Raw genomic sequence first — 139984 nt, 5'->3', positions numbered from 1 at the left:
CAACCTCTTTCTCTTCTTTCATAAAAACTGATTAGAATCTATATTATTTTATGTTACTTGTCTATTCTCTTGCCTTTTGAATTTCCAACCCCAGCTGGAGCTTAAGCTCAGTGAGGGCAGGTACCATTTCTGTCCTGTTCATCGTTGACCCCGTGAGACTGGATGAGGTCACCTTGGGAGCCAAGGTAGGAGAAAGAAGGGATCTAAAGCAAGTTGGAAAGGGATGGAGAGAAACTCTGTGGAGAGTGTGAAATGGAGCCTGTGCACATCCCCCCACCCATTAGAGGAGGCTGGTGTCATGGTTAGAAGGAGTTTTGCTGAGTGGCCACCCCCACAGGTGCACCTGTTACCAACAAGACACCAGAAGAGGAGAAGAGATAGCAAAAAGGTGCAGCTGGGCAGGTGAGGCAAAGACAACCCCAGACCCACCCAGGGCCCAGCAGAGCAAATTGGCTTGGAAAAGATCCATAAGGCTTGAAGGATCCTTCCAGGAAAGCCAAGAACCTGGTATCCAAGGTCATGTGTGTGTGTGTGTGTGTGTCTACACAGAGGGAGGTGAGAGGTGTGTGGCTGGGCAGCAGAGACTACCTGCATCCCAAGCTAGACTGAGCGATGCCCTCTGCAGCAGACAGGGCTGAATAAGCAGTGTAGACTTGGCCCGGGCAGAGAAACACAGGAGGCCAACAGGAAATCCCGTCCTCCAATCTACAGTCAGTCACCAAAGGGGACTCCCTGGGGGAAGCCAGCAGGATGAGGGCCACAGCTGGGTACCACAGGGGGACAGAGAAAAGAATCTTGAATCCACCTGGGACCACTACACTTACTATTTGTGAAAGGGCCAAGATTAAGCTCCCCCACCCCAGTCACAGGAATGAGGGTTTGGAATGAAAAATTCATCGCAGTTATAAACTAACTGCGGGTTCTGTCGTGTGCTCTTGAGGCTTGTGGCCTGTTACCGCTCCCCGATTTATACAGGTTACGTGTTACCTGTATGACACTGGGAGAGTGTTTCCCAAACTGCAGTTGTGTGTGTGTGATCTTGGGTATCACTGTTTCAATTTTTGCCGAATTTGGGTACCAGTTATTCTATTATTTAACATTTTTCTTTAAATCAACTTGTTTTACTTGGCTCCATTCCAAGCAATAAAAGGTTATAGGTTTGTTGCACTCATTAAATTTTTATTACAGATTTTATTACATACATTAAAATAAATACCTACTTATACCTACTATTAAAATAAAAGGTCTGATCTTTACCCTACTTCAAATCATCTCACCTGCCACTGCCAAGTGTCACACATTTGGGGAAACATGGTACGACAAAATGTGTTAAGCTCTTTCATTACTTCCAATCCCTGGGAATGATGTCCAGTGTTCTCTGGGAAATGTCAGAAAGGCTAAGGAAGATTTTGTAAGCTGCTGGCATTTTCCTGATGGAGAGGAAGATATTCTGCCCTATTTTAAGCTTTTCTCTTCAAATAAATGCCCATCACTGGAGACATTTGGAAAAACCAAGAGCTTAAAACGGAGCTGCTAGATGCTTCCATCTCCCTTTAGGATGTCAACATCCCAAGTGATGTCAGCTTGTACAGAATGACACCCATAATCTTCGTGCTATCTAACAGATAAAGGGGAGAGAATATTAAGGCAATTACATTATGTAAAAACTTAGAGCACGGGGCATATTGCTGTGTTTAGTGTAGCAGAAATGATACTGAAACAGAAAACCGGGAGCACCAGGGTCCCTATCTCACCACTTACAGGCCGAGCTGGGGGCCTGCCTGTTGACTGCTGCCCGTCTCTGGGACTCACTTTTTTTCTTCTATGATGAGAGGATTGGATGGAGATGAGAACGTCTTAGGCTAACATTCTTAGGCAGACATCACGACCTGGTAACACCCTAATAAAAATGCAAAATATGCAGTAGCACCCATCAATTTTTCTAAATTTTGTTATTCTCCTGGGAAAAAAACAATAGCAACCACTGGTCAAGGTGGCCTCTAAGGCAGATTCAGAAGCTGACGTTCCATGCGTGGTTTTGAGTCAATTCTTAGAAAGAACACTTCAGGGGGGCATCTCCTCATTGGGGACCTTCTGGGCAAGAGATGGGGGGCCAGGAGCAGTTGGAGAAAGCCTTGTGCTCCCCCAGGACGGAACTGATGGGGACGTTCCTCCTGCCCTGGGAGGAGAATCTGCCCTTGAATATATGAGTGACAATAGCTCACCTCAAATGTTTTTCCATGTCATTGCTCCCTTCCTCGTCCTTCCGGTGGACCCCAGGCTGGCTTCCTCTGGGGGCACTCAGACTGGGCCCAGTGGCACTGCAGAGGCAAATTCATCCTAGGCTAATTCACGCTGGGCCAGCTTGATCCAGCCCAGTGAGCTGTGGTGTGATTGGTGCCCCTTCGGGTTCCAGGGCACCGATTCCCTGTGAGGTAATCTTACTTTTACGTTTTCTGCTCTGCAAAACTTGTTCAAGACTGACAGCAATGCAAGTCTCTATACCGACTGAGGCAATGCCTTCAATGTGCACAAATGGCTCAAAGGTTTACAGTCGCCTGAATTTTCACTTCTTACTCCATTGTCCATGGCCCTGGTCATTTAAGCTTGACAAGCCTACCTCCCTGTACACACATTTGTATCCTATAATCCTTTGTTGCTCTTGTGTGAACTGCCTGAGGATGGAAGCTTCCAGACACTGGGATGAGGAATTAGGGGTCCCGTTTATACGCCCCCACCTGCCATCAGCAGGGGGCAGGGGCCACATGCTCCACTGAGTCAACCATATGTCCTCTTGTTGCGTGACAGGCTGGTGCAGGCACAGCCACATTGGGTCCACACCAAAGCTGTCCTCCAGGCTTGCCTTAGTAACCACAGAAAAGGGACCCAGTTCCCCCGCAGCACCTAGAAAGGGGCTAACTTTCACTCCTAATGCGCTCGAGCTTAGAAATGAAGACCCTCAGGCAGGCCAAGCCCAGGTGCTCAGCCAGCAGAGCTCCTGCCTCTGACTCCCAGCCTGGCACTCAAGCCTGTCCACGGGTCAACCCCAGCACCCTCCCCATCCCCGGGCCCTCCACCCGGATCAGCCCCGCCACCCTGTCTCCACCCAGCGACCCCGGCGCCCTCCACATGCCCTGCTGCTCCGGCAAGAGGCAAAGCTCAGCAGGCACCATGCCAAGGACTTTATACTCATTAACTTACTTAACATGCATAATAACCCTGGGAGAAAATAGCCTGGCTGCCACCGCTTTACCAATGGGAAACACTGAGACAGGGAGAAAATAAGCAACTCGCCTGAAATCACGCGGATTCCAAGTGCTGGTGGCTGTATGCAAACGCAGGCAGGCCCCAGGCCCCTCACTAGCAGGGAAAGGGGTCCACGCGTGGAGCTCTTGACCCTGCTTCAGCCAATTGTAGCTCAAAACCACAAGCAAGATCCAACTGCAAAGTGCCCCAACTCAGTGCTGGTTTAACGCCTCCTCCCGCTGGCGAATGGCAGGCCAGGAAGTCACGACAGGAGGGGGTACATGTAAGACCATGAGAGATGAGAAAGATAGGCGAGGCCTGCCGGGCCAGCCTGGGAGCATGATCCCCAGGGCACATCCCCATGAGGGCTGTGGCGGCTGCCCCCTGGAGGTGGGGCCCGGTGGAGCTGGGTACCTCCACTGGGGCACCGCCAAGTGCGAAGCTCTTATGTGACAATGACTATTTCCCTGTATAGGTTTAATTACTAATTCTGAATCATTTTTCTCTGATAGCCTTTGCTCATAAACTCTAAAATGTCTTGTTTTCCATAGGAATCTAACTGGAGGACATTGTTCTCTCTCTCTGCATGCTTATACACACACACACACACACACACACACACACACACATATAACCAGTTAAGCTGGGCGACTCCTAGTGCCTGCCTGAACGTTCCTAAATGTGCTTCCTCCATATAAAATGCCCTTAAACTGGCATTAAAAGTCTAGCTCAAATGCCATCTACTCCAGAAAGCCTTCCTTGATCTCTCCAGGCAAAAGTAATTCTATCCTTTCCCCTGTCTAACCTCTAAGAGCTTTTTACGTTAGCTCCTTTCTGATAACTTCAGCTTACATGTTCACATCTCATCTCCCCTAATCCCCCTGAGGATGGGGTACCTGGCTGGGCCTTCCATCCCCATAATGGGCATATCAACACCAATCAATAGATACTTGTTGAATTGGTTTATTTTGATAATTTTGGTCCCCAGCGATGGCTGATGTTAGAAATTAGATTGTGATTATCAGTCATGATCTCTGGTGATGATGATGAAGATTAAAAACAAGGAAAGACAACAGGAAGTGTAAGTGAAGGTGAATATTTGCTTCAAAACAAGAAGATAAAGAAAAATTATGATCCCACTTCTTGTACAAGGAAATGTTATAAATTTGCATTAAGTAAGGATTCTACTAGATAGAGCCAAGAGCCTGAGGTTATCTCCATCTTACTGCTGGAAACTCTAGAATCCACAACCTTAATTCTTCTGGTATAATATAAACACATTCGTTGATCAAATTTTGTAAATATCTCAACAGGAAAAATTATTATTTTAACATTCTTTCCTCAATCCTGCCACCCTCAAGAGATATTGGTGTATACCATAAAATGTCTAAAAATGATTAGATTATCCTCTGGGAATTTTAACTGTTGTTTTCACGTACCTTAATAATTGCTTGGTGTAATTTTTCCCAAGAGAACATATCAAAAGGAAGTGTGCATAGATTTACATACATAATTGCTAATAAACCTCCCAAGAAGAAAAGAGCCTTCCATCCAGGTGGAAATCATATCGCTTTAAATCAAAGCTTAATGACTATCAAAGTATTTTTACCAAGTCATAGAAGAATGCTAAGCTATAAGTCAAAGGCAATTAGGGAATATAAATGGCAATTATGACAAGTGGCTACTCATCTGATGGTTGTATGAGCATTTTCCAAACTTCGCCATGCTTTCTCTACCATTTTGTCTGCCCGGGATGTGTACACCCTTCTTATTAGGAAGCAATTCCAACGTAGTTGAGAAGAGGACCACATCTCCCATCATGGATGCCAAAGAGACACATATTCCCTCCCCCAGCTTCCTGGGTGTGGGCATGTGAAGGTGAAGTTGAGGAAGTAATAAAAAAGACTGACTAATGTATAGAGTCCTAGAAATAGTTAGTTTATAGAAGAGATGGCATCTCGAATTAGGGTAACAGTGTTGTGGGTAAGTTTTTTTTTAAAAAAAGTCATCCAATAGTGAAAAATATAAAATATTTACAAGCGACTTATGGCGTCTTGGATTGCTTCAAAACACTCCAGCAATATTTGTTTTTTAATTTTAAGTGGAAGATGGATTCACTAAGATAGGCAGAATTGTAACAATCGGGGAATCTGGGAATGGATGCATGGAGCTTCATTATACTCTGTTGTTGTGTATGCTTGAAAATTTTCATTAAAAGTTTAAAAAAAAAAAAAACCTTTTTCAAAATCCAAGCGTATTTCAAGGAAGGTCCCAGAGCAGTGGTGGTGTTGGAGGAGGGTTGCCTGCCTGTGGCCGTGCCCAGCTTGTCTTAACTGCTGCCCATTTTCTGAGCTAGATTCTCCAGTCTTCCTGGAGATTCAGTGGTTGAGCCAATATCCTTGAATACGTTTTTGTTTTCTGCTTAAGTTCCTGTAGCAACCAAGGACCCGAATGGTAAAAACGAGTGAAATAAAAACCCCAGAAGACTTTCAGGTCGCCTCGTGTAGCGAGTGCAACTAGTTAACAGGAAAGTGGACCGAGGATGGTGAAAACATTCTAGAAATGCTGTTCTCCCCTCCCAAACCCATGACTGGCTTTGACAATTAATCTCATACTAATTAACTACCTTCCAGTTACACTTGCTTATGGCCTCAGAATCCTGCTCAACACAGCTCTCCAGGCAGCCCCTGCCTAACATAGCTGACTGGGGAATTAAAAGATATTTGCCATCCTCAATCTAAACAAAGTAGGATAAACAGGAAAATCTGTCACTCCCCTCTAAAAAGGTCATGTGTCTTTTTAATGATACATGATCATTAAGCTGATTATAAATGAGTTGAAGATTATTGCGTCTGCCGCCTTCTCTCTTCTCCATCTTCCCTTTCCCAGTTACAAGAATATAAATGACGTATATGCATTACATGTGGTGTGAATTAATATCAGAAACTCCCCAAAAGACACCCTCATTGTAAGGGAACATCCTTGGACCTGAAGCCTTTAGAATCCCTTTAGCTCAGTCTTCTCTCTGCACCTGTTGGTTCGTAACCCTGGGAGTTCCTCAGGTGAAACTTGAAACAGGTCCCCGTACGGGGAGAGCATAGGACAGACCAAAGAAAAGGGCTTTGACATAAGCTCCCAGCCCTTAATCCTCGGCAGTGTGTGCCCTCCTAGCTTTGCAAAATGCACGCTAAGCTCTCCACCTCCTTATCCTCTTCTCCCATCTTGTCTGCCAGCCCGAAGCTAGCAGAGTAGCCGACAACCACACTCCTTTCTTAACCTCAGCTCTTCATCCAATTTCCTAATTTGAGAGTCAGCCTCTAGTTGGGCATCAATGGTCAGCATCCATCCCCCGGCAGAGGCCAGCCCACTGCAGCAGCCATGCGTGTCCCTTCTCCCAGCAGGACACTGTGTGCAGCTCCTCAAACAAGAGCATTAGACTAGCCAGCATTTTCGGGGCTGGCCCGGACTCATGCGGCGGTCCACAAGCATCTGACATGCGGGCCACCCCTCCCCACGCAGAGGTCAAGGGTCAACTGGGGATTTCTCCCGAGATGCCTCTTTCCCAAAACCCACTTCTCCGGTCTCCTGGCTGGCTCGCCAGTTGGTGGTTCCCAACCTCAGGAGCTTCCTGGGTGAACTCTGAAGCTGGACCCCATACCTGGAGGGCAAGGAGAGACCGACAAGAGGGGCAGGCCACTCCAAATTGGTAGGTGGCAGCTCTAATAAGCAAAGAGACTTACATATGAGGCTTGTCCTGGACAGCCGCAAGCTGAGTAGCTCTCTGCACCTGCCCGCCAGAATCTTCAAGTTTATATAGAAGCCGTCCCTGGGTTCAGTCCCGGCACACAGTCCAGATGGTCTCAGCAACGCCTTACTCTCTCCAGGCTGTGTCCTTGGGGCAGCTTCCAGCTCAGGGAAGGTGAGCGAAATGCACATGCCAAGGACGGGGTTGGAGGCAAAGAGCCTCTGATTGGCCCGTCCAACTCAAGGTCAACTGGCGGTCACGGCCTCTCGATGACCTCCTCCAACAGTATCATCCAAGTCATTTGCCACAACGAAGAACCACTCCCCCACACACACCTCACACATGTTTCATAGTGGGGTTTTAAGCCCTCCCAAGAATGAGAGCAGGGCACGTGAATTGGCATTTCCCAGCACTGGGGGAGGTGCTAAATTACATACCACAAATTCTGGCTTCTGGAACTTTCTTACCATAGGTGCAGAAACAAGCAGGATCAAGGCTGACCCACACAGACAGTGAAATCCAAAGAAGCCACCACAAGCAGAAAATTTCTTGTGACTTTTTCAAATCAATCTAAATTTCACATCCTATTTCATAAAATATTTGCTTAAAACAATCCTTTTTTCCTCAAAAGTTGATATTTCAGGGCCTGCCCGGTGGCACAGCGGTTAAGTTTGCACACCCCACCTAGGCGGTCTGGGGTTCACGGGTTCGGATCCCAGGTGCAGACCTACATACACACTGCTCATCAAGCCATGCTGTGGCAGGCGTCCCACATATAAAGTGGAGGAGGATGGGCACGGATGTTAGCTCAGGACCAGTCTTCCTCAGCAACAAAGAGGAGGATTGGTGGCAGATGTTAGCTCAGGGCTAATCATCCTCAAAAAAGAAAAAGTTGGTATTTCAAGAAGGAACACCAGCTTCCCCTCCCATTCACTCCCCCTGGGGACCTCCACACCTGTGTGAGGGGCACAGGGAGGAGAAGCTGGGCTCAGGCTTCAAGTCTGCCTCTTAGAGCGTGACTCTGACAGTAACCTCAACCTGGACCTGCAGGTTCTGCTCTCCGTGCCTCACCTGGGTGTAGCAGGATGGAATGAGGGGCTTGGTGGGAGGTTCCTTTTTTCCTGGAACTAGCAACCAAAGACATGGCTGAGACCAAAAGGGATCAAGTACCCTGTGTAGCAGGTTCAAAACTCGCCAGCAGTGACAATTTCAGGGTTTGCCGAGAAGGGTCATTTCAACTACCACTGCCCTTCCACAATCCCCAACACCCCCTCTCCTACCCCCAGGAGTGGAAGAATGCTTGTGAGGAGACCCCTCTTTCCTTGACCCACCTGTAGGGGAGGGAGGAGCTGCTGACCCCATTCTCTGAAGCCAAGGGAGGGAGGCCCCAAGAGAATCCCCCATCAGGCTAGCAGATGAGGGGGGATGCAGAAGGAAAGACTTATATGCCGTGTCTTGGTGTCTGCCTAACCACTGGGACCACTCATAAGATAGCCAGGGGGCAGGAATGGTGCCTACACGTCTCAGCCCCGAGAGGTGCAGAGAATAGACTTGACCATGCCCACGGACCAAACAAGGTTAGAGACTTGTTGGAGAAACCGGAGGCCACAGGCCAGAGTTGAAGGTGCAGCAAAGTCCAGGGAACTGCTGGACACCTGTGGGGCCTGTTGGATGCTGCCTGTCTTCTCTGAGCCTGTGGACAACAAGCAAGATCAATGGGGGTGACCAGCAGAAGTGGGAGCCAGCACCAGATGGGCAAGCTTTGGAAAGGGGAGAGTGAAGGAGTGTAGAGAGCCAAGGTGTCCCCCAGTCTCCCCATCTCGGGCCTGGCTGCACAGTAGAATCACGTGGAGGTTTCGAAACCCCAGCCCCACCCCATCCCAGCTGCCCCGGATCTCTGGCACTAAGGCCCAAGCGTCAGGGTCTGTAAAGCTCTGCAGGTGTTGCCAATGTGCAGCCAGCGGAAGAAGAAGAAACTTGACTTGACTATGCAGTTGAAGCTCTAAAATGCATGGGAGTGAGTCATAAGACTGGAATGAGATTGTTTAATCAAAGAAGTGGCTGAAAGCTTATAAAATTGGGAAGAAATCTGGGGATGCCCCTATCCACAGAGAAAAGTTAGCAGTGTCTAGAGGACAAAATGATTTTGTGTTTGTATTCCCCAAAGAGCTGAGAATCCACCATCACGTGAGTTATACACGAAATGGGGGTAAAAATAACATCTAACTCATGCGGTGGTGGTGAGGTTTGAAGGAGGTATATGGAAGGTTCCAGAGCACAGATGTACTGTTTCATTTAATAGCTAAAATCCTTGCCTAGCACACAATAAACTCAAATATTTTCATTGAATAGGCATGGACAAGTGCTCATCAAATGCATGCTTACAATAATGATCAGCCTACATTGCCCTCCAAATTAATCAGCTCTTCTTGGTTTGAGTTCCTCAAAAGGAGGGACTGAGACAAGGATGTGGGCTCAGGGGGGTAATTTGGAAGGTGATCCCAGGACGCCAGAGAGAGAAAGAGACAGGACAGGAAGGAGACCCAACAAAGGGTGCTTGATTGAGCTGGTTACTGCTGCGAGTGATGAAGCTCGATCCTGCTAGGGAGCCACACAAAAACGAAACTTAGGGTCATTGATCCAAGGCTGGGGGTTGGGGCATTCATCCACCGACTCCTGCCCCAGTGGTTGTTGGTTACTGCAGGGCCACTAATTCCCTCACACTTCCAGGCCTGGCCATATAGGCTGAAGAAGCTCCTTGCACTTTGGAGAAATACCTAAAGGTAGAGAGCTGAGCCCCATGAATGCTTGAAGTGGGAGGTGGTCTTCATGAGAGCTCCCACCACAGTGCAGCTGAAAGCAGAGGTGGACTGAGGGCATGTGGCATGGGTCCCAATGGCGTCTGCTCCATGCCTCCTAAGCCATCAAGAGTTAACGGGTGTTAACTATTTATGATGTTCCATGAGTGCCTCAGGAGACAGCCAGGATATCTAATCACAGAACAATTTTATAATTTAAAAGGGATTTGATTCTCTTCTCTGTCTAGACAGAAAATAAGCTGGGAGAATGACTCAGACCCTGGATATTTAAACAGAACACTTCGTGTGCACCTTAAGTTAAGATATGTTAGTCTCTAGCGTGGAAAGTCAGATTATTACACATTATTTTGCAGGGAAACTAATTAAATTTTTCTATCTTCCTCCTTGGCCTCTATCAATTAACTGTAATTTAAACTTTACCTGGGTCTTTCCATAGAGGAAATGAAGCACACAACCAAAGTCCTGAAAAGCAAATACAGTGTTCCTGGGGGAAATTTGTAAAATATGAGATAAAAACTGAGAACCTGAGTAGTTTGGAGTTCAACTAATTTCAAACTCTCTTATTCAAGGAGGATAAAACCCAGACGGTACAAAGAACTTAACAGATATGCTGGCCTGCATTAGCCATTTCAAGGAGATATTAATGAAATGCACATTTCCCAAAATAAAGAAAATCAAACAGAGAAACAGATCAAATCACAGGAGAGAGAAAACTATCCTAAATAATACTGCTCCTTAGGCTTTTTCTCATATGAGTTCTGCGTGTTTCTGCAGGCTAACCAAAGGGCTAGTTGAAGGGATGCTCAGAATGAGAGAAGACACAACACTATTCTTGAAAGGTAACGGAGTTTGGCCCAGCCCTTCACAGCCTGTGGGAACTAATGGGGTGACAGTAGTAGAACTGACTTATTTTTCACTGGGTCATGCCCCTACAGGGCACTTTAAGTGCTTCCCGGAATCCCCAGGTATGTCTAAGCTGTCTTCATGGCGTGTCAACTCCATCTCAATTCCAATGTTGTCCCTCTGCCTCCTGCCAGATGTCCCCTTTCCCACAGCACCAGAACTCCTAGAAGCCCCAAAATGTCAATGCTGCATAGTGCTCCCTCTCTCTTTGTCTTACGCTCTGTTGCAGGAATGTCAGAGCTGCGTAGGTCATGTCCAGGAGTCTCAGAGAAACAGCCCTGTCGGATTTTATGCACAGCACACCTGTTCTCAAGGGACTCTGACATCTTCTGTGAAGTCCAAGGAGTAAGGACTTAGACACAACCTGAAGTGACAAACACTTTTAAGTCCTCCCAACCACATCCCCTTGGCTCTGGATGGTTTAAGACTTCTCCGTGGTTCATTCTTCCTTTAGGCGGCTTTCTTTCTGAGGAGGCACCATAGTCCCTCCAGATATGACCAGCTGCTCCTGAACCCCAATCTAGGACCCTCCTGATAAAAAACAAAAATGGTTCTTTTTATTTTATTTACTCAATTTTCAATGCTTGTTCTCCTTAATGAGCATTTTCTCCATCCAAGTGCTCAACTAGCTTGCACTACACATACTCAGGGGATCATGCTAAAATGCAGATTCTGATTCAGCAGATCTGGGATGGAGCCCAGAATGCTGCATTCTTAACAAGCCCCCAGGTGATGCTGATGCTTCTGGTCTTGGACCAATCCTTGAGAAGCAAGGCTTAAGGGATTTACAGATAAACATGACACACCCTGGTCCTCAAGGAGGTTCCAGTTTGGCTAGAAAAATAAATTTACGCCTATACAGTCGGCAGTACAAGGGAGCATACGTCTGAGAATGAGTACATATTCTTGAAAATGCCCAGAATGTGGTCCATGACCAAACTCATAAACATCCTCTACAGCAGATGCTCTCAAACTAGAGTGTGCATCAGAAACACCTGGAAGGCTTGTTGAACACAGACTGCAGGTCCCCAACCCCAGAGCTTATGTTTTAGTAGGGCTGTGTTGGAGCCCAAGAATCTGCATCTCCAACAAGTTCCCAGGTGGTGCTGATGCTGCGGGCTCAGGGCCCACACCTCGAGAGCTTCTGCTCCAGCAACACCAGAACCAGGAGGCCTCCTGCTGCAAGGAAAGAGCTCCCAGTCACCTGTGTGAGGATAAATTACCCTCTGGACCCCTGCCCGCCCCGACCCCTGACAAAACTTCTAAAGAGCCAGACCTCCTAACATATGCCCCCTGGCATGTTCAAGAGAGCCTTTCATATTAATCTTCATCCTTTTATCTCTAAGCAGAGTCTTTGTATATAGTGTAGATTACTTGCAGACAACGTAGAGTTGGGTCTTTTTTTTTTTTAACACACTCTCCACTCTAACACTCTCTGTCTTTTGGTGGGTGTATTGAGACCATCTAAATTTAAAGTGATTATTGGTATATTTGGATTAATATCTACCATGCTTGTAACTGTTATCCCTCGATTGCATTTGTTCTTCATTTCTTTTTTGCCCCTCTTTTCCTTCCTTCTCTGGTTTTAACTGGATTTCATATGATTCAATTTCATCTTCTCTTAGTGTGTCAAATATACTTCTTTTTTTAAAAACTTTTAGTGGTTGCCTTAAAGTATGCAATATACGTATTTCACTAATCTAAATCTACTCCCAAATAACACCATACTGTGTAGTGCGGGCATCTAAACAGTGTTCTCAATTCCTCTGTCTGTCCCTTGTGACATTGCTGTCATTCATTTCAATTATCCAGATGCTAATAATCACCCAATACATTGTTACTATTATTGTCTCAGTTATCTTTTTGATTAAGAAAATAAATTATTTTATTTTATCGTCATTTACTCCTTTGCCAGTACTCTTCTTTTCTTTACATAGATCCAAGTTTCTGACCTATATCGTTTTCCTGTATCAATATCTTCTGCCTGAAGAACCTCTTTTACCATTTCTTACTGGGCAGGTCTGGTGGTAATGAATTTCCTCAACTTTTATTGTTCTAAGGAATTATTTATTTCTTCACTTTTGAAGGAACATTTTACTGGATATAGGTGGAGGATTTTTTTTTTTTTTTTTGAGGAAGATCAGCCCTGAGCTAACATCCGCCGCCAATCCTCCCCTTTTTGCTGAGGAAGGTTGGCCCTGAGCTAACATCTGTGCCCATATTCCTCTATTTTTATATATGGGATGCCTGCCGCAGCATGGTTTGATAAGCGGTGTGTAGGTCCATGCCTGGGATCTGAACTCACGAGTCCTGGGCCACCAAAGCAGAGCAAGTGAACTTAAGCACTGCACCACCAGGCAGGCCCCATGGTTGGAGGGTTTTTTAACCAACACTTTAAATACTTCATTCCATTCTCTTCTTGCTTGCGTGGTTTCTGACTAGAAATCCAGTTTACTTCTTATCCTGGTCCCTCAGTAGGTATGTGATTTTCCACCACTACCACCCACCCACCAGCTTCTTTCAAGATTTTCTGTTTGTCTTTCATTATCTACAGTTTGAATATGATATACCTAGGTGAGAGCTGTTTTTATTTTTTTGGTTTTTTGGGTGTTTTGGTTATTTAACCTTCTTCATGTTCTCTGAGCTTCCTGTATCTGTAGTGTGAAGTATGTCATTTATTTTGGAACGTTAAGTGAAACGTTCTCAGCCACTATTATTTCAAATATTTCTTCTATTCCATCTTCTCTTCTCCTTCTGATATTCCCCTTATGCATATGTTACACCCTTTGAAATTGTCCCTCAGTTCTTGAGTATTCTGTTCTGTTTTGGGGTTTTTTGTTTTCATACTTCTTTTTTTTTCTCTTTCCATTTCAGTTTGGAAAGCTTCTATTGACCTGTGTTTAAGCTCAGTGACTCTTTGGCTGTTTCCACTCTGCCGATGAGCCCGTCACAGGCATTCTTCCTCTGTTATAGTGTTTTTATTTTCTAGCACTTCCTTTTGATTCTTTCTTGGAGTTTCCAACTCTCTGCTCACATTACTCATCTGTTCTTGCACACTATCCACTTTTTATATTAGAGCCCTTAGCACATTAATCATAGTTACTGTAAATTCCCTGTCTGATAATTCCAAAATCGGTGTCATCTTTGAGGTCTGCTTCTGAGGATGGCGTTTTCTCCTCAAAGTGTGGTTTGTTTCAGTTTTGCCTTTTAGGAGGGCTTGTACTTTTGTGTTGAAAGCTAGACATGCTGTATCAGGTAATAAGAACCGAGGTAAACAGGCCTTTCGTGTGAAGATTTGTGGTCATTAGGTAGGAGTAAGGTTATGTTTAATGATTGCTGTAGCTGTAGGGGCCCGAGTCTTCAGACTTTCCGTGCATCCTCGTTGTGGTCCCCATCTTGACTTTCGGCTTCCTTAAGTACTCCTCCTCAGAGAAAGTTTGTATCCTGCAGCTCCCAGCTATAGTCCGCTGTTATTATACCAAAGCCCTGAGGGTGTAGTGGTGAGTTGTGAGGGACGGGTGTTCTGTAGTCTTCTGATTAAATCACAGCATTTTGGTGGGCCCCTGACTCAGTGCTGTGACCTTCACAAGTGCTTCTCCAGCAGCATAGCTTTCTTCCCACTGCCTTCCTTGGCTATGGCACTTCTTGTCGATTTCCTCGAAGCCCTGACCCCTGTTGACTATGTTTTACCCCCTTAAGTGAGATAGAAAGGATAGAGAAGGTTGGAGTCAGAAGCATATGTTTCTCCCAGGTGCAATAAGGCCCTGGCAAAACCTTAACATCTGGAGAGCAGGTATTTGTCATGAAGAAGACGTGGGTATATTCCACAATGGTTACTCTCCCTCTGCCAGAGCTACAAGGGGATCTTTCTCAGATATTCACCGTGAGAACCTGGTAAGGTTCTTGGAGCTAAAATCCGTGAAATTGTGGGGACCTCCTAAAACTACAGTCCCCGAGAGCGTCTCACTCACATGCCAGTCCACACTTCATCTCTAGCAATTTGCCCAAATTACCACCAAAGTGTTCTCACCCATTTATGGCTCCAGGAAGTCCCCCTTCAGGCAAACAGCTCTCAGCTGTGTCTCTCTGGACAAGCCCATCTCTCCGGATTTCAAGGTGGTGGTTTTGCCTGCATCCTCGTTTCCATACTAAGTCCAAGAAAAGTCATTCATTGTCGGTTTGTACAGCTTTTTCTTGCTGTGAGGGAAGGAATGACACCTTCCAGCTCTTCACATGTAGAAGCTGAACTGGAAGTGCTTTCAACGTTCATCCAAACACACTAGTTTCCTAAGGGAGAGTTCTTGATAGAAAGAAAAATAAATTCATACAGCGTTTCAAAACCAAACACGATCCACGCCACTGAAGCATCTTCCTCAGAACTTTTGCTGGAAAACAGGACCAAGAACATGAACACTCAGGTGCTTAGGTGTGGTGTCTCTGCCCAAGACATCCACAGCCTTCTCATAAATTATTCATCCTCCGCTCGCTCTCCCACAAAGGCAATTTCTTCTTATCGATAATGGTTATGTTTGAAGAGATCTGGTTCCACGCACAATGTGGCCAGTACACTGGAATGATATACCATAACTGTGTTCCCTTTTATTTCTGAAGATGGAATATGTACAATAAATAATAGCCATAATCTAGGAAGTTTCAGTGTCAGGCAAACATTCATGCATCTAAAAATTGAATGCCTTCACTTAGTTTCGTGCTGACTAAATACTAATTTAGAATACGCTGACCTCCTTTTCTGTGAGTTCATTGTTCAAATGTGTAAATGACCCTACTGTCTGCTTCTTAATTCTTATATCAAAAATGTCTTATTCAAATATTAAACATGATTGGAAACCAGAGAAATAGAAATTCAAAGAAGAAGGAGATATATTTGTACCCACTCTAGGTTCACCAAAGTAGAAACTCCAGTGGAGGGGGGATCACGGAGGGGGAAAGCGACAGGCATCAGGTCGCTGACACAGTTGACCACTGTGTCATCTTAGGAAAGTCACCTGTCTGCCCATCTCTAAGCTTTGGCATTTTCACCTGGAAAGCACTTGTTAATATTATAATAAAGATTGAGTGAGAGAGGCCATGAAAAATTCAAGACAGGATCCACCAGACAGTGAAAACTAAGCTTTAAGTATCACCAAGTCCAGCGCCATTGTGCGTGTCTGAAACGCTGCAAAGGTGTCAGTTCTGCACATGCATGGCCATAACCAACACGGGCTTCAGACATACCGTCTCAAATTGCCGGTACTTTACTCCCCTTTGGGCTTCTCCCGCCCCACTGCTCCTTCCATCCTTTAAGTGTCTATCAGGCTTTTGACCTTTTTTTGACTTCCTATTTCCTTTTGTTCCTCCTGCTTAGAATTCCACCTCCGGCTTGAAGTTCACAGCAGAATTTCAGCTTCACTAAGTTTTACTGTCAGCAAATCCCTAGACAGAACTTGTGTTGTGCTTCCACCTCTTTCTGCATTAGGAGACCCATGCCACCTGGCCCTGCTCTGGCCTCTTGGACCCGCCAACCACTTAGCAAACCTTAGTTGGTGACATCATAATCAGTAAACCCTTTTAAAAGGCAATATGAAAATATATATGAAGAGCTTAAATCTTCATCCCATATGACTTAGTACTCTCACTTCTGAAAATATAACCTGAGAAAGTAATACCAAATATAGAGATACAACCATGGCATACAACATTTTTCAACATAGCCTTATTTGTGATAGTGATAAATTAGAAACAAGCTAAATATCTTATAGTAGAGGGATGCTAATTAACTTAGGGCACATGCACTCCATGGAATATTATGCAGTCATTAAAAATAATAATTATAGGGGCTGGCCCCATGGCCGAGTGGTTAAGTTCGCGTGCTCCGCTGCAGGCGGCCCAGTGTTTCGTTGGTTCGAATCCTGGGCGCGGGCATGGCACTGCTCATCAAACCACGCTGAGGCAGCGTCCCACATACCACAACTAGAAGAACCCACAACGAAGAATATACAACTATGTACCGGGGGGCTTTGGGGAGAAAAAGGAAATAATAAAATCTTTAAAAAAAAAAAAAAAGAATAATTATAAAGACTACATATCAAGTCAGAATAATGCTTAAGAGTCAAGTAAAAAAGCCATGGATAAAACTGTATATTCTGTATGATTACAATTACATAAAGATATGGATGAATATAGGAAGAAATAAGGGAATACTCAAAAAGGGTAGTAACTATGTTCATGGGATTAACGGCGGTCTTTCTTTTCTGTTTTTAAACTCTCTTTAGTATTACTACATTGTTTTTACAATAAAAAGAAGTCTCTTATAAATGTAAATAAACAGTTACAAGGCCAACTCAGCTTCCAGAATATCTTGCACTTTGAGCTCAAATGATTCATATTCCAGGCTCAATTTCTCATGCTCAAAGGATGTTCTAGAGGCAAATATTTTTCTTTCTGGATAGAATAAAGGGAGCCATTTAGGTTACTGAGTAACATTTGACCTCTATGTTGAAGTAACATTATACAAAGATAATGCTCTTGCTCCTCTGTGAGCAGGGCATGTGTTTTGAATTATTTTTCCCCTCATGGGGATAGATTTGAACTGAACTATCCTCTCTCCTTTCACTTCGGCTGATGATGAAGCATTTGTAAGGCTGGGAACTATGGGGCACCTAAGAGCCTGTCCAAGCAAAACAAATTGACCTGTCCACTGAGCACACCAAGACCTTGGCCAAACATGCCATCCCAACAGGCTGAATTGAGATGTGATAATGAAATGCTTGTAGGCGATTCTGTGCCAGCCAGGTGAAGCACATTCAGTGACAGTGGAATGATGAATTACCTGGAATACCACCAGATAACATTGTGTGTGTGTATGTGTGTGTGTATTTTAATATAAAGCCTCTAAAGAAATAAGAGGAATACTCTTGCTAATGTATAAAGAACAAATATTATACTCACAACCGTAGTCTATGAGTATAAAAAGAGTAGAGTATGCAATAATAGTCTCCTAACTTGGTGCCCCCTCCCCTCCTGCTATCCTATCACTTTCCCAGCTCCTTCGAATCCACTGAAAGTGTTGACTATACTCACAGTGTCTCTTTCTCACTTCCCATGGGAATCTATAGGGCCTGACCTCACCACTGCGCTGAAATTTCTGATTAAGGTCACAAATGAACTTGTAGTTACCATACTATTTCAGTCCTTTTCTTACTTGGCTTTTCTGTAACCTGGATGCTGGTGAGCGTTCCCTCCTCCAGGGACTTCTCACTGGGCTTGCGTTTTCCCACCATGGTGGCTTGCCTCCTCCCGCTGTAGGTGCACATTTTCATTCTCTCTGTGTGAGTTCCTTCTCCTCTTCCTGCCTTTATGTTGGTGTTCCTTAGCTTGTTATGACTTCTCCATCTCTACATACTTTTCCTGGACAACTTCATGCATTTTCCATGATTCCAGCTCCCACCTGCCCACTGAGGATTTATGGATCTACGTTTCTATGCCAGACCTCGCTTCTAAGCTCCAGACTTTTATACGACCAACTTATCAGACAGTCTTCTGTGGATTTTCCATGCGGATACCTCCACTCTGCATGTCCATAGCTGAATTTGTCTTAGCTCTCCTCTTCCAAAACCAGGTATTCCTCCAATAGTCCATGTCTCCAAGACAGAAACCTGGTGCCATACTTGATGCCTTCCTTCTTTGTTCACATCTAATAAGTCACCATATTCTCTTGATTCTATCTCTTAAATATTTCTCATCTTAATTCCCCACCTGCATGGCCCTTGCCTAAGTTCAGGCCCTTGTCACCTCTCCTAAATGATGTTGACAGTCCTAACTTGTAGTCTACCTGCCTCCAGTCTTGCTTCCTTCCAGTCTATCCTCCATGTGTTAGCATCACAGTAATCCTGTCATTCCTCAAAATAATTCAGTGACTCTTCCTAACAGAAGAACTCCAATTAGTAAATGGAAAAGGAATGATCGGAATAGAAAAGCACTTCCTGAACACGACAGTAGTAATGGCTCCAGGTAAGCTTCATGGGTAAATGCTAAAATTAGTGTGCAAAAAATTAAGGAGAAACAGGACATTTGTATAGTGTCAAAGAATATCTCCCCAAGATATTTAGTAATCACTAAGGAAGAAAATAACTTCACAGTGGATACACCTGGCATACACCACCTTGGCCAACTGAATGAGGTTAACATCACCAATAATAAACATATCAACAGCAAGTACCACCTTATATGATGCACCAAGAAAGGCAAATCACTTCTGTAGTCTTCTTGCCAAAAAATTATAACTTCAATCGAATTGTGAGGAGACTTCAGACAAACCAAAATTGAGGGACACTCTGCAAAATACCTGACCAGTACTTTTCAAACATGTGAAGGTTAGGAAAGACAAAGAAAGTCTGAAAAACCATTACGGATTAGAGAATATTGAGACATGACAACTAAATGCAATGTGGCATCCTGGACTGGATCTTGGAACAGAAAAAAAAATCAGTGGGAAAACTGGAAAAGCCTGAATAAAGTCTATACTTTAGTTACTAGTATTTTACCAATGTAAATTTCTTAGTTTTGATAAATATATATAAGTTGTTGACACTGGAAGAAGATGGGTAAATAGCATATGGGACTTTGCATTATTTTTGCAACTCTTACATAAGTCTAAAATTATTTCTAATTACAAAGTTTAAAAATTGAATATTTCCCTAGTACCTGTAAAATAAAACCCAATTTCTTTAGCATGACACATGATGTCCCTCAGGATCTGACCTACTTGTCCAACTCTGTCTGCACCACTGCTCATAACACACTCGATGCTTCAGCTATGCTAAACTTCTTACCTTGTACCATTTTTTATAAACATATACACAAATACACACACACACACACACTCATATACACTCACACACCCAAAACACATGAGCCCCACAGACAATTGGCCAGCTTTGCTGTTAATGGATATAGAACTAAAATCCAGGTTCTCTGATTCCTAAACTTCTAGTATTTATTGAATCAATATCATTCCAATCTACTCACTGGGACACCCAAGTTATGACATATGACATGTCATAGCTAAGTCAAGGTAGTCAACTTAATTTTACCATCAGCTCAATTGAACCTTTTGATGGGGATTAATACCCTATAATGGTGTATGTCACACTTGGAATTGAGGACTCCAAACGCATTCGTCTCAGATCAAACATTGCAAGCAATTCTCATGAAGCCCAAAAATGGGCACACTTCTGCACATTTACAAAGTGCACAGTTATGCTTTTATCAGTCCCATTACAATCCTGTCTAAATCCTAAAGAAAAAAATGAATGTCACAGTGAAAAAAATTACTGGTATATGTGAAACAGCCTGGTCTAACTTTTTAACATATTCACAAACAGAGATGTGATTCTTTTATTAGTAGTTAGGAAAGGTTGCATTAATATTCAGTAGTTAAAACGTGTCATTCTAAATTTTTCATAATTTCCCATGGGGGAATACATTTTTTGGAAAATATTCCCAGTAGGCGAATGACTTTAATAACATGGTGTCTGTGAAGATGGCAAATAAAATGACCCATAGATCTGCGCTTTGGCAAACAGTTGGAATAGCTCTCCTCTATATAGACAAGTGTTAGCCCTGTTCATCTGAGGTTGATTGAGATTGGCTGGCTTCTGTATATAAGTATATTGACAATTCTTTGAGTCCTATTGACTTTTTGTATCCCCAAATCCTTTCCTGAAAATTTTAAAAGCTAATGCCTTAGCAGAGAGTACAGACAGATGAGCTTGAGGGAACTGAAGGGTTCTGAAATAAAAGGCATGAAGACACTCTATTTCTCAACCTCTCTCTTTCCTTCCTCTCTTGGTTGTGGAAGTAGATGGTGACGAACCTCTATTTTAAAAAAAAGGTAACAAAGAAAAGAATAGCAATTTGAAGTAGCAGAAGGGAAAACTTCTTACTCAAGTGAAGAAAAGAGCTACTAGAAGCCACAAGAGAAGACAAGCAATCATCGCAGGTCAGAAGGGATTGCAACACCGTCGAAAGCTTTTCTTCATGGGGTGCTGGAGAGCACCGTGGAGCACTCTGCAATTCACCAGCAGGGCCAGATGCAAAATTGCCTGGAGAGAAAGCATCACAGTAACTACACGCAAGGCCAGTGATGGACTCTCCTCTAGAAATTGCTCACAATCAGGTAAACAACGCTTTTCCCTGTGAATGCCATGTCTCAGGATTCCAACCTTTAGAAGTAGGAGCTACTTTTCTACTCCCAAAGTCCTGAGGTGGGTTTGTAGATGCGGATGTGAGGGGCTGGCAGTTCCCAGGTGGGCTCACATTCATGGGCAAAACCCTCAGAGATGGGGGGAAGGGATGAGGCAGAGATTTGGGACCCTCCCCCAAACCCCTTCTCTGAGGGAGAGGACAGCAGAGCGCGTGAAAACAGCACTGTCCTAAAAGTAGTAAAATGACATTATGGATACAGAAATATTGGAGGAACATGAAGATAGATCAATGAAAGAGATGGATGGATAGACCAACAGTGATTAATCTACATGCATAGAAAATGTTCTAGAAGCACATAACCATGTATTAACGGTGCTTATCTCTGACCACCGGGATTGTGGGTTGCTTTGTTTTTCTTATTTTTGACTCTGTACAGCATTGACTTTTTATCAGTGTCTGGGATAACCTTGGTCACTCATTGGAAGCCCCAGTTCTACGGAGCGTCCTTGCCAGGAAAAACATTAAACCAAAGGACAAAATGTTCCTCCAGGACCTGGGATTTGGTCACAGAAAACTAAAGAGGGGAAAAAGAGAGTCGAACCAGGATCCATGCACTTTGCTAAGTGCTTTTATTGAAAAGAATAAACGTTTTGCGTATGTTTCTATAGAAATACTGGTTACCTCCCAAATATTTCCATACTACCTTCCTTTATTATTTTAATCACTTTTTAAAATGAGGATATAAAAATTACAAATGAATTGCTTTGCTAGAAGAGCAGCACTGTACATTACATTAATGGAAGTCTAAATTAGGGGGAAAATATTAACCCCAGTCTTTATTTTGGAGATGTTTGTTAACTTACATCTGAAATTAACTGAAATTGGCAGTTGTTCCAAGTTACCTTTACTAACCTCAAACGCTAAAAAATGCCTAATTAAATGCCATGATCTCTTGCAGAAATGGTAAGATAATGAATTGCTTCGTGGTAAAAGCATTCAGACATCTGACTCTGCACAGTGTGTCATTAGGACTCCTGAACAAAAAGCCCAGCTCTACCCTCAGAGGCACTGGCTTGTGAGGACTCACCACCTGGCAATAAGGAGCAGATGCTGTATTCCCACTATCTTAATAATTCAAATTTCACAGCAAATGTGCAAACTGGCTTCCATTGCTGCAGGGAACTTGATACTTCTGAAATATATGATGACTTCCTTCCTTGAAATTAGCTTCAGACAAGGTTGCATATTTCAAGTGGATACTAACAAATAGCTTTGAACGAATTCCTTCCTTGCTCTGGAAGGGTCATACTAGAGAATGTAAAGATCTCATTTGCTCCAACTGTCTGTGGCCTCAACATGAGAATCTTTGCCCAGTGTAGACATGCAAGCTTCAAATTTATATTCATTTCTAAAGCAAGAACCGAGAACAAATAGTAAACGGAGAATGAATGAATGATGAACATAAATGCTTCTACAGAAAAAGGATTTGGATCTAAATATTATTCTGTGTTCTTTAGAAGGCAAGACTCAGGAACCCCATCATGGTAAATATTCAAGAGTGTTCTCAGAAACTCTGCTCCCAAGTCTAGGGTGATAAGAGTGCTGTCTCCATGTGTTCCTATTAAAATATTTATTATAAAGGGTGGAACAGAGAAGCTTCTCTTATTAAATAGATACGATAGTACAAATATAAATAGCTGCAATAGCTAATGTGCAATGTACCAGGAGAGGCTTCTAGAATGCAGAGCAAGAGGCAAAGCGATCGCATGCTCAGGTTTTTTTCCCCAGATCTAATTTTAAAAACTTCAGTGCAAGCTCACTCCAAGGAGAAATTGTATTAAGCACAGCCTCATTTATTTTCTGCTGATGAACACAGCCACATGAAGAGCTAAGAAAGTCATCTCTCTCTACAAAAGAGGGCCAGCAATGAAGTTATGAGCTTCAGCTCCAAATTTCAAAACCACCTTGTTGGCTAAAGCAATTATAGGCTTGTTGCCATTGCAGTAGGCTAAATACATAGGTGACTTAGTTCCATCATTTTTTATTGTCTTACTTAGCCAGAATGGAAGGAAATGTGATCCACCTACCAAAAGAAAAAATGTTTCATACATCCATTCAGGAAATGAATGCAATGGGAGGTGATATGAATATTTCTGGAAAAAGTGTCAAAAATCCTTTACAGAAAAAGTTCTCAGCACAAGCATTGCTCAGTGTGCATTTTTAAATTTGGGTGAGCAGAGGCTAGCAGCAAAGCGTTCGGCTGCCAGAGAAGGCTCCTCCATGGCGCATTGACAAGGACCCTGTGATGGGGCCATTTTCAGGGAATTTCTTATAGAGTCTCCACTTCATTCAGTCTTAAAGCCTTGAAGATAGTCGCATAAGATATGGCATCTATTTTAAATTTCTCCGCTCTAGCCCTGCAACTGTTTTTAAAGCTATTAAGCCTATAGACAGGACCACATACATGATTTGCAGGTCCAATGCAAAATGAAATTCTTAACAGCTTTTGAACATTTTCTAAACAGCAAAAGCAGAGCACTAAGCCAAGCACTGGATTCTTCTAAGCAGAGGGCCCTATGTGTCTGCGTAGGTCGCGTGCCCATCAAGACATCCCCGCCTATAGAAATGTTATTCGCCTTCTCCTGCAATCAGTGCCATAAGTACTGGCCACGCTTCTCTCCACAAATCCATTATGATTTCTTTGATTTTGCTTCCCTCTCATTAAGCTAACATAATCAGCTTCTTACATGTAAACAGTGTGTGTGTGTATGTGTGCATGTGTCTCGAGAACCCTAGGGAAAGCGTTGTGAAAAAAGAAGCAGAGAACACAGACTCTATTTACTCGGTCTCTGAGCTCACTGCTAGACTTCTTTAGGCCTTGGTCTCATGGGCCAAAGCACGAGATGCTCACCTTCAAATCCTTGCTGTATGTTATTTTTCAAACAGAAAAGATTGCCTTCAGCGTAATAATATCAAATGCTCACATTCAATGTTCTTTTTGTATTATGAGAGGAGAAATGTCAGCAGTTTTACTTAGAGGTATAATAAAAAGGCTGCAGGAGGTTAGGCGTGAAATATTATAAAATATGAAATGCTGAGTACTTCCATTAATATTAATAATTGGCATTCTGCATTTATCCAGGTATGATTAGGACACGATTTGTTTAAATTGATGCTACAGCATAATAGATTCAGAATCCCTATAAATAATGGAAGTTTTTTATTATTAACATTTTCTTTAAAACCTGAACTATACAAAGATGTTGAAGATGATCCCATGTAAATAGACTCTGTTTTAAAGACCTATCTTAAAGCTGTACCTCCAGAACTTTGCTTAGGGAAATTCTCTAAGAGTAAATCGATGCAAAGAAGCAAAAGCTTGAGAGAAAGAATGAAAAGCAAATGGACATTCAATTATGTCTAAGCCAGGTTAATTTTTAGCCCAATCTGTAGTTTTAACACGCACAGCTAGCGCCACCTATAGAAACAAAGATGAAAAATTGTCCTGACAGCAAATAGGCCGTTTCTGCAACTACTGAACTGAGACAAATGTGACAAAGGAATGAGTCAGCAATTTAGTGGAAAGCTGTGGTCTTTGCTCAGTAAATAAAGGGAACACACTCTAATGAGCATCAGCGCTGAGCTGCTAAAGATTTATTGGCCATGGAAGACATGGTTTATTATCAAGGCTGCTTGTAAATCTTATCCCAGCCTATTATAAGAGAAAAACAAAAGTAAAACAAGTATAACAATTCTACATGAAAGGGAGAGTCTTGAGCCCTTTATCTTAACTAAGATAACACAGTGCTTGTTCTTATCTTCTTGAACTTGTTAATGTACATCAAAAAATATTTGGGGGACATCTACCTTCTGCTAGGTACTTGAAAACAAAATACTCACTCTGTCCTCCAGGAGCGTCCAACCTAATTGGAAAAATACATACATATGTACATAAATAATAGGAATTTTTAAGTGCCATGAGACCCTCAGGACACAGATAAAAGCTATAGTGTGTAGAGGAGGGAGAAGGTACTTCTAGCTGGGAAGATCAGAGAAAGGCACATGGAGAAGTGGTCTGTGAGCTGGACCTTGAAGAAAGAGTTTGATCTGGAGATGAAGAAATCGGGACCGAAAGGAAAGTGGGTAACTACAATTTGTGAATGAAGAATCGCAAACAGCTCAAAAAGAAAGTAGACGGAGACACATTTGGAAGGGTACCCTGGAGCCAGATCATAAAGAATCTTGAACAGCAAAGTCATAAAATAGTACACACTTGTGCAGTGTCTACACCATGCCAGGTCCCAGTCCACAAGCTTTTTGTAGATTAGCTTGTGTCATCCTCAGAACAGTCATTAATAGGTAGGCGCTGTATTTGACATCTCCGCTCTACAGATAAGAAACTGAAGTCCGGGGAGCTTGCCTGACTTGACTGGGATCACTAAGCCAGAAGGCTTGAACCATAACCACCACCCGCTATTGATAATGAGGAGTTTGGACTTAATTCCCTCCAAGAGGAAGAAAAGTGGAGGAGTTGCTCTTATTTTTAAAAGTACACAAATGCTTCCATGAAAAAGTGAATAAATACTCATCATAGGCAACTCAAAGGATAAAACAGAAAGAAGGGAGGAAAATACAGTTTGACTTCCCAGAGACAAACGATGTTAACATTTTATTCTGTTTTATTTCGATGTGTTTTAAAACCTCCTGGAAACAAATTAAAGAAAGAAAGAGAGCTTAAGCTGGGACAAAACATAGCCTACCCGTCACCCTGCCCCCAGCCCCCACCCAGAGGCGGCTTCTTCCTTGATTGAGAGTTGGAGGTAGTTATCTATTGAATTCGGGATGCTACTCCTCCTTCTCCTAACATTTGACAATTACAATGTCCTTTTCAATCTACTTGGTTATCTTAAGCATTTTAAATAACACAGTTTGCCTCTACTTGTTCTATCAACTTCACTTTGTTCCTCCTTCCCTTTGCAAAACGAGAGTATTAATGCCTCATGCTTCCCTTCGACTTGCCTGCCTTGACCTTCTGCACCTGCACTATTATTTTTACAGTCCCAGTCTGTTAACCTTTATATTCTCTGTTGCAACCACAATCAAGTCTCCTATTCTTTGTATTTAGGTTGACTTTAAGAGCTAAAAACACAAATTAATATGACTAAGTATTTTTTACTACAAGGCCAGTATAATGCTACAATTATATTTCCTTTTTTACAAGTCCGGTGTCACAGCCCCTGGACCATGGAGAGAACGATCCTCGCATCAAGGTGAAATGGGTTCTCTTGATTTCTATCAATTGTGTTTAAAATCATTGCATGTTTTGTTTTCTTCCAATTTGGATCACAGCAGCTTGTGATCTTATATGGGTTTTATTGGCGGGGCTGGGGGAGTGTTAATTGCCTTTTTTGGAGCCTTCTGTATTCCTGTTTCAAGCTGGAATGTTTGTGCTCCTGTGGCATAGCTCCTATCCTGGATTCTCCTTCACTGTCCTCTAGGATTGGGTCCGTCCCCTGCTCTTTCTTCTCCTCTTGGAGTGGACCCAGCCTCTTTCTTGGCTTCCTCTCTTGCTTTTCTAGAGTATATGAAACTTCCTAAGAAGGATTATGCCAGAGATAAGCTCTCTGACCCCATGAATTTCTGAAAATGTCTTTACCTCGCTCTATCACTCAGATTCCCAAGAGAAAAAGTGAAACCACTATAAGCATCTAAACAGAGGAAATTTAATGTAGAAAATTGGTTACACAAATAATGGAAGTACGGAGAAACCAAACGATGAGAAAGGCAACCCAGGTATTACAAACAGTGGACATTCACAACCATCCTGAGGCTGGAGGCACACAGCAAGAGGTGGGGTTGGCAGATCCGAGCCCTGGGCCATGTCACCCAGGAGAAACTGGAGCCACGGAGAACACCCGGCAAAGGTCCGATTCCACTAGAGGGGTTGGGGCAGGAGGAATTGGAAGGAATTACATGCTGGTTTCTTCATTCCTCCTGCACTCTCATTGCTTGAACCCAACCAGGAGCCGGTAAAACAGGAACCTGGGGGCTGCAGCCTATGGAGCCAGTCCGCTGCAATACAGAGTAGAGCAGCGGAGTGGCGAGGAGTCCACTCCAGAGCACGCTTCTGTCCTCACTCAGCTTGATGTGTATTCTTGCTTGGTATAAAATTCTAGGTCCTCAGTTCCATTTCTCCAGAGCATTTAAGGCATTGCTCTACTTCCGTATAGCACCTAATGCTGTGAATAAGGAAGCTGATGCAAATCTGATTCTTCTTCCATTTTCCATGGCTTCTCTTTTCTCCAGCCCATCAAGCCACCAGAGCTTCTCATTCCAAGTAAAACCTTATTCCCATCAACATCCTTTCCTTCTCATCCTCCCTCAACCCATTCAGCCTGTCATACCTCAGAACAGAGAGAGGAAGCTTTTGGAGCAACTCAAATTCCTGGAGGTCAAGAGAGCAGTCCCCAGGAGTCCCCAGGAGGATGCACTAACTTGCCCCCGGGCCACCAAACTCTTCATGCCCGTAAGCAGACCCTCCTCATAGTAGGTGTTGACTAAATAAAGGAAACTACCTGGAAATAAGAGACCTTCGGGACTCTCACCTCTCTTGCTTGTTCATCCAGGTGCCAGCAGGAGCCCAAACTCCCCAGGTTATCCATCAACATGTCACTATAATCAGCTGGACCCATCCTGATCTGATCCTATTTCCCAACCTCCTCAAACCTTCCATCATGACCCCTGGAACAAAAGAAATATCACCTGTAAAATTCCTTCCTCCTTCTAAAATCCCAGCAACACTGACATGTGTGCCTCCGGCGTCACCTCCTTGGTTCTATCATCTACTACCCCACCTCCTACCCACTACCATCACTCTCCCTAATTCAGTACTGACTCTAAGATCGTCTTCTTCATTTCCTATTGCTGCTGTAAGAAATTTCCGCAAATTTATTGACTTAAAACAACATGACTTTATTATCTCACAGTTCTGGAGTCTAGAGTGATTTCATCAGGGCTGCATTCCTTCTGGACGTAACTTTGAGAGGGGGGGAATCTGTTTCCATGTCTTTTTAGCTCCTAGAGGCTGCCCACCTTCCTTGGCCCATGACCCCACATCACTGCAACCTCACTCTCCATCATTACATCTCCTTCTTGGCTCTGATCCTATTGCCTCACTCTTATAAGGACCCTTATGACTAAATTGACCCTCACCCCCATAATCCAGGATAAACTCCCTGTCTGAAGATCCTTAACTTAGTCATATATGCGAAGTCTCTTTTGCCATGTAAGGTAACATATTCACAGGTTTTTGGGATTAGAACATGGGCATTTTTACGGAACCATTATTCTAATAACCACACCCACCTTCCCTTCCACCCCGAGTCCTGTCGCCATTCTCAATGAATCAGTATCCATTGGAAAATCCATCCAACACCTCGACGTCTGAGCTCTTTGTCACTTAGTAATCACCTTTCCTTCTACCATACTTCAGTCGCTTTTCCCATGGTCATACTCATGACCTTGTCATTACCAATAACCACAACTCCTCCAAAATCTGAATTTCAAATATACAATTGTGTTTACTACAACCTCATTTCATTGAAATCACCAACTCTAACAATTATACAAATTCAAAAACTTCCAACCTATTAACTATACCAGTTTTTTACTTTCTTTCATCCTTCTCCCATCCATCCGACCCAGCCTAAATCTAATGGTCCAGTATTATAATCCCTCCCTTGAAAACCCTTAATTTTTTTGCCCTTTTCACCCACCTACACACTCACCTGGAAATCTCCATCCCTGTTTAAATCCAATCAAGTGATTTAAACTCTTCTAGATGGGGGAGGGGGAACCAAAGTGGAGCCTCTGAGACCATCTTGTAAGAGTACACAGTCTATTAAATCTAATATGACCAACAGCTAGTAATGCCTGCCCATAGCAGAATTCAATAAGCTGCAGCTATTATTAAACCATTCTTTTGCCCTACTTTATGTATTATTGCTAAAACAGTATAATCTTAATAGCTAACAAATTATTTCACTGTTATCATTTTTAAAAGATCTGCATGGGCCCCATACTTTTGGGTTTCTCTGTGTCCCAGTAATGAAATATCTGGATGACAGTGCTTTCTTACAAGCACGCCCACCATTCCAGTAAATCTAAATAAGTCGAGTCCTAAAATATGAATTTTTTTACACGAAAGGATTTTCATTATTTTTTTCAAAACTATTAGTGTGTTTGATGCTAAAAACTGACACATAAAATGATATAAAATGAGTGCTTTCTGCTCATAAGCGTTTATGTACTAAAAAGACAAGCAAGGCATGATGTAAAACACAGAAGATAAAAATGACAGTAGAGTTGTGTCTGCTGTTTGACGAGAACATTTTGAACGTGGCAGGTGAGCTTCATCAGGGACTGATACAAAGTAATTCACTCAGAAAAAAAAATAATATAATCCATATTTATAGAGTAATGAGCTTAGGACCATCTGTTATAAACCAGTAAAGAAGACATTAGAAACTGCTAAAATGAGATGCTAATCCAACGTGCTACAGAGGTGGGGGAGGGAGAGAGGCATTAACAAAAGCAGATTACAAACAACGTCAAAAGGTATCCTAAACCACACAGTGTATATAAGGTATGAAAACCTATTTGGTTCACCTCAAGAAAGATAACTAAATCTCAGAAAAACTGAGTTGGTATATAAAACTCATAAAATGAGACTCTGAATGTTTAACTTAATGCCCACAATAAAAATAATAAAGAGTTTTTAACTATTGTGCAAGTCCTTGGCTCTTCACGCGTTACATCATTTAATCCTTATAGAAACCCTGTGAGACCCATAGTACAATCTCCATCTTACTGATGATACGTTAGTCTACTGGGGCTGCCATAACAAAGTGCCACAGACTGGGCAGCTTAAACAATAGACATTTATTTTCCCACAGTTCTGAGAGCTAGAAGCCCAAGATGAAGGTGCCATCAGAGTTGGCAGCTGGTGAGTCCTCTCTTCCTGGCTTATAAACAGCTGCCTTCTCACTGTGCTCAGATGAGAGAGTAAAAGAGAGAAAGGTCTGATGTCCACCCCTCTTTTTACAAGGACATTAGTCCTTTCAGATTAAGGCCCCACTCTTGTGACCTCATTTAACTTTCTCTCTTTAAAGGCCCCCTCTTCAAATATAGTCACATTGGGGATTAGGGCTTCAATACATGATTTTGGGGGGAAACAGTTAAGTCTATAGCAGATGAGAGACTCCAGATCCATTCTCCACACTTCCCCACCCTGCCATGAGCCCTGGAAGGCTGACCTCTGGGGACTGCATCGTCCCAGCTCCTTCTGGCTTCGAGTTGAGTTCAGCCATTGGGAGGCACCAGCAGGTGATATAAGGATGGGAGGTTGGAGTGTTTATCCCCCTGGCTCCAGTCCTGCCATGCCATAGGTTTAATGGGGGTCACGACTTCTGTCTGGTGAGCCCTCTCTTATACCTACAGCTCTTGCCAGGATCCACTAACCATTCCCTCCCCTCGTTCCTCCAGGCCCAGAGTGGTAACAGCTTCCCACTGCTGCTAATTCCAGGGTGCTTTCCTATCCCCATGTATGTGTTATGCCAGCACATACATTTGCAAATAGTGACTTCATTAGACTCTCTTCAATTGTCTCTTTTTAATGTACCATCTGTTCCCTACCAGATGCTAATACAATAAGTGGTACCCGGGAGACAGACTCTCAAACCAGGATTCTGAAATGGTTCACATATTTGACGAGAACACAGATAACCTTTATTCTAGACAGGCGGCAGCATCACAAGTGCTCAAATTATTACTGGTAGTGGTAAGGGATGGAGCATGGGTCCAGAGAAGGGACTTGGGAGATAGCTGTGGCATTTAAATGCCAAGACAACAATGTGGCACTTATCTGTTAAGGCAACAGTGGACATTACAAATATTGTGGGGCCAGCTGGCTATTTATAACTGTCCTACACAGTGAAGAGGACACTGAAATGTTGAAATCCAAACTCAAGTAATGGGTGTAAAATCAAAATAACATTATATGAATTGCTTACCTCCTGTGACCACAGAACAGATGTAGTTGAAGACAAAGCTCGGGTCTGAGTGGATGGGTTATGAAGTCGCAGCATGAACTGACTGGGAAGACCTGCCACGTCTCTTCGGCTAAGGTGAGGGCATTGGCGCAGAGTGGTGGAGACACTGGGCAGATACTAACGAGGCTGACCATTTTGAACCCTCAGATGCCCTTTAATCTCCATTGCTGGCAGCAGTAGCCACACACACACACACACACACAACCCTGGCCCCCATCTAAGGAAACCAGCCTTTACTGCATTAAAAAAAAAAACTCAAAGATACCTACAGCATCTGACTCAAAAGAGATGCAGAATCTTATTATCCATGCCATCCCACATTAGCTCCAGACCTAAAACGAGAGTTAGAATTCAGCCCAGTCCAGACAGAGAAGCACAAAGCTGGCTCCCGGGGAGACATGTTACATACTGAAGGAGTCATCGGAGCTCACCAATTGGCATCATCAGGAGTCAGGTTAGTGTGTATGGGAGTGGACTCTAAGGATGTTAGATTAAAGAAAATAGAGTATATGGCTCGATTATCAATGTGGATGGATTTGCCTGGAATGCAGGATTTAAATGTGTTAATGTAAGCTTGTGGAAGTGCCTTTAATAGAGTTCTAGTTGGGTAATTGAAGCTTAGACTCAATGATGGGCTGTGGTCTATGAGTCTGAGATGCTGAACTTTCTCTAGCATACTGTAGAATAGTGATTTTTAAATTTTAACAAGGCTAAAACTCACCAGGAGTTCCGGTTAAACAGTTTCTGGGGCCCCATACCCAGAAATTTTGATGTAGTAGGTTGAGGGGGCCCTTGAATTTGCATTTCTAAAAAGCTCATGGGTGATGCTAATGCTGCTAGCGCTAGGATCTAGGACCATACTTTGGGAAGCACTGCTATAAAGGACTCTGAAGGCTCAGGAAGACAGGAATATTGGGGTATATCTACTATGTGCAATCTGCAGGCCCACCCCTTAACCATACTCACTGAGAGTGCATTGGTAAGAGGACCATCAGAATCCTTGAAAATTTCCATGATGGCTCTATAGGTTGGAGAGGCCCATTTGGAGATGCCAAACATGGAATTGGGCATCCTGGTCTCAATGGGAATAACAAGATCCCAGTGCAGACGAGGCCAACTTTTAATTCTTAACAATTAAATAAAGACGAAAATAATTACCATAATAAACCCCAAAGACAGAGTAGTAATCAGAGTATTTGCCTCATGGGCAAACGTGACTGACAAAATGGACCACTCTGTTGTTGGGAATGAAATAGATGAGTAAGCAGCCTAATGAAGTGCTGTTTGGTAATATACAAGCAGAAGATTTCTTGGTCTGATAAATGGACACCAGGCTTAAGATTCATGGCTTCTTACTCAGTTCCCAGATTAAAGCCAGACTCAGAAATATTTGAGCCTGGGTCCCTCTGAAGAAGGATCTTGAAATATGGCCATAAGCATGGACTGTGAGTTTTCTTCCAAGTCTTCTTTGGAAGATCCATGGCCATTTACTAGAGAAACAGAAATACCCAGGCCTCTGGGGGTCAGATTCTGCCTGTGAAGTGTCACTACTCCCTGGAGAATCACACCATCACTATGATGCATTGCTAAGTGAGGACTTAGAAAGGTCAGGTGATATGTGGAATGTTAGCCTGAGCCTGGGTCCAGTGGGTCTACAGTACTTCTCGTGGTCATTTCCCAAGAATCAAAACGTATTCCAGGAAGATTGTTTTGTAACTGGAAGAATCTTCACATTGCTCTCCTGACTAGAAAAATCATGAAAGGAAGGGTCAAGTGGAAACCCCTGGAATACTCCCTACCAAGATAGTAAACCCAAAGCAATATGCATTCCTCAAGAAATGCAAAAATTAATGTCACCACCAAAGGCTTTAAAATGCAAGAGTGGTCATTTCTATCACATCTCCATTGAACTTGCCAAGATGGCTGGTGCAAAAGCCTTCTAGGTCTTGGAGACTGACTTAATTATCATCAATTTAATCAAGTGGTGATGTCAATTGCAGCTAAAGTTCCAGATATAGTATCCTTACTAGAGGAACAACCAAAGTCCCTGACATTCCCATCAATAAAAATCATCAGAGAAAGTTTGTCTTTACATGGTGGGGTGGTCAGTCTACCTCTGCCTTAACTCAGGGCCATGTCAACTTGACTGCTCAGTCCTCCCATACTCTGGAGCTGCACTGTCCAATATGGTAACCATTAGCCACATGCACCTATTGAGCATTTGAAATGTGGCAGCTGTGAATTGAGATGTGCTGTATGTGTAAAATACACACGAGGCTTCAAAGACTTGGTGCAAAAAAATGTAAAATATCTCATTAATAGTTTTATATGTTGCATGTTGAAATGATAATATTTTGGATATGTTTGTTAAATAAAATAGATTATTAAAATTAATTTCACCTGTTCCTTTTTACTTTTTTAATGTGGCTACTAGAGAATTTAAAATAACATGCACGGTTCATATTTTACTTCTATTGGATAGTTCATTGAACCTGGTGAGCAGAGAGGAGCATGTACCCAGATACATGCACGCCGGAGGAGAAGTAAAACCTGCAAAAGTACAGAGGTTGACACACTGGTAGTTTCTAAAAGTCGTAGGGGTCTACCAGGACATGTTGGGGTACCCCCCATAAAATAAGAGACAATTTATTGCACCTCCCACCCCTTACCACAAAGAAGCACAACACTGGGTGGGCCTCTGAAATTTGGAGGCAACAAATATCACATTTGAGTTTGCTGCTCATTCAGATTTTTAGCTGTCTTGTTTGTAGTATTCCCTTATTATATTTTAATGTCTTCAACATCTTTTTTTTTTTTTTTTGAGGAAGGTTAGCCCTGAACTAACATCTGTGCCCAATCCTCCTCTTTTTGCTGAGGAAGACTGGCCCTGAGCTAACATCCGTGCCCATCTTCCTCTACTTTATATGTGGGACGCCTGCCACAGCATGGCTTGATAAGTGGTATGTATGTCTGTGCCTGGGATCCGAACCGGTGAACCCTGGGCTGCCAAAGTGGAACGTGTGAACTTAACTGCTGCACCACCGGCCAGCCCCTAGTTGTATCAGTTTTTGCATCATGCATTTTGAGCCTCTGTTTTGTAACAGACACATTTAAGGCTGTTATGCCTTTCTGATGAATTTAACCTTTTATCACTATCCCTCTTTATCCCTGGTAATTTTCCTTAATCCGAAGTCTACTTTGTCTAAAATTTAAATAGTTACTTTGGCGTTTTTTTGCTTGGTGTTTGCATGGTATTTCTTTTTCCATCTCTTTCTCCCAGTTTTATTGACTTATAATTGACATACAGCACTGTACAAGTTCAAGGTGCACAGTAGGACTTGATTTACATACAACGTGAAATGATCACCACAATAAGTTTCATTAACATCCATCATCTCATACAGACACAACAGAAAAAAAGAAAAGATACGTTTTTTCTTTGTGATGAGACCTTTTAGGATTTACTCTCTTAGCAACTTTCGAATGCACCATATGTTTGACTATAGTCATCACGTTGCACAGTCCATCCTCAGTACTTATTTCTCTTATCACGTTGCACAGTCCATCCTCAGTACTTATTTCTCTTATCACGTTGCACAGTCCATCCTCAGTACTTATTTCTCTTAGAACTGGAAGTTTGTACCTTTTGACCACCTTCATCCATCATTTTATGTTTAATCTATCAACTTTATGATACTTCAAGTGGATTCCTTTCAGATGGCATATAGCTGGCACTTCTTTTTTAAAAGTCCGATCTGAAAATCTCTATCTTTAATTAGTATTTAGACCATTTACATCCAGAGTAATTATTGATATGGTTGGACTTAGGTCTATCATTATATTATCTGTTCTGTTTGTCTCCTCTGTTTTTTGTTTCTCTGATCTCTGCCTTCTTTTGGAATATTTGAGTATATTTTAGCATTCCATTTTAATTTATGTATTGATCTTTTTTGGCTGTATCTCCCTGTATGATTTTTTGTTGTTGTTTTGGTGTGGTTGCTCCAGAGATTACAATATACAATACCTAACTTTCCCAATCTACTCGAATTTAATATTTTACCACTTCAAGCAACATTAAGAAGGCTTGCTACCATATGGGTCTCTTGATATCCCTCCTTTATGTTAGGATTGTTGTGATATTGTGATTTATAAGAAATATAAATTTTGGTGGCCATTGTTCCTGGCACACAGCTCCTAAAACCCTTGGAATTTCCTGATAAGAGCAATAAAGGTGAAGGGGATGTTTTTTGTTATTCGTAAGAAACTCCTTTCAACCACGCATGAGTTTATGTCAATGAGGTGATTTTTGGAAAGCCTCTAGCCCCACAGGATGGGTACAGGTTGCCAGGTGAACCAACCATATGATTAGAGGATTGAAATTTTCAGCCCAACCCTCCCACTCCTGACCTCCTGGGAGAATAGAGGGGCTGGAGTTTGAATCCGTCATCAACGGCCTATGATTTAATCAATGATGCCTAAGTAATGAAGCCTCCATAAAAACCCAAAAGGATAGGGTTCAGAGAGCTTCCAGGCTAGTGAACATGCAGAGGCGCTAGGAGCATGGTGCACCCAGAGAAGGCATGGAAGCTCCCTGCCCCTTCTCACACACTTTGCCCTATGCCTCTCTTCCATCTGGCTGTTCCTGAGTTGTACCCTTTTACAACAAATTGATAATAGTGGTAAACCGTTTTTCTGAGTTCTGTGAGCCACTCTAGCAAATTAATTGAACCTGAGAAGGGGGTCACAGGAACCTCCAATTTATAGCCTGTTGGTCAGAAGCACAGGTAACAACCTAGACTTGCAATTGGCATCTGAAGTGGGGTCAGGAGGCAGTCTTGTGGGACTGAGCCCTTAATCTGTGGGATCTTTTGCTAACTTCAGGTAGAAAATGTCAGAATTGAATTAAATTGTAGGATACCCAGCTGGTGTTTGAGAATTGCTTGATGTACGGGAGAAACTCACACATTTGGTGTCGGAAGTGAGGTGTTCTGTGCATAGAATTGAGAGTAGAGAAGAAACTCATGAGGAGTTTTTCTTATTCAGTTCTCATATTTATTACATCTCCATACACTGAGAATCCCATCATACTGTGTTGAGTTGCGCTTTTAACCTTCATGCATTTTAAAGAACTTAAGGGGAGAAACAGTCTATTATATTTACCCAGTTATTTACCATTTCTGTTGTGCTTCCGTCACTCCTAACATTCCAAGTTTCTCTCTAGTGTTATTTCCCTTCAGCCTAAAGAAACATCTTCAGTATTGTTTTTAGAGTAGATCAGTGGCAATGAATTATTTTAGCTTTCCTTTATCTGAGAATGTTTTTATTTCGCCTTCTTTCCTGAAGGATATTTTCACTGGAAAGTTTTGCTGTCCTTAAGGCAGGACTGGGGGCATAAAAACAATAAAAAAAGGAAAAATATGGGGATTCCATCCATTCTTCCCAGTTCACTGAGGCCCCCTTTTTCAGGCCCCTAGCTAGAAAGAAGAGGGTTTCTCTTTGAACGTTTTCTGTACACCCCTGCTACACATTCCTGGACTCAGCCCAGCCTCACAACAAAGCCAGAAGAGTAAAGAAGAGAAAACCCCACAAAATTCATCCCCTTTACTGTCATTGTTCAAGTTGTGACTTTTTTCCCAATCTGCCTGCTATTGTTTATCGTACAGATTCCTCAGGTAGTTGCTTTTTATACTCTGCCCAGGATTTTTAGCTCTAATCAGTAAGGATAGACTGAAATAAGCTTACTCCATCTGGGTCAGCTCAGGAAGCGTGACCATCCCTTTTGGATTCTCCTAACACATCCCACACTCTAGCAATAAAGCAACTTCATTAAACTCTTCCATTATCCCTTTTGAGCCTGCCATACGTGTCCTGTCAGGACACTGACAGTTATACCTGTAGGTGCCAGTCAGGACGTGAACTTAGGTCAGCCTAAATCTATAGTCTTGATCTCATCGTGACGTCTCAAAATTGCAATTGATCTTATACGTCATTTAGTCTAAACCCTCAATCTTTACTTGCTACAAAATCTTAAGAATGTGGTTGTATAGTCTATACCTAAATACATCGAGTGTAAACCATTCTGCCTTTGCAGCAACCTAACCATTAAAATTTCTTCCATATCCTAAGCTAAAGTTTATCTCCCTCTGTTTTTTGGCCATTGAGTCTATTACTTGCAGCCATATGCACTGGTTTCTATATCCCTTTAAACACTGAAGACAGCTATCATGAACCTCCCAAGCCATCTCTTTTTCCAGGTTCAACAGTTCCAGTTGCTTTACCATATTTAAATAGGAGATAGCTTCCAACCTTTTAGTATGGAAGATACATTTTAGTCTGCCTACCCATGCCTTCTTTTCTGAGAAACGATGAAGAGGAGGGCCTAGTCTTTTTATCTGCATGACTCTCACCCCTGCCACAGCTGTCTGGATGAGAGGTGGATCCTTGATCCAGTCTGACCCAGTTGAATTTTTTCTCCCTGGAATTTAGAAATGGTACTTAACAGTTCTGGTTTTAGACAGTGTTGGCTATTGGAGCCTAGACATCCGTTAGGTAGTTGAGAGTTTCAGCTATGTACTTCTTAAAGCAAAGAGAGCACATCTACAAAAAGAGAAACAAATGAGGTTCACACACGGAAAAGCAAGCCCAAGAAACCATTTTACACCAGAGACTAAAGAAGTGTGGTGGTTTTGTGCTGTGTCAACTTAGCTAAACTGGAAACATATTTCACATAATTCCCTCCCTGCATGGTCCTGAGTGAGAGTTGGCCACGAGAGAAACTTGATAAGATTTGGGAGTCAGAAGTGAGGTGGAGTAGATGACACTCTGAAGGACATCCCTGATGAAGGACCGTAAGGGAGAGACTCAGAGGTGCTGGTGGTTTGCAAGTCACCCTGGCTTTTTCCTGCTCCGCATCCAGCTCACTTTCCTGACTGCCAACCTTGATGGTCAACACGGATTCCAGGCCCATCACCAACTGCTTCACTGCAAATTCACAGAGGCAGGAACGAAGCCACAAGGAGCCACAACTTGTCATGGACTCCTACAGCTGCCCCTTTGCAATTGTTCTCCATCAGCTGATGGAGCCCAGTTTCTGGAACCCCAACATATTTGATCATACCCGGGCTAGTTAGTGACTTGTCTCTCACCCATTTTGGATCTTTACTTCCTCAGATCCTCCCACAATTATGTAGAGTCTAATTTCTAGAATAGATTCCTCACTCTCTAATGCTCAAGTTCAACTTCCCTGATTAAACCCAAACTGATACAGGGCTTATGTTTGTCTTGTGACTTCCCAGTTGTTGACCTGAGTCTTCGTGACACGCAGCTGTCCTTCCTACCTTTGGATTCTGTGAGATTTCCCAGGAATAAACCATTTCCAACCCATTTGGTAATTTTGGCTATACCTTGATTTTAGACAAGTCACATGGAGATTCGTAAAGCAGTGAGAAATAAAATATTGGAGCACAAAGAATATAGTTATAGAGTTTTTATCAAGAGATCATAAAATTACCTCAAATAACATCTCACTGATGGAATCGCAGAGGGAAACACCAAAAACTTTTCTGCTGAGCAGGCCACCAGAATGGACTGTCCTGGGTCACTGAAGTTCTAGACTCTAGACCAATGTTTCTCAACCATTTTTTTCATAATTGCTTCCCTAAGGAGCCTTTTTAGACATTTTTTTTCCTAATTGCCCTCTACCACAAAATTTTAATGCCACATATATACTGACATATGTACTGTATGTAAAGTATATCTGATCTATAGAGAGAGATATAAAGATTTTTTTCACCCCTCGAAAACCAGTTTTACCCTCATTGAGAATGTATGTTCTCAACCCAGATCTTGCTACGTTTTCTTAAGTTGTTACCACTTCTGAGTCTTAGCTTCTTCTTTGCAAGCTCACCAGGAAGCATGAGATTATCCTCAAGATTCCTCCAATGTTCTGTCCCTCCACAGATACTGTCTCATCAATGAACTTGCCTTTTGACCCACATACAGCCTTTGGTTGCACCTCTGTGAGGGGTATACACTGAAAAATTGCCAGTAAAATGAGCACAAAGATGAACTACATTTTTCCTTAATCTGGCATCAACTGCTTTTGAGTCCCCAGTCAGCCTAAAGCTGACAGCTTAGTTTATTCCATTCTCAGGTCAGTCAGTCTTAGGATTTATCACCATCAGTTACCTCGGCGTTCAAAGCCCTTTCTCCTCTCTTGGACCCCACAGGGATTAGAAGCATCCACATTAAACAAGAGGGAAAGGGTGTGGCCTGCTCTCTACCCTTCCACTCCTGGGTCAGTGCCCAGCTCCCAGGTAACACCTTCAGCAGGGCCCAGAGGGAACAGTCTCCTTCTCAGCCACGGCTTCCTTTTCCTTCAGTTACTGGCAGGACTGAACTGTTGAGGTTGGCACAGCTTGCTCTCTCACCCAGACAGAGTCAAATGCTGGCTCTGGCGTGTAGCACACACCGTGGTCTGCTGGTGCCCATCTGGGCGTCTCTCACATGCATACTTCTGGTGTCCCCCTCACTATCGGGCAGAACAAACAAGCTGGCCCATGCTCACAGCTGCAGTCTCGGGTTTATGCAGGCTTCAGGGATTCTAGGAAGCTCTGACACGGCAAACTTTAAAGCCAAGGGAAAACAAGGCAGGGACCCTCTTGACTCCTTCCCGTCTGCGTTGTTTTCTGCCACTTAGCAAACACCATAGCAGAAGCAGCTACCAGTTGATCCCCTCCATTCAGAAACATCACTAACCTCTCAGGGAGGAGCGCCAGCCCTTTGTTGAGAGGCAGAGTGAGCACATAAGACTCCACCCAGGGAGGATAAAGCCCTCACAAACTCCCTTTTCAACTCTTTTTCTCCCACACCACATCTCCTGATGGAATAGTCTAGCCGGGTAGGGGGATTTATTTTTAACTACATGATTTTTCTCCTCTGTAATCCAGCACTTTCCACTTGTCCAGCAGGTGGAGGATAAGGAACCAGTCAGCGACCTTTAGCAAAAATTGTGATGTATATACAACATTAGGATTTGTGATTCCTGTCTTTTCTGTTTTCTGCCCTATGCTCCCAGGCCCTGGAAGCAGAGAATTTACAGTTTAACACTTCATACTGAGTTGTGCTTATCTACTTCCTCCACATCTGTATCTCTTCCTGTGTCCTCTCTCTAAATTAATGGTGTAATTATCCACCCAATTTCACCCAATTCAGAATAGAGGGATTATCCTGGGTGCCTCCCTCTTCTTTATCAGCTATAGTCAATCAGCCATTAAATCCTGTAAATTCCTCCTCACCGATATATCTCTGTCATAAACTCCCTCTTTGTCCCTCTTCTGTCTTAATGCCAGCCTTCACCTTTTGCTTGAACAATTGCAATAAATTACTAATTTCATTCCCAGTCAGTGAAATCTCTCCCCACCCCACACTGATCATTTCTTCCCCACAAAATGACCAGGTAACTCTGCTGCCTCAAAATATTTGACATCTGTGGAAACAATATAAGCCCCATGCTTGAGAAAAGAAAATATGAAATGAGAAATTTTTCTTCCTTTATGAAGACAGTGAGCTTTAATTAATAAGAATCTCGAAGCGAATGACTTAGACTTAAGAAAGTATTTTGTTTATCACCGCGGGAGCTAAACAGAGAACCTATTTGCTAGCTAATCAAATTGGGTTAAGATCTAAAGTGAGATTAAATTGATCATGCTCGATCTATTCACTATCTTTAGCGACAGACTCGTCTACAGTGTTTTCCTGCCCTTTGCAGAGGAATGAAATAAGAACTGTGTTGCTGCCAGATTGTTTTATTGCTCACATAAAACGCAAACCTTTATGTCTGTCAAGATTTACATGGTTACAGAATTATCATAAATCCCAATTAACAATAGCTTAGGAGATAAGGTTCATAAATTTTACACGTTGTTAATCACCTTTATCTAAAACAGCACCCCTCTAGGGCTTTACCCAGCTTGACTTTCCTTCCAAGTACTTATCACCGCCCAACCTTGTGTCCGTTTTCTTGTCTCCAACACAAAGTAAACGCCAGAAGGGCAATTTTGCCAATACAACGACCCTACACGTGTTTTATTTATTTGTATACGTCCCTAGGACAGTGCTTGGCAAAAGGGAGCCTCCGCAAATATTTAATGCGTAAAAGAGAGGGAAAGAAAGAACAAAAACCTCCCTCGGGTAGCCGAGAAATGGCTCTCACTTTACAAATTCCGTGCAAGGGAAACAGGTGCACCGTGCTCAGCACAGCCCGGGGAGGGGGCCGCCCGTGCACCAGCCTTGCACCCCAAACACACGCGCACTCGGGCGTGGAAGGGTGCTGGGGAGGTCACGGAGCTCCAAGGATGCGGCCCGGTGACCTTCACCGGCCGACCTTCAGCATCAGACCCGAGAAGCCGGTTGGCCCCGGTCTCGAACTGTTCATCTCGCCAGACATTCCTGACAAGGCACAAAAAGGCGACAAGACGAAAGGAACACGGCGACAGAATAAATCTTAACTCGCACGCTATCCTCTTTCAATTTTCAAATAACCTTTGTAACTGCTGCAAGTGAAACTGTCGAGACCAAAAACAAGGACGAGATCCGTTACCCATCGCTAATAGGGCCGAAACACCTTCGCTGCCCGCACCCAAAATGGACGTCCACTGTGACGCTCCCAACAATCCTCCCCCGGCCCCGCCCCTCCAGCACGGAACCCCTCCTCCCTCCTGTGCCCGCCCTTCCGGCAGGGATCTGCTCATGATTGGCTGCTGGTGGGGGGGTGGGGTCCTGCGCTTCGCCGGATGTTACGTCACACAGTGAGCGGGAGGGTCTGCGCGCGCGCAGATGGTAAGCAGTAGGTGGAGGGCCGAGGGAGCTGTAAGCGTCTGCGCTTCGTGGGCCCGGAAGGGGAACTGCGCGGTCGCGGGGACCGGGGCCTGAGGTACGGCTCCCCGGGGCCCACGGGCCCCCGAGCACCGCCGTCTTCCAGGCTGCCGCCGCGCGGGGCCCTAGGCGCCTCTGCGGAGGGCAGGCAGTGGCGGCGCTCCCGGCCGCATCGCGGCCTGGTGGCGCGTCGGGGTCGTCATCCTACGGGTAACCGGGCAGCGGGGCGGCGCGGCGGCGCCCGCGGGCCGGGAGGAGGCTCGGCTCGCTGTCCGCTTCCCGCTTCCCCGGGCCGCGAGTGCTGAGTCACACCGGCCGTGTCGCCGCCCTGCAGAGGGGGCGCGCTGGAGGCGGGGTCGGTGGCGAACGGGCTGCCTGGGTCTGGCGGCGGGGCCGGTGGCGAGCGGGCTGCCTGGGGGCTGGCGGCGGGGCCGGTGGCGAGCGGGCTGCCTGGGGGCTGGCGGCGGGGCCGGTGGCGAGCGGGCTGTCTGGGGGCTGGCGGCGGGGCCGGTGGCGAGTGGGCTGCCTGAGTCTGGCGGCGGGGCCGGTGGCGAGCGGGCTGCCTGGGCATGGAGGCGGGGCCGGTGGCGAACGGGCTGCCTGGGGGCGGAGGCGGGGTCCTTGTCGGAGTCTGGGGGGCCTGGTGTCCCGCGCATCAGCTCCCAGAATCCTCTTGGGTCGGCAGTCGTTCCCACTGCAACTGAGGCACCCGGCTCTCAGGTCAGGTCAGACCCTGGTAGAGGCGAGATGCGAGCTGGGCCCCTGCGCAGTGGGTGTGCCCAGGTCTGAGATGATGTAAGGGCAGGAAAGTGCTGGAAGGACTCGCTGTTCCCCCAAAGGACAATGGCCCGTGTCCACGCCTCGCAGAGCCGGAAGGACGCTCAGATAGGTCTTTTTAAGCAGGAATTCTTAGCTTTTGGGTGCCAGTTAAAATGCCCATTCCCGTGTCCGTTCCTAGACGTTGAATCATTAGGACCAGAGTAAGACCCAGGAATATGCATTTTAAGATGCATCCAGGGGCTTCATTACCTCGTATATTTTTATGTCATATCTTGACGGGGTGTGATATTTGGCACGTTTAGCAGGAGTTTATGGTCTTTGGTTTCCATCAATGTCTCAGCCTTGCAATGCAGTGTGTCCTCAAAGAGTTACTCATGTCTTCCTGGGATGACATTTTTCCTCTGCTCAAGAGTTGGAGAGGCATCTTTTAAATTTTACTGTTGAATGCTGGTATAAATTTTAAGCCAAAGCCACATTTGTAAAAGCCAGCACCCTCGCTGTACTTCTCTTAAGATCTTAGCATCCACTCTGTGTTAGACACGTGTCACACAGAGTCCTAATTCTTGTTACTGTTCGAACTGGCTTTATACCTGTTTTGGTGACCCTTCCTAAACTGGGTTCTGCTGCGGGATGGATTTCTTGAATTACCAAGGGACAAGCAGAGGATTTGTCATTAACGTTTAAACAGGTCACTTTATTCCACCTTTTCTACTGAAAGATGATTGGCCTGTTCTTGTCTCTGGATCCTCTTTCTCCTTCCCTGAGTTGGTTAATGTGTTATTTTGTCTCTGTCTAACCAGCATTTCAGATCTGCTTGGTGAACCTGGTGCACCACCATGCTGGCCGCGAGACTCGTATGTCTTCGGACGCTCCCTTCCAGGGTTTTCCACCCAGCTTTCACCAGGGCCTCCCCTGTTGTGAAGAATTCCATCACAAAGAATCAATGGCTCCTAACACCCAGCAGGGTAAAGATAATCTGTCTGTGTCTGTGTCTTGTCTGTCTGTCTGCCTCACCCCCCTCCCCCTCTCCCCCTCTCCCTCCCTCCCTCCCTCCCTCTCTCCCTCTCTCCCTCTCTCCCTCTCTCCCTCTCTCCTTCTCTCCTTCTCTCCTTCCCCCTTCTCCCCTCCCCCCCTCTTTCTCTCCCTCCCTCTCTCCCCCTCTCTCCTTCCCCCTTCTCCCCTCCCCCCCTCTTTCTCTCCCTCCCTCTCTCCCTCCTTCCCTCTCTCCCTCTCTCCCTCCTTCCCTCCCCCCCCAAGCCATTTGTTTGACAGAGTGATTTACTGAAACAGTTATCTGTGATAATGTCCCACATCAGCTCCTTCTTCCTGTTAGTTTTGTATCATTCTGTTCCATCCTTATCGTATCACTTGTGAAGGAGAAAAAGAACTCCTGTAACTTTTTCTTTACTCACAGCTCTTAGAGTTTCTCATTCAGAGTTTAGAGTAATTTGTGAGGGGTTGAGTGCGGAGTGATACACCGGAGAGATGGTGGAGCCTATAGTCGAAAGCTGAAGAACCCAGGAATATTATTACCAGTTGATCAGTAGCTTATTAGTTAGGTACTGAATAGGTCATTTCAGCTCTTGTTTAGAGAATGGCAAAATAAAATGTCTGATTAAGTTCCTTTTATAATAGATTTCTCCGCTAGCCTTCAAATTAGGAGCATAAAGTTTGAAATGTGAGGTTGATGAGCTACAAGAGACAACTGTTTTCCTCTTAACTGTTCCACTGTTGAAAAAGAAGTGAAATAGAGGTCGTAGTCATCCCTCCCTTTGGAGGATGTGTTAGGGAAAGAGACTTTTCTTGAGCTCTTTTCCCAGACAAAAAAATGTGACTAATGCTTATCAAATACATGTTTTTAAAAAGTTAACGTTTAAAATATAATTCTAGAGATAAAAATAAAATCTGTAGTTTATGAAATAAACAGTTATTTTGAAACTTAAACTAAGAAGTTAAGCTGTAATGAATTAACAAACTCCTTTGAAGATAGAGCACAGATAGGGTCTACCTATACTTTTTTAGATCAGCTAACATACTTTCATAGTGAAATTACATACATAGAAAGTACCAAATTACTTTATACATGGTTTTCTAGTATATCAAGATCCTCTGTTTTATCTTATTGTTAACATTTCTGTTTTGGTGTGGGTGGCGTGTGTCTTTGTTTTCATGTGTGTCAGGAATATGCCACCAGAACAAGAATTGGGATCCGGCGTGGGAAGACTGGCCAAGAACTCAAGGAGGCGGCGATGGAACCGTCGATGGAAAAAATATTTAAAAGTAGGTGGCAAGGTGCCTTGTCAGTGTAGTAGGTAGCGCCTCAGTCTCATAAAAGTAGGTGGCAGCCTGCAGTTCTTAAACTGGAGTGAGTGGGTATGTTTTAAGAGGTCCCTGAGCAGCCTCCTAAAATATACGCAAACTTGTGTATTAGTGCATTTTCCAGAAAGAGATTCTAAAAGATACAACCTGTTAAGGAGGTTCATTAAAGTTGCATAGGATCTTCATTCAGGCATATGATAATTGTGTATGTTTCAGGTCAAGAGTAAATCACCAAAACATAGATGCTGATAAAGGCCTAGATGTTGAAGAAGGGCCCTCTCCACTGACTGCCCACAGAGGACCTCTCAGAAGGCAGTACCCTAGTGAAGTCTGTTTGGTTCAGTTTGGATTTCAGCTTTCCGAATTCAGAAATTAGATTGTTAATCTACCCAGAGCCAGGCCAAGAGCCCTGCTGCTCCTTAAGCACCTTGCAGAGTCTCCGTTTCTCATAATGGTAGAGAGCCCTAATCCATATCCCTCAAGGCGTTTCTTTCTGGTTACTAAATTGGCCCTCTAAACCAAATTATGAATCAGACAGCAAGAGCATAGTAACGTTCTTGGTGAACAGATTAGACTAAAGGGAGTAAAATGTTCTATGAATACCTCCCTCTAGTTCCAGTCCATAAGCTGTTTCTTTCTTGGTACGCCAAAACAAGAGCACCTCCCTTGACTCTGCTGCGTAAACACTGATGACGTTTTTTTCTTCAGTTCCTTTTTTCCTTGACTCCATGTAAAGCGTCGTCTTTGTCAGTGGCACTTTAGACACAGTGTGGGATGACTTAACAGTTCTTTCTCGTCTTTACTTTCTATGACTGTCAGGAGAACACACCCCAGACTTTTATGAGTAAAGTAACATGTATCACAGAAGTATCCTCCCATCCACAGATATACTGCCTCCTCAAATTTTACTGGAGTAATTGTAGGTTAATCAGGCCTGATCCTTTTTCTGCTATTATTACACCTACGTTTCAGCCGTGACCTTTTTTATTTGTCACCTAATTTTGAGACAATTTCTATATCCCTGTATGTACTAATTATAGCTGTTACAAAGAAGTGTGGGATGTGGTTTGATTTACCATCAGCATTTTAATTTAGTCAAGACATGACGGTGTTAACGTGCACTTCCTCCTGTGTCCTGCAGTTGATCAGATGGGAAGATGGTTTGTTGCTGGAGGGGCTGCCGTTGGTCTTGGAGCGTTGTGCTACTATGGCTTGGGAATGTCTAATGAGCTTGGAGCCATTGAAAAGGCTGTGTAAGTAAATTGCTCCCGAACAATTCCAGCCTTAAAGGTTCCAATTTTCTTCCTGTCCTTATCTTTTGCCACTGTTAGACTTTTAGAATGTTTTATGTGTAGTCTTCTAACTGTGTAGCAGTATACGTGAATAAAAATAGACTCTTATTTTGTACATATACAAATGGAATACTACTCAGCCATAAAAAAGACAAAATCGTGCCATTTTCGATGACATGGATGGACCTTGAGGGTATACTAAGCGAAGTAAGTCAGCTGGAGAAAGATAAACACCACATGGTTTCACTCGATGTGGAAGATAAATAGAAATAAACAGAACAGATTAAGAGTTACAAGAGGGGAAGGGGATGGGAGAGGGTGAAAGGGGTAAAGGGCACATATGTATGGTGATGGATGAGAACTAGACTATGTAGGTGGTGAGCATGATGCAGTCCATACAGAAACTGAAATTTAACAGTGTACACCTGAAATTTACACAATGTTGTAAGCCAGTATAACCTCAAGAAAATAATAAAAAAGGCAATAGAATTTCTTGTTTCCTTTGCCTGTATTTATTGAAACCTAAATAAAAATCTTTTACCAAGGTTATATGTGTTTAAACAAAGAGAAAAGGGTTTGCTTTGTATGTGTGCCAAGTGCTCGCTCGTATGTTTTACATCATTTAATTGTTACGGTAGCTCCAATGTATGCATCGTTTCCATGGTAAATGAGGTGAATAACATATAGAACAGCAAAGTGCTATTTCCCAATGTCTCCCATCTAGTAAATCATTCAACCAAAATTCACATCCATAATCCTGTAAATTAACCATGTTGTGTTTCTTACAGAATTTGGCCTCAGTACGTGAAGGACAGGATCCATTCTACCTATATGTACTTAGCAGGAAGTATTGGAGTAACAGCTTTGTCTGCCCTGGCAGTGAGCAGAACTCCTGCTCTTATGAACTTCATGATGAGAGGCTCATGGGTGGTAAGTCGGCTTGTTTTTGGTTTCCTTTGTCACTAAATATCAAAGATTAGATGAAAAATATTAGGGGGTATTGAATGGAAAGAGTACTATGTTGAAAGTTTTCGTTCAAATAACATGAATTATTAGTGCAGCTGAGACAAAGTAGGAAGTACATTCTGAGGTAAGTCAGCTGCTGTTTGTTGAATATGTATTTTAATAGCAGCAAAGGAGTGGGAGACCAAACTTACAGGAACGTCCTACTTACCTGGCAGGAGATGAGAAGCAGCCTCTATTTTGTAGCAGCTTACTAAAAGATAAGGCAGATGGAAAAGCATCTTAAAGGTCAGTGGAAAACCGCTGTCACAAAAACTCAAGCGTTTTGTACTATTAAGAGTAGATAGTGCTGCCACAATTATTCAGAATTTCTCGTCCCTATATAAGGTTTTGTATTCATTGAGTGTTTCTTGATCATTTGTTGTTTGGCTAGATACCAAAAAATTGTTTCAGATTTGGTTTCTATTTTTCTATTATCTGATTGAAGAGATGAACTGGAATAAGTGGTAAAGGATGTGCTGTAAGAAGTAGAAAGTGTAAAATCAGTTGAAAGACTATTTGTCTTGAATTGGTAGGGCAGTTCCATGAAGGAGACGTTTATTTCATCAGGGTCGTTGAAGGTTATTAGCATTTTTTATTTTAGGAGAGGACAAGAGCAGTTCAAGTTTGTAAAACAGCTTGAGCAGAGGAGGTAATCATTAAAAGTGACTTTACAGTCCTGTTAGAGTGAGGTTCCAGTGTTTGAGGTCTGAGTGTGAAGAAGACACAATTAGAAAGGGACTGGTTGGCTCCCAAGCTGAGGAGAGTGCCTCAGCAGTCAGAGGCCATTGCAGGTAGTGGAACAGCAAAAATACAGTTGTGTTTGAGCTTCAAGAACTAATGTGGAAGAGACAAGCAGCATCTGTACCAGCCTTGCCTTTGCAAGATCTGAAGTGAATGATGCTGAAGACTAGAGCAGTGAGTGTGAGAGTGGAAGGGCAGGGGAGATGGGAGAGTTCATATAATGCTTATAGGTTCCTATGGCAAACCGTTTCTCCCCAGAGGGAGCCCAAGTCCATTGTCTTCCTACTGTAGTGTACTTGCCAAGAGGAGAGCCATTTACAGTAGCACAGCCGTTTGGAGCCCTTGGTATTCTTAGGATCTTGCTTCTCAGGTGGACGTCATGAACTCCTGGCCTAGAGGGTCATGAAGGCACAGAATAAGCCTGGTGCATTCCCACCAGGAATGTCGGTTTTAATCAGAGGTAAATAAAGCAATGCTTTTTTGATGAAGCAAACATGGCTACACGAGAAAGATTAAAATGTGCAAAAGAGTTTAGCCTCTCAAAGAAGACTTCAAAGACGCTTTGTGCTTGGGCTGTGTTTTCAGCCTCCTGTGGGCATAAGATTACTCTCACCTGCTGTTCGGGCTAGTTAAGTGAAGTTGTTTGGAAAGTCAGACAGATGCTACAGAGAGGAAGATGAAGCCATGAGGGGTGACCTCATTTGCAGGGATGAGGGCAGAGTTTGTACCGAGTGCTTTTGGGACAGAGGAGAGGCATCTGAATTACTTACTGCTCGTGGCAGCTAGGCTACCTGTCAGAAAAAGTTCCCAGAACAGGAAGTAATCCTTGAGTAAGTCGACCAGCTGGGAAGGAGGTATAGGCCCAGTGAACAGCATGAAAGACGCATGAGACTGGACGTGTCTGCAGCCCGCCAGTCAGCACAGCTGTAGAATGTGGAAAGGGAAAAGGCAAAAATGGAACTGGATCATGGAGGACCTTAAAAGAAAAAAATAGGATTCTGGTAAATATTCTGAAAACGCTTTCCGCAGAGATGTAAGTAGTCGTCCTTAGTAATCATTTCTCCATTGGAAAATGGTAGAGTAGAACCCAGGGTGCTTTTCTGTAGTAATGTGGGTGAAGGGTTTCCATTCTCAGCAGACAGCAGTTGTCTTCGCCTGTGCCTCACACAGGTTTACCCTTCAGATGCCTGGGGTCAGACCGGTGATGCAGATGAGTGAGGCAAGCCTGGTGTGTCACAGGCGGTATTGGCATCTAGAGAAAGCCTTGCCAACTAAAAGCAGTCACGTGCAATTGTTTTTGAATAGTTGGGAAACAAAGCATCTGCCTGATTCTGTCCAGAGGCTGCAAGTTTGCACTTTCTGTTTTAAAGTTCCTGAAGGTCATTATCATCTTCTTCCATTAGATACACTTCTTCCTTGTTATACGCAAGGAACATTTAAATGTTACAGCAGTGGAGGTGTAAGATAGGCAGAGAAAAGGGATGAGGACCAGGTCAGCAGAAACTGGGAGGACAGAGACTAGACTCTTAGGTCTTGTCTTCTCCATGGGCTTCTATTTTTCAGGCTTTTCATTTAGCAAACATAGAATTCGAGGCAATTTGCTATATATAAATTTTTTTTAAAAATTCTATTTGTGCTAATACCAAAATAAATATAATTAAAAATAATCATTCCGGGATTCTTAAAGGGGTTTTGTTTCACCTCTGTCTGACAAAAATAAAATTTTAGGATGATGGTGTCAAAGCTCAGCTCATTCACTTTAAGTTGTCTGCAAAACTTTATGTATGGCAGTAGGGGGCACTCTTGCTAATTTAGCAAACTAAAGTAAACCCAAGGCCTTTAATGTGCTAGAAAAATACAGGATTCAGCTTATTTTCTTTTTAAATATGGTTTATTGAAGGGACTAACTGAACTTGGAACTTTTGGGTTCTATTTTGTTGTTGTAGAGGATTGATTTTTCTTAGTAACATGTGTCTTTCAGACAATCGGTGCAACTTTTGCAGCCATGATTGGAGCTGGAATGCTCGTGCAGTCAATACCATATGACCAGAGCCCAGGCCCAAAGCATCTTGCTTGGTTACTCCATTCTGGTATGTTCTAATTTTAAATTGCTATTAAATAACCTTGAATACTACCTTTTCTGGTGGTTCTTCACCGTAAGTGGCATGTACATAATTTAATTAAGCCTCATGTTTAGAAACGCAGTTTTCTGTACTTACTACAGGTTGTATTATTGCTAGACCTCTACTCTGAAAAGTTAATGATTCTGAGACCATGGGCATCCCCAGCGTTACACCTGCCCCCTGTGACAGTCTAGGGTGTGCAGAGATTTCCTTTTATGTATTTTCTCTAATACCAGGAGGATTTCAAATCTGATACAGAATCGTTCTTGTTATGTATCTTTAGAAAAATGAAAAACTGAGGGGTGGAGAAGAGAAGGAGAAGGTAAGACATTTGAAAGAATAGGAGTCGAGGTTTTGGCAGTGGAGCATTGAGACAAAGCAGTAAAAAAGGGGCCAGCCTGGTGGCCGTTTGGTTAAGTTCGCATGTTCCACTTTAGCAGCGTGGGGTTCATTGGTTCAGATCCCAGGTGTGGACATGGCATCGCTTGGCAAATCATACTGTGGCAGGCATCCCACATATAAAGTAGAGGAAGATGGGCACGGATGTTAGCTCAGGGCCAGTCTTCCTCAGCAAAAAGAGGATTGGCAACAGTTAGCTCAGGGCTAATCTTCCTTAAAAAAAAAAAAAAGAAAGTATTGAAAAATCTCTGAATAACCTCCTGTATTTTAAGATTAGCATCATGTGCTCATTCTCTTGTTTCACTTTGTCCCTTTTTGGCAGCAGTAGGTTTGACCTTGAGTTACTCATTTTAAGCTTTTTTATCTCAGTTCTTAGATATATGAATATTGTTCTAAAGACTAGTGGTACACTCAGCTCTAAATAATGAACAACCTAGAATTTGAGGACGTTACTAAAAATCTAGATTATTGTTTGTACTTGTGAGCTATGACTGTTTGACTAGGAGTAGTGTTACTGTTGTGATTTAGAGTTTGGAGAGCCCCAAGTTTTGGTGGTGGAATTTTTGGGGTAGTATTACCCAATGGGGGGAAGGCTTTTTGTAATCATGTTGTTTAACAATAAGGTATAACACGTACAGATGGCATGTTAGTTAGCAGTGACATTTTCTCTTTGGTGGTTATTTAGTGAATACTCATCTGACCTCTTGCTCTTCTTCCAGGTGTGATGGGTGCTGTGGTGGCTCCGCTGACGATATTAGGGGGGCCTCTTCTCATCAGAGCTGCCTGGTACACAGCAGGCATCGTGGGAGGCCTCTCCACAGTGGCCATGTGTGCGCCCAGTGAGAAGTTCCTGAACATGGGTGCACCCCTGGGAGTGGGCCTGGGTCTCGTCTTCGTGTCCTCACTGGGTAAGCCACTGTGCCTTAACACTTGGTTCTTGATGTCCTAAAATCATCGGACATACTCAGGTATCCTAGTGCAGGGAATTTATTAGGAGTCGTTTTTAAAAGTTGTTTAAAAGATGCAAGCTCATGTGCCTGGATTTTCTTATTTGGCATCTTGGTAAACCATTGTCGGTTTTACCAGAGACATCTAGAATGGGGAACTGGGTCTAGAGAACATGAAAATTGCTCTGATGTGGGAGCCTTCCTGTACTCTGGGCAGTGACCCACTACAGGAAAGAGTATCATGGATTTTGAACTGAATGTACATAAAATTGGTGCCTGTTTTCAGTTAGACATTTTCTTATCTGTGCAGAATACCAAAAAAATTTAAGTAGTGTTAATTATAAATCCAGTAATAGAAAAGTCCTTTTTCAAAAAAACCTTTTTTTTCCTATTTTGACTCCAGGATCTATGTTTCTCCCACCTACCACTGTGGCTGGGGCCACTCTGTACTCAGTGGCGATTTATGGCGGGCTAGTTCTCTTCAGCATGTTCCTTCTGTATGACACACAGAAAGTCATCAAGCGTGCAGAGCTGGTGCCAGCATATGGAGTTCAGAAGTATGATCCCATCAACTCGTAAGTAGTCTTCCCTTTGTTAGGTGAGGACGTGAGGATATTTGTGTTATGTTGGCATGTTTCGTTTTATGGCTGTATGAGTTTCCTAGGGCTGCTGTAACAAATTATACACTGTGGTTTCAGAGAACAGAAATTGATTCTCTCTGTGCAGGAGGCCAGAAGTCTGAAATCAAGTGTCATCTGGGTTGGCTCCTTCTGAGAGCTCCAAGGGAGACCTTCTTCCGTGCCTGCCTCCTAGCTGGTTGTTAGGGCCCGCAGTCCTGGGCGTTCCCTGGCTTGTAGATACATCAGTCCAGTCGCCACATCTGTCTTCCTCCCTGTGTCTGTCTCTTCTTAGAAGGACACCAGTCATATTGGCTTAAGGCTCACTCTACCCCAGTATTACTGCACCTTTGTTTGTTTATTTGTTGGTGAGGAAGATTGGCCCTGAGCTAACATCGATTGCCAATCTTCCTCTTTTTGCTTGAGGAAGATTGTTGCTGGGCTAACATCTATGACAATCCTCCTCTATTTTTGTATGTGGGATACTGCCACAGCCTGGCTTGATGAGCAGTGTGTAGGTCCACACCTGGGATCCAAACCCACAAACCGTGGGCCACCGAAGTGGAGCATATGAACTTAACCACTACGGCACATGGCTGGCCCCTACTTCATCTTAGCTCGCAGCTTAATTTTACCCCTTTTTTGTTAATTAGCCCGTGATGCTCATGTTGGTCATTTAATCTTTTTAGTAACTTATATTTAACAGACTTTAAAACTGAAGAAATGTGTTAATCAAGTATTTGTTGGAAAGTATACATAATTGACTTGAAATTTTTAATAGAAAAGCCCATTTTATTCAAGATTGGAAACAATATGAAAATTCCGTTTTGGAATTCAGCTTCAGCTGATACTAAGTGTTCTATAATAATGCTTTTTTCCTTTTCTTGGCCTCTCCATCAAAGTAGGTTATTTTATTTAAACAATTTTCCTGATTTTCATGGTGGCTATCATATTTTTTAAAGTAATTTGTTTCTCTTTCTTTAAAGCTAAAGCTTAGTGTAATTGTTTTTAAATGCTGCTGTAAGGCTTACAGGTTTGTAGCAGGCTTTGGTTGGGAGGGTTGTGCGGGTGGGCTGTATTTAAAATCGCCAGACTTGTGTCTAACACCTTTTGTGAAGGTGTTTCTTCGGTTTTGTTTTGATTATATCATTGTCAACCAGTTTTTTCCCAAAAGATACTAAGTGTCAGAGGGTAGAATAATGATTTTTTTTATAACTACTCTTTAACATTTAAAAGATTAATCTTCTAGAAGAAAATCTTGACTATTTTCCAGTCTCAGGCATCCCTAGTTGGCTTTTTTTAGTTTCCATTTCATATACCGGGACACATAATCAGCATTGCTTTTTTCTTTTCTAGTTTAAGAAATGGTTTTTGTCATTGTTATTAGAATTACATCACGTATGATGGGCGTAATTTTATTTTCTAGGATGCTGGGAATCTACATGGATACATTAAATATATTTATGCGAGTTGCCAGCATTCTAGCAACTGGAGGCAACAGAAAGAAGTGAAACGACTCGGCCTCTGAGTTTGTACACCGGATATCGTGCTTGTGTGATAGGGGCGGACATTCATTACATAGTTGGCTCAAGCAGCTTCCCTTGACGTGTAGAAGTTAAGAACTTGTCAACATGGTTCAGATGTTCCAGTGATACGATGCTTCAGGTCTGCTTGTACTTCCGGAGAATAAATTCAGTAATTCTCTTCCAGATAAGCACATCCATTTCCAATTCTCATGTTTTGAGTAATTCTAAAATGTTTTAATGATTGTGAAAACTAAGGTTTGCGCTGTGAGAATTTGTGTTTTATGTATTTTTAAATTTATCTGGTTATGTGAAAATTAGCAAGCTTGTGTTTACCTGCATATTTGGAGGAATGCCGAGTATTAACAAGTAATGTCCTAAGGGGCATAGAGGTTCGGCACAGGGACCAGGGAGAAGGGAGCCACCTGCTCTGTTTCTTTGACTGCTTAGAACTTAGCGCTCGGGTAGCTGGTGGGGAGCCAGTGAGAGGGAAACAGTCATTGCCATGTCCGCGTTCCTCTGCTGAGCGGACCGAAGCTGTGAGCGTGAAGCTGACAGGGATGACTCAGTCTGCTCTCCCGGCTCAGCCTGGGCTTGAGCGCTCTCTGCAGCGGAGCCTGAGCCTGCTTGGCTTCTTGTTTGACGTTGTCCCACAGTCCAGAATGTTGATCATGTGGAGGATTCCTGGTCTGTAATACATGTTACATACGTGTGTGTGTGTGTGTGTGTGTGTGTACCTTTTACTTTTGAATCTGCTAAAACAAAATATCCTTAACTTTTCTCAGGACAAAATATTCCCAGCATGAAATTGTTGTATTTTCAAGTATGCAAATAGTATGTTTATAATTGCTGAGTTATTTTGCATATTTATTGAAATGTTTAATAGAATACATGCTTGCCTTGCTCATCTCTTCAAGCTTTGAAGCTTTTATCAGAAAAGCCTCTTTGTGGCTTACACTTGAGATTATGAAAGCAGTTTTTCTCCTAAGACTGTTGGTTTCTTGTGTTCCCTCTCAGACTAAGCACTGAAAAGGAGAACTAGTCTTTCTTCATGGACTACACAATAAAAAATGCAGTGGGGGAAGTGCTTCGCTAGAGTTCCCCAGCAGAGTTTCCCTTCTCTCCTGCACACACCATCACTGAACTCGTGAGGTTTGTAGGGTTTTTGATACAGAAGAGTTACTTTTGGAAGTTCTTAATGAATGAATGAAGTGTATATGATTATTGAGATTGGCGTTCTTGGCAAATATTATAGTAATCCAGAAATAACTATTCTAACCGCCTCAGATCACATAGGATGCTTGTTTCTGAAAGAATAAAGGTTCCAGCCCAATGGGTGATTGGTCTGTAATTTTTCCAAGTGAACCATATTCCTTATACCGTTTGAATAGGGGGTGTGTTCCAGAAAGCAGCTTGCTTTTTCACCAGTATAGAATAAACAGTGCATCTTCTTATGACTGGTGCTTAGAGCTAGTCTCCCCTTTTTTGAGCCCCAGCTCTTCCGCTTACTTTTTATATGACCTTGGGCAAATTAATGTGTCTGTGTCCATTTCCTCATCTCATACCTCATAGGGTTAAGGTTAATGTGTGGGCCCTTAGTAAGCACTATATAAGTTTTAGCTGCTGTTGCTGGTTTTTTTGGGGTTTTTTTCCTTAAGAAAAATTTAAGTGGCAAGCTTCTATTTTTCCCTTCTCTACATTACTCCCTGAACAATACCAGTATAATCTTTAAAGTGAAATCTTAAAAGATCTGTTGTCTTTAGTCAGGTTTTGAACCCAAAGTTTATGTTCTTGTGTTTGGATGGTATCACACGCAAAACAAAATGATATAATTCCAACAATGAGTATCAGGCAGAGGTTTATCTAGAAAATCAAAGGGTTTTTTCCTCTAATGACCTAGTATTTTATTGCAACACTTTCTCTGACTTTGTTAAGACAATGAAGACTTCAGTATAAAAGGTGAGTTAATATATAAATGGCAAATTCCTATATAATATTATACTAGATCTAAAGTGAGAAAAAAAATCACTAGTTCCGTGGCTCCTGTAAACATAGCACTGGTGGTTTTTTCCTCATAACCCACAGGGAAGAGTGAAGACCTGCAAATGGATGGGTTAAGGCAAAGAAGAATATATCCATTTCTTATTTTCTAAAACATCATCTGACATGTTAAAAGGATAACTAAGATGTATGGTTAAAAATAATCACATAAAGGGGCTGGCCCCCTGGCCAAGTGGTTAAGTTCGCGCACTCCACTGCAGGCGGCCCAGTGTTTCGTTGGTTCGAATCCTGGGCGCGGACATGGCACTGCTCTTCAAGCCACGCTGAGGCAGCGTCCCACATGCCACAACTAGAAGGACCCACAACGAAGAATATACAACTATGTACCGGGGGGGCTTTGGGGAGAAAAAGGAAAAAAATAAAATTAAAAAAAATATTAAAAAAAATTTTTTTTTTTTAAATAATCACATAAAAGGCCCTTCCGATTGGGTTAGAATGGTTTCTAATGAACATTCAATCAGAAAACATCAGTGTATCAGGCACCATGCTAGCTGGACCCAGTAGAGACTATGATAAATAAAAGTCACTGCCTTTTAAAGCCTAGCAACCCCCTGTAAACACAACCATGGTCCATTGTGTTGAGTGTCAGGAGAGAAGGGAACAAAGTTGAAATGTGAAAGAGTAATGAGTTTCCAGGATGTGCCGGGGGGTCTTCAAGAGTAAACAGTAGTTACGGCCCATGAAAAAGGCAGGAGGGCACTTCATACAGCATAAGCAGAGAGATGGGGAAGACTGTAAGAAAGGAAAGTTCCCTCGAAGCCGGATTTCCTGCTCCCAATGGGTATGTGTTCTGTGCCGAGGGCCCTGAGCCCTTAAATATTTTCTGTGCACCTCAAAATGTTAGAGCCTGGGGAGAAAGGCATATTTCTCTTAAGATTGTTCATCTGGATGCGATGTGTCCATGTTAAAGCTCCTGAAACTGATACCCAGGATTTGTATCATTCTAGTAGGGTCCAGATATGCTGGCAACAGGATTGAGGTAAGTTTTGTGTGTGTTGTGCGCTAAGCCCTTTACATGAACTAGAACATTCCTTCCTGTGGTTCCCATTTTGTGGAGGAGTAAACCGAGGCCCACAAGCTTGATCTTTGCACAGGGTCTTCTGGCTGGGCAGGGTGAGGTAGTGGAGTTGAAACTCCTAACCAGTTATCCTCGGCAGGTTGTGTGAGTGCCGTGGGGCTGACGTCCTCTGAGAATCACAAGAGCACTGTGCAGATTAAATGGTCAGGCTGGGATCTACTGAAGATACCTGGAACATTAGAATTCTAGTGTTTATCAAAAGGGCTTGGCCTCAGTGTCTGAAGGACAAGTGGTACTGCGAGTCCTTTTCTGTATTCCTCAGTCCACTTGCAGCTACAAATCAAACCTTTTTTTTGTGGAGTGGGGGCAGATTAACTCTGAGCAAACATTCACTGCTAATCCTCCTCTTTTTGCTGAGGAAGACCGGCCCTGAGCTAACATCCGAAGAACCCATCCTCCTCCACTTTATACGTGGGACGCCTGCCACAGCATGGGTTGCCAAGCGGAGCCATGTCCACACCCCGGATCTGTACTGGCAAACCCCAGGCCGCCGAAGCGGAACGTGTGCACTTAACCGCTGTGCCACCGGGCTGGCCCCCAAACCATTTTTTTAAGGTTGATATAATCAGCAGGATGGAATCCTCCCTAAATGTACTCCATGAGCTAGTACTCAAAACAGAAGCCGCTTTTCAGGGAAAGATGGAAGTTAGGACCTCGAGGACCTTGTCTTTTGTGAAGCAGTTGAGGAAGATGGAGCGAGTTCTCCCGGTATTAACACTTGAAAACAGCAAAAGGAGCATTTTGTGCCAGAAGCAAGGATGAAATCAAGTCTGATGGGGAGAGGGGACTATATGGACCATTCTGGCCAGTATCTCCCAGGGCTGCTGGCCAGATAGCATAAGGGCAGGTCCTGCACCATCTCCCCTCAGCCTCAGCATTCGTTCGGCTCTGCCTGCTTCATAGCTTGTGTGGTTCCTCACCTGGCAGAACAAGTACCAGGCCTCCCAAGGGGCCTCTCGGCCCCCCAGCTTCAACGGGGGGGCTGATGGGGCGGGGTGTGTTGCAGCTGCATTGGATGCACATAGGAGCTGTGGGGTTCCGCATGGCTGCCCCAGAATTACAGAATTAATCTATTCAGGCAGGACCCAATTGACACTCATTCTTAAAACTGGGAACAAGTTTAGAAACAATTTTAAACATTTAAAACAAATGCTTTCCACTGAGCACTTTGTAAAAGCTGCTTCATCACCTGCAGGTTCGGTGTCAGCTGGCCATCATTCCTTCAGGCCAAACTTCCATGTGCCTGGAACACGTGGACTGCTCACCCACGAGCCCCACAGTGGTTTCACAGAGCATCACAGAGCCTGGAGAAAGGCTTACATGACGACCTCATAGGAAGGACGTCATGTCTTAATTTTATTTGCTCTTTAATCGTGTCAGTTACCTCAATTCTAAAATGCAGTATTTTTCACACTTCACTTCTGAAGTGTGTGTTTCATTTCATGATTTTTCTTTTTGCAAAGCTAAATAGCGTGTCAAAATCAGTGGCACGTTCGAATTGAAGAAGCACGGTATCTTGCCATGGTTTGTTCCCCATGTCTAATAGTTCATCGTCCTGTAAGAACAAGTATCTAAGGGATTATCTCTTGATAGCTATAGATAGCATCCTTTACTGATGATTCAGAGGGAATCTTCCATAAGAAAGTACAAACAACCCAGCCCCACCCAGTTATGTACTTTATACGGGCTGAGTGGACTGATTTCCCAGCAATGCAGTGACTCCCAGACAGGAAGACCAGTGGAAGCCACGAGAGAGTGTCAGCGGTGTGATAGGATCTGCCTGTTCAGAAGGAGAGTGCGAGATCCAAGGATTGCTCAGTTTGGTACTCCCAGAACGAGTTAACTCTTAGCACCGAGTGTGGGGAGAACTAGGCATGAGTAAGACCCTCTGCCCTGCCATCACAGCCTGGCAGGAAACTCATCAGTCTGGAAGGGGCATCTGATGGGCAGAGGAAGGGGGTGCTAGCCAGGAGAGAGCTCATGGTGAGAGAATGCCACTGGCCCTGCCCACCCGGGAGCAGTGAATGCTGGAGGCCAAAGCCCTGACTGTAGGGGGGCATTTAGGGCCCGAACACAGCAATGTTCATCTTCACAAGTCACACTTTTCTTTTGAGGAAGATTAACCATGAGCTAACAACCGCTGTCAATCCTCCTCTTTTTGCTGAGGAAGACTGGCCCTGAGCTAACATCTGTGCCCATCTTCCTCTGTTTTGTATGTGGGATGCTGTCACAGCATGGCTTGACAAGCAGTGTGTAGGTCCACGCCCAGGATCCAAACCAGTGAGCCTGGGGCTGCCAAAGCAGAGCGAAGGGACTTAACTGCTGCGCACCAGCCCGGCCCCCACAAGTTACTCTAAGAGATCAAGTCAGCAGATATTTATTGGGCACTTAATTAGGTACCACATGGTTAAAAATGTGAGAACTGGCAGCAAATGACCCAAGGTAGTTATGAAGCCATAATGCACAGCTACGAAAGCTTCATCCAGACAATGGCTGCAGGAGTTCAGGAGGTGGTGGTGCCGAGGGCCACAGGAATGTGGGTGTTGCCCACACGCCCCACCACAGAAGGCTCCGTGGCTGGAGGGGGCTCCCCACTTAGGCAGGAAGGGGAATGTCTGGGGCAGCCCCAGCACATGGCATTCTGGGAAGTACCCGGACCTTCTTTGCAGAGAACCCAGCCTCTGCGTGCAAACCGGGTGTGTGTGACTCTGTGTGCTCGCAGTGCAACCATGTGAGCGCCCGAGCAAAGATGGGAGTATATCACCCACCTTATTTAGTAGAAGCGTCACTTAAAAAGTTGGAGAAATTATGACAAGACTTCCACTGTTCTTAATTCTAAGTGGCAGAAAAAAAAATGGGTAGGAGAATGGGGTGTTTGGGATCTTTTTCAGTATATGATAGCTGCCCCTGAGTAATATTCTTAAAAAAGAAAGTATGTCCAGAGAGAAAGTCCATTGAAACATTTTAAAGGAAGGCTTTCAGATTTTAGGAGCTTCGTGGAAAGACAAGGAACGCAGAACATCCCTCCACCCTGTGGCCTTTGGCTCGCCCCGACTGAGTGGAGCTGGCCCCTGAGCCCAGAAGGTCCTTGCAGCCCTGACTTGCTGCGTCTGCAGTGACCTCGGGGCTCAAGTTTACTGCAGGGCGACAGCCGCACCTTGCGCACACGCCTCGTCCTGGAGGTGCCGGGTGGGGATGAGAACAGGGGAAGGTGACACCTCTTCTGGGAAGCGGGCTGCCAAACCTGCAACACCCAGGCTGACACGGACAAACAGGATCCATCCCAGCCCTGCCCGCCATCCCCCCAACCCTGCTCCGAGCCTGCCGGGCGCAGTGTCCTGGGCCTGCCGCCTCCCCCCACCACTCTGCCGGCCTTGCCCTCCCCAGCACAGCCCATGTTTGTGATTGCACCGGGCCGCAGTCATTTAGACCAGAATTCCAGGGCCATTTTTTTTTCCTTTGCCCCGAGTTGTGGGAAGAAAAGATAGTTGTTGTGCCTGATGAAAGCAAGTGAAAGGTGGGTGTTTTTTGGAGACAGGTTGCCACTGAAAAGCGGAGAGGAATCTATGCACCCCACGCTCGGCACTTGACCACCTAATAGGACAAAAAATTATTTTCATAAAGCACGACGCTGTGGGGTTACACTCTCAGCAAAAGGATCTGTTCTTCTCCAGCTTCGGCTACGGCTTTACTGAGGAACAGAGAAGTTGACTCTGTGTCCAGAGTCACACAGCTAAACTGTGGCAGAGCTCTGCTTAAAGCCTGGATGGTGTGGTTCTAGAGCCTGTGCCTTTAACAAGTGTAGGGGCGGTACAGAGACAGAAATGGACAACAAGCATCCTGAGTGCCCCACTCCATGCCCAAACCACGGGGTGGGTGTGAGGGTGTGGGGGCTAAAGGCCCCAAACTCCGGAGAGAGAGAGTGGGAAACTGTTGCCATCAGGGACTCGGAGATGGTGGCTCACAGGTGCTGCGGCACCAACAGGGAGAAGCCACAGGGTGGAAGAGACAGCGCCCTCTGGTCTCCCCGTGCGTCTGTGTCGTGGAGGAGAAGGTGACATCCTGGCATGGCCCCCACAGAGGAGCCTGCAAGCCTGCCGGCAGCCACCATGGCAAGGCAGGGTAGCCCACGGCCACCGCTGTGGGGGGATAGCCTGAGCCAGGCAGGAGGGAGACGCGAGTAACCGTGGAAGATGCACAGCATCCAGGAGAACCTAGGGACCAGGAGGGCGGGGCAGGAGGAGCAGACGGGGTTGACCAGCGGGACTGGCAGCAGGAGCCCAGGCTTACAAGGAAGCTCAGACTCATTGTCAAACATAGAGGAAGCCATCAGGGTTTTATACAATTAGGGGGTGGCGTGTAAGCTGAATATCCACATTGTGGGCTATCTTTGGCTGCTCCTGGGCTCTCACAGAAACAGCCTGGAAAGAACCACAGCTCTGGGGTCAGGTAGCCCCGGGCTGGGGTGAGAAGCTGCCAGAATGTTCTTTATGAGGTGAAGGGAAACTTGGCTCTCCTTTGGGGCAAGTTGGAAACGGAATGCCTGCCGCCCTGGGGTGGAGGAGAATTAAATGAGAAGACAATGGAGGGGGCCCCATGAGTCTGGCCCCTCCCTCTATTGTAAACTGACCTGCAGTTTTCTAGGCAAATAAGGAGGGAGAGTCATTCGGGATCAATCACAGGGTCCGTAAAGCACCGTTTGGACAAGAGTGGCCGCCAGCCAAGACAGCCCTAACCACAGAGGGTGGGGACGTCTTGGGCACTTTCCGAATTAACTGGGAAATCATAAATTTGACTTGAAAAAACTTTCTTCCTTGTAAATTCCCCTGTGTGTTGGGTGCGTCTCTGGAGATTTTTTCTTCTCAGGAAGGCTGCCAAGTGTTCAAAATCATCTCTGGAAATTATTATTTGAAGCCTCAAATTGGATTATTTTTGTACCCAAAGTGCATATGCTTAAAACGAACAGGTGTTCCTGTTAAAGTGCTTCTCATATTCACCTCCCTCGACTCCGCTCCCCATGAGATTCCAGACATTGTAAAGAGCCAGAGGTGTTTCTGCCTTTTCTAACATGAGACATTAACAGCTATCTTTGAAATGTGAAAAAAGCAGGTGAAAATCTGTGAAGAGTGGTTGTCTCTGAGGAGTCAGGTTTGGGATGGAACTTATATTTTATACCCTGTGTTCTTTACATTCATGCGGCATAGATGGCTTCAGTATTTTTTTTTATAAGCATTTAAAAAAAGCAGGTGGAATTCTGACATCTGAATCTCTTCTTCCTTTGAACATATGGCCCCAGGAACACCTGCGAATCTGTGAGTTGTGTGTGTGCGTAGAGAACACCTGAGACAGCCAGCTCTCGCTGACTCTGAGCTGGGCAGGCCCTTACAGCTCCGTTCCGTGGTGGGAAAAAAGCTGGGCTGAGAATATGACATCCATGTCTGACTCCATGGCTGAGTGGCTGAGTGTGCTAGAAAGATTCCCCATGTCCTGGCTTAGCTGGATGGTGGATCCAGACAAATCCCTCTCTTCGCTGGCCGAGAGTTGCTCCTCATTTCTGCCCCATTGCTGAGCAATTCGAATTCAGTCACTTAATCCCCTGCTCCTTCTACCAGGGAGGATGTTCTTTCCCCTCTGATGATGGTTTGCCGAAAGCAAAAAGGAACCATGCCAATGCAAAGAGTACTTGTTACAACAGGCGACGGGTGCATGGCCTCCAGAGGTATGCTGTTGCCCAGAGAACTCGGTGGTGGAGCCCCAAATGACCCCAGATAACAATCAATAAGGTAGTGCTCATAAGCCTTGATGTGGCCCATGGGTGCAATCTTAATCTCAGCTGGCATCGGTAACCTCTGCTGAGTTTATGGACCTTTCCCACACTCTCTAAGTAAGGACAGTGCCGGGCTTGAAAACACAGCCTCAAGACACGCCCCACCCTCTTCCTTCCCCTCCTTCCAGCACTGGCTGCCCCCAAATCCCTCCCGGGCACCAGCGCTGGACTTGCCCCTGCCAGTTGCCCCCGGCTCTTCCTGACCCTGTCCTCTGCCGTGGCCACTGCCAGCCCAGCACAGCATCGGGACTGACGGGGAACCAGGCTGGGGCTGGCCGGTGACTCACACAGGCTGACACGTGGCCCTTCAGCTCAGCGGCCCCAACCAGTTTCTTTGTGTGGTCTGGTTTTAAAGTGTTTGCAAATGCAAGCATGCAGGCGGGCTGTCACAATACCCCCTGGCCTCTGGCTTGCTCAGCCGTCTGAGTGAGTAGTCTAAATTGTGCTTCTAATCTCCAGCACAGGAGGAGCCCCAGTGAAGTGCCCGTTGGCCCGTGTCGGGCAGCAGGGAGTGCTGAATTGGCTGCCGGGAACCGGTGAGATCCTGGGGACCTGAGCCAGATACTGGCATCTTCCCACCAGCTCTTCGAGGCTGGAAAGCAGAGCCAGCTCCTCGGTTAGAAGGGTGTGTTTCCTAAGGGAAAGGACGGATGGACATGACATCACAAAGGCAAACGCAAATTCTCTGCATCCGCATGGCCGCCTCCACCAACAGAAGCTTCCAGAGGCCAGGCATGGCGTCTTCCATGTCCCCCGGGCCAAGCGCACACGGAATGTGACGCCTGGGGCCTCCTGCACCCATCGGCGAACGCTTCCCCGTGCCTGCCTTCGTTGGCTGTTCCCGTCCTCCACGCCTTTGCTCAGGCTGATCCTGTACCTGAAATGCCCTTTCGTTTTTCCCTATGCACCCATCCCAGTCCAGCTGCAGCACCACATCCCTCACAGCTGTACAGCGTCCCGCCCCCCCCCCCCCCCCCGCCCCTCCTTGGCAGGGGGCTTCTCATGCTGGCTTGTGAGAGAGGCAGCGCTGTTCCCCTTTCTCAGATAGGAGGCAGACAGTCAATGGCAAGTTCAAGGTCACACTACTGAGATGTGGCAGAGCAGGGGCTCAAACCCAGGGCGTGGGATTCAGGTCCTCTGCTCCCTGCATTCCACCCATTGCTCTAGCCTCTTCCCTGAGGCTTTGTAAAGGGTTTTATGGTCCTTCTCCTGCCACGTCTAAGGACTGAGCAGGAAGGTCTGTATTTGATGGAATTATTACTGACTCTAAAAGTTAACGTTCAACCCTGGGCAGTGACTCTTCGCTGGCAGGAGTTTCCTGCTCTGACCACTGAGGCCAGCGCTGGCAGCGCTTGGGCTGGGCGTTTACAGCTCCGTGTGTTACAGCTCACGAAATGCTCCCAACTTCTTGAAAAGCTGGTTTTTTCCTCTTGGGAGGGGCCGACTCTACCCTTCATGAAATTTCCAAGGCTGCTGGTGCCCTGCCCATCGGGAAACACCTCTCCCTGTCACTCTATAAATGTCCGAGGTGGCCCCGAGGGAGGGATTCTGCCGCACTGCTGCCTCCCCAGGACGTGAGACTCAGCCACCCCGCCATGAGGTTTCCAGTCCTCCTCAGCCTGCTCTGCATCTTGCTTCTCTGCTTCTCCATCTTCTCGGCAGAAGGTAGGGCTGTCCCCCCGGGGTGCTGGTCCCTGAGCAGGAATTTTAGCGTCTGGGAAGGTCGGAATCAGGAAATGTCCGGGGCCAGGCCCCCCTAAGGGCAGTCCTGGGCCTGGGAAGATGCGCTCTCACTCCAAACCCCGTGAGGCACCTCTATCCACCAAGGGTGACTTGGGAGCCTTAGACCCCACGATCCCCGTCTGCAGCTCCCAACATGCACACTTGAGCTAGGGAATGAGCAGCGTGCTTCTCGTGCAAATGCACAGCCTCCCAGCTAGACAGCTTTGTGCGCCTGTCCCGCCCAGCCAGAAGTGCTGGCGCCACGCTGTCGTACTTGTGTCACGCGTGGGGCACGGTACAGTACATTTGTGCTGAGTAAATGAATAAATTAATTAGAAGGCCCGCGGAGTGTGGACATCCCAAATCTCACGCACAGTAAACGCCTGGGGCAGAGGGGGTGTGAGTGTGTGCAGTGGGGGCAGGTTTGTGTGTGTTTAGAAGTGGGGGGTGGTCCTTGCACCTCGGTGGATAGGAATATTTAGCTCTCCTGCCCTTCTTGGTTCAGACGGCTGTGTATTTTGAGCTTTTCCTCTTGCCTAACCCTCTAGAAACTGCCTACTTTTATTTTTTGTTTTGGGGCTTATGGTTATTGTAGCATTTATTGGAGTTGGGAATATACAGATACGCACAGGAGTGAAAAACACCCATAATTTCATGACTCAGGAATAGCCGTGTTCAATGTTTGGTTTATTTCTTTTCAGTTTTTCCTGCTAGCATTTTCGTCATTGGTAAATCTCTATACATCCAATGTTGCATCTCTTTTCTTTATCACTGTATTATTCTAATCACCAAAAATACTCATGATTGAAATTACTCTGGAAGCATTTATACCAGAATGTCAACAGCAACGCCCTCTGAGCAGTAGGGTTATAGGAAGGATTTGTTTTCTATAGTTTCTGCAATGGACTTGGCTGCATATATTATATGAAACGCGGTGATTACAATTCCTCATAAACCCACCTCCTGGGATTTATGGATTCTATTTGTGGACGTGTTCGAGGTTGCCCATGTTGCCTTAGTGACTATTTGGTGAAGATGAATCCCTTTCCGCCCAAAAGTACAGATACTTAGGAGTATCTGTAGCAGATTCTCCAAAGTGGTGTCATTTACCTAATATTTTATATGTGACGATGAATTTACAAGCTTAGGCATTTACATTGTCCACGGCTTTGCACTATTTTAAGTATGTGGTAAAAAGCATATGTGCCCATAAAACATTTTCCATATTTAGGATTATTTTCTTAGGCTAGATTGCCAAGGGGAGAATGACTGTGTCAAAGGGCACAGACACCTCTGAGTGATGGTGCCGAACCATTTCTCCATCAGGAACAAGGGGAAGATGGATTCCTGGGGCAGAGTGTCTCCCCACGCTGGCTTTGTTATTTCTGAACCATAGTTCTCTCAAGGCACCCCCTTTCCTGGGCCCTCCCCTTGCCTGGCCCATCCTGAGTTTCCTTGAATAAATATTCCTGAGCCCCGGGCCTTGGGAGCAGGAGCTCAGACCAGGCCTTCCTGCACAGACCACCCCCCTCCCCGTGGTGTCCCCAAGCATGCTGACGGGGGTCTCTGCCCTCTGTGTCCACCCCCAGGGACAAGGCCGAGGCCCCGCCCCAAGCACGGGAAAGTCCGGCCCTGCTGTCCTCCAGGTGGCACCCCGGTCCAGGTGAACCCGAAAGGTGAGCGCGCGCTGCCCCGGCGGGGAGGGGCGGCAGGGGAGGCCAGGCGGGGCGCACGGGGGTCACCCGGCGGGGCGGGCGCGGTGCGCTGGGCGGAGGGGCCGCGGGCAGGGGGTGGTCTCGGCCTCCTAGGGCATCAGTCTGGTGGGGAAGACTGCCCCCTCCCAAAGTGATCATTTTCAACTGAATGCGTTCCATCAAGGGACAGAACAGAATGCAGTTGCGGAAATGGTTTGGGGGCACCCCGTGCCCGGAGTGGGTGACATCAGAAGGGGCGGCGCTCCGGAGACGGGAGGGAAGGCGCGCAGCCGCCCCGGGTCGGGGAGCCGAACGGTGCAGGCGAGGAGGAGCGGCTGCAGGCAGGGCTGGACCGGGGGCGGGGGACAGAGGGGCCCGGGGGCGGGCACAGGGTGAGCGGCCGGGGATGGAGCGCGCAGGTCGGAGAACCAGTCCTGGCGCCGGGCCGGGGGCGCAGGGTCGGCTCCGTGCAGAGGGCGGCCGGGAGGAGCAAGGCCGCCCTCTCCCGCAGGGCGGGGGGGCGCAGGGCTCCAGGGGAGACAGCCCCAGGAGGGCGGCCGGTCCCAGCTGCCCGTGCCTGGCCACCAGGCCAGGGGCAGGCTGCCCCTGGGAGTCGCCTGGCCTGGGCGGAGCGGTCAGGACGGCTAGACCCCGGCTGGCCTTTGGTAGGAGGGTCCAGAGCCTGGAGCAGGCAGAGCCCCCATGGGACAGCAGCAGAGCCTGGAGCCAGCCGCACCTGACGCACACCCAAGGGCTCCTGACCCCACTTTCTGCAGCCTAAGGCCCCTCTCGGGGGTCTGAGAAGGCCCCAGCCCTAAGCCCACGACCAGAGCCAGCGCCTCCACACCCCTCCCAGCTACCAAGAGGGCTGGGCAGCGAGGGGGGCCCGGTGTGAAGGAGACGGAGGCGGGGGAGTCTGCAAGCTCAGCCGCAGGGCGCCTCTCCGGAGGAGCTCACAGCCCCTCCTGCCAAAGTGGCATCACTTCCCGCCGGGGCCGGTAAAAATAACCGGTTCTCACACATGCAACCGGGTGTGAGGCGCCCGCCCAGCAAGGCGGAGGGGGAGGCCCTGTCAACGGACTGTGACTCTGTCCCCCCCTGCTCCCCCGACCACTGGCCCCAGCCTGGAGCGCAGGAGAGTTTCTGGGAAATAAAGAAGGCGAAAACCCAGGGGAGAGAGGTGGAGGCCCTCCCCACCCAAAGGGCAGGGTGCCCCAGCCTGCCTTTCTCCCCACGCCCCTCCCTGGAGGGACTTGCTCAGAGGCAATAAAGAAAAGAGAGGCTAAGATGTGCATGCACACACGTGCACACACATGTGCACACGCAGTTCACAGGAAACACAGCCTGGTTAACTCTTGTGCACGGTACAAGGGCAGCCGTTTTGTTAGTCACACAACGCTTTAGCATAATCTGGGCGCACGTCTCCCAGGTTGAGCCTGGAAATCTTTTAGTGGATATATTTTTTTAAATTCCACAGCAGAAATCTGCAAACAATTTAGAAGAAGAAAAGCAAAACAAATTTTTTTTTTTGATGAGGAAGATTGGCCCTGAGCTGACATCTGTATGCATCTTCCTCTCTTTTGTATGTGGGATGCTGCCCCTGCACGGCTGGATGAGCCATGCGTAGGTCCATGCCCGGGATCCAAAGTGGTGAACCCTGGGCTGCCAAAGCGGAGCACAAGAACTTACCCACTAAGCCATCAGGCCAGCCCCCAAACAAACATTTTTATTGGGTCCTTATCATGCAATCTCATTTAAATCCTGGGAACCACCCTAGGGAAGCATTCTCACCATTTTACAGATTGGGAAACTGAGGCTCAGAAAGACTCTGAGGCAGAGCCGGGAACCTGGATCTTTCCACCTCTTCCCACTACAACCGGCCGCCTCCTCAACAGAGAGTCGGTCCCCGCAGCATGCTTACGAGGACATGCGTGTGCCCGAGGAAGACCAGGCTCCTGGTAAAGAAGGAAGGCACCGTCCGGGCTGGCATCTCAGCTCCACCGCCTGCTGGCTGTGTGCCCCCAGGTGCAGGTCACCCAGCTCTGCTGAGCCTCAGTCTCCCCATCTGTGAAAGGGGATGATAATGGAATCAGCCTCGCCGGGCTGTGGTGAGGAGTCGGTGGGGTCGTGACTATGAAGCCGGGCGTTGGCCTGGCACCAAGAACCCCTTAGACCTGCCCAGCTGTTGCGGTGGAGGGAGTCTGGGCCCTGCCAGGGCAGTTGAAGCAGGAGCCCCAATTCCCACGCTGGAGATGGAAGCCCGTGCAGTCTCGTCCAGGCTCAGTGGCTCCACCGCCATCCTCCAGGGCTGACCCCGGGCCTCCCTCGACACTGTGTAATCAATAGCAGGGCGCTGGGTGTGCCCGATCCTGGGAGCTGGGCCTCTGTCCTCCAGTTCACTGACACACGAGAGTGTCCGTGCACCTGTCTGTCACAAGAGAAAATAACCTCAGGCTGCCTTAAGGATGTCCCTGAGCTGCAGCACCAGCTGTGACAAAATCATCATCAAAAATCAATGTGCTGGGCTGGCCCAGTAGCGCAGCGGTTAAGTTCGCACATTCCACTTCTCGGTGGCCTGGGGTTTGCCGGTTTGGATCCTGGGTGAGGACATGGCACCGCTTGGCAAGCCATGCTGTGGTAGGCGTCCCACATATAAAGTAGAGGAACATGGGCACGGATGTTAGCTCAGGGCCAGGCTTCCTCAGCAAAAAGAGGAAGATTGGCAAATGTTAGCTCAGGGCTAATCTTCCTCAAAAAACAAAAAAAAATCAATGCGCTGAGTGGCCAGTTTGTTGAATTTGCCACATTTACCAATTCACTAAAAAAACCTTTCTCGGGGCTGGCCCCGTGGCCGAGTGGTTAAGTTCGCGCGCTCCGCTGCAGGCGGCCCAGTGTTTCGTTGGTTCGAATCCTGGGCGCGGACATGGCACTGCTCATCAGACCACGCTGAGGCAGCGTCCCACATGTCACAACTAGAAGAACCCACAACGAAGAATACACAACTATGTACCGGGGGGCTTTGGGGAGAAAAAGGAAAAAATAAAATCTTTAAAAAAAAAAAAAAAAAAAAAAAAACCTTTCTCTAAAGCATCTGAAAAGACTGTGGCGATCTGTATAGCAGCATTGTCATAGCAAGCAATTTAAAAAAAAAAAAAGAATGATGAAATGTTGACTCTGTTAGCACTTGAGGGGCATCCGGCTTAGGCTGGGCTCCGACTGACAGCCGTTCCGGCGCCACCAGCTGGGAAGGTCTGTGACCCTGGGGCTTCGGTCAGGCTGCCTTCCTTCCCGGTGTCCTGAGACCATCAGAGAGCAAGCTCCTGGGGAAGACTGGGGACGTCTTGTGGGAAGGTCCCTGGAGCCTGGGAGTGGCCTGCCCATCCCAGAGACTGCCACAGCCTGAAAGCTCTGTGCCACCCTCCCTGGTCTGAAGTCCCGCAAAATAGCATGACCCACAGTGGGAGACAGGGGTGCAAGGGGCCCAGAGAGATTCCCCCCGACCATAGGGCCATCCTTATCTTCAGGAAGGGAAGGGGCCCAGACTGAAGGGATAAAGTTTACCCTTCGAGGACCGCGAGTGTGAAGACTCAAGGGTCGGGGCAATGTTGGGTGGTTCCAAGGCAGACCCAGGGTGGACATAAGGGCCCAGGACAGTGGACCCTGGAAGCAGGGAGGTGGAGAGGGCACCCAGCCCGTCCTGCCCTGGACCATCAGAGAGACTCGGATCGGTGGTCTGGCTCCTGGTGGTTATATTTGTTAGCCACAGCTGCATAACGAAACAGTGCCCACTTCGGTGGCCCAGAACAATAAGTATTTACCATTTTCCATGAGTCTGGAGTTCAGCTGGGTGGTTCTTCACGTCTTGGCTGGCTCATTCTTTCTTCCCAGGGCTGGAGAGGCGGTTCTGCTGATCATGGCTGGGGTCTCTGACATATTTGGGGGGCAGTGGTCTGTAAGTCTAGGACGGCCTCAGCTGGGCAACTGAGCTCTCTTCCACGTGGTCTCTCATCCGCCGTCAGGCTGGCTCAGACTTGTTCACCTGGGGCTGCAGGGCGCCACCCGCATGAAAGGAAGCACCTGAGGCCTCTTGAGGCCTCAGCACTGGGCACCTGCCATCTCCACCGCACACTATTGGCCACAGCAGGTCCGCAGGCCAGCCAGCCTCAAGGAGCAAGGAAACAGACCCCTATCTCGATGGGAGCAGCTGCAAAGTCTCATTGCAAAGGAAGGGTGGAGAATTGTGACCATGTTTGTAATCGGTCAACCACAGTATTTATTGTAGGGGCCAGAGAAGACAGTCTTGGGGTCTGAGATTGGGGATGGGGGTGGGCACGGAGGGGAAACAGTGTCAGGAAATCATGGTCTTCCATCAGAAATGCCGGTGGAAAATTCTCACAACATGACATTAATAAAAAAGAGTAGTTTGCACTGTATATTACTATGATTATCCCTATGGGAAAATGAAAGCACTTTCAAATAGGAGCAAAGACTAGAAAGAAATCCACACCGATATTAGCATTTATTTATGATGGAGACATGAGGCTATGGGTGAATTATGATAATTAAATTTATTTTTTGTATAGCTAGTGGTTGTATAGCAATTACTACGCAGCATGTACAGCTGCTAATTCACTTAATCCTCACAATAATCCTAAAAGTTAGATACTATTACTATCCCCATTTTTACAGATGAGGAGCCAAAGCACAGAGAGGTTAAGTAATTTGTTGAAGGTCACACAGCTAGTAAGCAAGTGGTAGAGCTGGGCTTTGAATCCAAATAATCTGGCTCCAGATTCTGTTCTTGACTATCACACTGCCTTGAATATAGTAATAACCTGGAAACAGAAGGAGAAAAAAGAATACTCTCACTACCATCACTTAACACTTCTCATTTGTATTTCCTTTGTTTTTTTCATCTAAACATGTTTACCCAGTTTTATTTTTATTGTACCTCATTTTTTAATTTTTTAAAATTCATGTTACATCATAAGCATTTTTCTTCGTGTTGCCGCATCGTCTTCATATCACAGGGTTTTATCTCCATTAAATGTTTCCATCACCATGAGGCAACCTTACTCATTAACCATTTCTGTACTGTAGGATATTCAGATTATTTCCAGAATGAATTTTTCTGCGATTCAAAACAAAACTGTAAAGAATAGCTTCGTGCACGCAGGCTTTTCTTTCTTGTGGCTTATTCCCCGCATAAATGGGACTGGTTTGTCAAAAGATGCGGACTTTAGCTTTGACATACCTGCTGTCTCGTGGGAGCCAGCCTGAGGCACCAAGGGCCTGCAAGACCCTGTGGGTGGTCCCCCTGTCCTGCCCCAGCCGTCAGACACAGGCCTCCAGACCCCTCAGCTGCAGGGCACTCTGCTCTGGGTGGACCTAGGTGAGCAGGTTAGCTGAGGGGACTGAAACAGCCTGGGTGGTCACGCTGGCCACGACAGGCCCCTTCCGGGCCTCCAGGAAGGAGGGTAAGATCTGATTCTTGCTTTGATTTTTAAAAAAATCTTTGTGTCTAGAAATCAATCTTAATTGTGTTTCCCCTCTCTCCCCTTCTGGCTCTGCCTGCCTCTCTGCCTCTTGTCCTGTCTTGTCCTGTCTTTCTTGTCCTGCCTGCCCATTGCTCCTTCCCAGGACGCCCTTCGAAGATCTGCAGACCGTGCAAGTTCAAGCCAGAGGCCCCCTGGGTGGTACCTGGGGCCCTCCCACAGGTGTAGAGCCCCCACAACAAGGCTCCACACAGCTGGGATCTTCACACCACTGCCCAGAAGCCTCCGGTTCCCCCAGGGTACTCCCCTTGAAGCTGAGGCTGATGGCAAAGATCCCAAGGGCTCTGGCCCCCGGAAGCCTCTGTCCATGAACCATAAGTCTCATCTCTTAAAGACATGAAAATTCTTGCCTCCCATCTTGGCTTGTGCCCATGCTGCCTTTTAGAAAAGCCTGAACCAGAATCTTCAGAAAACCACAACATGGATTCAAAGCTCACAGCTTTGGAATGCCTGTCTTGCTGTGTGGCCTTGGACAAGTAACTCAGCCTCTCTGGACTCATGTTGGCTTCAAAAATGTCAAATCCAGTAAGAAAAAAACATCTAAGGAAGGCCCTTCAGTCGCTGGCACTAATGGGTTTCTCTCACCGCTTTCAACATTCATGGCAGTGAGCTGGGATGTTGGAAGGCTCATCTCAGACAGCAAGGACCCTGGGAAAGTCCCAGAACTCCAGATCCTGGCCCCAATCTTGCCACCAACCTTCAGAGTTATTGTAAGCTAGGCTCGGCCCACCTGGCCCCTCCAGGGCTGATGGTCAAGATTCCACCGTGACCTTGGGCAGCTACAAATCCAGACTTCCGAGCCTGCCGGGGTGCAGGGTAGCAGGCACCCAAGAGCGGCTGGGGGACCACAGAGGCTCGATGTCCTAGCCCCCAGCTATCCCTCATCCATGGCCCCTGTGGGAACCCCTCCCTGACTTCCTGATGTGAGTCTGCTGGAAAGAGCAGTCCAACAGACAAACAATAAATAAGTGAATAAACACGATGGTGGCGCATCCTTGTTTGAGAAAGTCGGGGAGGGCCCGACCCACGACGTTCTGCTAGAGGAACCCGTGCCCCGGAACCTCTCCTGCTGGCCACCCCTTTGTTCCAGCACAGTCTAACCAGGAGAAGGGCGAGTGGGGAATAGTGACAACAGTGACAAGGGTCTCCTATTGAGGGGGACATGCCAGGACTCAAATCCCAGTGGTGCGCAGGATTTTCTGCGTGACCTGGGCAAGTCAGCTCCCTGTTCTGTGACATGAGGAGCACAGACCTCTCCAGGAGGCTGACGTGAGGCTCCAGCACGTGGACAGGTGTGCAGTGCCCGCGAAGGGCCTGGCACACGGAGGGGCCTGGATCGGGGAAGTCCCTGCCTTCCCCCGCCCCCACCCTGGGGGAGTGTCTACACCCACGGTGAACGCAGAGCGCAGAGCTGCAGCTCCGGGGAACAGATGGCCCGGGTCTAAGGGGCTTATCTCTCAGTGGAGCTCCCTTCTAATCCGATTCCCCCGGGAAGGTGAGAAGCCTCTCCTCACGGATGTGTCTGAGGCCCCATCAGGTGTGAGGCTGACGGCGGAGGTTCCCTCGCATGGAGTTCTGGGGACAGGGGCCCCAGGACAAGCCGGAAGTCCTTACCTCGTCGTAGGCCAGACCTTTCCCTTCCCTTCAGAAGCCGCGTTCACGGGCTCACCTGCTCATCTGTTCCCGGGGCAGGAAACACTCAGACGGAACTGGGTTCTGAGGCTCAGAGGCAGACAAACAGGGTCCCCGAGGGCTGAGAGGCAGTCGCTGAGCCCCCAGGGAAGACAGAGGGTGGGGGGGTGTAGAGGGGGAGAAAGATGAGGAGCTGACGTTTGAACTGAGGTATGGGTCCCGGCTGGAGAAGTGGGGGTGTGAGTGTGTGTGAGTGTGAGTGGGTGTGAGTATGTGGGTGTGAGTGTGTGTGTGTTGGGTGCAGTAAGGGAACCGCAAGGGCCCAGCAGGAAGATGAGCGTTTGAGGAGAATTCAACAACCAACAGCACAATCGGGGGACAGGGGCTGCGGAGGCCGGAGTCTGGACCCCCATCAGAGAGTCTGTCCTGAGGATCGTGAGGAGCTGGAGCTGCTCAAAAGCAGGAGGGGGTGCAGGGAGGGAGGGCTGTTAGGAGGGGATGGAACCAGCTGGAACCAAGGCAGGGCAGTGGGTGAGACCCGGGGGTGGGATCCGAGGGGCTCCTGGACAGCAGGGAGTGGCCTGTAGACCTGGTAGCCGACTGGGCCGTGGGGACGCGTCCACGGTGCACGTTCCTGCGCTGTGTCGCCGGGAGCCACCCCAGCGAGGGGCTCCCTGGGCTCCGGGCAATGTGGGAGCTGACTGACTCCCTTCCAGCTCCTTGTCCCTCACCTGCCTCCTCTCCCCTCCACACTCCCCCACCGTGAAAAAGTAAAGAGAAAACTCGCACCAAACTAAACGTGGGTGCTCTCGAGTCAGCAGGAAGGGTCAGTTCAAGGTGACGTGCCCGGGGGCCCCGAACAGGGTCCCTCCTTATGCTCAGGCAACAGGCCCCAGAAGCCCCGGCTTCTCTGACCGGCCCAGCAGAGAAGGGCAGCCCCTGATGCACACAGATAAGAGGATGACAGCCTGGCCCCTGGGAAGAGGGGGTGCACCATCCCCGAGGGGCAGGAGGGCAGTGCCTGCAGCTCCAGGCCACCGGCCTGCAGGGGATGGTGCTGCAAAGAGACCAGCCTCGGGCCAGGTGGGCAGGGACCCAAAGGGGACTTCCAGGAACACCAGCCCCTCCGAGCAGCAGGCTGAAGGCAGGAGGCACGAAGGGGAGCTGAAGACGCTGCAGCCACCCCCTGCTCCCTCTGTCCTTCCTCTGAGGACAGAGGGAGCCTGAGCCTGAGTCCCAGGTGCACAGAGATGCCCGTGGAGCTGGAGCGGGCCAAACGCCGCAGACCTCCCTTCCCGCCTCTCCTACGGCAAGCCACCCCAGAACTGGCAGCGTGGGTTTGAAACTGGGTGGAAGCACATCGCCTCCAATGGTAGGTGGAGTCCTCGGCAAGGCCAGGCGAGTGAGGCCGTTCAAGGCCACTGGGGGCCCCGTGAGGATGCAAAAACACCCAAACTCCTGGACAGTGACTTTAAGTCACAAAGCTGGAATTCTTATGTTGCCTTAATTGACTCCTTGAAGAATGTAGACACATCGGGCTGGTGACAGAGGTGTCATTAGAGAAAGTGTGCAGTCTCCATGGCAACCAAAAGGGCCCACACTCCTCTCCTGGTGGGACGCCTGTTGTAGTCGACAGAGCACAAGCTCCAAAGAGGGACGCGGGTTCAAGTGACGGCTCTGTCGTGTGCCCACTGTGTGACATCAGACCTCTTGGAGGCGCTGGTTCCCTGTCTGTAAATGAGGGCTGGGACCACCCACCCAGGAGGGCTGTTAGGGGGAGCGATGAGAACATGAGAGATGCCTGCTCTGAAATAGAAGCCGAACGCTTCTCACAGATCCCCTCCACTTCCACCAACCTGAATGGCGGCAGGCCCTGCCCCCTCTCCCCTCCGCCCCATTCCAGATGGGGTCCTCCTGGCCCCATTCCATCCCCAGCTAGCATAGAACCCCCTGATGGGCACCAAACGAACTTCACAGCCCGTACGCCCATCACTCCTCTGATCCATCCCTGGGCTTATCTCAGAACAGACTGTCCAGGGTAAGCCACTTTCCAGCGTCCTGCCAGAGCCCACGCCCTGGCTGGTTAATGTTCACGCAGGACCCCACACGTGACAACCGGAATGGCTCCATCGCCGTTTTCCCTGCCTTGAAAACATCATAAAACTTGCAGGATCTGGGTGTGTCTGGGACTCTTGTCTGCTCTCCCAAGCGGTGGCTGGACCTTGCCTGTTAACCAGCAGCCTCGTGACATATGGACAGCTCCAGAGGCCATTGTCAGACTTGTTATCAACAGCTCCCTATCTGGGAAAGGTCTTTGGCTCATCTGCTATTTCATCTGTCAAACTGCACTGCCCCTCAGGACTTGCAAAGTGTGCGCCAGGAGGTGGGAGGTGTCAAATCACAAGATTCAGAAGTGAAAAGGTCCTTTTCCTCATCAAAATGCAACCATTTTTGGGAATGTAAATTGGTGCAGACACCATGGAAAACATTATGGTGATTCCTCAAAATATTAAAAATAGAACTACCACAGGATCTAGCAATTCCACTTCTGGGTATCTATCCAAAGAAAATAAAAACACTAATTTGGAAAAAAAAATGCAACCATTTTGCTTCTTCAACTCAATGTTTGAATATACTGTGGATATAAACACTTACACCTGGGTCGTGGTCGCCACCCCTCCCTAATGTCTTTCTCTCGGCCATTTCACATATTTCTATTTCCTGCCTGGCTCAGCATCCATTTCAGTTTCTATGATCAGTTTATGGATGGATGGAGGGGGAAGGAGCATGTCAAAGGCATGCAAAGGGTCAGTTGTTGACTAGGACCAGAAACACAGACTTATGACATTCTCAGGTACCCCTTCATTCATTCATTTATTCAGTCATTCCTTCAGCCAATCAACAACCACCCACTGAAGAACTACTGTGTGATGGGCCGTGTGCTGATACAGAAGCAACCTATGCCTGAAACACGGACCCTTCCCTAAACGGTGCAAGACATCGAAACAGACAGATTTCAGTACCATCGTCTTTTAAGGGCCCTGCTGAGGCCCCAAGCAGGGACCAGTTCTGTTTGGGGACAGAAATGTGCCAGAAAAAAAACCTTCCAGGGGAGAAGACTTTCTGTGGTGTGTCCCCTCCCCAGGCTGAGACAGCAACGGAGACAACTGTAGAGTGAAAACAGTCACTGTCAGGGCTGGAGCACCTGCCTGTGAATGCCACGTGGACCAAGAGCCAGCAATACTGCCCCGGAGTCCCAGCCAATGGGTACTAGCACCAGCTAGATGGGTCCTGGGGACAGGTGGCAGCCCCAGACTGCCTTAGGCGGATAGGGGATGTCGTCCCTATGACAGAGGAAACTGAGGCAGCCACACTCCACCTGGCCTGGACACAGTGAGGGGGCAAAGGGAAGCCACATGTCAGAGTAATGGTGTCCAGGGCTCCCCAGGCCCGCCGAGCCCACAGCTGAGCTTCTAGTCCCAGAGGGACTCCCAACTTCCTGCCAGGGGGGTACACCCTGGCCCAGACCTGCAGAGGACGGTCTGAGGGAGGCTCACCCGGGCTGGGATAGGTGTCCAGAGAGGGTACATCCAGGCCAGGAACATCCCCTGAACATAGGCCTTCAGGCTCAGCACTAAATCCCACCCTGGACCAAGGCTTCTCCATCACGAGCCGTCATTTTGTCGGAACTTGGCAACTGGACAGAATAGCTCAGGATGCCAAGTACCAGGGCAGAGGTCAGTCTGCCAGAGGGTCACACTGAGACAGCTGGGGCAGAAGCGAGGCACGGGAGACCTGCCCTCTGCCCCTCCTAGGTCAGGGCCGTCAGGAAGATTACCCCGAAAGCAGGTGCCTGCTGCTCACCGCCTCCTCGGCACGAGAAGGAGCCTGGAGAGCTCCTTGCCCCATCTCTCTTGGTGCAAGTGAGCACACACATGCTGGGCATGCGTGTTTATATGAGGCGATGTGAGCAGATTCACACATAGATGGGTATACATGCACGTGTGCACAAATGGGTCTGCGAATGGGACTAGAACACGTGTGTGTCTGTGGGCAGCTGTGTGAATGTGTGCATGTGGCAAGGCACTGATGCTTAGCGCACTGAGATCAGATATGGGCGAAGAGTCACAGAGCCCGGGTTGGCGTGTTGGCAGGTGGAGCTAGAACACACGCGCACGGCCAGGCTGGCAGCTGACACTCCCACTCACCGACAGCTGGACCAGCTGCTGTACGTCTACCTGAGGAAGCGTCGTCAGAAACCCGACCCAGAGATGACCTGATTTTGTATTTCACTGCAGGGGCCGAGGCGAGGAGGCCCCAGAAGAGAGGGAGCTCGTCACCCTGCAGGGTCTCAGGGGTGGAAGGCAAGGTGACGGGTGCGGCCGAGGCTGCCCATGTCCGCGGGTGAGGGCCAGGCTCCGTGACTCACAGCACGTTGAGCCCTTGCTTCCCAGCCACGACAAACCGAGCCCTCCAGGTGGCTCCCAGGCCCACCACACTGCAAGGTCAAGGTCAGGGTCCATGGGGAGGATCTCCACGAAGAGCTGCTGTTTTCTCGAGTTCTCAGGTGCTCTGAGGACACGGGCTAGTCTAGAGGGACCAGCGCATCCTAGTTTACCCCAGCCCATCCTGGTTTTAGCAGCGGAATTCCTGGAAACGCCCTCCACCCCAGGCAAACCAGGACGGCTAGTCACTCAGGGTGGTCTCTCTAAGAGAAAGAATATAAACTACAAACACAAAATTAGGGCTATGGAAGGGACTGTGAGCCAGGGGCTCGGGACCTGAGGCTTCAGGAACTTCATAGTCCTCTTTCTCTGCTGCGGAACTTTTTTTAGAGCCAGCCCAAACTGGATGTGAATCCAGGCCCTGTTCCTCACTGGCTGTGTGATCCCAGGCAAGTGACTTACCTTCTCTGTGCTATAACTTCTTCCTTTCTAAAGCAGAGACAATCACACCAGGAGAGGCTGTGCTGGTTCCATGAGATAATGTGGGTGACAGTCACACACACACACACACACACACACACACATATAGATATACAATGTTTGGGGTGCTCCCCTATTGCTCTCCAGTGCAAGTCTATTGGACGGAGTGAACTGAGGAGTGAACTGAAGAGAGAGGAGTCGAAGGCCCCAGAGCCACTTGATGGCAGTGAAGATGGACACACAGAGCTGGCTCTTCTCAGCACACTGACCTCTGCCTCCAGCAAACAGGGTGATCTGCAGAAAGCCTGTTCCTCATTTCTTTACGGCACTTGTGGAACGCTGGGCTTGCCTTTGTCCCAGCATTTTGTGGCACAGAGATGCAGGAATGCCTGTGCAATTTAAAGTGCATCTTTGCAGCCAAAGGGTCAAGCCCAAGGGGATTCAACAAGAAGAGTTTTTGGTCAATTGGGCCTGAAAATTGCTGAGCTCTCTGGACCACTGATTCATCTTCTCCATGTCCTGCATCCCTAACTCTTGCTGACAGTAGATCTAGGAGGGCTGCCCAGGGATGGGGATGCTCTGCTCCCGGGAAGGCCCCTGGGGAGGAACATTGAGACCCCAGCAGTGGAGGCCTCTCCGAGGAACACAAGGGGTCTCTGGCTGCTTTTCCAACTGAACTCCAGTGTCAGAGCAAGAGAACGAGGTCCAGCCTGGGGAAATTTACCAGCCCCCAGAAAGGATCCTGAGCCTACCTTCTTCTCCTAGGTGTCATCATCCAGGGCCCCCAGGGCAGCACCTTGCTTTTCCTGATCATCATCCAGGGACGGGGAGCTCACCCCTCCTGGGGTGGTCCATGCCTGCGTTGGCCAGCTCTGTTAGCAAGTCTGTCCCAGGATGGGGCTTGAATCTGCCTTCAAACCCAAACGCTCCCCCTTCTTTGCAAGGCCTGACTGGGTCCGCTGCTTCTCACAGTCACCCACTGGGGACCAGGATGTGTGAGGGCAACTTCCACCTCCCATCTTAGTGGAGACTTGTCTGCCCTCCCTGCTGCCCAGCACAGTGTGGGCCCCTAGTGGGGAGTCCATTCCATCCTCTGGGAGAGCTGGCCTGGCCTGGGGTATTGAGATCCCCAAGAGGCGGGCCTGATAACCCCCCACCATCTGCTCCTCTCTGGACCACTACCCTCCTCTTTGTCTCTTGATCTCACCCCCAAAGCCTTCAGGGACACTATTCCTGGAACCCCCTTGGACTTCTAAGGCCATGTGCTCCCCAAAGCCCATCCACCCTTCTTCTCCCCTGCTCTGATTTCTCCTGGAGACCAGAAGGAGGGATCCCTCCAGGCTGAGGCCGGCCTGTTCCACAGTCTGCAGTGCTCATGCTCAGAGAGGGCGGCAAATCCCTGAAAGTCACAAAGGAAGTTCAGAAAAAGGGAAAACTCCGGCAGAGCCCAGTCCTTCCAGAACTTGGAGACGCTGAGAAACCCCACTTTTCCAGTGCGAGGCTCAGGGCCACCAGGGGCAAGGCACTTCGCTCTCTGCGCAGGGCTCCCAACTGCGGACCTGGGGTCCCCACACCTGGGCGAAGGGGGCGTGGTGGGAGAGAGGGGCTCCCCGTCACGGCCACCCCCTCCCGCTGCTGGGAGCCGGGCCCCTCGGCTCAGCTCCCGCTAATTGGTCTCCTCAGGCGGCCGGCGGGCGCTCCAGCTGCGCAGATCCGAGAGCAGTGTCATCGGCTTAGCGCCCTCGCGCCACCCAGCACTCCCGCCCGCGCCCCTCCCGCCGCCGCCGCCCCCGCTGTCGTCGCTGCCCTCCTCGCCCAGGGATGCTCCGCGCTCCTGCGCCCGGCCGACGACACCACCCGCCCGCGGAGACATGAGGCGCGGCCGGTGGGCCGCCCCGGCCCTGGAGCTGCTGTTCCTCTGCCTGGGTGAGTGGGGGCGAGGGCAGGCGCCCGCGCTCCACGGGGGAACCCAGAGACAGTTCTGGACCGTTCACTTCCAGAATGGGACTCGGGATGGGGGAGAAGGAAAGGATGGGGATGTGGCGGAGGAAGGGCAGGGGGCGTTTCTTCCAGTCGCCACTGGAAGAGGGGCGCTCCCGGAGCGTCTCCTGAGGCCGGTTCTCCGGAGCTCCGGGATTTGGGACCAGGACCCTCGCTGCCCTCCACTTCTTCAGAAGCAGGGCGGGAGGTGTGGGGGCCGCTTTGATGGCCGCGCGGCGCAGGGGAGGGTGTCCCCGTGCCCCGTGTGACCTTGGCCAGGACACTGCCCTTCTCTGGGCGCGGGGTCCCGGTCGGCTCGTTGATGGGGTTGAGATTGGCCGCTGCCTGGCGGCTCAGCGCCGCAGACAGACGGTGCCTGTTCCTGGCAAGCCCGAGCCCAACCCGCGCCCACGAGGGGTGGTGGCGGAGCGACCCTCTCTGCGCCTCTCCAGCCGAGCCCGTCGGTGGTCGCTGTGCCGGGGTTGGGGAGGGAGCGCCCGTCCGCCCACGAGTGGGGCCGGACGCGTGACCATGCCGGTGCGAAGCCGTCCCTCCGCATGTCCGGTTGTCTGTCTGTTCTGTCCGCGTTCTCTAACCAGCCCAGGCCAACTTTGCCCCCTACTTCTTCGACAACGGGGTCGGCAGCACCAACGGAAACATGGCTCTGTTCAGCCTTCCAGAGGACACTCCCGTAGGTGAGTGGCCCTGGTACCGGCCCCCCATCATTCTTTCGGAGGGACCCCGAGCGCAAGGACCAACCCGTGACTCCTCCGAGCCGGTGGAGACACCGAGCGCCGGGCTGCGCGCTCCCGCGGGGCGCCCTGTTTGCGCTCCGAATTCCCCCGGCCGGTGCAGGAAAGGAGGTCACCGCTGCCATGGAGACCTGAACCGGGACGGTCCTGGAGCCCCGGCGGGCCAGAGACAGGGCCAGCCCCAGGCGGCAGGCGGCAGTCCCCAGGATGGTGGTTGGCGCCGGCTTGGCCACAGTGCGGCCTCTTGACCACTGTGCCACCTTGAGCAAAAGTACTTACCTTCCAGAGCCTCAGGTCTCTGGGCTTCAAAACAGCCCAAGAACATGCAACTTGCTGGGATCTGCAGAGAGAGACGGAGAGAGACAAAGAGGAGAGAGATTTGCATCTCCTCTGCCTCCCGCTGTGGGCTGGGAACCCTGAGCAAAAGGACATGCAGTGTAAAAGCAGCACCTGCTCCACGATCCCTGAGGACCAAATTCGGGCACCGGGGAGATGTGGCACCTGGGTCACCCTTCCTGCCTTGACGGCTCCTCCCTCTTCCCTTATCCCCCATTCCCAGGGAGCCTGGGTCTTGGCTCCTGGGCTAGGAGTCATCACCAGGCAGGGAGCCTAGAGTTCAGTCCCGCAGCCCTGAAACTCCTCTGTAATCTGTATTATAGATTACAGTCTAGTAGCTGATACGAACATCTGACTGACAGTTGTGAAGAATAAGGATTGAGCAGGAAGCCGCCCCGGCAGCAAGTGCTCAGCTCAGGCTGGAACCTTTGGCGCTGAATTGCATATTCACTGTGTGAACAGTCGAATCTTTGGTCCTGAGCAGCTGCCACTTTTAGGAAAAGTCGAGTCCCAGATTCTAGGTGCCCTCTCTCTGTTTCCTTTCAGGCTCTCATGTGTACACCCTGAATGGGACAGACCCGGAGGGAGACCCTGTCTCCTACCACATCAGCTTCGACCCCAGTGCTAGGAGCGTCTTCTCTGTTGACCCCAATTTTGGAAACATCACTCTGATTGAAGAGCTGGACAGAGAGGTATGGGGAGGTGCGAATTGCACTGCCTGCGGGGTGCCCTGACAAACCGCTGTGGGCTGGAAGGTCCCCCAGAGGGGTCCTTGGAGAGGTCCTGGAAGCCACACAAAATTTAGACTACAGATCCAGTTGGAAAGAGTGGTTTAGAGAGTAGGTCTGAGTTTGGTAAAACTCCACCTGTGTGCACCCTTCTGAGCCTGTGGGTGACAGGGCATGGTCTGTATTTCCCTCTTGAGACCCCACACCAGGCTGGTGGCTCTGGCTGGCCACATAACTGGACCTCAGCTGCAGGGACTTCTGCCAGCTCTGGTCCGTAGCTGATTCCGCCAGCCGCAGCCAGGGCAGAGAAAAGAACGGGTGGGTCTCAGTGACTGTGCTGCCCCTCGCTGGCCCCCCCGGGGACCTGGGAACCCCGACACCCTTCCTCATTGAGGTCCTACCATGTCCTGGGGAGTGCTGGAGACATGGCAGACCAGGACCTCTGTAGACTGTGGAATATGGAGAGAGAAGTGGGAGAGATAAGGGGGAGAAAAAGGAAAAGAAAAAAAAGGGAAAAAACCTTCTTCCTGGGACCTCCAGTGCCCTAGGTTAGCACCTCGCCTCATTCTCGCAGGGGAGCGTTTTCTGTTGGCGCCTCAACAATCTCTCTGGGTTTATGGGAACCTCTGACGTCCCAAGCCCCGAAACAAGGTCTCAAGGGTGGTCAGAGGCAGCTTTTGGCGGCCTCCCCCTTCTCTAGGGCTCTCTAGAAACACCCAGGGCTCCTCTGATGGACTCGGTTGGGCGGGGTGGGGGGGGGGCTCCCCATAGCCTCGGGGGTCCTCATGGTGCTTCGGGTTCTTGGATGCTCACTGGGTCCTTGTGCTTCGCAGAGGGAGGATGAGATTGAAGCCATCATCAGCATTTCTGACAGCCTGAATCTGGTGAGTGCACGCCCGAGCCAGCCCCCCGGCAGCAGGCAGCTCCCTGGCCTGAGCACAGTTCCTCCTCCAGCCTCCTGGGGGGCTCCCGGGCAAACCCAAGCCGGAACGGAGCTAGATCAGCCTCAGTGTGCCCCCAGGAGGGGGCTGCAGCCAGGGAGCCCAGTGGGGAAGGAAGGGAAGGAGAGAGCAAGATCCACCAGCTGCACCTCTGCTGGACCGCACCCAGATTCCACAGCACCCGCTCGAACCTGCTTTACCATCTGCCTCCCCCGACCTGGTTCTTGGCTCTCCCCCATCCCCCGAGCTGAACACCTGGGCACGCAGACCCCTCCTTCTCCTTCACCTCCTTCCTCACAGCCACCACTTTCCCCCAGCCCTCATCGAGGGGCTCCCCTTCCTCGAGGCTCCCGGACCCCAAGTTTAGGCATCACTGTGGATCAGAGACCCAGCCGTGACCCAGCTCAGAAATGCACCAACAGCTGGTCCCCAGGGCCCTGAGGATGAAATCTAGCTTCAGTCTGGCATTCAGGGCCTCCCCATCGAGCGCCACCTGCCTCGCCCACTTTTTCTCCTGCATTCACCCTACCAACCACCCATCCGTAGATCCACTCACGCTCTCTGCTCTCTGCGTGCATTCCCTCCTCTTCACCTTTGTGCATGTTGCTCCTCTTTCCTGGCACACCTTTCGACCTCTTTCCCTCCCGCCCCACAGTCTGCTGCAGAGCTCAGTTCCCACCCCTCGGGGTACAGTCCCTGTTGTCCACCCCCACAGGCTGGGGTGGCTGCCCCTTCTCGGGGCCTCCTGGACTGTGCACCCACAGCCCCCGGGGATGCATGTACCTCAGCCACGGGGTGCGCGGTACCCCTGGAATCAAGCAGCCCAGGGGCCCCGCCCTCATTGCCTGGCATGCCTCTGCTATCTCCCTGAATGGTATCACCACTGTTCTTTTATGCATTGGTCTTGGCCACCATCCCATCCGGGAAAATGCACACCATCAGACTGTGTCTTCTGTCTCCGGAATGGAACACGGTGCTTGGCACTGAGAAGTTGCTTAATAATACTTGTTGCATGAATGAAGAAAAGAGGGCAGGAAGGAAGGAGGAAGGGACAGAGAAAAGGAGGGACAGAGAGAGGAGGGATGGGCAGAGACACACACCTGGGACATCAGAGGTCACTGTCCCTTTATCACCCAGAAGGTTTCACCGCCCCCACCCCTGTCCCCTTCGCCCCTCTCAGGTGGCAGAGAAAGTCGTGATCCTGGTGACGGATGCCAATGACGAGGCGCCCAGGTTCACCGAGGAGCCCTACGTCGTCCAGGTCCCTGAGGTGAGCAAGGGGCTCTGGGCAGGGCCAGGCACTCTCGCCCCAGGCCCATGGCCTGCCCCCCTGGGCTGCCCTTCACCTGGCCGTGGGGACGGGTGTCTGAGTAAGGAGCACTTACTACCCGCTGGAGAGCACCTCCCCGACCTCCATTGCCGTCCCCCACACATTCATTTTTATTCCAAAGCGATGTTCATTCACCATTTCCCATTGTAATCACAATGTATGTTTATTGCCGAACTGGGAAATATGTAGAAAAGTAGGAAAGAAAAGAGTTTCAAAAATCACTCTCCATCCCTCCAACTTGAGACAGCACTGCTAAATTTTGGTGTGTTTCCTTCTAGTCATTTTGTGACTGTAGGTTTTTATTTTCTCTTTGTTTTTCATGGTCAGGAGCGTAGTGAACACAGGTGTCCTCTTTTTCACTTGATTTATAAATAAGCATTTTCCGCAGTAATTATAAACCTTGGGTAACTCACTTTAAGAGCTTCCACTGGGTGTATATTCCATCATTTACTGAGCTGTTCTCTTACATTTGAATAATTAAGATGCTTCAAATTTTTGCTGCCATAAGAAACATTAGATTCTGAACATACAAGTTCCTTTTCTCTAATTGGCATGGTTTCCTTAAGACGCAGTCCAGGGTTTGGAATTACTAGGTGGGAAGCACGAACACCTGTGAGGCGAGGCCAGACTGCTTTCCCAGAATGGCCTGTCTGCCCTTCCCCTGGGCTGAGGGAGAGGGTTCGTGTCCCTGTCCCTCGCCAACACTGGGGATTCGCAAAGTTTTAAATGTCTGCTGACTCCGGAGGAGAAAGACATTTTCTTCTGGCTCTGTGTGTGTGTGTGATCCCCGGTGATGCTGAAGATGCTCATGTTGATTACCGTTCTCCCGTTTCATCCTCGTTCCATCTCTGAACGCTTCATCCATCTCGGGTCCCAGTTTTTCTCTCTCTCTCCCTGACGCCATCCTCGGGGAGGACATCTGGCTTCTCCTCCTTTCCTTTCCCTTCTTTCCTGCACCACTCTGACTCTGGGTGTCTCCTCCCTCTGTCGGGTGCTCCCTGGGTTGGTCACCACCTTGTCACCTCTTCTTAGCTCCTCACTCCCCTGACCCCACCTCCCATGGCCCCCAGGACCCCTAGCTCTCTAAGCATTCTGTGTGCTGACCCCCCGTGGCTGTGACCCCTCAGGACACGCCTGCCGGGAGCAGCATCTTGAAGGTCCATGCAGTGGACAAGGACACAGGGTCTGGAGGGAGCGTCACCTACTTCCTGCAGGTAAGGTGGGGCACACAGGACAGAACCAGAGGCCTGGGCCAGAGGGGACACCTGGATGGCCCCCACCCCCAGCACCAAACCCTTTTGTCGGTGCCTCTGCTGTTCCCAAAGATCATTAGAGATGCCACCTCAGATCCCCAGTGGGTCTCCATAAACGCAGGAGTGGGATGGACAGGGGGACCATAAGAGGGACCCGGCAGGAGCTGCCGTCCCCCGACTGGCCCATCCTGGCTCCCTCTGAGTGGGCCTGCCTCCCTCTCCCCACATCTCCAGGACCCTCAGCTCTGCACCCCCAGCCCCTTCCCCAGGAGAAGGCCCTGGCACTTGGCACCCAAATGGGGTGGAAGAAACCTGCCTGGGCCTAGAATTGTCAATAGGAAAAAAGAGAGAAGGGGCAATTCTTGGAAGAGGCAATCCTTGGAATGACGTCCCACCCCACCCCTGTCCACTTGTCCCCCGTCAAAGGCGCAGCCCCTCCCTGCATGGCCCCCCGACCCCCGCCCCAGCTCCTCAGGAACCAGTGGTCCTCCTTCACCAGCTTGCCGTTTCTGTAGCATTTCCTCTGCTCTCACATTTCATCACGTGCTCTCACAATTTTCAAGGCAGTGTAGCGCAATGGCTAAAAACACAGGTTCTGGAGAAATCCCCTGGCTCGTTGGGTACTGGAGAGACCCCACCGAATCCCCTCGTGGGGCCTTCAACCTGTTATCTAACTTCCCCAGCTGGGGTTCCTCGAGTGTAAATGGGCGCATCCTCACTGGGTGGTTGTGAGGAATAAATAGGAGTAACGCTCCAAGACAGCAGGAAGCCTTCCTCAGACCGAGGGCCCTCTCCTGTCCCTCGCCGGCCCCCAGAAGCCACCTGGGACTGGCCTGCAGTCACTGCTTGGTGGGGCTTGAAGGTCCTGAAGGTTCCCTCCATCACTACAGCTTCCAAGCCCCCGGCCCCTCTAGGTTAGAGCACTCCACTGACATTCTACCTGCTGAAACCCCCAGGCCAGAGCTCAGCCCACAGCTGAGCAGAGAGAAGAGTGATGGCTCCACTGGAAGGAAGCTGCTTGGTTTTTGATTTTTTTAAAGACAAGCATTCTTTTTTTTTTCTTGGTGAGGAAGATTGGCCCTGAGCGAACATCTGTTGCCAATCTTCCTTTTTTTCCAAAACCCCAGTATATAGTTGGATGTCCTAGTTGTAAAGCGTTCTACTTCTTCTATGTGGGACACCACCACAGCATGGCTTGATGAGCAGTGTGTAGGTCTGTGCCTGGGATCTGAACTGGTGAACCCAGGCCGCTAAAGCAGTGTGCACAAACTTAACCACTATGCCACAGGGCTGGCCTGAGCTTCTTGGTTTTGACTGAGGGAGAGGGAGGGGAAGCCTAGAGCCCCAGGAAGGGGGACCCTGGGGGCCAAAGAGGCTGAGTACCCTCAAGTTTGAACCTCAGCCCTGAGGCTGGAGTTCCTGTGACAAAGGAAGGTAAAGACCCCTTTTCAGTCAGCAGAGTGGGCCTTCCTGGGGCTGGCCGGGTCCCCTCCCAAGGCCCAGCCCACCCCTCACTCTTACAGAACACACATGCCACCAAATTCGCCGTGGACCGGCACAGCGGTGTGCTGCGCCTCCAGGCTGGGGCCACCCTGGACTACGAGAAGGCCCGGGCCCATTTCGTCACCGTGGTTGCCAAGGTAATGGAGAGGGACACTGGGGAGCAGCCTTTGTTAGGGGGAGGCTGACCCTGGGTTGGAGCCAAGTTAGGTTCCATGATGAAGTGGGGGCAGTTTGCAAAGCGAAGGTGTGACGGGGGCGGGATGGGGTGCGCCGGCTCAGAATCTCTGTTGAACGGACCCTGCGCAGACATGGACGTGCCCTCCAGGGAGCTGGTGTCTGTGGGCTGGAGGGGGCCGCTTCCCTTCTAGGAGAGGGTGGACACCCCCTCAAGACTGACGGGCCAGGTTCCCTTCCATAGGACCAGGTGGCCATGGCCAGGAGATTCCTGACTCCTCACATCCCCTAAAACCTGGCTCCCCAGTACCTCCATCTCTCTGTCCAGGCTTGTTCACCCCACCTGTTCCTCTCTGTGTGGCCAGTTACCTTCTCTGAGCCTCGTCTGCCCACCACTCCAGCTTAGCTAAGTTCCTCATATTTCTGAATCGCACCGTGTGGGACCCGCAAGTCAGCAGATGCTCAGCCAGAGTGGCTGCTCCTCCTCCGGAGAGCACGAAACCCCAGCCATCCCTCTAGGCCTGGCGTTTCCCTTCGCAGGAAAGGAAGTATTGGCTACAGGCCATCCAGGAGGCTCAGGATGGCCCCACCTGCCCTGTCCTCTGTGGGCTCCATCAAACACGCTCAGAGGCGGGCCCAAGTCATGCTCTTAGTAGGTCCCCAAGAGGTGTCTGCGACTTGGGGCCTGGCTGGGAGGGGCAACTTGGCTCTGACCCTCTCCTCCTCTGCCACTAGTCGGACATGGTTTCCCTGGAGAGAGAAATAACCCTATTTCCCAAGGAAGACTTTTGAGTGCCTGCTGCATACAGGCCCGACTGAAGACCTTTATACATCATCTCATTTAATTTCCCCAACACTCCTGTGAGGGAGAATTATCTCCAGGTGACACAGGAGCAAGCAGAGCTCAGAGAGGGCGGCTGGTACGACGGCCAGCAAGTGCCGGCACCTGTCCGACTGCAGAGCCCAAGCGCCCTCTCTCTCCCATCCTTCCTCAGGACGGCGGGGGCAGGCTGCGAGGGGCTGACGTGGTGTTCTCGGCCACCACCACGGTCACAGTCAACGTGGAGGACGTGCAGGACATGGCCCCCGTCTTCATGGGCACACCCTACTACGGCTATGTGTACGAGGACACGCTCCCGGTGGGTGGCAGCGCCCCTTGGCCCAGTGTCCCCTGCAGAGGCCTCCTGCCCTGTCCTTCATGCTGCCCCTGGGTCCCCTGCTGGGGACAGCTAGGCTCAGCCCTGGGTCATCCTCCACACACGGAGGCTGGCTCTGGACTTGCTCAGATCCAGCCACAACAGGGTCCTTTTGCCTCGGGATGTGTAAGGGGGAAGAGGCAGGTGCTCGTGTGCATGTGGAGAGACACTGTGCCGGGCACGTCTTCACTCATGCACACCTCCCCAGCCCAGCTGCACAGGTCAGCCCCACCAAAGGGCCGAGAGGAGAGGCCAGTGGCCTCGGTTTGGGTAGGGCCTTTCCTACACCTTGTAGCGGGGGGTGGGATTCCTTGGTGCCCCCCCAGCTCCTACAGCTCCATGCCTGGAGGCTGGGGCCCCTCAGACCAGTAGGTCTCCCACGGTTTGCTGCCAAACCACCACCACCCTTGTCAGACATCGCACACAGGCCTGGCTCCAAGGCTGGCGTCGGTTTCCTTCCCCACTCAGCGCCATCTCTGTCCCCACCCCCAAAAATCTGCACTTGACCCCCCACTCTGCCCCATCCTCTGCCTGAACCATGTGGGCCTGACGCCCCTGAGCTCTCAGCTCACAGCCTCCCCTGACGTCTTTGGTGCAGATGGGAGCTGCCCGTCTCTGCTCCCACACCCCTCCGTGAGCACACCCCTCCCTGGGGGAGCCCATGTGTTTTGGTGCCCCCCAGCCAGACTGAGAGCTCCGTGAGGGCAGAGACCAGGCCGGTGCCTGAGCTCCCACAGCCTCCTCAGCTCCAGGGCTCTCTGAGGAATTGAATTGCATTCTCAATTCTCACTTCCTGGTTTCTGATGATTCCCGACTTTACAAAACAATGAAACACTTAGAGGACCCTTCACCTGCTGGGCCCAAACTAAGATGCCCCCTTTCCAGAAGCTGATACCCCCTTTCCAGAAGCTGGCAGCCACGTGCAGGAGATGAGCACCAAGAGAGGGAGCAAGGACTGCCTCCACGCTGGGGGGACCACAGGACGGGGCAGGGCCAGGCCGTCCTGCAGAGATGCTGGGCAGGAGGAGGCAGCAGCCATGAGCATGGAAAGGCCAGGGAGAGGGCCCCAGGAGGGGGCTCAGAGGGGGCCGCAGGCCAGGGTGGAGCAGGGCTTGTCTCATCTTGGCACCCCGTGACACAGGATTAAGTCCTAGTTCCTGGACTTGCACTGGACGCCCGCCCTCTGTGTCCAGCCCCTGCCACCTGCTCACCTCTCCCTCTGGCACATCTGTAGGTGGAAGGTGGAGGAGGAGCAGTGGGGCCCAGGCTGTCTCTCTGGCGCTGGGAACCCAGTGGGTGCTGCAAGCTCCCCGCGGGGCAGGGTGGGGTGCGCAGAGGCCCGGCTGTCTTCTTGGGCAGGGGCGGCTCCTCCCTCTGCGATGGGGGCTGTGTCTGGGGCGGGGAGAGCCCCAGCATCACCCATGGGCCTCAGGCAGCAACTCCTGTCCCCAGGGCTCGGAGGTCCTGACGGTGGTCGCCATAGACGGAGATCGGGGCAGACCCAACCGCCTGGTCTACAGCCTCGTGAATGGTGAGTCTGGGGCAGCTCTGGGGACAGGCCCATTGCTGACCAGAGCAGAGTGCCCAGCCCCCCTGGGTCCCAGCCCCTCATCTGTGGGCCAGAAAGACAAGACGTATGGAGAGGAGAGGCTGGGTCCCTCCAGGAGGCAGTAAGTCTCCCTGGGCATGTGCTCCAGCCCTGGCTTATCACCCTGTCCAGCTACAGGGAGAGAAGCATTGGTGGGGGTCCTGAGAGCCACACAGTGGCACAGATTCATGTTCCCTGCACCCTGGGCATGGGCTCATTGGTGAGAAAGGGTGGCAACATTTTTTTGCATTCTTGAAACTGCTATGTTTTTTTCTCATTTTTAAAAATCTTTTGGCCCAGAGCATGTAGTTGAATTAAATGAATTAAATGTAATGATACTATAACACTTCCCCAGTGCCAGCCCCATATATGGATGAAAAAACTGAGGCTCAGAGAAGCTAAAGGGGGATCCCAAGTCCCCACTGAGCTTGAACATAAGTCTGCAGTCCAGGTCTGTGCTCTTTCCACAACTGGGCAGCCACTGAGCAGGTGGAGCTGGCCCTGGGGTGGGCTCTGCAGCCCTCAGTAGCCGGTCCTCACAGGGTCAGGCCCCTTATGCACATGTCTGTATGCTCTCACTCAGACACCACAGCCTCCCCTGACCCTGTCCCTAGGACGTGCCCCGTGCACCCCGCCCTCCAGCGCTCACACACGCCCGGACATGCCCAGTGTCACATGCAGGCTCCTTTCCCCAGGCACAGAGACCCTCAGCTGCCCTCCCTCCCCAGCACCCCTGCAAACCTTCACACAGTCACCAAGCACCCACCCCACCCATCGCCCTCCTCTCTTCTCACCTCCCCGTCCAGTCTCTCTCCTCTCCCTCTCTCCTGGCTCTCCCCTCCCTCTCTCCCCTTCTCTCCTTCTCCCTCTCTCCTTCCTTATCTCTTTCGCTCTGTATCTCTTTCTTTCTCCCTTTCTCTTTCCATCACACGCACATGCACACACACACACACACACAATGCATAAGAGAAACAAAGTACTATGGAACCTGGGACAGAAGTGAGTCCAAGTGCCAGCTCTGTCTTAACGTGTAACCTTAGACCAGTCCCTTAGCCCCCCTGAGACTCAGTTTCCTGGCACATCTCTCCTCTGTGACAGGGAGTGATGGAGCCTTTGAAATTAATGAGACGTCTGGAGTCATCTTTGTCACGCAGAGCCCCGCCCAGCTCCGGAGAGAGGTGTACAAGCTGCATGTACAGGTACCCTCCTTCTAGCTCGGCCTTCTCCACCTTAGGGTCCTGGAAGATTCCAAAGGTGATGAGTCCCAGGCCACCTCCCTCACCCGCCCGGGCATACGGTCTGGGGAGAGAGCTTCATGGTGCTCCAAGGAGCACCTGCATCAGGCAACCTGTGTGAAGGCTGCAGCTGATAGACACAAAGCCCCTGGGCAGAGGAGCCATGGATTCACAAGCAGAGAGTTGTGACAAGGCAGGAGGAGGGGGGACTGAAGCAGCAACGCCTTGAGCATGGGTAGGACCCAACAGGTGGAGACTGGTGGAGGGGAGCTCTGGTTGGGGTGGGGGCAGAGTAGAGGCAATGAGCCAAGGCTGGAGGTGAGAACATGTGATGTACTGGGCGTGCAAGAAGGAGTCAAGTGAGACCGGAGCAAAGAGTGTACAGACAGCATGTAGAAGGACAGACGGCTGGACCCCATGCTTGGGCCAGAGGAGTGAAGGCCTTGAATATGAGGTATGGGTTTTTCCCTGGGGCAAGGCCAGCCTTGTGGGAATGTGACCTTTGTCATTACACAAGGACTGTGATGAGAAGGGTCTCATGCTGAGCTTACTGCTCTGCTCTTGCTTGAAATTCTTAATAATTCTTTAACCAGGGGCCCCACATTTTCATTTTTCACTATGCCTGCAAATTTTGTAGCTAGTCCTGCCCGAGAGCAGTAAAGAGCCATTGGAAGGTTGTGAACAGGATAAGAGTCTTGTTAAAAAGCTCACTCTGGCTGCTGGCTCGACCAGTGGGGTTCTCAGATTTAGAGTTTGGCAAACAAAGATTTCTAGGACGCCCTCCTGGGAATGGGAATTTAGTGCATCTGGGGTAAACCCAGGACTCTGCATACTCTGAGCTCCAAAATGATTCTGGCACAAGTGCCAGCCTGGCACTTGAGAACACTGGTCCCTACTAGGGTCTGGTGGGAACTGAACAAGAGGTAGGGAGACAGAGCCATCAGCCAAGGGATGGATAAAGAGGGCCCGTGAGGATGAGGAGAGGTGGAATGGCAGAAGTGGACAAATTGCAAACTATGAAGGACACTGACTCCATAGATTGTAGCCATGAGGGTGAGGGAAAGCAGAGGGATGGGTGAAGTCCAGGCTGGAACCACGCCATCAGGAACATAGGAGAGGAGCCCAGTTCAGTGGGATGGACTTGATGAATTGGGTGCATCAGGGACATTCAAGTTGAGTCACCCAAATTTGGGCTACAGGCTTAGAATTCAAGGGAGAGAGTGCAAGCATACAGGTAGCTATGGAAGGATGGGAGGGAACAAGATGCCCCAGAGATGGCTGTGGGGAGAGAGCAGCCACTGGCCAAGAGCACAGCTGTAGGAGCATTGAGGCTAGGAGTGAGGAGGCAGGGATGGTGGGGGACAGGTGAAGGAGAGATCAGAGAGGTCGCAGGGGACCTGCCAAGAGCAGGGTCACATCAGCTCAGGGAACAGAGCACTTGGGAAGGTGGAAGAGGGGTGGTGCGGGCACAGTGTGGAAGTCAGCATGAAGTACCTGCGTGGGAAATAGGACATGCAGACAGCAGGTGTGGGCTTCTGAGGAGGGAAAGCTGGGGAGCAGCTAAGGTGTGATGGAGTGGAGTCCAGGGAGGGCAATTTAGGGACAGGTAAGACCAGAGCGTGCTTCTGGAGTAAGTGGATGGAGGCCTGTGGAGGGGCTCACATAATGCTCGTCACGTGGTTCACGAGGTGCTGGTGAATTTCCGGCCCTGGCTTTGCAGCCTGTATTTGTTATCTGTTGCTGTGGCTCCACACCTCCCCTTCCTGGCCACATGGACACAAGGACAGAATGTCTCAGGGCTAGGGTTTGAACCCATGTCTGGCTGCAAAGAGGGAGCAGTGCAGTGAGGTGGGGAGAGTACTGGCTAATGAATAGGACACACCGGAGTTCTTCCTGTCCCAGCTGTGCCACTCACTAGCCATGTGACCCCAGGGGGCTGCCTCACCCCTCTGTGCCTCTTCTGTGAAATAAGGTTAGTAACAGCACTGTATTCGTTTCCTACGGCTGTTGTAACACCTTACCCCAAACTTAGTGGCTTAAAACAACACACGTTTATATCTCACAGTTTCTGTGGGTCAGGAGTCCAGGCTCAGCTTGGCTGGGTCCTCCGTCTCAAGGTCTCTTATGCGGCTGCCATCAAATTGTCAGCCAGGACTGGGTTCTCATCTAAGGGCCTGACTGGGGAAGGATCAGCTGCCAAACTCACGTGGTCATTGGCAGGGATTAATTCCTCGTGGGCCGTTGGCTTAGAGGTGACCGTTAGCTCCTTGAAACATGGGCCTCTCCAAGCTAGCTGCTTGCTTCATCAAAGCCGGCAAAAGAGAGAATCCGCTAGAAGACAGGAGTCACGATCCCTTGTAATCTCATCTCATCTTTGCCACATTCTACCAGTCAGACGCAAGTCGCTAGGCCAGGCCACGCTTAAGGAGAGGAGAGTGCACAGGAGGTGGGGCTCATTGGGGCCATCTTGGAGTCAGCCTGCCACACAGCCACAGCCACCTGTCCCTGCCCCAGGTGACTGAGGTCAGCTTGGCAGGGAGCCCAGCTGCCCAGGCCATGGTCTCGGTCACCATCAGGATCGTGGACCTCAACAACCACCCGCCGACCTTCTACGGAGAGAATGGACCCCAGAACAGATTTGAACTGTCTATGTATGAGCATCCGCCGCAGGGGGAGATCCTGCGGGGCCTCAAGATCACTGTCAATGACTCGGACCAGGTGCGTGATCCCGCCCTCCGCCCCGTCCTCCCGAAAACTGCATGAGGCCTGGGGCCCCAAGCCGAGTCTGCATCAGCCTTCACTGTGTTCGCCGCAGGGGCTGGTGGGTCACAAAATGAATGAAATGAGAGGGTGTCACCAGGGGGAGGTGGGAGAGGAGTAATCGAAGCTGATCTGTTTGGCCTAAAGACCTTCACGATCCATTAAGGAGTAAAGCCGGTCAAAAACGCATCTGCCTCTGACCCGCCAACCCGGCGTTTGTGAATGTGTCTTGTGACCCCCCTCTGCCTGGCACAGGGCCAGGCCTTATGCACTTGTTACCCTGCTTAGTCCTCATAGTCCACTAAATCCCCCGATCCTTGATCGCCTCCCCTGTAGAAGGAAGTGGTAATACTGCCCTCCCAGGGTTCAGGCGTGTGACAGCTCCTCGCTTACCACGACTATATAATGAGTTTCTATTCTCATTCACCTTCCTTGTCTCCTCGCTCCAAATTCTATTGCCCAGGGAGCCAATGCCAAATTCAACCTGCGGCTAGTGGGCCCCGGGGGCATCTTCCGCGTGGTCCCACAGACAGTCCTGAACGAAGCCCAGGTCACCATCATTGTGGAGAACTCGGCCGCCATCGACTTTGAGAAGTCCAAAGTGCTAACCTTCAAGGTAGGTGGGGGAGTGGGTCCCAAGAGCTCCTGGCAGCCCCTGGATTCCTTCCTGAGGGCTCGCTTGTCCCTCGCTGCCCTTTTCTTCTCAGTCCCTCTGCCCCTCCTGCTAATGGGGGTGCTGGTGGGGCAGGGACAAGAAGAGCAATCCAAGAGTTGTCACCTGCTCACACGGCCTCACTGAGCTGCACCTGCTAAACCACGATTGTCCCCAGGAAGGCAAGGGGCTTCAAAGGGAAGCGACCAATAGAGTGTGCCGTGAGAATAGACGGAGAGAGGAAAACGGGGCAATTGTCAAGAGAGACGTTTTTCTCTATGCATTTGATGTGTCATCTATTCTGATCAAAACTTCAGCAGAAGATGAAAAAAATACTCCTTTGTATTTGTAATTATTCAAAATTATAAACATTTAGAAGTAATGCATTTATACATAAACATATACATAATACATAGCAATAAAAAGGAAAAATAAATACTTATTGATATTATTTAAATTATTATTAATTATACATGCTTACACACTGATTGCCAGCATCATGCTTAAAAGTGAAATTCTGGAAGAATTCGGTGAAGTTGGGAGCAGAATGTGGATGCCTTCTTTTACCACCGTAATTTAACACCATTCCTGGAAAAATGCTTTTCCTGGATAAAGAAAGGAAATAAGAAGTACAGACATTAAGAAGGAAGAGACAAAATTATCATCATTTGTAAGTGATGTGGTTGTTCGCTTAGAAAAATCTAAGAGAAATGATCAAAAAACTGTCAGCCACCCAGCAAAGCTGCTGACGATTGGTTACAAAGTTCATACACAAGATCCCGTTGTTTTCCTACATACGAAAAATACCAATGAGAATAATGGAATAAAAAGTTCTCTTCTATAACAAAAACTAAAAGATAAAAGTCCTGAGAATTAACGATAACAAGAAATATGCAGCATCTAAGTGACAAAAAATGCAAAAATTGAACAAAGGGACGTAAAAAAGGAAAGAAACGTAAAGGCTCACGTTGTGAAAAAAATGCAAATTCTCCTTAAGTTAATACAGAATCCAGTGCCATCTCAGTGAGGTCGTACCTAGAATACCCTTTAGGGAGGTGGTGAGGGGCTTGACACCATTGCCCTGGTTTTTATCTGGAGAAATAAACCTATAAGAATAGGAAAATTCAGACAAAAGAATATGAGGCAGGAACCTGCTCTAACAAATATTAAATTATTTTATGAAACAAAATAATTTAAAAAATTGGAACTGAAAAGGAATATGCAAATCAGCGGAACAAAAGAAATTGGCTGAAATACAAATGGAAACTCTAAGAAAGGCGGCACTGCGGGTCAGCGGGGGAAGGATGTGGGCCTTACGGGCGCCCTCGCAGTGGCGGGAAGACTAGCTGGCTGGCGGCTGAGAGTAAGAACAGGGGACGAGGCAGGCGGGGCCACACCCGTGCTGAGACAGGAAGCAGAGGCTCTCTGCCAGGGGACTGCCACCGGACAGTCCTCGTTCTCCTTCCTTCCCCAGCTCCTGGCCATTGAGGTGAACACCCCGGAGAAGTTCAGCTCCACGGCGGATGTGGTGATCCAGCTCCTGGACACCAACGACAACGTCCCCAAGTTCACCTCCCACTACTACATCGCGAGGATCCCTGAGAATGCCCCTGGGGGCTCCAACGTGGTGGCCGTCACAGTGGGTTGGGGACTAGGGGTGGGGTTGAGAGCCCTGCTGAGCGGGGCCTAATGCTGGACATCAGGCAAACCTGGGCTCCAGTTTGAACCTCAAAGCCCACACTCAGTAGCTGTGTCCTTGGACGAGCTCCTTGCCTCTCCAAGCCTCAGTTTTTTCTTCTGTACAATTGGGATAACGACACTTCACAGGACGATAAGGAGGACACGGGCACAATCCCCGAGCTCAGGGCACAGGACTCAGCTCCTTTTCCTTTCTCACTGACAAAGGGGGCGTAAAGACCTTCTAGGAGCAAACCTTTTGGTTCTTCCAACACTTGAGACATCCTGGGCAGAAAACCAGGGCTCCAGAGCAGGCCTCCAGAGCAGTTTCTCCCCAGCGGGGTCAACCCCAAGTCCCCTTGTTTTGCTACTAAAGCAGCCCTCAGACCTGTGAGCTGCCAGTGTGCCCTGACAAAGGGGCCCAGGCCACTGGGAGCTTTCTCTCTTTCAGGCAGTGGATCCAGACACAGGCCCCTGGGGTGAAGTCAAATACTCCATCTATGGGTCAGGGGCAGACCTGTAAGTAGATCCAGAATCCTGGACAGGGCCTCGGGCAAGGGACTTGGGAGGCTGAGGGCCGAGGGGCTCTGCGCTGAGGACAGGGGAAACCTGGAAAGGATTAGGAGCCTAGGTTGGGGAGGGCAACATGGGGGAGGAGTGGAGGCCAGCATGAGCCCAGAGTAGAGGGCAGCAGGGAAGCCTGAGGCAGAGCTGGGCGACATAGGCGGTGAGGTGCTGGGAGTCTCAGAGAAGAAGGGTAGTCCTCAGGGCCTGGAGCCAGGCAAGCAGTGTGGGACTAGGCAGGGGCTGGCCATGGGAGGAAAGGGAAAGGCTGGGACTCCGGTCAGTTCCATTTCGATGGATGGGCTGGAGCGTGGGGCAGGTGGGACACCTTGGAGGAGCTGCGGAATGCGATACTGTTGCTTCCCAGAGGCAGCTCATCGCTACAGACGTGCATCAGTGTGTGTGTGCTCACACGTGTGCACGTGTGTGTGCTGCGCACGCCCATGCCTGCGCCCTCTGTGCCCGGCAGCTTCCTGATCCACCCATCCACTGGGATCATCTACACCCAGCCCTGGGCCAGCCTGGATGCTGAGGCCACCGCCAGGTACAACTTCTACGTGAAGGCAGAGGACATGGAGGGCAGGTCCAGCCTGGCCGAGGTGTTCGTCACTCTGCTGGATGTCAACGACCACTACCCCCAGTTTGGAGAGAACTTCCAGGAGAAGACGATGGTGCTGGGGACCCCGGTGAAAATTGAGGTGGGCTTCAGAGGCAACCGAGCTCCCCTCACAGTCTTGTTCCAGCAGTTGCAAGAGGGACTGTGGCATAAAAATTGATTTTAAATTAAGATTTATTGGATTCCCACTATAGGCAAGGGACTTTAAGGTACGTTATTTATTCCCATCTCAACTCGGAAATAACCCCTGAGAAAGAAAATATTATTGACACTTTACAAATAATGAAATTGAGATCCAGACAGGTTAAGTGGCTTGCCTTGGTTCACGCAGGGAGTGTGCCAGCTTCGGGAGAGCAGTGCCCTCCCACTGCACTGTCCTGTCTTCCAGTGTGGACAAAGCATGGGTTCTGAAACCCAACCAACTTGACTTTGAATCCCGGTTCCCTTCCTTCTACCTGTCCTTAGATGAGTCACCCAGCATCCACGCTTCTGTTTTTTCACAATACCTACTGCCTCGACTTGTTCTGAGAGTCGAATGGCATAACATACTAGAGGGCCTAGCATAGACTGTGGCTCATTCAGTTCCTTCCTCAACTCTAGTCCACGCAAAACAGGATTAGGACCCTCCCCCATCAACCCAGCAAGCCACATATGACCCACTGGTCTAGGCAGGGTACACAAGTATCATGCTTAAAGCCCAGCGCTGCCTGTCCCTCCTGTGCACAGGCCACAGACCAGGACGCAGAGGAGCCCAACAACCTGGTGGACTATTCCATCACTCACGTGGAGCCGGTCAACGTGTTCGACATTGATGCGCACACGGGGGAGATCTGGCTCAAGAACTCCATCCGCTCCCTGGACGCCCTGCACAACATCACTCCCAACAGGGACTGCACATGGTCCCTGGAGGTGCAGGCCAAGGACCGCGGCTCCCCCTCCTTCAGCACCACGGCCTTACTCAAGATTGACATCACGGACACAGAGGTGGGTACGAAGCCCAGGTTGGGAAGAGGGCCGGAGGGCCTGCCCAGACCTCGCTGCAGCATGGCCGGAGGGAGAGAGACCCTCTCCAGCCATCTTCCGAAAGATGCTCACTCCTGGCAAAGGCTGCCTGGGCTGTCAAACTTAGGGCTTTGGAATCGGGTTGAAATCCTGGTTTCATCACTCATTAACGATGAGACTTTGCTGGGGCTCCACGACCCTTCCTGTAAACTTGGAATAATGATACCTCCTTCACATGGGCATTGACAGGCAGAAGTAAAGTTGTTATACATAGTTCTCGGCTCAATGTCTGCCCGAAAGTCATCACTTAAGGGGTCCCTGAGACCTTTGGGCAGACGTGGCCCCCCACAATCAAAGGTAAGCAATGTCCTACTCTCTCAAGAGCAGAATTCAGCTAACACAGGAGTTCGTAATCCCAACGTGCTTGCTTGCATCGCACTCTCGCTGTGTGCGTTTTTCTGGAGAGCCACGTGCATTGTATTTCCTCTGTGTGCATTTTTTTCTGGAATGGAGCCCATCGTGCTCATCTGGGGTCAGCTGGGGGATGGTGACCCCAGAAAGTTTAAAAACCATCAGGCTTAAGGGAGCTCCCGACCCCTCCAGGGAGCAGGCAGGGGCAGGAGATTGCAAGGAGGCGACTCTCTCTTCCAGACGCTGTCCCGAAGCCCTATGGCCGCCTTCCTCATGCAGACCAAAGACAACCCCATGAAGGCCGTGGGCGTGCTGGCCGGCATCATGGCCGTCATCGTGGCCATCACCGTCCTCATCTCCACTGCCACCTTCTGGCGCAACAAGAAGTCCAACAAGGTCCTGCCAGTACGGCGCGTGCTCCGCAAGCGGCCCAGCCCTGCGCCCCGCAGCGTCCGCATCGAGTGGCTCAAGTTCAGGAGGACCAAGACCGCGGCCAAGTTCGCGCTCAAAGAGGATGCTCCCAATGAGAACTGCAACAACAACAGCCTAGGGAGCTCCCTGCCCCCGGAGGCCCCAGCTCCCCCTCCACCCCCCAGCATGGCGCCCAGCACGGGTGCGGCCCACTGGACCGTGCCTACCGTCTCTGGCTCGCTCACTCCTCAGCAACCCCGACAGTCACCAAAACCCCAGGCCGCGGGAAGCCCCAGCCAGTCAGCTCTGGTCTCCGAGCTCAGGCAGAAGTTTGAGAAGAAGAATATAGATAAAAAGACTTACTTCTAGAGTGTGTCCCCGGGCCCCTCTCTTTCCCCACCCCAACTGCTCTGCTTTTGGACCCTGCCCCCCGTCTCTGCTCCTTAGGGTCACCCCTGTTTTGTACAATGATGTAACCCCCATATCCAGGGCTCTGGACAGCACCTTGGGCAAGGGATTTCTCTGGTAGCGGGATGCAACTGGCAAATCCTGCCCCATCAGCCAGATCCTTGAGCCAGCTACGATGCTCTCCATTCTGCAGAGGCTACGACTTGACAAGGGGCTGCTTCTGTGTGTCTTCTACTCACCAACCCCGGATCTCACAGCCCCTTGGGTCCTCCTGGGGCCTCAGCATCCTTCATTGAGGATCAGGGCCCTGGCCACATGTGACAAGGTCGACTAGAACCTCTACCCTGAAACCTCCTCCAGCTAAGAGCAGGAGCAGGAAAAGGTGGTTCTGTCCTGGCTAAGGTTGGGGCTCAGTGAGCTTTGTAGGCTGTAGGAGAGCAGAGGCATCGGGGAGAGCAAAGCTGCACTGAAGACTCACGCCGACTGGGGACTGTGCCTGGATGCCACTGAGAAGACGGAGGATGGTGTCCGGGCAGAGACTGGGGGCCCCTGCTCTGCCCACGTGGGACACAGAGCTGTAAGATGGGCCTTGCAGGACATAGTGAGGGCAGAGTCCCATCCAGGGCTTCCCTGGGCCCAGAAATGTCTAAGCTGAAGCCTGGTGGTAGCCCCAGAGGCATTGGGAAGAGGATCTAGGCCCTTCTCTAAGGAGCCGCCCCACCAGAAGTCTTCGAGGAGCCAGCGCAGGGCTCAGATTTGGGGAGACCATTTGTATCCGGCTCTTCTGCTCATGTGTATGACGTTGGATGGCTGTTTAAACTCCCTGCTCACCCTCTTCCTCATCTGTAAAATGAAGAAAGTGAGTCCCGGCTGCCTCACTCCCAGGTCTAGGGCGAGGGACCAGGGCTTCAACCAAGCACAAAGCAGCACAGATGTAAGGAATTTTTCTGCAGGCTGGTTCTTGGGGGCAGCCCTTCCCAAAAGTATTAGGAGCCTGTCAGCTGCTCTGCCAAGACCCCCAGGAGGCACCGGGCCGGGTGTGGGTGCTGCCCCGGATCCAGGCAGCCAGAGCTGGATGACGGCACTGCCCTTGACTCACTCACCCCCCCCACACTCCCCCTACCATGTGCCCCGCGTGGCCCTGGCCAGTCACCATCAGAGAGGACCAGTGTTGGGCAGCACGCCCAGCCCAAGCCTCCGTTTCGCAGAGATAATGAAAATAAGTTCCCGAGACAGCAGTGGTTGCCCGAGGTTTCACAGCAGGTTGTAGGAAGGACCTGGTCTGAGAATTTCAGGCTCCTCAGTATCTCCCTCTAGCCAGGGGGCACACACCTGTCAGCTTGTGACAACCTCCCCTGGAGAGAAGACACATAGCCCTCTGTGGTTCATGCCCAGAAGCTCTGCTGAACCTCCGGGAAGCCGGCTTTGCAAGGAAGTCGAGGTGTGCACAGAGAGAGCAGCAGAACAGTCCTTGGCATTTTGCTCCACTCGTCAACAACCCTCTAGAACACATCAGTGACTTTATTAAAAGAGATGAGGTGCACATGCGGTTTTCCTGATTTCTGAGCCTGTGTTCCAAGGTCTTACTCGGATGTGCTGGTGTGCAGGCTCCTTCCTCGGGTTTCTGTGGTCCCCAACCCAGGGAGTACTAAGAGGTGGGCCCTCACAAGGCCGGAGCCTAGACCGAACAGACAGGTACTTTGCAGTCCGTGCTTCCTGGGGGCGCTGCGCTGGACCATGAGCGCCCTCCGCAGGAGATATGGCATCCTTGCGATCTGCATGCCATCAACCTCTTTTGTAAATGGTAAATAAAGTCTGTTAACCAAAGGCCCAAGCTGACCTCCTGCTTCCTGCCCACATTCGTGTTAGCCGACTCCTAGAGACCAGTCTCCTGACACACACCCAAGCTCAGCCTGCCTCCTGGCTCCTTCAGTGGGTGGATCCATCCCTTGACACCCCAATCTGACTCTGTGGGTGGCTGCCAAATGTTGTCCAAATTGCCGTGCACGTGCCTCTAACGGCAGCACGTCTGCAGAGCGTGGCGCATCCTGGGCCTGGACTGGGCTTTTCTCCTGAGCAGGAGAAGCCCTGGCAGGGCTACTAGGAGAGGAATGGGATCTGGAGCTAAAACTAATTAGCCCCCAACCCAGCCCGGCGAGGGCAGGAGCTGGGAAGCCCGGCATGGGCATGCAAACCTGGGAAGCAGTGCTGTCTCTAGGACACTGGTCACAAAGGCCCCTGGGCTGGAAGCTCGGGCCAGCATCTGGGCACTGGGAGGGGGGAGGCCAGGCCAACTCCTCTGCATTAGGGAATGCAGGGAGGGGCAAGGGATTGCCTGCTCAGTCACAGTGGGACAGACAGGCCTGAACTACAAGCGGGCATGATGTTAGGCCTCAAGGTAAAGAGCTGGGAGGTAGGGGTGACAGACTGGGCAGACTCCCCCACTCCTGGGCCCTGTGAATGGGTGGACAATTCACAGATGTGACTCCAAGAAATCTGCAGAACAGTGTGTGTTTTTTCCTGTGGCTGAGCTCAGATTTTCTCATGATATGAACGGACACAGTGCTTTACAGTCTGACTGCCCTGGGTCTGAATCCTGGTTCTGCCACTTAAATGTGCCTTTGGGCTGGAGACCAAGCCTCCCTGGGCCTCACCTTCCTCCTCCACAGCCGGTGCAGAGAATCGCTGCTATGAGGATGACAAGAGCTCAGCCATGCGGAGCACGTGCCACCAGCTTTGTATCTGCTGACGAGCTCAGGAGACAGTTGCTATTCTTAGTCGTACAGCGGGCACCTGAGGGTGGCTGATGGTCTGCATGCTAGAGCATCAAATACTGGAGGAGAGGAGCTCTTCCACGACCCTCACCTCCAGGGTGTTTCCCCCACTGACAGACCTGGGAGGCTTTCCTCCACTGAAGAAGAGAGGAGCATGGACCAGGAGGGATGTGGAGAAGGGTGAGGCAGACGCCCCATCGTCTGGACCTGTGCAGCCCTGCAGCCTGCACTGAGCATCTGCACCCCAAGGGGGTTAGAGGCTGATGAGACTGCCCCTAAGAGAACCTGTGGGACTCAGAGCCCAGCTAGCAAGTGTGGCAAGGGCTGGGGAGGATCCAGGGTCTCCTGCTTGTCTAAGGACTTCAGGAAGTCTATTCCTCTGAGGACGGGAGGCTCTGAGAGGACCCAGGGTCAGTCCCCTCTGGCGTGGATGTTGGCATCTGTGGGCAGGTATTAATGCTTCCCCAACAGTCTTCAAGGGCCCTGGCCTCGGGGGGATGGACAGGGAGCAAGGGGATGATGCTGCATGAGGACTAAGACTGCCAGACTGCCGGGTGGACACAGGGAGGACCCTCAGGAGATTCACAGAAATAACTAAAGCAGGGGTGGTGCTCTGAAACACCTAGTTTCCAGAATGAGGTGGTGATGGCTTAAGTGACCGTAATTTGATCAATAAAGTAAGTGATCTTATTTTGTAGCAACAGGCTGGTGACGTTGGGGACATCTGCGTGACATTATGAAATCATGCAAATGCACCTCTTTGGCTGAATGAGGTCCAGTCATTTATTCATTAATCAGTAATTTACGCAACCAGTTTTTCAACAACACATGTTCTGAGTATGTCATCTGTGCCAGGGCCTCTTCAAGGTGTTAGGGACACAGGCTTTAACTAGCCAGAAGAGAAGAGAAAAAGGACAAAATTCCTCCCGTGAGTGGCTAATGGCAGAGGCCTGGGACTAGCCATGGCTTCATCCTAAAAGCAAACAGCCCTGCTGGCAAATGTTGCCTGAATCAAAGGCACTTGCCTTAAAATTACATGGTCCAAGCTTTAAATTGATAAACTCCCTAAGAGCATGACAACTGAATCTAAAACTACAGCCTCTTTTAAACATTGATTAAACGGAACATGTGAAATATATTAGCATAGATATCATGTCATTACATGTATATTTATACATATACACACATATGTAATCCTAATAAGATCTGATGTTCCAAATGGCCCGGTCTGCATGCTGAGTCACGTTCAGAGAAAACACAAACTGGCATAGATGCCTTAAATGGTGCCAACATTTATTGTAGTGACACTTATTGAGGACCTACTATGTGCCAGGCATTGTTCTGAGAGCTTTACATGTAAACATTCATCTCACCATCAGGAAAACCTGATAAGGCGGGTGCTGTTATTACCCCCATTTTACAGATGAGGAAATTAAGGCACAGAAAAATAGTCACCTGCCTGATGTCACAAAGCCAGTAAGGGGCAAAACCAAAATTTAAGCCCAGGAAACTGGATTTCCGAGTCTATGTTCTTATCATTGCTGTCATATTGCCTAAACGGTCTGAGTAATGTACATCGTCACTCTGGGATATTTTAAGGGGCAATCTAAGGGTCTTAAAATATCAGATCCCCAGAAACCCTCCCTAGACCCGACCCCTCTTCATAAATTTCCACGTTCACAGAAGCGGCCCAGCACTGCCCTGCTCATCCCTGTGCTCCTCGCTCGCTGCTGTGCTCCGCTCCGCTTCCAAGGCCCCTTCTCTCCCACGGACCCCTTTGTCCCAGGCCCACCACAAAGCTTTGCCAGAAGTGAGATCAGAACGTCCACTCCTGCCTTCACAGTGACCCCAGACCGCTTATGATGGCTGCAACACCAAGACCATGGGAAGCCCAGGATCCCGTGGAAGGAGGCCACAGAGGTCAGCAGAAGTACAAGTTCTTGCCTTGTTCCTACCGCTTTTTTTCAAAATTTATCCTGAAAAATTTCTCACGAACAAATTCTCTACTACATTACATATATGTGTGTGTTGTTTGTACACATGTGAATACATAACTATATATATGTACATATAATTTAAAAATATATGTTCTTAGGTGTGATAATGGCGTTGCGGTTGTGTTTTGTTAAAACTTCTTTATCTGTTAGGGATAAAACTAAAATATTTACAGATAAACTGTGCAGCATTGTGTTTGCCTTAAAATATGCCACATAAAAAAAAAGTCGAGGGCAAGGACTAGATGAAATTAGGCTGGAAAAGGCTAAAAATTATTGAAGCTGACTGAAGGAGAGGGATGAGATTCTATTTTCAGTATGACTGAAAATTTCTATAAAAAAGGGTTTTTTCTTCTAATGCTCAGAAGAATATAAGCAAGGAGAACTTGAAGAAATGAGAGAACAATTGGTCTGAATATGAGAGCTGTCTTCAATTTTTAAAAATTCATTTCAACCCACACTGATTATCCACACAATCCAGGTGTTGGATGAACCCAGTGGCCACAGCAAGAGAGGTCCCTCTCTGCCCCAGAATTGATAAGAAAGGTGGGAAGGAGGGAGAAAACATTTGTGGGGACATCACAAGGAGGCCAGCTTATGCTTAACAGTCTTCAAGGGATTTTTCTGTGGCCAGTGGGAGAAGCTGTGGGGAGACAGATGTGGGTTTAAATCCTGGGAAGTGTCTCCACCAGCGGGGCTGCCCAGAGGGAGCGTGAGCTGTCCTAGAGTTTGTGAGGACCCCTCCACCCCAAGTGAGCCCAGATAAGAGGAAACAACCACCTCTCAGGGATTTCTCAGGAACCACTGAGTAGAGGAAGGGGGCAGGATTACATCCTCATTCATATATCAAACGGTTGTCGTGCTCAGCACTGAGACAGGACACGGGGCTGCAAAAATAGCCTGAAACTCACAGCCTCCTGGGTCTAGGTGAGAATCAGGGCTGTGCAGCTTTCTCTCTGCAAAAAAAAAGAACAGAGAGAGTCATATGATTTTATATAGATTCCAACCGTCGCTGGAGCGTAAGCCCTAGACTGCAGCCCATCTCCTGTTCCTCAGTGCTGATGGCACCAGGCTCTCAGGAGCTCCAATGGCAGCTCACAGGGACACAGATACCCACAAACAGAGGCTCATGTTACCCACCAGGCTCTCCTCGCCCTGAAGGGCAGCTCTTTGGAACATCAAGCTTACGCGATCTCATGGGGAGTTTGCCGTTAAGAGGAAGACTAACCCTTTCTGAACGATGGGAGACGCAAGAATACTGCAAAGCAGACATTTAGAGGAAACGAGGGGATTGGAATGTCTTTTGAGTGGTGCCTCTGCCACCTGCTCAATGGTGATGTTGGGCAAGTCATTGTCACTTTCTGGGCTTCAGTTTCTTCACCTGTAAAAAGGGGTAGAATTCTACCATTCTCCAATAGGATAACTCAAGTGAAACATCTATGTGAATGTTACATGTAAACTTACAAATGTTATAGGACTATGTATATGGGAAGGGTAACATTGACTAATTTTCAGCCACCATGTATAATAAAACGATTAACTGGATAGGACCAAACTCCACTGGCATCAGCTCCATGAAGACAAGAATTCTGTCTCCTTGTTCACTGTGTCAAGTTCAGTGCCTGGAACACAGCAGGTGCTCAATAAATACTTGTTGAATAAATGGATCAAGCCAAGTTGAGCTGCCGTGGAGGGTTAGTTTAGGGGCTAGAGGCCCACACCATCCTCCCCCAGCCCAGGCTGTTCAGCCACTCTCTCCCTCTCTTCGTCTCCCTCAGCATCTCTGTGCTCCAGGTTGTCCTCACAGATAGCTGTGTGGTCCCTATAGGAGCCGTCCGCATGCTGTGGGGCTGCACGGGGACACCTGGGGGCTTTCCTGCGATGAAGACAGCAGTGCAGGCCCCACTCCCTGCAGCTGCAGGGGGCCTGGGCTGCCCAGACATAGGCACCCACAGGCAGTGCCAGCAGCACCGCACACAGGACCACAGTGATGTGCAGGAGGCGCTCCCCTTCCTCCAGCCCACTGCGGTCCCTGCCTGTCACAAAGACCACACACTGGCCCTGGCGTGGGGGCCGGCCCCCAAGGCTGAGGCACGCCTCGTATTTTGTGCCAGGGAGGAGGTCATCTATGGCATATGTGTTGATGCCGGGGCCAATGTGGACCACCTCCTTCCTGAGGGCTTCCTCCGACGCAACATAGAGGGTGAACCACTTCTCCTCAGGGGCGTTGGCCACCGCAAACCACTCCAGCAGGATCCCATGCACTGTCTGCTTGACGACACGCAGGTCAATGTAGGTGTCGCCCTCCAAGGGGGAGAAAGGAGAATGGGGGTCGGGCAGGGCCTGGGCGGGCAGAACGTGGAGGGAGATGTCAAGGGTGCTCCTGCCGATAGAGTTGGAGGCCACACAGGTGTAATTGCCTCTGTCTACCGGGTGGGCCGCGGGTATGACCAGCTCCGACAACGCAGCATCTTCGGCAGTAGACGAGGTCAGCACTGGGTGGAGAGAGAGCAGAACGGCTCTGATAGCATTTCTCTGAGAGACGGCTAGGGAGTGTCCAGCAAAGCTAGCTTTTTGTTAAAAGGTGCTGATGACCATTATTAAGCAAGGACTTGGCGCCAGCTGTTTGCCTCTCAGCACCGCTGCAAAGTAAATACCCAATTTCTACACACATAGGAGGTTGACGATTGGAGCAATGAAGCAACCTGCCCGTAGTGAGAGTTTTTCGCAGGCAGCGGCTGATCTGGAACCTTGTTCTGTCTCTGAATATCACACTCTTTCAACTTCACCAGCTGCTCCCACCAAACTGCCCTAGCTTTGCTCAGCTAACCAGGGTTTCCGGGAAATCTCTCACAAGTGTGTGATTGTGTGACATTGTGAGCTACAAGAAGTGCGCTTTTCCCTCTGGGATGTGGAGTAGCTCAGAGCCTGGAGTCAAATGCTTGGGTTTGATCCCTTCCTAGGTATATGCTCTTGGACAGGTTGCTTAAATTCTCTTGGCCTCAATGTCCTCATCAATAAAGTGGGATGAGAATAGGACTCACTCATAAATTTGATAGTAAGTGCTCAGTGAGCGTTAGCTGTTACTATTACTGAGAGAACAGATATAACATGGTGCCAAAGAGACTGATTATAGAGCATCTCAAAAGACAACATCGGGATGCATGTCTGTGTTCTCAGAGAGGCCACAACAATAAACCCTACATTTCTCCTCCATTCGTATTTAATTTCAAGCCAATAAGATGAGATCAAAGTGATAGGAAAAAGTCAAAATTTCAGTTAATTAGGTATTTTTTAATCATCCAGAGGTCTGTCACCATGTATAACAAATATCTGGGTGACTGACTCTGTTTCTCAAGTTTTACTGAGATGTTTCCAGTTGTCTTTTAGACGGCTTCAAGAGACCCCAAGGGAGGCCACCCCTGGCCCTGTGATGTGCCCTAACCCTGCAGGTGGCACTAAAGGTGAGTCCAGCTGAGGTGTGAAAGCAGAGCACAGAGCTCGAGGGAATGAAGGCAGGTTTGAACCCCAGTTATGGGGCCCACGGAGGTCCCTTCTTCTCCCTGGGTCCCACTCTTACAACTTCAAGCCAATAAGGTCCGATCAACATGGTAGTGGAAAGTGTAAAACTCAGTCAATATCTAGGACTTCCCAACTTTGCCCAATGGTAAGAATTAGCTGGAAGATGGAGGATGGGGGGAGGAGGGAGTACCTGTTAAAATACGCACTCTCAGGCCCTCCCCTGGGCTCAAGGAATCCAAATCTCCAGGGCAGAGGTCAGAAAATCTTGTTTCAAACAAGCACCATAGGTGACTCTGCTCAGGCAAGCTTGGGAAATAGGTGATGGATCATCCCTAGCATGGGTCCTCATCAGAAAGTCGGTGATTTACAAATACACAGTATAGGGTTTTGCATCTAGAAGGCTCTCAAAGAATATATTTGCTCATATACCATTTTATAATATTTATACAATATGTTAAGTTGACTCCAATATGTATTTACTTATCTATAGGATATATACATATCCTATAAAGATCTGTATGCAACCATTTAAAATAATGCCAGTAGGGGAACACTATCTTGAAAGCTTCCTTATTGTGGTGAGTATAATTCAGGCCTATCCCGATCTTACTTGTACCCCTCCTCCATGACGGACCCAGTTTACAACCTCTCTATTGAGGAGAGGGCTGCTACAGATCTCCCCATTCCCCCAGATGCATCGAGAGGCTGCATATGGCTTACCATCAAATTCCCTCCATATGCTCAGGGGATAAGTCCACGCAATGGTTGGTGAGGGACTGGCCTGTGCCAGGCATCGTAGGGTCACATTCTGTCCTGCCCAGATGGTGACATTGGCACTGGGGGTTGAGATCCGTGGCTTCATGCAATCACCGAGTTCAGTTTCATGAAAAAGCTGCCCCGCCTTGGAGAGAGGGGCTCGGCACATCAGATAGGGATTCACAAGGATGACTGGAAGGCTGACAGACTTTACAAACTGGACAAGTCCCCGTAGGCGACAGTCACATAGCCAGGGGTTGCTGTGCAGGGCCAGTACCATGCTGGGGGGAATTTTGGCCCCACAGCCAGGCTGCCGGCGTTTCTGGTAGGCCGGCCAGTTCGAGAAGACGCTCTTGGATACAACTGTAAGCCTATTGGAGGATAGGTCAAGGTAGGTCAGGTTGATCAAGAACTGAAGAGCCAGCTCAGGAAGTACTTCAATCCTGTTGTGTTTGAGATCCAAGACCCTCAGGAGCGGGGTGGCGCGGAACGCTGTCCACGGTACTGAACGGAGTTTGTTCCCCTCCAGTCTCAGCTCTTTGAGTTCTGACAGGCGCTCCAGGGCTCCCAGGTGGATCACAGTGACGTTGTTAAAATTGAGCCAAAGGTATTCCAAGGTGCTCATGTTGATGAAAGACCCTCGGGGCAGTTCAAATAAGGGTGAATTTTCAATTCTCACTCGCTTGAACTCGTCAGGAAGGTTCAGTGGGATCGCTCCCAAAGAGATGGACATGCACTGCAGAGTCCTGCACAAGAAACCGGAAAAGCTTTAAGATGAACACCAGGGGACTGGGAAGTGCAATCAGGCATATCTTGGCATTAGACATATGAATTAGAAGAAAAATATATTATTCACTTGAAATAAAAGAGTTAGAGCCATTTTGGTAAAAGTGCACAGTTCACTGACGTTCAGTACCAGCTAGAATGAGCCTCGCAGAGATTTTGCTGATTTCCTGCCAAATCTAGGCCTACTCCCACTCCACATCACTCCCAAAGAAAGCCCATCCCCTACAACATTCTGGCATCTTGCTAGCACAGCGCACCTGCCAAAACTCTCATGGGAGCAGGTACATCCTGGCAGACAGACTGGCTGAGCAGTATGTGAATCCAGAAAGGCTAGAACTAATAGGAAATAGTGAGAAACCGAAGCCATATTCGTCTGTAAGAAAAATACCTTGCAAGTTTTGATAAGTATAGTCCAAGATTCCGAGCGGCAAATCCTATTATTGGTAATCCATGGTGATGTAGGTCAGCACAGCAATGGCAAAGCCCCTGGCACTCTGAGGTCTGCCATGGCCCAGAGTGAAAGCTCAGTAAAAACCCATGAAAAGGGAGCTATATCTCTTAACTAAGGTCAGAAAATTCACCATTCGTCTGGTTCTTGAACCCAGAAAGCAAATTCTAAGCCAGATGTCAGATTCAGATACTGAATTTAGATGCTGCCAAACACTGCCTTCCCTTAGTCTCTTAGCAAGTGATGCTATTCTGAGCACCAAGGTTCAGGTGATTCAGCCAGAATCTACCTAACACTTCATGAATCACAACTAGCTCCTGAAACCTAGAATTTTCAACCATTCCCTAAAAAGCGAATGCAAGATGGCGGGTAACAAAGTAATTCTGGGATCATTCCTATCATTAGTCCTTGCCCCAACACCTTGTGGTGGATTCGTGCCTCTACCACATCAAGACAGCTGCGTTGGCTACTTGGATGATCAGTCAGAGAAGCCTCACTGTTCAGGGGTTAAACCACAAGACTGTATTTCCTGATTAAACCAGAGCATGTTCTTATCCTCAATCTCACAGCTTTTCCTAAATGCTGTGTATTTCACATGATAAAAATGAAAGCCTTACATTTTAAAGTGAGACATATGTGATTTGGGACACTTGCTCTGCCACTCTTGATTCATTCAACAAATATTTATTGGTCATCTGCTCTAAGCCACACTCTTGCTGGGTGTAAGAAATATAGCAGTGTTACAGCCCCTGTCACACTGAGGTCTTCTCTCCAGCTTGTGCATCCTAGTCTTGAGGTCTTTGGAAAATCATTCAACCTCTATGAGTCTCAGTTTCTCCTCTGCAAAGTGAGGATATTAGTAAATACTTCATAGTGTTTTTAGAAAATGTTAAGATTATGTAAAATAAAGTATTTAACATACAGTAGGTGCCCAGTAAATTTTAATTTACCTCTCACACCAACAGACTCTTGAGGAGCAGCAAAGCCTTCTTCTCCATTACTTGGGGTACTTCTTGATGCATTTTAAGCTTCCATGGGTTCCCCTAAGACTAGTAATATACATTATACTCTACAAAAGGCTTCAGGGAAGAAAATCCGCTTAGTAGCTAACCAGTGAGGGGAGAAATGGGTCACTAACTAAGCTGATTACCCTCCAGCTTTCCATCCAAGCCAGATATATTTGCTGGAGTTTCCATTCTGGCTAGTTCTCTGGAGTTCCTTTCAAAGTAAAAATCAAAACAAGGAGAGCGCTATGAGCACAAAGCTTGTGGTAGACGTGGAGATGTGCTGCCTAGACTCCCTTCAAGGAATGAGTTGATGCTCAGCTGCAAGGAGTGCTTGCACAAGGTTATGCCCTTCCGAAGGCAGCCCATATGCAGCGACTGAGGGTGGTGATGTCACAAGGGCCCAGCCGGTTTGGCCTGATGGAGGACAACTCTGATGGGTCATGCTCATTTCAGAGTCCCCTACCAAGGTTGGCCAAGATTTTGTCAGCCTTGCTTCGTGGAAAAATGTGATTTAATCCATGGGTATCACAAAGCCACTAGGAGATTCTTTTCTTACCCCACAATATAAGGGTCTAAAGAGACCTCCATCCCCCACAATTTCCTTTCTGGTCATCTCATTCTCTTCAAATGAATCCAGCTCAACTCCACCTTCCAGTAGTTTGCTGGAAGCTTGAGAAGAACACCCACTGGCATGTCATCTCTGGAATCACCCAGGTCACCTCTGCCCTGCCCCTTCATCCTCTGGTTTCTTTATTTGGTGTATGGGCATAGGGAGTATCTATGTTGTCAGTTAAGGCAGGAGACTAGGACAATTAAAGTTAGCTTGGATCCTATAATTTATCTTAAATAGCTAGTGGTTAAGTGGTGTTCCCAAACTCAAGAGACTTAACAACAGAGGGAAGGGGACTGAGAATATGACATCTCTTCCTGCAAGATGCTTTTAGGAACTTTGCTCTGAGAGTTATTGGTAGAGACAGTCATAGGAGAAGAGTTACTCTGTGTTTATGAAATAATTAGACATAAATGGCTTCTGGGTGGCAGCTCCCTGGCTTGTCTTAACAGAATCTTAACCAGAGAGTTTCATATCTATTCAAATGGAAAATGCCACCCCAATATTAGCAAAACTTTGGGGTCGCTCAGAGGACTATCAAGAAGGCGAGCTACCAAGAAGTAGATATGCTGTCCTTCCTCTTTCTCAAACTGGTGCTCTCCTCTCACTCCTCCATCTGCTGCCAACCATGTCTGAGATGGTCCTTTTAGCTTCCCATGCTCTGTGGCATGCCTGTGATAGACACACACATGACTACATCCTCAAGCCCCCTTGAAACAGGTGGGCTATGTAACTGATATTCTGGCTAATGAAACGTTAGAGGAAATAATGTTTTAAAAGCCCCTACATGATTCTCCAGCTTCTCTTTTCCCTTGTTGCAGCAACCGTCGACATTCCAGGTGGCGGAGTCTTCATCAGCGTGGATCCCTGAGGGAATAAGTGAGCAGAGCCCTCCCTCCATCCACATTTCCCACTGACTCAAGTAGACTCTGGGAAAGCAGGAATAAATTTTGCTATGTTAAGCCACTGAAATTTGGGAGTTGCTGGAACAGCACAAGCCCAACGTGGCATAACCACAATGCCCTTGCAATCAAATAAAATATGCTCAATTACTTGTAAGTTGATTTTTGTCTCTACTGGATTAGATGATAATTAAAACAAAAATGTCCAGCTCTAGTCCACTAAACACGTTGGTCGCTGAGTCCCTTGATTGATAGCCTAGTTTTAATAGCCCACATCCACTTTCCAGGATAGAATTCTTGTTATTTGCCCTTTTTGCACCCTGCAACTTAGACGTGCAACTACAGGTAAGTGACACCAGACATACCCTCTGCTTAGGTCAAAAGAAATATGACCACATTGAAGTCAGAAAAAACATGATGGAGATGCCATGGTTTCAACCAACCCCCAAACAAGGCTTCCAAGGGCAGAATACTGTGGGATTATCATAGTACAGGCTGGTCCTCAGCATTGAGAGGGCAGAAATTCTTTTCCCAGGACTCTAAGAAGACATTAGGTTTTCCGCAACTGACTCATACTAACCAGAATCATATACCAAAAGACTAATATATAAACCAGACATCATTTTATTTTTTACAATGGGAATTTGTTTTTTCCAGTGACTTGAATATTCATGAGCACAATCTGGGGTGATTCTTCTCTATAAGAGCAAACCAATGAAGACAGAACACACAAAGGAAGGCTGATAGATGGGTATTGAGAAGTTGACCATCTTGGGGGTCACTCCTTCCAGACCACCAAGGTAGGTCTTAATGAATCATTGGAAAGTTTGTATCTTTTCTCTCACTCTCTCTCTCTCTTTTAGACACACACACACACACACACACACACAATATTGGATAAATAATAACAAATTCTTGCTTTCAAGTTCTTGAATTTTCTTCAAACAAGACTCAATAAAACTGACTGCATGTTAGCTATCTTTGGGCTAATAATTCTTCAGTCTTCATCAGCTCAGCCAATCATTTAGAGAGAACCTCTTTATCATTTCAACAGAAGGCTGCCTTCATCCGTTGCACTTCCATTTGTTCTGATTTTCGGAATGCCTGTCAACCTCTATATCAAAAACTCAGAACTGAATCTTGAGTCTCCCAAGACACAGCAGAAATGCCTTCATAAATCTAGATCAGGAGTTGGCGAACTGCAGCCTGGGAGCCAACTCCAGCCTGCCCCCTGTTTTTGCAAATAACATTCTACTGGAACACATCCACACTCATTAACTTACATATTGCCTATGGCTGCTTTCATACGACATCAGCAGAGTTGAGCAGTAGAGACAGACCCTAAAATATTTACTCTCTGGCTTTCCTTAAAGAAAAAAATGCCTACTCATGATTCAGACATTGGTTTTGTCATCTTCCAACCAAATAACTTCTCTTACCAATGGCCATGGCCCACACATTATAGTCAGGTGCACCCTCCAGATGATGGGTAGAAAATATCCACGTGTGGAAATTCCATGCTCATGTGCACTGGTGCTCACATGGTTCTGATCCCAGGTTTTGGTTGCTTGAAAAAATCCGTTTCTGTAGTGAACCTGCTGTGGATTGCATTGCGGAGATCAACACAGAACAAAGAATTTCAGCCTGGCCAGAAAGTTACCACGGACCTGGATCCCCCAAGAAAATCCATCACTACTCTCTCTAAGTTAATCAACTCTTTCGGCTTCAGTTTTCTCATCTGTAAAATCAAGTAGCCCAGCCCCCATAACAGGATGTCGAGAGGATCAAACAAGAGAAAACAGGAAAATGTGTTGTAAGGTCCTAGGTTGTAAGGTCCTTTGTAAATGCAAGGGGGAGTACAGTAACTTTAGAAATCACTGCCTGTTGCTGGCTTATCCAGCAAATATTCAATGCAACACCGAGTCACTTAGGTGATACGAGCGAAATTGTTTCGTTGCATCACTTGCCGTTCCTCAATTTCCTCAGTTGTTACTCAAAGGCCTTGGCACCAAACGCCCTGGATGCTGCCTGCATTAGAGCTCAGTCCTGCAGACAAGACACAACATCCGCCCTTCTGCTAGGAAAGTTTGCCTTCTCCTGTGCACAGAGACACCATCTCAGAGGTTTCCAAGCTTTCAGCAAACTGAATAGGAACCCTCCTTTGAAGTGGCTTACTGAGTGACGGGAAGGCTCTGAGACAGCCTCAGGAACCAGGTAAGCGTCCTAAGAATCACAAAGGCTGCTCCATGGGGACAGAGGTGAGCAGTGTGCCAGACAGCATTGGGTATACTGTGCCCCCCGCCACGGAGGGTCTCTCAGATCCCTCCAGCCTGATATTCTGAGAGTAAATGAGCAGTAGTCTCTTGGGGATCATCCAAACCTCTAGAGTTTATTGAAAATCAAATGATTATCTCTATGCAGAATGGCACCCAGAGAAAAAATGTTAGAATCGATAAGTGGACTCAGGGAGAGCACAGTGTGTGTCTCTGTGTGTGTATGCATGTGACCATACAAGGGTGGCAGATGCATAAAGAGACTGTATGTGTGGGTGCCTATGAGTTAGCATAAATGTAATCAAGATGCAGTTCAGGGGAGTGGTAAGGACTCCCAACTCTGGGACCAATTGGCTGGTCCAAATTCCACAGCTGCCACTTCCACTGGTGTCCTTATGGGCAATATGGTAGATGAGATCACCGCTCAGCAAAATATTTCCTGCCCCACCATCACCTCCATGGGAGAACTGTCCCTTCCCACCTCATTAAAGTTGGGTTTGGCCATGGGACTTGCTTTGGCAGATAGAATATGGGCAGAAATGGCAGTGTGCCAGTTCTAAGCCAAGAGCTTAAGAGGCACCACATGTCTTTGCTCATTCCTCTGATATCCTCAAACCTCTCCCCAAAAGAAGCCTGCCCCAGGTGGCTACTCATCCTCCATCCGAGGCCCCAAATAGGACAGACGGAGCAGAGCCACCCCAGGCAACCCACAGACCTGCGGACTGTGTGAAAATGAGTGCTTGTTGCTGTATCCCCCTGATATTTTACTTTTATTTGTTATGCAGCAAAAACTGACCAATATAGGCCAGTTACTTAATCCCCCTGTTTCTTCTCCAGGAAAATGAGGAGGATAGTAGTGCCTGCCATAAAGAGTTGTTAGAAGAATTAAATGAGTTAATGCATATAAAGCACTTAGAACACTTCTGGGCATGCAGTAAGTGCTTAATAAGTGTTATCTGTTGTTGCGTGTGAGTGTCTGACTGAGCAGGTACCCAAGTGGTAATTGTGGCTCAGCATGAACTCAGATGTCCAAGTGAGGGGGTGGGGGTAGCAGAGGGCAGGAGCAGGTGCATGGGCATCTGCGTGCGTGGGGCAGCCCACCCCTCAGCAGAAGTACTCATTGATCCGTCTGCCCCCGCTGGCCCCCAAGGCCTGGGAGTCCAGGCTAGAGCGGGCGGAGAGGAGCCTGTTGACTTCGCTGAGGCTGTGCCGGGACAGCTCCTCCGAGCCGTCCTCGCTGTGGCCGAGCCTCTCCAGGTTGACGTAGGCACCGGTGGCCTCGGCGGTGCCCCCAGTGTGGCACTTGCGGCAGCGCCTCTGGACAGCACTGCAGCAGACAAGCAGCGTGAGGGGCAGGGCGATGACCGTGGCCACGCTGATCACCACCACGTTGATGAGCCGCTGGGTGGCCTCGGCGTCCACCACCTCATCAGTGGAGAAGATGACACACTGCTCCTTCCGGGGCCCAAAGCCCCGCATGCAGACGCAGGCCACGTACTTGGTCTTGGGCTCCAGCCCGTGGATGGTGACACTGGTCTTCCCGGGCTGCACCGTCACCCGCCGCATGTCACGCTGCCCATAGACGGCATAGAGGACACTGAAGGCAGTTGTGTTCCTGGCCTGGGGGGCCTTCCACGCCAAGGTCACGCTGTGGTATGTGTCCCCCACCACCTTGAGATGCTTCACCATTCGGGCCTCCTGGGGTCCCGCCGGCCCCTCCGAGTGCTCTCCTGGGGCACCCATCTGGAAGTGCTGGAGGGTCAGCTCCTCCTTCGTGTTGGGCACAGGGAGCCCCGTGGCCAGGACAGCAGGCTCAGGGATGTGGGGGACATGCCTGGCCACCAGCTTGTTGTTGTAGGCAACAGCTTCCGCCCCCTCACCTGTCCACAGTGCCCCAGGGCTCCCCCTACGTTCTGTGGAAGTCTGGGGATCAGTGACAACCAGGGAGATAAGGGTCTCAGAGGCTCCCAGGAAGTTCTTGGCCTGGCAGATGTAGTCTCCAGAGTCCAGGGGGGACACGGCAGGCAGGCCCAGCAGCGTCCAGCTCGTGCCATCGCTGGAGACCTCCTGGTGCACTGGGGGGAAAGAGGCACATGTGGGAGAAGGAATGGGCCCGCCTGCCCCAGGTTCCCTTTCAGGGCCAAGTTCACAGCCCCTGGGCTGTGCACACTCTGCTGGAGACCCTGTTATCCCGAGAACACATGGGAGTCATTCAACTTTTCTTTGATTAGCCAAGGGGATCGAGGTCTCCTGGGCTCAAATTTGGGGTCTCCCTGGAGCCCCAGGCTAAGGCAGAGCCTAAGGATCATCTGCCTCCCAAATCTGGGATGTTCCGGCTGTGTTCTGCAGGCCCCGGAGTTCCTCCGGGCTGACCCCGGGGGGGTGGGGCAGGGCAGGTGCTTTGGGGCTAGGATGGGTCAAGGGGTGAAAATGAGGCAGAGGCCCAGCCAGAAGTGCTCTCCCCTCCCCTGCCCAGCAGCACTGCCACGTCAATCAGAGCATCTTCAACCTTCCGTTTGACATATGGAGATCCTTATACAATTTTGTTTGTGAGTTGATTTCAAACCCACAGTCCTAGAGCAACGCTTGCTAACCCAGTTGAGGGAGAGGCAGAAGAAAGCTGGGAGGGACGTGAGCTTTTCTGGTCAGATGCTAAGAAATGATTCCTCCTTAACCCTCTTTCTGCATCTTGGTGGCCCGTGACTCCTACACCCCACCCCTGCAACCCAGTGCCAGAGATGAACCATCTCTGTCTACACAACGAGGCAAAAAACACACAGGCTGTGGGGTCAGCCAGATTGCATTAGACTCCCAGCTCCTCCTTGTACCAGTGTGAGGTGTAGCCCAGGCATTTAGCCTCCCAGAGCCTCAGTTTACTTACACGCAAAATAAGGATAATCTGCTTGTTCTTTAAAGTTCAAGGACATCATGTGCATAATACACATGAAGAGCTCAATAGATCGTTAATCACCACTGCTGGTGATACTGGCTTAATATTTACAAGTGGGAAACTTACTACGAATGTTCAATACCCTAAGAGGATCTTCTACCGAAAGCCAGCGTTTTGTTCCTCTTAGGGTGGGCCTGGAGTCTTTGATAGGGAGCTTGTGGGATCTCATAGGACAGACTGAGAGTCATGGTCATCTTTGAACCCATTGTCCCCATGCCCTGCCTCTAGGCGGAGCCCATCCAACTCCATTCAGAAGGAATGGGAGTAGGGGGCCTTGCTCGGCCCCCCTCCCTCCGCAGCAAACCTGGCCCTGGCAATTTGGGACGCTGACCCACCAGGCCTGGTCTGGCATCTCAGCACAGCAGTCCCTGTAGTTCACACACCTGTGCCGTTGAGCGGGTACCCGCTGGCCCTCCTCCAGCTCATCTCGGGCCCAGGGACCCCGGTGGCCCCACAACGTAGCACCACAGTGCTGCCCAAAGGGGACCTGATGCTGGCCACCCCCGGACGGACCTCTGGACTCCGGCACTTCCTCAGCTCCAGCTGGCTGAAGGCCACTCCGGCCAGGCTGCGCGGGCTGGCGCACCTCAGCCTGGCCTCTATGAAGGCCAGGTTTGGGGCCCAGCCTTCCAGGAAATGGACCAGGTCATAGAGTCGGCAGTCACACGCCCAAGGGTTGTCCTGTAGCCCTGTAGGGGTGACAGGGAAGGCAAGAGGTGAGCCGAGCCATTCCCATCCCCAGCCCTGGCTCCCAATCCCCTTGGAGAGCGAGGACAAGGCAGGTCCTGAGCTCAGTGTCAGCCTAAGTGGCCTCCAGGCCCAGCTCCTGTCTAGCTAGTTGTTCTTCATCTTGAATGATAGCATCACTTCCCTTTCACGGTCACTGTAAGCATAAATAAAGATGTCCCATCGAGCAGTGGGTAGGCCACACAGCATCCTGACACAGGTGGCAATTACTCCTGCATTCTTGGTGTGGTCCTTGCGGGCTACTGGCCAAGCAGCAAGTATTTCAGCAATAATTGCAATACGCCAAAAATCCATTTCTAGAAATGCTTCCTGACCCCTCACCCTCAACCCCTGCCCTTCCAGAACAAGTGGCACGTTTAGCATCACCCCAGCAATGAGGGTGGCTGTTCTCAGCCATGGTCTCTTTGACAGAGGCTCAAAAGCGGAGAGTGAGGACGCCATCAAATCAAACTCTGTGTCATAGCACAGCCGTCTGTACCTCCAACTTGAACATCGTTACAGACCCAAAAGCAGATAACTGCACCCACCCTGCCAAAGACCCTTCAACAGATAAAGGGGTATCATGGGGCCCCAACTCTAAGGCACCATTCCTTTTTATATGTTTGCATTTCTGATATACAAAATAAATGCATTTAAGATGATGTCCTTTCGATCCCCCAAAGATTATTATTAAATTTGATAGTGCATCTAAGAATCAATGGCATATTACATATTTATATACATACATTGGATATATCTGGAAGGGCAAATGTCCAGGGTTGGGGAGGGTGCATCCGGATCTGCTTGTATCTCCATGACTCTCAAGGCCCTTGGAGCACCTGCTGGGAGGGGACAGTGCCTTCTCCCACCCGCTCCCTCACCCCATCCCACTGGGGGCTGCTACCCTGTGTCGCCGGTTCAATGCATTTAACAATACACCTGCTCCCACCCGGAGTCATCACCACCCAGCTCTGGTGGTGAGCGATCTGGCTTTCACCTGTGACAACAGAGTCCCCAAAGAATTCAAGCAAATGGCAAAGTTAAATAGCAGTGAAAGTTGTACCCGTCGGACTGGCAAAAGCTAAACATTCTGGCCATTTTAATTATTAGCTTCATGAGGGAATAATTTTCATCTACCTTGTTCTCTCCTGTGTCTTCAGCACCCAGAATCGAGCCTACACATTGGCAGGCACGCAACTTGCAGAGCGAACACCCAAATGCATGGTCTCAGGCACTGCCGGTGTGGGGTGAGAATCGGCCCAACCACTTTAACGACCATCAGTTGATTTAAAAAGTCCAGGGTGCACACTCCACGGCCTAGCAATTCCATTCTCGGTTCCTATCCTAGAGAAACATGTGTCTGCATGCACAAGGATGCATTGTCAAGAATGTTCTCTGTGGCATCATAGGTGTTAATAAAATACTGGAAACAATTTGAAGGTTCAGTAAAGGGGAAGTGGCTAAATAAATTGTAGTATAGCTTTAATATGGAGTATTATACAGGAGTTTAAAAAAATGAAGTCAATCCATTTGTAATAACTTACAAAGATCTCCAAGACCTATTGCTGGATGAACCAGTTAGTGCTGGTTTATAGGTACAATATGACAAAATTTAATGTAAAACACACAGATAAGATTTCTATGCGCATGTATATAAGTAAGTATGTGTATGTAAATGCACCGTAAAAGATAGGGAACATGCAAAGAAACATAATAGTGGCTGCCTTTTAGGGGGAGAGAAGGAATTGGAATCAGAAGAGGGGACAAAAAGGTCTTTAGCCTTTTCTGTAATATTTTAAATGTTTACATATATTCATGAATAATTTGTGTAATTAAAACTAAAATTAATTTTCCAGAATGAGTTATGCCCCGACCTGTCACCCTCCAGGCCAGGTAGGCGCCTCGGGCAGGAAAGGAGATCTAGTTCATCTGTTAAACCATTGGTTTGTTAGGAAAAGGAAAGAATCAATGAAATAGAAAGGCGAGGGGCCGGCCGGGTGGCACATCAGTTAAGTTCACACGTTCCGCTTTGGCAGCCCGGGGTTCACCGGTTCTGAACCCGGGTGTGGACATGGCACCACTTGGCAAGCCATGCTGTGGTAGGCATCCCACATATAAAGTAGAGGAAGATAGGCACGGATGTTAGCTCAGGGCCAGGCTTCCTCAGCAAAAAGAGGAAGATTGGCAGCAGATGTTAGCTCAGGGCTAATCTTCCTCAAGAAAAAAAAAAGAAAAAGGGAAACGGAGTCTCAGGGTACCAGCTCCAGGCCACGTGACCTGGACAGTCTCTTGTACCTAATTTTCCTTATTTGTAACACCTGGTCAACACCCCTTGCCCTGGCTGCCTGACATGGTTGTTGGAATAGACTTACCAGATATAGAAAAAAAATGGACACCCAGTTAAATTTGATTTTCAAATAAACAATAATTTTTTCCATATAAGTACTACACTATACACTGTCCTTTATTTGATAAGAAAGTCTATAGGGTGGATGGAGTTGGAACGGGGCCTGCTGTTCCCTGCCTTGTTTCTAGGAAGTGAGGCGACCAGAGAGTCTGTCCCAAGAGACACTCCCAGACCTCAGGGCAGGAGCTGTCCCAAACCACTCTGAGATTGCCCCAGACTCCAGTGCCGGACCCAACAGGAGCCACGGCATGCTCCAGGCACATCCCGCCCAAGAGGTGAGGTCTCTCTTCTGATTCTCCCCACCCACCACTGACCACCCAGCCCTCCAGGAGTCCATCATGGTTCCCATCCCCTCATGGGACAGGGGAAAGAGAACCAGCCTGTAAGACAGGAGCCCCACGCCCAAACCCACCACTGACTCACCCAGGTCACGTTTGTTGACCTGTAAAACAAAGATCATCATCCTTGCACTATTGCCCCCCTGGGAGGTGGAGAGGGTCAAGTTCTACGAGGGGGCTAGAAGGAGTTCAGGGAAACCTCAGGGCCACACTAACACAAATGCCCAGTAGGGATGGACCAGTGAGCAAAGAGCAGGACCTTCCACGTGAGAATACCCCGTTCTCAGAGACGCTGCAGGGGCAGAGGGCTCACGTGCTTTGAAGACAGTTGGAAGTTGGACTAGAAGCTGACTCTGAGAAGATTAGCCTTCAGGGTTTGTATTAAGGGAGAAACGAAGGAAGCGGGAGGAGACAGGGGCCTGAGATGGGGGCCGAGTGAACCCCAGGGGCTGTGGAGTTGAAAGAGCCCATCAGAGTCCTCCCAAGCGGGCTCCCACCTGACGCATCTTTGGATGAGGGTGGTTCCCAGAAAGGGTATGTGGCCATGGGAGAGCCTGCTCTGCAGCTGAGGCTCTCCCCAGTGGGGCTGACCGCTGAAGGCTGCTTCCGAAAGTGACCCCAGAAACTGGGCAGCCAGTCCTACCTTGATGGGCATCTGGATGGCACATCACTGTACCTGCCACATGTACCTAATGCGTGCTAAGCTCTGTCTTTTTACCTACAACTCCAACCTTTTGAGGTAGGTATTATCATCCTCTCTTTAAAGAAGGGAGCCAAAGCACAGAGAAGCTAGGTAACTTTCCCCAGGACGCACAGGTAGTCATAGGCAACGCTGGGACTTGAACTGTGGCCGTGTGACACGATGCTTGAGCTCCTCCACCCGCCCACGTGCGCCTCTCACTCAATCGTCACTCCAACCCAGAAGGCAGGTATGGTTGCTCTTTTCCAGCCAAGGAATCCAGACTCAGAGAGGCCTGGGAACTTCACGAAGACCCCAAGGCTCTGCAAGTTGTTGCCCAGAGAAGGATGCCCCCTTACCTAGGACCAGCCTGGCGCGGTGGCCGGGGAGGAAGGGCGCAGTCTGCAGGGGCGCCCAGGCGGCGAGCAGCTCCTGCGGGAGCCTCAGCAGCTGGTTGCTGGAGAGGTCGAGGAAGGTGAGGTTGCGCAGGAAGCGCGCCGCCTCGGCCGGCACGGCGGCGAGACAGTTGGCCTGCAGGTCCAGCAGGCGCAGCTGGGGCACGTCCCGGAGCGCCGGCCAGGGGAAGGCGGCCAGGCGGTTCCCTGGCAGGCGCAGCTCCCGCAGGCGCCGCAAGCCCCGCAGCGCCAGGGCGCTGAGCTCGGCCAGGGCGTTGTAGGGCAGCCAGAGCTGCTCCAGGCGGCCGAGCGGCGCGAAGGGGGCCCCGGGCAGCCTGCGCAGGGCCGTGCGCTCCACGCGCAGGCGGCAGGTGTCCGCGGGCACAGCCGCGGGCGGCAGGGTCATGTCGGGGTCGTCGCACACCACCGTCCTGGACACGGAAATGGGGAGAGATGAGTGAGGGTCCTGTCGACCCGACCCCGCTTCCAGAGGCCCCTGGTCTGCACGGAACGGAGGCCCCTAAACCCAGGCTCCGCGCTGTGGTGAGCCCTGGAGACGGGTGGGCACAAGCAGCCCACTGTTTGCTCTTTGTGGGGGTTCTTGCTTCCAGAGCCTGTCACAGGGGTCCCTGGAGGGCCGTTCCGTCTCTGTCACTGGCCTGAAGGACCTCGAGCTTAAACTGTTATGTCCCCTTCCAGCCCATACTATCTGCAGCACTTGGATACATAAATCCTGGATCATCTTGTGCATCCTCGCATGGCATATGTGTGTTAAACATGGTCCTTTCTCAAAGTATACCTCCGTTTTTGTAACCATTTTGGCTTTTCTTCATTTTTTAAAACATATACCAAGGGCATTAGCACCTCAGCCTCTCCTGACTCTGAGGAACCAGGAGAGGATCAAGGTGTGTAAGAGCCAGGACTTTGCAGCCCGGCAGGTGGATCCACATCTGGGCTCCTTGCTTGCCCGCTGTGTGTCCGTGAGTGTATTACCTAACCTCTCTTTGCCTCCGTTTCCCGTAATAATAGACTGCACCTCACAGGGTGGTTTCGGAGTGTAAATGAGGCACTGTGTGTGCCAGCTCCACGTACTCATCACCTGTAGGAGCCAGTGCTTGGACCTCGGTCCTAAACTCCTGCAGCCCAGAACTAGAAGGAGACGGGGCCAGTCTTACCAGCTCCTTCCAATGCTCCTTCTGCCCAAACAGACATTTCTTAAACCTTGTTCTATTGAGTCTGACACTAAAGCAGAGGAAAGAGGGAGAGAAGGAAGCAGTCGCTGGCTTCAAGGAGCCTACTCTTCGGGGCTGTGTTATATGCTGTCACACCCACATAAGCCAAGAAGGGAAAGATTCTCGAGAAGATAAAACTTGGAAGCTGGGCGTGAGGGCCTTGCTGTGCAGCTCATGTCACCTGGGGGCTGCTCTGTGCACACTGGACGAGGTGGGGGCGCTGGTCACGCTGCGCTTTGCTGAGGGAGGTCATGTCATAACATATGCCTCATCTCTGGTCTTCCTGAGTAACACACACGCTCCACCAGCATCCATCAGCTTCCCTCCACACTCGACTCAAAGTCGGCTGGTCTGGGCTTGTTTTTCCTCATCAACGGTGCCAGCAAAAGGGACAGTTACTTCCACCCACTCATATTCTTCAGACACCCGTGGGACCCCTACTGAGTGATGGGTGCTGTGGAGATTCCGAAGAATATCAGACCCACAGCCCCTGTCCCCAGACAGCTTGTTGTCTAGCTAAGGAAGAAAGAGCACTGGAGGCAATGATATTTTCAATGATACTAGAGGGCTGGGTGTCACAAGGGGAAGGTCTGGATGTACGTGGGAGGAAGGGAGTTGATGGGAGAAGATGTCCTGGAAAGGGGAAAGACGGTCATGGGAGGGACCAGAGAAACCAATAAGGGACCAGCACGGGCCAACAGCGTGACTCCTGGCGAGGCAAACTGGGCACAAAGAGCGTGGGAACACATCTGTCTAGATGTGGGGACACAACTCCAGTACCCACAGGTGCACATGCTCCGCTCACAGTACGGGAGCGTGGAGCAGGAACAGGTCACTCAGGCTGCTCAGATGTAAGGACTGGACCCTCTGAGAGGCTCTGGTTACAGAGGGGGCTGAGGAGGCATCTGAGACACAGAAGGGGCCTTGGTCTGACTGCGCAGTCTATGCCTAGGGCCACTGGGGAGCTCAGGGCCCTAGCCTTTCATGGCCTCCTTCCTCTCACAGGACACTCCATGCAGATAGGCTGGTGCACATCAGCCGTAGGCCTGTCAGGCAGGTGGAACCAATGCTGGGGGCTCTGACTTCAGGGAATGAATGGCCACCGGCTGACATTAGGGATCCTGGAAGCTGCCTTTGGAATTTCACTTTCCATCCCAAGGCTAACCTGCCACCAGAAGCCCTCCCCTGGTCCCTGCCTGTGATAGCATCATCAGATGAGAAGAGTTCTGAAATAGAACTGAAGCCTTGGGTTCCAGGACCAGGTCGGCCACTGATGCTGTGTAACTTGGAGCCCCCTCTCTCTGCGGGTGGCAGGAGAGGTTCTTGGTCACCCTGGTCACATTATCCGTGGCCATGGGCTGTCTCCTGGCCTGCTCAGAGCTCTGGGCTTCCCTTGGGGAGAGCATCCTCACCTCAGATGATCTATATGAGTTGGAGCATCAGAGATTTGGGCCAAAAATGGAGCTCTCCCCGCATTTCAGTCAATACCGGGTGTCCTTCCTTGGAGGCGCTTCTCCATTCTCTGCCTCCCCTTCACACCCAATCACCCGACACCCTTTGCCAGGATCACTGAAAGAGTCTCAGTGATAACACTGCCGCTGAATCAGAAACCATCTGCGGCTCCCCAGCACCCATCTAAGACAAGGGAGAAAGGGAGAATGGAATTCCAGAAGGCCGGGAAGATGGCAGGAAAGGCCCTGAGCCAGGGCTGAAATCCTTGAGCAAGTTGAGAAAGGCAAAGGGGGTCATTAATGGGTAAGCTGAAGATGTCGGAGGAAAGATGGGTGAAAGACCGCCGAAGGGAAAAAGAGCAGAGCCCGTGGTGGAAGAGCAAGGGACCACGAGCCGCAGTGGTGGAAGGCGGAGGAGAGATGCAGGGGCTCCCAGGCTCAGACGGGGGATGGGCAAAGTCAAGAAGAGGCTGAGGGTGGAGAAGGGCTTGTTTCCATGGGAATCGGCACTCCTGGCTTTTCGGGAGCCCATAGAAAGGGGCTGAGGCTGAGGCTGCTGGGGGCTAGGACAGAGGAGACCAAAAGTGGTGATGGGGGTGGGGGGGAGCATGAGGAGGCAGGTGATCCCATCATGGGTGGAGTGGTAAGAAATACCTGATATGTGATTGGAGGTAAGGCAGGAGAATGGAAGAGGCCTGGGAAAGAAGGGGCTGCAAAGATAGAGAGGATGACGGAGAGGAAGGAAGGAAGCAGAGGAAAAGAAAGAGGTGAGGGGAGACTTCCTGTGCCCGTAGGAGGGGTTGCTCTCCACCAGGATCCTGGAGGAGGATTCAGCAAGGGTCTCCTGGAGCTGGCACACCTGTGCCCCATCCCCATCCCCATGTATAAAGGTACTTGGTACCTCCCCGGCAGAGCCACACCCTGCTGGCTGGAAGATAATGCAGCACAGACCAGCCCCTTAGGACCCCTGGGGATCTCACCTGGCCGCGGTCTGAGGCCCCTGCAACCAATCCAGCCCAGCTGGTAGAGCGATGGGGGCTGGGCTACCTCTCCCACACACCTGGTGCCATACCTGGCCTTGCTGCCATCACCCATGACGTGGAGGCTGCAGCTGCACTGAGAAGGACAGGAGCCCCGGGCTTGGGGTTGCCCCCCGAGGGCCAGGAGCCAGAGCATGCCCACTGCCACCCTCATGGCTCCTGGCTCCTGGCTCCTCTGTAGCCCGGGCACGGGCCTGTCCCTGGACTGCTCTGTCCTGCCGGCCCAGCAAGCCCAGCAGCTGCCCACTGGCTCATCAGCCCCCACACCCCCACCTGAGGCCATTGGATAAACAAGGACGGTCTGGGGATTAGGGAGGGAGCCCTGGCCGCAGCACTCAGAGGCTTATTGCTTCCTGGAATCACCCGGTCCTGAGAGCGGGGGTGGGGTGGGGGATCCCCTTCTGTAGCATCAGCCCCAGGCCCAGAGAGGCCAGGACATGGCAAGGCGGGGCAGGTGGGCAGCCACCCAGGGGCAAATGGCTGCTGGACTGGCCGGCTGGGCTGCCCGCCTGCAAATCCACCCCATGCCAGCCAGGCTGGGGCTGCACAGACGAAGATGGGCTCAGAGAAGATGAAGACAGACCCTAGCCTCTGATGAGGGCCATTGGAATTCTCTCCTGCCACACTATTTCATTGTGAAAATGCAATGAGATGAGAGCAGTGAAGGCATTAGAAAGAGCCCAGCTCTGGGGCCAGGCCAGCCTGGATTGAAATGCCAGCTCTTTCACTCACAGGCTGTGAGCTTGGGTGAGACATGTGGTCCCTCTTGGCCTCCGTGTCCTCATCTGAGAAAGGGAAGCAACATTACTCTCCTCAGGGTGTTCATTCCCAGAACTTGACAGCCTTTGGGAGCAGAAGCTCTCTCGTGCCTAGTAAGCATCCGATTTCGCTGGCACTGACAAGCACCTGCTCGCAGAAGAGGTGGGAAGATTCAGATATTTCTGGGGGACCTCCAAAGGGTCTCCCATGGGCAGTGAATCTTCTTAGGCTGCTGTACTCCATGGACACCCAGTCCCAGGACACAACTGTTGGAGTGGAGCTCTTCTGGGCATTCCCACCAACGCCGAAGGCACGAGGGGTCTGCGTGAGAGCAGAGAGCGCCCTCTCCTCTGTCCTCATACTCCGAGGCAGGTCCCAGAGTGGGATCTCAGAGTCTTTAGAGAAGGACCTTCCAGTGCTCACTGATTTTTCCCTACCTCCAAACTCCTCCCACCACAGACACCACCTTACACTCATTCCTTCTTCACACTGGACCCCAAGGCTCTGCTTCTGGTTCAGCATGCTCTACCTGTCTTTTCCAGAAGGTTCCTCAGTCCCTCGCACCCATGGGCCCAGGCAGGCCTAGACCAGTGAGGAGTGACCAAGGTAGACACCTGCACACGGGAAGCGCCTAGCTCTTTGCAGGCCTGTCTTGATGATATTGGCTTCCAGGAAATGTTTGTTCCCCTGCCTTCTGCTCTTTCCAACCAGCCACTATGATTTGCTCAGTGCTTCCCACCTACGCCCTCCTCCCCAAACCAAAGCCCAGCCCTGCACTTTCCACATCCCTGCCTTCTCCTCCTTCATCCTATTGGAGATGCCTTCTCTTCTCTCTTCGGCCTCACTGAACTCTGTCCCTGATTCCCGGTCCTATCCTGCTTTCTCTTCTCCCTTGAGGTCTTTTAGGATCTTGAAGGCATTAAAAAAAACAAAAAAAACCTGACTTCTGTATTAACCAGTAATACAAGATCGAAATTGGGAAAGGGGGAAGTGGGTTACCAAGGAAGGCCTCCATGAGGACATGGGTGTCCGCTCAGCCCTGAGGGGTGCTCAGGATATAAGTGGGGACCAGCAAGAGGCAAGGCGTGGGAAACGGACATTTGCGGAATAGAATGAGCTGCCTGACCAGGAGCCCAGGGAACAGGAGACCGGGCTTTTGTTTCAGCTCCATCCATGAATCCTTGCGTGACCTCAGGCCGCTTCTTGGAGCCTCAGTTTCCTCAAGTGAAATGGAAAGGATGGTGGTGTCCAATGCCTGGAGTTGTCCGAGTCATCCTAAGATCGCTTAGCACAGCGCCTGGCCCCCAGCAAGCACTCAATAAACATGAGCTCTGTCACTGATCGTGCTCCAGCCTCTCTGTCTCAAGCCGGTACCCTGGGAGACGTTTATGCTTGTGTAGCTTACGTGCTGTGTGGTGTCAGGAAGGGCAGCCCCGGAGGCCACAGCCATGATGTAAGCTTCTAACCGAGACCTAAACAGGCCGTGGAAACAGAGGCTTCATTGCAAAGGAGGACCTGAAAAGACCCCAGTGGTGCCACCCCAGGGCACGTAGCTAGTTAGTGGCAGATTCAGAAGCAGGCCTTCAGTCTCCAGTCCCAGTCGGGGTTCTTTCAATGACAACAGATGACCTCCCAACCATCATCCTTTCCCCGTCGCTTGTGAGGACACATGTGAGCGTGTGGACACACACGTGCATGCACACAGGTGTCCAGCTTGTCAGCAGCTGCACACAGGGATGGGCCTGGCTCCTCAGTTCTCAGGCACAGCTGCAGCTCCAGTCCCTCCCTTGGTTATGCAACTCCTTACTAATTCGGCTCTCAACCGCACACCACTCGGCAGCTGGGACCTTAATCCAGCCTGATGGGGCTGCAGTGAATGAGCCAGGGCTCCATTCTGCTTTCACAAAGGCTGCACTGTCCCACTGGTGAATGGGTTCCTTCTGTTCAGGCCAAGAGCACAATTTAGGGGTGGGGGGGCAGCAAGAAGGAGCCCAAAGTATAGCTTAATCACCTGCATGTGCCAGCACGTGGAATGGCCCTTTAAAAGGGAGGGGCCTGGCTTTGGGGAGCCACAGAGAAGCTGGGCTGGCTGGGAGGAAGGCTGAGGATGGCAGAGTCCGGGTCCCTGCCCGCCGGCTTCGGGGAGCTAGAGGTGCTGGCCGTGGGGACGGTGCTGCTGGTGGAAGGTGAGCCAGGCAGGGCTTGGATGGAGCAGGAACCCAGGGGGCTCCCAGAACCCAGGCTGCAGCTGTGTAGCTGGCAATGAAAGCTCCCCCAACCCTATTCCTGTGCCTAGACCCAAGGGGACCTCTGACAGCAGCAGTTGTGGGATGCAGCCTGCAGGCTGGGAGCCGGGAGACAAGCCAGGCAAGGTGAGGGAGGGAGGGACTTCGCAAGGGAGACACCTGCCCAGGGCATGACCAAGATCCAGGGTTCAGGCCTTCTCATGGCCATTCAGCCAGGAGAAAGTTTAATCCACTCCCTGGAAATCCTGCAAGGAATCTGGTATAAGAGCAGGCCCCTGGTAGGCTCTGAAGACACACAGCTCTGCCACCTGCTCTCCGTGTGACTGTCACCAAGTCACTCGAGTTCTCTGACCCTCAATGCCCTGACATTCCAGTGAGTGGTGGTAAAGGTCAGAAGGGATCATGGGTATGAAGTGCTAGCCTAGACAGACACCGGGCATTTCAGTTCATTCACTGCCATCCTCTCCAGCCGCGCATCACTTCCACCACCCCCTGTTCCCCGGGCCCTGAGCATTTCCACACCGGGGCTACCTGGGTCCAGGAGGTACCTGCCTCAACTCAGCACCCCCAAGATGCTCACTGAGGCCAGAGCTGGGCCTGTAGACCCTGGAGCTGGGCAGGCCCAAGACTAGGTGGATGGGGAATGCAGCTCTGTTCGAAGCAGATCCAGAGAAATAACCAGCACAGGTTCTCACCCAACGAGAGCCGCCAGTGGAGAGGGAGGAGCAGCCACTAGGCTGGTCCTGGAGGCCCCGACACTGCTGTCTGGCGGCCCAGCCCCTTTCCCTCTTTTCTGCGAACCACACAATCCAGCATCTCACAGTCAGACACGCCTGGAAATTTTACCACTTGATGCTGCTCCCTTTTTCTAGAATGCTCTTCCACACACTGTCCTCCTAGTAAACACTCAGAGTTTTGACGTCAGGGTCCTTCCCCATTCGTTACTCTCGATGGGGAGGCCAAGGTTCAGAGAGCACAAGGAGTAGCTCAAGCTCGGTCCGTCCGTCTGCCCCCTGAGATGCCCCTCCGGCTCAGCTCCCTGCTGGTGTCCTGGGCAGCTCCCAGCTCCTCCTCGGGCTCCTCCTCTCTGAGGCTCCCCCTGACATTGCCCCACAGCCCTTGGAGAGGGCATTTTGGAATTTGAAAGAACTGAGTTCGAGTCCCAGCTCCACCACTTACCAGCTGTGCGCTTAGGACAAGTTAGCTAGCGTCTCTGAGCCTCAGTTTCCCAACTGTAAGTGGAGAGGACAGTACCCAGGGAAGACGGCTTGAGAGGATCCGCGTAAAGTGCTCAGCACTGTGATTGGCACGTTCCGACCTCAGGAGCTGTCTGTGCCCGTCACTGTTCTGGCAGGAGCCATGCTACGCTTCATCGGTTTTCTTCCTGGTCTGTCTGCCAGGTGGACTGGGTTGGTGAAGGGCAGGGTGCGCGTCTTACAGCTCTCGGCATCTGACAGCCAGCCCACCTCGTAGGTGTGAGCTGGGCTACACTGAGAGGGTTATGAGCATGAAGGGGGAGGTTGCTGAGGCACTGTTTCTGCCCCCGGGGGGCCTCTCCAGCCCCAATGCCAGCCCCCTCCCTTCCTTTCAGCTCTCGCCGGTCTCAGCCTCAATAGCCTGACCATCCTCTCTTTCTGCAAGACCCCGGAACTGCGGACTCCCAGCCACCTGCTGGTGCTGAGCTTGGCAGTGGCGGACAGCGGGCTCAGCCTGAATGCTCTAGTTGCAGCCACTTCCAGCCTCCTCCGGTACCAGCCCCTCCCCGGTCCCTGGGCTCCGGGGCCCCGCCTGGGGCCTGACCTCTGGGCATTGGACAGCCAGGCCAGAGGCATCCTTCCTGCCCATAGACAACAATAGGGGAGATGGTGGGCAGGCTGAGCTATGGTAGATCCGAATTCCAGGCCATCCCTGGAGGACCACAGCCGGATTCTGGAACACAGGAGCTGCTCAGAGCAGACCCACAGAGCCTGCTGGCTGCAGGAATTAAGAGTCCAGGCCCTGTGCCCAGGCTCCTGGGTCTGAATCCTGGCTTTTTTGTTTCCGCCTCTTGGCTTCTTCTGTAAATTGGGTATTATCACCTCACTCATGGTGATCGGAAGTATTGACTTGTTATTATTTGTAAATAACTCAAAACAATGCCTGGCACCTAGGAAGCCTTAAAGAAGTGTTTTTGAAAGCGAACAGAATTTTCACAAGTGTTTCAGACCTCCTGCTGTGCAATCCACAGTCTTCCACTGTGGCCCCAAGATTGTTTTCTTAAGCGGACGGAATATTCCTGTTCTGGTTTCGGGCACCACAGATGGAGGCTGGAGCCCACCCGGGTGTGGATGCCCAGGGCTGACCAGTCCATGGGGTCTGGGCCAGTGAAGGTTCCCGGCCCTGATCTCCTGCTGCCCCTGCCCAGGGTAGGGGGCAACTGAAACTTCCACCCTCCTTGGCCCATGGGGCCAAGAGTTGGGAGGCCTGGGGCCTATCCTCTTTGCCTTCATCTGCTGTGTGACCTTGGCTCCGTCACTGTTCCTCTCTGAGCCTCGATTTCTCCATCTATAGCGTAAAGGCATTGCTCTCCTCCCAGCTCAGGGGTTCCATTTCCTGTGCTGGAGGCATCTGATCAAGCAGGTGGAGAGACCCTTTGGTCCAGCCGAGGTCAGTGAAGGACCCTGAGCCTGAGAGCGTGCATGAGCTCCACCCTTCACGCCAGCGACTCGGTCTCGAAGGCCTCAGTTTCCTCATAGGAGGAGCAGATGACAAAGCCCCCTTCCGAGGAGCCAGGCCAACATTCAGGAGGGTGCTGTCCCAGCTGCCGGCCGGCAGGTGTGGGAGGAGGGCAGGGGCGGAGGGGAGGGGTCACCGGTGCCCAGTGTCTCCACAGGCGCTGGCCCTACGGCTCGGAAGGCTGCCAGGCCCATGGCTTCCAGGGCTTTGTGACGGCGCTGGCCAGCATCTGCAGCAGCGCGGCCATCGCCTGGGGACGCTATCACCACTACTGCACCCGTACGTCGTGGTCTCTGGGCTCCCAGCATGGAAGGACGTCCACGTAGGGAGGGTGATCAGGCCGCAGGTCTGCTCAGTGTGTCCCAGTCACGGGGAGTGTGGGTGGGTGTGAGGGTGCACGAGTGTGGGGTGTGAGCATTCATGAGAGGAGGGAGGGTGGGAGAGGACACCAGAGGTGTCGAGGCACGCGCTAGAAAGGCTGCCTGTGCCTTCGCTGCAGTCTCAGGCAAGTCAGGGGTCCTCTCTGAATCCTAGTCTCTTCCTCTGCAAGATGATCTTTATAACCAACCTCACAGTTTTATTTTGAAAATCAGATGAAATCGCGGATAGAGAAAATGCCCTTGAAGACAGGCACTTTGGGAGGCAGAGAGGTGGTGTGTGTGTGTGTGTGTGTGTGTGTGTGTGTAGCTGGGCATGTGTCCCTGTACTTCACACTTCCACGGGGTTTAATGAACACTAGCTCTCGATTTCCCAAGCTGTGTTGTCAAACGCCACCTTCTTAATTGGCCATATCAGTGTACTACCTGCTCTGTTATTAACTTGATTTTTTTTCTTAAAAGGGACTCATTTTTAAACATTTAAATGCCTGCTTTAGTCCCCTTTTAAAAGTATCTGTGAAATCTCAACTTTAACATTTTTATAATTTTAATCTGCATTAAAATAAAAAACATGTTCACTCATAGACCCTCTAGAATCCCACTCACACCAGAGGCTTTGGGGAGCCGCGCCTCAGCTAACCCTCACAGCAAACCCCCAGCTTGCAGACTGGGAAGCAGAGGCTCAGAGAAGGAGCTTGCCCAGGGTCGCACAGCTCGTAGGGGCAGAGCTGGGGTTGGGCATGGCCTGGCTGCCTGCAGAAGCGGTCTTGCCCTTTGCCTCCTGGGTGCCGAGTCCCAAGCTGTGAATTTGCCTGGCACAGAGGATGCTGTGGGGTCATAGCCAGCAGGGCCTCAAGCCCTGAGCATCGCCCCTCGGGAATGCAGATCTACCCTAGCCGCAGACACACACAGCCCCGTGCCCTCGGCAAAGTCACACGCCTCCCTCCAGGCCAGAAGCTCGCTTCTGCTCTTATCCTGTCCCAACTCCTATCCTGCCCCCTTGACCTGGGAGTCCTCTCCCACCACTCCTCTTCCAGCTCTGCCTCAAAGCCCCCTCAGACCATCACACACTCATGTGCACACACACACACACGCACTCTCACATGTGCACACACACACACACCCCCCTTCTCAGACACCAATGGGCTTCTCTACCTTAATACGGAGCAGCTAAGCGCTGTTCCAGGGGCCTCTGGATGAAGGCCCTTTCTGTGTTTCAGTGCCCAGCAGAGGGATGTGAAAACAGGGAAGGTTAAGGAGGGGTCTGAGCTCATCACTCCATTACTGGGTGACCTCGGGCGTGCCACCTTGGTCATCCGTTTCCAAAGCTGAAAAGGCTGACACGACACCTGGGTCGAGGTGGATATTAACTACTGTGCCCACAGCTAGGGGGCTATCTTAGTCTGCTGGAGCCACTGTAACAAAAATACTGCAGCCTGGGCAGCTCGAACAACAGGAGAGTATTTCTCCCAGTTCTGGAGGCTGGAAGGCTGAGCTCACGTGCCGGGTTCTGGGGCGGGCCCTTTTCCTGGCTTGCAGATGGTTGCCTTCTCGCTGTGTCGTCACATGAAGGAGAGAGAGCGCATCTCTCATGTCCCTTCTTATGAGGGCACTAATCCCATCACGGGGGCTCCACCTACATGACTTAATTACCTCCCAAAGGCCCCACCCCCAAATACCATTGCACGGGGATGAAGGCTTCAACATATAAATCTGGGGGGACATAAACATTCAATCCATAGCAGGACACATCCAAGCAAATGCCATCTGGGGCTGCATCAATGGAAGCAAAGTGTCAGGATGAAGGGGGTAGAGACCTGCTCTTCTCTGCTGATGGCACCCCACCTGGAGTCCTGGCCTCTGCCCCAGGGTCTCATCCACAAAGGACCATGACAAATAACCCATCGACAGAGGAGGCCCCTGGGATAGGTCTTCTGAAGCCGGGTCCGGGAGGAGGCGCTGGCTGAGAAGGGCTGGATGAGGCTGTGAGGGGCAGAGTGAGGGAGAGTGGAGAGGTCATCAGTGGACCGCTTACGCCAGAAGATGCCACCTGGACCCAGCCTCTGCCACTAGCACTGAGGTGAGGCCCTGACTCCCAAGCTCAGAGTTCTCTGAGGGGCACCTTGGAAGCAGAGACGGTGGTCCGCTTCTGAGCAAGAGTTAAGGACAGCAGTAAGTCAGACCTGACTCCCTCCGCCATGATCCTCACCTGAGCTTCTGCTTCTTCCCCAACTTAGCTTTGCCACCCCCTGCTTCCCTCTGTCCCCTGAAGGGGATGGTATGGAGTGTCTGCTAGGAGACCCTTGCCATCCATTATCTCTTCCGTCCTTCATAACCATCCTCTGTGGAGGAGAGGACTGAGGTCAGAGAAACTCTTCTCTTGCCCGAGGCACTAAGCCGTTAAGCATCAGAGCTGGAGGTTTAGGGACATGCTGGGTGACCCTGCAGTCCATTCTTTTTCACTCGGCCAAGCTCTGTCTTCCTCTCAGCCACCCTCCTCCTCTGTCCCACGCAGGCAGCCGACTGGCGTGGAACACGGCCGTCTTCTTGGTGTTCTTCGTGTGGCTGTCTTCTACCTTCTGGGCGGCCCTGCCCCTCTTGGGCTGGGGCCACTATGACTATGAGCCGCTGGGGACGTGCTGCACCCTGGACTATTCCAAGGGGGACAGGTGAGGTGGGAGGAGCAGCTTCCAGCCTCCTTTCTATGGGAACCTTGGCTTTGAGCTCTTGTGACAACTGTGTCACGGCTGAAAATCCAAATGGGGAAGTGTCAACCCTTGTTGGACAATCTCAAGTCCTTAGTGGTGATACCCACTTGTAAGTTAACAGTGGGATGGGGAAAGCCCAAGACAAGCCAAGTGATGGCAATATTATGCAAATCGGGGCATAGAATTGGGCCTAAGATGGGGCATTATCCAGTGAGCCATTAGTCACTGAGCTCCACGACCCCTTTGCGGTCTTCAGCACAGTCAGCTGTCCCAGCTCTGACTTCATCATTTTCTAGAAGGAGCCATGTCCCTAGTTGGACAGATTCAAAGAATGTGAAGGTCTTTGCATTGGGAGGGACCTCCTCGGCATGGAGTTCACCTCTCCAGATTCCTTGAGCGTCTGCTGTGAGCCAATCCTTGGGTCACACCCTAGAGAGACAGGATTGAGTGCATGATGGCCCCCACCATCACAGAGCACGTGTCTAGCACTGCCCCGTCCACGAGGCTCTGGAGAGACCAGGGCAGAGGGAGACCCTTTAGAGCCTGCCTTGGGTGGGGGGTAGTCACCTGGTCCAGCCTCCCTCTTGCTTCCGCCAGAGCCAGGTTGCATTCATTTGTTCCACATGTTTACTCATGTCTACCGATGACAGGCTTCCCAGGGAATCCACTTGAGATTCCCTGGTCTTGTCCAGTGTCCATCCAGGGCCCTCTCTGCAGGTATTTCCCCAGCCGCTGTCCAGTCCTTCTGGCAGTCCTTCCTCCTACCCCTCCTTAGTGGACAGTACCAGGGTGACGCGGTCCCCCCTTCACGGAACAGGAATCTCCTCCCTGTGACTCTCACCTGCTCCTGGTCAGGCCTCCGCCTCCCCATGACCATTACCTGGAACCCCAGGCTCTTCTGTGGTCCCTTCAATGATTTCTTCAGTGACACAGTGTCGAGTCTCTTCCTCAGGCCCTTTCGAATCCCCGTGCCTAGAACACTCCTTGAATGATCTTTCCTCTTGCTCCACTGACATCTCCTCCATTCGGTAAACATGTTTCTCAAGCTAAGCTGTGCTGTTTTCCACGCTAGGGGCACAGGCAGAGAGCAGGCTGAGCATGAACCAAGGAGGCCTCTCCCTCGTCTCTGCCCCCGGGCTCCTGCAGGCAGGTTCTAGGAGGACCGAGTCGCTCCCTGGCTCCCAAGGGAGTTCAGCGGGGACCCATGAGCGGCCACACTCTGAGCAGTTGTCTGATAGGAGCACTTCCCGCATCTGACCATCCAGAGCAAAGTCTGATGGGCCTTCGAGGGCCGCTGATGACCCCCGAAAGATGATCCTGACCCCCTACCCCTCTGCCTGCAGGAACTTCACCAGCTTCCTCCTCACCATGGCCTTTTTCAACCTCCTCCTGCCCCTCCTCATCACACTCACATCCTACCGGCTCATGGAGCAGAAGCTCGGGAAGACCGGCCAGCTCCAGGTAAGGACCCACGCCCAGAGCAGATGAGCTCTCCCTGTCCCCATGAGGGACACCAGGGAACATGAATGATGTCACAGATGATCCAACGATCAGGAGAAAATCCAGCTTCCATGGAGCATGGGGTGTTAGGGACGGAACAGACACTCCCAATTGCTGGGCATCACCAAGACCCGGGAGGAAGGGTCAGGACGCTCAGATTTACCCAGACCCCGCAGCCCGGGAGAGCCAGGGCCCCCTGCAGGCCACCATGCACGCTTCCCGAGGATTTGAGGGTTGCACGAAATCACGTTTTTTAAATGTTGCTTTTAAATTGCTTCGAGATGTTTCATTGAGTTGCAGGCACGGGCAGTGATCCACAACGTGAAACCACAACTGCAACCACATCTGTCCAAGAGAAACAATGCTTCAAAATGAGCCCCCGGCCATTTCTGAACTTCTGCATTAATATTACCTTGTCACCATTTTCTTTTAACTTTGTCACCCGGACAGTCTCTAGCAGATGAGTCATAATGAGCGTCAGAGATTCAAAAATTGTATAAATATTACGTTCTGTGCATTATGCCATTACATCCTTGCAACCGATCTCTGAGGAAGAAAGGTTTTATGTTATCCCTGAGTCACAGACCAGAAAATTGCGGCTGAAAGGGGTTGGCTGTGCAACACACCAAAAGCCACACATCTAGTAACAGCCCACTCGGATCCAAACCCGGGTCGGGCCCTTCACCACCCAAGTAGTTCATCATAACGCCCGAAAGAAACACTCTCTTTGTTGAGACACTTAATCTGCCACTTTTTTTTTTTCTTCTGAGAATTGGAAAAGGACTAAACAAATCGATTTAAGCTGGAGCGCCAGGTTCCTCTGAGTCCCATACAGAGGGCGATGCTGTCTGTGCGCGACCAGATCGTGTCCCCCGCTCCCGGCTGGGTGCTCGCCTGCTCGCCACCGCCTCCCGGGTGTCCTCCGCGCTGCCTGGCCTGGGTGCTCCAAGTCGCCTCATTTATCAGAGGCTCAATCAGCCAGAGACACGGCTGCCACACGGATTTTCCCCGTTTTCCGGGTTGACTTTAAACCATCAGGTGGGCAGCATCAGCAGAGGTCGCTGCGCGCTCCCGGGGACCACGGCTGCGAGCTGAGCGGTTTCCGGAGGAGGTGGCAGTCTCTCCGCGTAGGGGTCAGCTCTCCTCCGGCCTCAGCTCCGACGGGAGGGGCCTCCCACCTGTGCTAAGCATCTTTTTTTTTTTTTTTGATTGAGGGACAATTCAAGAGAAAAAATATCTCCCGGTCAGTATATTTTAAAATCCAAAATTCCAGGAAAAAATGTACCCTCGTCCCAACTTGTCACCTTCTTTGTTATAGGGAGGCGTGGCCAATGAGAACACAGGCGCTGATTTTTAGGGTCAGAACTTTAACATCCGAGTGTATAGGGGGAGCAGGAACCTGCAGCTTCCGGCCCGAAATTAGATCCCGAGGCGTGCGCCCCCGGTGGCCCCAGGTGGCACCACAGGCCGGCGCCCCGGTTGTATGTCCCAGGGCGGAAAGTGGCCCCCATGAACCCACGACAGGCTGTCCCCCAGGTGGCTGCAGCTGCTGATGACCAGCTGGGTCAGGGACAGAGGTGTGAGGGCAGCTCAGCCACGGGACCCTCATGCACACGGCCACACCCACGGAACCCAGGGTTTCTCAAAAGGAGCCCCGACCAGGAAGCTCAATAGCTCATTATCGGCCCCCAATCCCCCGCCTCCACGCAACTCAGGAATTATCGGGCCACTTTACAGACAAGGCAACTGAGGTCATGTAGCTTAAATGAGAGGCTTAGGGTCACGCATCTTAAACAGAAGAGAGATTCATCTGGTCCCAAGTTCCTCCGCAGGCTCAGCATCTTCCTGCAGCCCTGCGGAGTGCCGGCCTGGTCCGCGGGCCACCTGGAGCAAGTGGATGCCTCCCTCCCGTGCCCATTTCTCCCCAGGTGAACACCACGCTGCCAGCCAGGACCCTGCTGCTCTGCTGGGGCCCCTATGCCCTCCTGTATCTGTATGCGACCGTCGCAGATGCCACCTCCATCTCCCCCAAGCTTCGGATGGTACAGACCCTCTAGTACCCAAAGCTAGACCCCTCTCCATCTTTGTGCCTCTGTTCTGCCCCATCTCTCTTTCTGGCTTTTGGCCTCCACGATAGGCTCTCTCTTTCTCTTTTCCTTTGAACATTCGTAACACTCCATATTTGCTGGTCCCCCGGGCCACACAGGGCGGCAGCTTGGCATTGCCTAGGCCTCATGTGAGATGACAGAGACGGACAGCCAGATGGTGAACAGTACACTCTGGGGCCAGGGGCTGAGACTGGTGCCCGGGGAGGAGGGCGTTTCTGTGCATCATCTGCCACCTGGTTAGAGGCAGCTCAGAGGCTGCAGAACCAAGCGAAGGACAAGTGACTGGTGGCTGCAGGGAGGGGTGGGGGAGGCAGGGTGACCAGTTGGGACCAGGGAGAGGAGCAGAGGCTCTGAAGCTTGTCTTCTGCACTTCCCTATCACAACAGGTACCGGCCCTCGTCGCCAAGACGGTGCCCACGATCAACGCCGTCAACTACGCCCTCGGCAGTGAGATGCTCCACAGGGGGATCTGGCAGTGCCTCTCGCCCCAGAAAAGTGAGCGGGACCGAGCCCAGTGACATCTTCCTGGGGCTGCTCAGACCCAGGCCCATCCCTCCACCCCGGATGGAACCCCACACCAGGAGGCTGCCCCGGGAGTCCTGCCCCGCAGCCTCCGAAGCCAAGCTCCAGACCCTCATCACCATCTCCAATGGCCCTGGTGAGCCTGGCCCCAGGCTGGACACTGGATTCAGAGAGAAACCAGGCTGCACGGAAGGAGCGGGGACGTTGGAGCAGACGCGCCTGAGTGTTGGTCCTAGACCTCCACAGAGGCTGAGAGATCTTGGAAAGTCACTCTCTCTGACCCCCAACATAAGGAGAGGAATATGGGCTGTTGTGGGTCTTGCACAAGATATTGTGCACTCGCCACGCACATAGAAGCCGTTCATTAAAACAGAGCTGTTAGGACTCGGGGTCTGACATAGGAAGGGGTGAAAGCCCCAGGTTGGCTTGTTCAAACGCCGCTTATTAAATCGTGATCTGGTGCCAGTGACCCGCTCTGCCCGTGCATCTGTTTCCCAGCCTGTGAGATGCGATGACAGTCATGGCGACTTGACCGCGCAGAAAGGACTGGAAATAACTTAGCCACCAGCACCCACCAGTCAAAGACAGCTAGCTGCATGTTGCTGAGTTGCCAACATTAAAAAATTAGGACAATTTATTTAAAACTCCTGATATCCACAGATGAGGCCCCGCCGGCCTGCCCCCCTCGATGGGGACAGTTTGTGAGCTCAGGGTGGCTTGCCATTTGCCCAGGGCGTGTCCTCTCTCATCAGCTGCAGCCCATGTGTTCCTGCAGAGCCCGTGGGCATCTGGTTTGTGACAGTGATGCTGGGGTCCCCAACCCTGCATGTACATCTGCACCTCCCTCAGCGTCAGCACTTTGGGGACAAAGTGTGGCAGATGCACAGACCTGGGTGGGACCCGTTGCCCTAGAGGGAAATGGAGATGGTTGGCAGGGTGACCAAAAGGTCCACCGAAGGTCTGAGGATGGAAGGGAAGCTGCCCCAGGCGCCGAGGAGGCGGGAAGGACAAAAGCTTGGTTCCATGGAGGTGATGGGGGGCAGAGACGAGTCCCAGGGGGTAGGGAGTCGGGGGTCATGAGTACAGCTTCTGGGACCCC

At 49.8% G+C, this 139984-nt stretch overlaps 6 protein-coding genes across 9 annotated transcripts; 4 read left to right on the top strand and 2 right to left on the bottom strand.

Annotated features, from left to right (window-relative positions):
• The first annotated feature begins 41746 nt into the window (after window positions 1-41746).
• On the top strand, window positions 41747-54980 carry GHITM (growth hormone inducible transmembrane protein). 3 transcript variants are annotated; one of them, XM_008519088.2, is made up of 9 exons: window positions 41747-41867; window positions 43484-43648; window positions 44864-44963; window positions 46144-46255; window positions 47083-47224; window positions 50022-50130; window positions 51282-51470; window positions 51913-52084; window positions 53553-54980. In XM_008519088.2, the coding sequence occupies exons 2-9, from the start codon at window positions 43520-43522 to the stop codon at window positions 53635-53637; spliced, it is 1038 nt and encodes a 345-aa protein (XP_008517310.1). In that variant the 5' UTR covers window positions 41747-41867; window positions 43484-43519; the 3' UTR covers window positions 53638-54980. The 3 variants fall into 3 exon arrangements, with proteins under 3 accessions (XP_008517310.1, XP_008517308.1, XP_070472591.1); XM_008519086.2 differs by having other exon boundaries at window positions 41812-41961; XM_070616490.1 differs by having other exon boundaries at window positions 41861-42113.
• An 8777-nt stretch (window positions 54981-63757) lies between these two features.
• Window positions 63758-72568, top strand: GPR15LG (G protein-coupled receptor 15 ligand). The gene is made up of 3 exons (XM_008519085.2): window positions 63758-64280; window positions 65927-66013; window positions 71672-72568. Exons 1-3 carry the CDS (start codon window positions 64211-64213, stop codon window positions 71752-71754), a joined length of 240 nt encoding a protein of 79 aa, XP_008517307.1. The 5' UTR covers window positions 63758-64210; the 3' UTR covers window positions 71755-72568.
• Window positions 72569-79592: 7024 nt separating this feature from the next.
• Window positions 79593-104533, top strand: CDHR1 (cadherin related family member 1). The gene is made up of 17 exons (XM_070616468.1): window positions 79593-80069; window positions 80723-80818; window positions 81758-81903; window positions 82773-82823; window positions 84061-84150; window positions 85338-85424; window positions 86987-87103; window positions 88136-88279; window positions 89789-89867; window positions 91023-91123; window positions 93674-93877; window positions 94383-94535; window positions 96046-96210; window positions 96700-96767; window positions 97282-97510; window positions 98155-98412; window positions 99082-104533. The coding sequence occupies exons 1-17, from the start codon at window positions 80015-80017 to the stop codon at window positions 99619-99621; spliced, it is 2583 nt and encodes an 860-aa protein (XP_070472569.1). The 5' UTR covers window positions 79593-80014; the 3' UTR covers window positions 99622-104533.
• Window positions 104534-105933: 1400 nt separating this feature from the next.
• LRIT2 (leucine rich repeat, Ig-like and transmembrane domains 2) lies at window positions 105934-109859 on the bottom strand. Its single transcript, XM_008519083.2, has 3 exons — window positions 109750-109859; window positions 108671-109452; window positions 105934-106923 (listed from the first exon to the last, which is right to left on the bottom strand). Exons 1-3 carry the CDS (start codon window positions 109857-109859, stop codon window positions 106136-106138), a joined length of 1680 nt encoding a protein of 559 aa, XP_008517305.1. The 3' UTR covers window positions 105934-106135.
• Window positions 109860-113103: 3244 nt separating this feature from the next.
• LRIT1 (leucine rich repeat, Ig-like and transmembrane domains 1) lies at window positions 113104-126128 on the bottom strand. The gene is made up of 4 exons (XM_008519079.2): window positions 125983-126128; window positions 122192-122658; window positions 118066-118371; window positions 113104-116807 (listed from the first exon to the last, which is right to left on the bottom strand). Exons 1-4 carry the CDS (start codon window positions 126102-126104, stop codon window positions 115837-115839), a joined length of 1866 nt encoding a protein of 621 aa, XP_008517301.2. The 5' UTR covers window positions 126105-126128; the 3' UTR covers window positions 113104-115836.
• A 2652-nt stretch (window positions 126129-128780) lies between these two features.
• Window positions 128781-139354, top strand: RGR (retinal G protein coupled receptor). Of its 2 annotated transcripts, XM_008519077.2 has the most exons (7): window positions 128781-128895; window positions 130547-130703; window positions 131828-131949; window positions 134563-134716; window positions 136099-136216; window positions 138184-138297; window positions 138750-139354. In XM_008519077.2, the coding sequence occupies exons 1-7, from the start codon at window positions 128817-128819 to the stop codon at window positions 138879-138881; spliced, it is 876 nt and encodes a 291-aa protein (XP_008517299.1). In that variant the 5' UTR covers window positions 128781-128816; the 3' UTR covers window positions 138882-139354. The 2 variants fall into 2 exon arrangements, with proteins under 2 accessions (XP_008517299.1, XP_070472555.1); XM_070616454.1 differs by lacking the exon at window positions 138184-138297 and having other exon boundaries at window positions 128786-128895; window positions 138750-139013.
• Window positions 139355-139984: the final 630 nt, after the last annotated feature.

Source organism: Equus przewalskii, chromosome 1 (genome assembly GCF_037783145.1).
Source record: "Equus przewalskii isolate Varuska chromosome 1, EquPr2, whole genome shotgun sequence".
NCBI classification, from domain to species: Eukaryota; Metazoa; Chordata; class Mammalia; order Perissodactyla; family Equidae; genus Equus; species Equus przewalskii.
The sequence above is the reverse complement of the archived record's forward strand: the minus strand, read 5'-3'. Positions and strand labels throughout refer to the sequence as shown.

What these genes read in the sequence shown, in the direction of transcription:
- GHITM (XM_008519088.2), top strand. Translation starts at nt 43,520, where the DNA reads ATGCTGGCCGCGAGACTCGTATGTCTTCGGACGCTCCCTTCCAGGGTT. An exon ending in GGCTCCTAACACCCAGCAGG is followed by an intron (nt 43,649 to 44,863) that starts GTAAAGATAATC and finishes CATGTGTGTCAG; the next exon opens with GAATATGCCACCAGAACAAG. An exon ending in GATGGAAAAAATATTTAAAA is followed by an intron (nt 44,964 to 46,143) that starts GTAGGTGGCAAG and finishes TGTGTCCTGCAG; the next exon opens with TTGATCAGATGGGAAGATGG.
- GPR15LG (XM_008519085.2), top strand. Translation starts at nt 64,211, where the DNA reads ATGAGGTTTCCAGTCCTCCTCAGCCTGCTCTGCATCTTGCTTCTCTGC. An exon ending in CTCCATCTTCTCGGCAGAAG is followed by an intron (nt 64,281 to 65,926) that starts GTAGGGCTGTCC and finishes GTCCACCCCCAG; the next exon opens with GGACAAGGCCGAGGCCCCGC. An exon ending in GGTCCAGGTGAACCCGAAAG is followed by an intron (nt 66,014 to 71,671) that starts GTGAGCGCGCGC and finishes GCTCCTTCCCAG; the next exon opens with GACGCCCTTCGAAGATCTGC.
- CDHR1 (XM_070616468.1), top strand. Translation starts at nt 80,015, where the DNA reads ATGAGGCGCGGCCGGTGGGCCGCCCCGGCCCTGGAGCTGCTGTTCCTC. An exon ending in GCTGCTGTTCCTCTGCCTGG is followed by an intron (nt 80,070 to 80,722) that starts GTGAGTGGGGGC and finishes TTCTCTAACCAG; the next exon opens with CCCAGGCCAACTTTGCCCCC. An exon ending in TTGACATCACGGACACAGAG is followed by an intron (nt 98,413 to 99,081) that starts GTGGGTACGAAG and finishes TCTCTCTTCCAG; the next exon opens with ACGCTGTCCCGAAGCCCTAT.
- LRIT2 (XM_008519083.2), bottom strand. Translation starts at nt 109,859, where the DNA reads ATGGCTTCGGTTTCTCACTATTTCCTATTAGTTCTAGCCTTTCTGGAT. An exon ending in TCCCATGAGAGTTTTGGCAG is followed by an intron (nt 109,453 to 109,749) that starts GTGCGCTGTGCT and finishes TTTCTTGTGCAG; the next exon opens with GACTCTGCAGTGCATGTCCA. An exon ending in CATATGGAGGGAATTTGATG is followed by an intron (nt 106,924 to 108,670) that starts GTAAGCCATATG and finishes CTCTCCACCCAG; the next exon opens with TGCTGACCTCGTCTACTGCC.
- LRIT1 (XM_008519079.2), bottom strand. Translation starts at nt 126,104, where the DNA reads ATGAGGGTGGCAGTGGGCATGCTCTGGCTCCTGGCCCTCGGGGGGCAA. An exon ending in GGTGATGGCAGCAAGGCCAG is followed by an intron (nt 122,659 to 125,982) that starts GTATGGCACCAG and finishes TTCCGTGTCCAG; the next exon opens with GACGGTGGTGTGCGACGACC. An exon ending in CCGCGCCAGGCTGGTCCTAG is followed by an intron (nt 118,372 to 122,191) that starts GTAAGGGGGCAT and finishes TCACCCCTACAG; the next exon opens with GGCTACAGGACAACCCTTGG.
- RGR (XM_008519077.2), top strand. Translation starts at nt 128,817, where the DNA reads ATGGCAGAGTCCGGGTCCCTGCCCGCCGGCTTCGGGGAGCTAGAGGTG. An exon ending in GACGGTGCTGCTGGTGGAAG is followed by an intron (nt 128,896 to 130,546) that starts GTGAGCCAGGCA and finishes CCTTCCTTTCAG; the next exon opens with CTCTCGCCGGTCTCAGCCTC. An exon ending in CTATCACCACTACTGCACCC is followed by an intron (nt 131,950 to 134,562) that starts GTACGTCGTGGT and finishes TGTCCCACGCAG; the next exon opens with GCAGCCGACTGGCGTGGAAC.